The sequence below is a fragment of the Leopardus geoffroyi genome, chromosome A2 (genome assembly GCF_018350155.1).
Source record: "Leopardus geoffroyi isolate Oge1 chromosome A2, O.geoffroyi_Oge1_pat1.0, whole genome shotgun sequence".
Taxonomy (NCBI): Eukaryota; Metazoa; Chordata; class Mammalia; order Carnivora; family Felidae; genus Leopardus; species Leopardus geoffroyi.
The window spans coordinates 70,617,020-70,731,080 of NC_059331.1; the positions used below are offsets into that span (position 1 = coordinate 70,617,020).

At 48.8% G+C, this 114,061-nt stretch overlaps 2 protein-coding genes and 1 long non-coding RNA gene across 3 annotated transcripts; 2 read left to right on the forward strand and 1 right to left on the reverse strand.

The window, feature by feature from the left end:
• The first annotated feature begins 3,017 nt into the window (after nucleotides 1–3,017).
• Nucleotides 3,018–5,466, forward strand: LOC123607237 (ral guanine nucleotide dissociation stimulator-like). The gene is made up of 3 exons (XM_045496387.1): nucleotides 3,018–3,693; nucleotides 4,294–4,353; nucleotides 5,298–5,466. Exons 1-3 carry the CDS (start codon nucleotides 3,308–3,310, stop codon nucleotides 5,464–5,466), a joined length of 615 nt encoding a protein of 204 aa, XP_045352343.1. The 5' UTR covers nucleotides 3,018–3,307.
• A 7-nt stretch (nucleotides 5,467–5,473) lies between these two features.
• Nucleotides 5,474–108,232, forward strand: LOC123606212. The gene is made up of 30 exons (XM_045494311.1): nucleotides 5,474–5,491; nucleotides 5,735–5,910; nucleotides 82,508–82,665; nucleotides 83,266–83,325; nucleotides 84,269–84,435; nucleotides 84,706–84,881; nucleotides 86,335–86,498; nucleotides 87,099–87,158; nucleotides 88,103–88,269; nucleotides 88,540–88,715; nucleotides 90,169–90,332; nucleotides 90,933–90,992; nucleotides 91,937–92,103; nucleotides 92,374–92,549; nucleotides 94,004–94,167; nucleotides 94,768–94,827; nucleotides 95,772–95,938; nucleotides 96,209–96,384; nucleotides 97,838–98,001; nucleotides 98,602–98,661; nucleotides 99,606–99,772; nucleotides 100,043–100,218; nucleotides 101,670–101,833; nucleotides 102,434–102,493; nucleotides 103,438–103,604; nucleotides 103,875–104,050; nucleotides 105,504–105,667; nucleotides 106,268–106,327; nucleotides 107,271–107,437; nucleotides 107,708–108,232. The coding sequence occupies exons 3-30, from the start codon at nucleotides 82,532–82,534 to the stop codon at nucleotides 108,169–108,171; spliced, it is 4,227 nt and encodes a 1,408-aa protein (XP_045350267.1). The 5' UTR covers nucleotides 5,474–5,491; nucleotides 5,735–5,910; nucleotides 82,508–82,531; the 3' UTR covers nucleotides 108,172–108,232.
• LOC123606216 lies at nucleotides 68,945–70,692 on the reverse strand. Its single transcript, XR_006716167.1, has 3 exons — nucleotides 70,520–70,692; nucleotides 69,860–69,919; nucleotides 68,945–69,306 (listed from the first exon to the last, which is right to left on the reverse strand). It is a non-coding gene; the product is annotated as an uncharacterized LOC123606216 (long non-coding RNA).
• Nucleotides 108,233–114,061: the final 5,829 nt, after the last annotated feature.

Here is a 114,061-nt window from a genome sequence, read left to right on the forward strand (position 1 = left end):
GGTTAACTTGGCTTCATGTGGAAGGGACAATGATGAACTTTCAAACCACTCCCCCCCCAAGGCTACCTGAATAGGCAGTCCCACCATATGTCATGGATGGTAGCTGGGGACCTATTTCTTCTATTCTCTTTCCCACATAGGTGAGACAGGATCATTATATTGATGATATAATTTTAACACGTAAAGATTTGCCTCTACTCCAGGACACCTTGCGGGCTTTGCTGGAACATCTGCAAAAGAAAGGATATACAACAAACCCATAGAAAATTCAGGCAACAGGCACTCACATAAGGTTTGAGTTATCATCTAGTCAGATAAGACTCATATTGTTCCAGAAGCTGTGATTTATAAGATGCAAGTCCACCCAAACTCTAAGAATGTGAAAGAGGCACAAGGTTTTGTAGGGGTTTGGGGGTTTTTGAGGACTTTTATTCTCTACCTGGCACAGTGCCTCTATACTTTAACGCACCTGATGAAAAAAGGACATATATGGGATAGGGGATCAGAACAGCAAGACACCTTTGAGAAAGTAAAAATAATAGTAAGGCATGGGGCGCCTGGGTGGCTCAGTCAGTTGAGCTTCTGACTTCAGCTCAGGTCATGATCTCATGGTTCGTGGTATAAGCCCCTCATTGGGCTCTGTGCTGACAGCTCAGAACCTGGAGCCTGTTTGCCGTTCTGTCTCCCTCTCTCTCTGCCCTTCCCCACCTCACGCTCTTCCCCCCCCCCCCACTCTCTCAAAAATAAATACACATTTTTAAAGAAATGAATGTTTAAAATGGTACATTAAAAAATAATAGTAAGGCAGATTTAAGCTCTGGGCATTTGTCCAACAGGGCTCCTTTTTGGATTAGACGTGTCTTTGACTCCAGAGGCATGGGTTGGCACTGTGGCAGGGACAGTAAGAGGAGAGAGTACCTCTAGCATTTTGGTCAAAATCTGATATACCCTCAAGAGAACAATGGTTTTTAGCCAATGTACACAGCTCTCCTCCAGGTGGAGCCTCTCACTGTAGAACACACTGGGATGAGAACTTCCATGAGTGTGCAGGAGAAGATGAAAACTATTTTTCATCGACCCATCTCTGCTATGGCTCAAACCCCTACTTTGACTAAGTGGCATGCCTGTTTTCAGCAGAGGAGTCCCTGTCCACTGCCCAGTGTCTCTAGATGTGCAGGCACTACCAGGCCCTGTATAGAACCTCCAGATGCCCCACACCTATTCCTAATGGTGGCCCCTGCAGCCGAGAAAGAGTGGGTAGGAGTGATTCCCACGGATACCTGGTATAATCTACTCACATGGTCTGTGATCAGTATTCAGCCCAACACCGACACCATCTGGATGAGAACAGGAACAAACCATAGCAGCCAGTGGGTTGAAAGCAGCAGTCAGGTTGTTAACCCTTTGCACTGACAGCTGGGCTTTTCTAAAGGTATTAACCAGAGGGCTCAGACAATGGAAAGCCAAGTGCTTTGATGATTATGAATAAGCCCTTATGGAGTCAAAATATGTGGAAAGACATTTGGGTCTGTCTGCCAGAGCCTAAGGCGGACCTCACTGTTTTCACTGTACCAGCGTATAAGACACGGACACCTCCTGGCAGTCAGAAAGCTCACGCTTTAACTACTTGTACTAAAGTACAAGCTTTAACTACTGAACTCCGTTAGAATGGGTGCGTAGAAAGAGTGGCCACTGCAGTGCCCAGATGGAATGGCATATTGCTAGGAACGCTGAATTACCTTAAAGTACATTGACGTGGGTAACGCAGTAACAGCCTGTCCTGTGAGTTCTAAACAATGTCCAAGGAAACTGCCAAAAGCATCTGGAGCCATTCACTGGAATTCCTAACCAGGAAGACATTGGCAGGTTGATTCGATCAGCCCTCTTCCTCTGAGTGAATGTTCTAAATACACCCTGGTTTCTCTGGTCACTGCATCTGGCCTAACCCAAGCTTTCCCTTGCTGCCATACAAACCAGGCCGCCACCATTAGGGGATTCGAGAAACTGGAAACTACGTATGGATGCCTTCATAAAATATGCACCTTTCAAAAGTGGGAGTCACCTTTCAAAAATATAATAGGCAAAACTGGGCAAAAGAACATGACTCTGAATGGAGGTTTTACCTACCCTATAACTCACAAATGGCAGAGCTGGTAAAAAGAAAAAAAAAGAATATTAAACCAACAAATTAAATTAAATATGAAAGTAACAAGCAAAACCATCTTGGCTAGTGGCCTAAAATACTGCTCCAACCTTAACACATTAGAATGATCAACCAGCAGGGCCTATTACTCCCTATGATAGACTAGAGCCCCCCATTGAGATATCCAGCACCCTAATAAAAGTAAAAGCTGTGGGAAACAGCCTTTACCGTGACCATACATAAGATTAACTTGCTCTCCTGCTGACAACACCAAGTCCTATGACAACAAAAAAAGGAATTATCTCCTGAAATTTAGAATGGGACATTCCCCTGGGATAGGAAAGTTGCTTTGCACCTTGAGTGCCATCTCGGCTTGGATCTCTGCTTGGATTCCATCGCCCTGCTTCAAGCTGGACTTGATGAAATACACTATGCTTGAAATTGAACATACCTCGAGAGAGGGGAAGTGTGGGCATCTTGGACTGTATATCTCATTCACGATTCACCTTCTCATGCTTGCCATTGTGTTCCCCCTGGCCGACGTCTATGGTATCCTACAACCAAGCCAAGGTTTTAAAGCTGCCAACTCCATCTCCTCGAGGCCAGGAAGACACTGTGCTTCATTAGTATGATCATTTGGCCAACACTTTGTTCCCTCCACGAGAACAAAGAGGATGTTTGCGTATTTTCCAAACTCCTCTTCCCAGGTGTCCCTGTTGGCCTGACCATCCTTCCACACCTTCTCCAAGTCTGGCACATGATCACGATGAGCAGGGGGATTTTTAGCCACAGGGATATGGGGCTCATGGCATTATGTCTGCTGTTCTGCACTTTGGTTGCCAAGGAACACGCCCCTGGGGCCCCTCCAGATCAGGAGCAAGGGCCTTACCACCTAGACAACATTCTGGAAATGAGACCACTCACCTCCTCACCCATTCAGCCCTTCACAAATGTGGGACTGTGACAGGATTCCCTTCTCTTGCCATGTCACAGTGCTGCACTGAACATCCTACATGTTCTATTATCCTGATCCAACCTCTGCCAGGTAAAGTCCCTGTCTTCGGATCCCCAAAATGGACTGTGCTGTTAGAAATCACAGGGACACTGCTGTTAATGCAGGGAGGTGCTGTCCATACTCATCTAACAATCTGACCTGAGATCCTAATGTGTTCAGTCATTTCCCACCTCAAATTCTCGTGTGAATGCCAGGATCCTTTTTCCTACTCTGGGCACCCAGGTCTCAGGCTTGCCACAAGTCACTGGGGTCTGGGGGTTTGGTCTGCATTCTGGACTCCAACCCTCCTGTTGGCCATAGTGCTGTGTCTGATTCTATTTCCTTCATGTGTTCTACCTCAGGGTACAAATGTCACACCCGGGGATGATAATGAGAACTGTGTGCGGTGGACCATCGATGCAGGCCTGCTGAAGCAGCGAGTGGAACACCTCGTGCCCGCCTTCCTGGGGAGAGACCCCACGTACGTCTCCACCTTCTTGGGCACATACCCAACTTTTACTACCACCCAGCAGGTCCTGGAAGTGTTGTTTATGAGGTGAGCACCCTGCCCTTCACAGCCCAGTGTGATTCAGCCCCTGAAAGCTCTGAGTCTCAGGAAAGTCACCAAACGTCCTTGAGTCTCCCTTTGTTCCTCTGATCCGGGTGGAAACACTCCAGGTCCTCAGTGGGGGCACTGCAGGGAAAGTCACCCTGGCCTGTGGAAAGCTCTGCTGGCAGGGCTGCGTCTCTGCCGGGTCATCTTTGTCCTCTTGCCCATGATCAACTTTCTGCCTCATCCCTCACTGTCGCCAGGTGTTGAGTTGGGCTGTTTTCCCATTGGAAAAGGAGCTAGGAGGCTCTATCTGTGTGTCTGAGTCCTGGCTCAAACCAGCCAAGGATGCCCAGGATGAGCAGGACGCCCAGACCCACACCAATATGTGTGACGGAGCTGACTGGGGCCCCATCATTCTTCAAACACGCAGGAAGCCCCACTAGGTGCAGGCACTTCTGTAGGAGCTGACTGGGATCCAATGCGCAGAGCGGACAGTACCCTCCCCTCCAGAGCTCCATTCTAGTCAGCAGTCAGTGACTCTGGATAGGACAAGACGTAGCATCCACAGGACAGCTCATATGATGTCCTTCTGGCCTCCTCCAGATACGGATGCTTCCATTCGGACGCTGAGGAGGATGGCGGACCCCGGGAGCAGGAGAAACAGTGAGTAGGCTGAGCTCAGGCTGGAGGGCCTTCCTTCTCCAAGAGGGCAGTGCTGAGACTGCGCGTGGGAGGGGCTGCAGGACCCAGCATCCCACACGTCTGAGAGTCCTGTGAGAGGGCAAAGTTCTGAGGGCTTTCTCTTGGAAGCAAGGAAAGGGGTTCTGTCCTGTCTGGTAGAGGATGGGCTGTGGGCACAGGGAGGCAGCAGAGGGCGCCGGAGGACCGCGTCAGCCCCTTAAGAGAGTCCAACCCCATCCCTTCCCACTCACAGCCTTGCCTAGACCCCCATCAGGGGACCCAGAATAACGGTTTTGGGGAGCATCACGCTCACCACCTTGGGGAACATCCACAGTGCGTGCTTAGCAAGGGTGCAGGAGACACAGTGAGGGCTCAAGGAGCACCTATCACCCACACGATGGGAGAACGGTGTCAGCGGGAGGACACCCACATGTGCACTGAGTGCATGAGGCAGCACAGAGGCACAGGTCGTCACGTTGAAGGCATCAGGAGGGTCCCAGCAAGCCCAGGTAAGAGACAGAGTCCTCTTGTCCCGTATTTGTGCAGATTTTCATGGAGCGCTAGGGTATGCAGTGAAGGCACCGACTCACCCCGACACCACCCCTCCACTCACGCACGGACTTGAATTCCAGTGGGAGGTAGGCAGGGGGACACACGGAGGAGTCTGGCTGGCTTCCCCAAGATGGACAGACTTTGCCACATCATTGGTTAAGGGGTCCCAGTCAAAAAGACTTTGGCCAGTCCCTCTTCAGTGACTAAACTATCTCAAGCAGGACTCCTAAATCACAGGTGGGCAAGGTGTAGGAACAGTCTCTGGACATCCAGGAGCAGGAGGCATAGAGGCCAGGTCCCACAGGCCTGTCCTGAGACATCAGTGTGGGAGGAACACCCCGTCCTGATTGTTCTGGCTACTTTTGTATCCCCAGGGCCATCTCCTCCATCCTGGGCACCTGGCTGGACTACTACCCCGAGGACTTTTTCCAGCCCCCAGATTTCATCAGCCTGAAGGCACTGCAGGAATATGTAGGGGTCCACATGCCGGGCTCTGAGCTGCAGCGCCGCGCCCGCCTTCTCTACTCATGGCGGAGAAAGTGAGAGCCCAATGAGCCAGAGTCTCTGGGTGAGGAGGACTCTGGGTGGGAGATGTGGGCATGTGGAGGGGACGGGGTACGCCACAGAGAACATGTTTCCCGAGACTGCAGGTGGGCCAGGCGTAGGGACTAGTCTCAGGTCACTGTTCCATTAGCCTGCCGTCTGGCAGATTTCCTCCTGGTGGGTTCCTTGACTCAGATGACCATGTGTGCGGGAGAGGTTTCCTGGCATGGAATGGCAATCACGGTGATGACACTTTCTATTCTTGAAGCTTTGGCAGCAGCTCTAGAGCCCCGTCCAGACGTCCCTCGGGAGCGAGCCCCCGCTATCTCTGCGGTGCCCACTGCAGCCTCGCAGCCCAGGCTGCCTGAAGCCACCAGTTCTCCTGGAGCTCAGCGCGTACGAGAATCGGAGACCCTCACGGCAGCGTCCCCACCAGGGCATGAGGTACTCCCAGCTCTGGCTGACAGTCAGGAGCTGGAAGAGCCACCTGCCCCTTTGGTGGCCCCAGAACATGAGCAGCCCCCAGCCCCAGCCGGCGGGGTCACGGAAGGGCTGGAGCAACCACCTGCTGCAGCTGAGCAACCAGCCTCAGCTCCCCAACAGCGGCTCATGTCAGCTGCAGCCCCAAACAGTGAATTCCCTGACCCTTTCATTTCGTTCTTTGTAATTTTTGTGGTTTGTATAAAGATATTTACTGTCCTTATGTATTGTTTTATAAGTAAAACATAAATTAACTTCAAAATAATTTTACTCTGATTCTTTGAATGTACACATTGAAGTGCCATTACGTATATTCACAGAATTATACAACCATGACCACTATGTTCTCCTAGAATATTTCCATACAGACACATGTATACTACCCATCAGCCATGGCTCAACCCTCACCCCGGTCTCTGCAACCACTGACCTTGGTTTCTGCTACTTTAGCTCCTCTGGGGTTTTCAGGTGTGTGCAATCACACACCATGGCTTATTGTGTCTGGCTACATAACATGAGAGTGATTAATAATTGGTTAAATATTCAATCAAACTAATATTTTTAGGACAGAGGAATATTCCCCAAAGAACAAAGATTATGGAAGCCTCCTACTTGAAATATCTTCATTATCTGGGATAGGGATCCCATTTAGAAGTTTGACTTGAGAGCTGAAAGCCACAAGAGAAATGTCTGGAGCAGAGTGATACCTTGAAGACCTTTCATTTTCCTCGTGAGGCCATCTTTAAATTAGTCTAAGGTGCATATTAAACAAACATCAAATTCAAATATGAAATCTTCTCATTTACTACTGATATAGGTTTTATACGGATGTTGTTTCTTAAATGAAATAAAAATCTGAATAATAAGGACAGGCGCCAAAGTGGCACAATTGGTTGAGTGTCTTGACTTGATTTTGTCTCAGGTCATGATCTCATGGTTCATGGGATCAAGCCCCAAGTCAGGCTCTACAATGACAGCACAAAGCCCTCCTCAGGATTTTCTCTCTCTCTCTCTCTGAAAATTAAGAATTAGAAAAAAAAAAAATACAAATACATATGAATAAAATGATATACCCTTGTCAAGAAATATTTGCCATTAGACATGGGGTCCCTCCTTCCAGTTCTTTTACTTTGAGTGCAGCAAATTGTGTGTGTTTGTGTGTGTGTGTGTGTGTGTGTGTGTGTGTGTGTATCAGTTGTGTGACAGGTTGGGCGGGGAGCGTTTCATGAGTATGCTCTTTAGTACCTGATGTCCCCATAATGGACAGGCTCAAGTCCTGTCCCCTTCTGCATCCTCAGTGGTCACACATCATCATTTACTCTGTGTCTCTACAAGTTGAATAATTGGGCCAATTCCAATATTTTGACTCTCATACTTGTACTGAAGGGTACATGTGTACCATTAATCTCTATTTCTTTAGAATGGTACACCTAGCACAATTTTGGGGACATAATTTGTACACATTTTTCAGGTGTAGCCTGCAGTTCCTAATATCTACAGACTCTTTAAGACATTAGGGCCTTCTTTGGGAAGGGAGCGACCCCTGGGACTGAGTGGATACCTGAGGAATTCAGAGGACAAGCCAGCACTGAGGTCATTGGGGTACCTGGGAGTGACCCATGGGGCAGGGAAGAGCCCACACTCCCTCATTTTGACCTCCTGCACAGCACCCCTGCCCCATGTCCTGGAACACACTCATCCAGGCCCCATCCCGTGACACACCCCAGACCCTTGTGCACCTCCTGTTCCATAGCTCAGTTTCTAAGTAGAGCAGCCATTCCCTGTTTTCAGGTCAGGGGAGGATGCAGGCTGGGCCTCTGCTGCTTGCTTGGGTAACTAACTAGGAGTGTAATTGCCAGATCATAGGGTCGTTCTATTTTCAACTTTTTCAGGCACCTCCATATAGTTTTCCAGAGTGGTTGCATCAGTTTGCATTCCCACCATCAATACAAGACGCTTCCCCTTTCCCTGAATCCTTACCAACACCTATTGTGTCTTGGGTTGTTAATGTTAACCATTCTGACAAGGGTGAGGTGGGATCTCATCATGGTTTTGATTGGTATTTCCCTGATGATGAGTGATGTTGAACATCTTTTCATGTGTCTTTGAGCCATCTGGCTGTCTTCTTTGCAAAAATGTCTATTCATATCTTCTTCCTATTTCATTTGTAAAAGATTTATTAATTTATTGTGAGACAGACAGAGAGACAGAGTGTGTGCGTGTGTGTGTGTGTGTGTGTGTGTGAGCGTGTGTGTGTGTGTGAGTGCGTGCGCACATAGAGGAGAGACAGAGAAAGAGGGAAAGAGAGAATCTTAAGCAAGCTCCATGATGTCAGCACAGAACCGGATGAGGGGCTCCATCCCACAAAACCATGAGATCATGCTCTGAGCTGAAATCAAGAGTTGGACACAGAACTGTGCTACCCAGCATGCCTCTTCTACCCATTTGTTAACTGGATTCTTTGTTTTGGGGGCATCGAGTTGTGTAACTTCTTTATGTATTCTGGATAATAACCTTTATTGGATATGCCATTTGCAAATATCCTCTCCTATTCCATAGGCTGTCTTTTACTTTTGTTGATGGTTTCCTTCACTGCACAGAAATTTTTGTTTTGTTTTTGTCTGTTGTTGTTGTTGTTGTTGTTTTGGTGGTGGTGGTGGTGGTGTTTTATGTTTTATCTCGAGGAATTCCCAATAGTTCATTTTTGGCTTTGTTTCCCTTGCTTATGGTGATGTGTGTGGTAAGAAGTTGCTATGGCCAAAGTCAAAGAGTTTGCTGCCTGTGTTCTCCTCTAGGATTTTGATGGTTTCCGTCTCACATTTAGGTCTTGCATCCAGTCTGGATTTCTTTTTGTGTACGCTGTAAGGAAGTAGCCCAGTTTCCTTCTTCTGCATGTTGCTGTCCAGTTTTCCCAACACCATTTGTTGAAGGGACGGTCCTTTTCCTATTGGCCATTCTTCCCTGCTTTGTTGAAGATTAGAAGACCATAGAGTTGTGGATCCATTTCTGGGTTTTGTATTCTGTTCCACTGATCTATGTGCCTGTTTTTATGCCAGGACCATACTGTCTTGATGACCTACAGCTGTGTAATATACCTTGAAGTCAGGTCGGCCAGTCCTGTCCATACATAATTTTTTTCGAAAATTTGCCTTCACATGCTTCTACAACTTTCTCTTTCCTTGAGATTTGGTCCTAAGTTTTTCCCTTTCCAAATAATCTGTCTTGTTTCCTGGCAAAATTACATTCTTTTCTTTCCAGAAAAATGTATTCTCACTTCTCATTCCTTTTATACATGTCTCCTAATTTCTTACATACAAGATTCTTTCCTTCAGGGTGCCCTGGTGCCTCAGTTCAATAAGCATCCAACGCTTGGTTTTGGCTCAGGTCATGACCTCATGATTTGTGAGTTCAGGCCCCAGGTCAGGCTCTGCACTGACAGTATAGAGCCTGCTTGGGATTCTCTCTCTCTCTCTCTCTCTCTCTCTCTCTCTCTCTTCCCCACTCCTGTTGCTCTCTCTCTCTCTCTCAAAAATAAATAAACAAAAAGAAAAAAGAAAAGATTGTTCCTTACAATATTCAGTAGTTTCGATTCCATTTATCTGATGAAAACTAAGTAGTAACCAGTTGTGAATTACCACAGGAGAATTCTTTGGGTTAGCAAATTCATGAATGTTTTGTAATTTTTAGAACATGTTCTTTCATAGTACAACTCTTTCGTAATGAATGAAACATGTTTCCAATGCACTCATATTTACCTTTACATCTCTATAATAAGAAGCCAACAAATGATAAACCTCTGTTTAGCAATGAATGGTTTAGCGTTTTAGCTTCTTTGGAAAAGACTTAGACATCTAGTGACTTTAACTCAATTTACAAAACTTTATGAAACCAGCGAATACTTAATAAAATAGGCAAAATCAGTCAGCACTTTCAGGAATCCTTGCTGACAGAGAGCAATAATTACAACATGAATTTAACTAATAAATTCAGGTAGAATAAAAGTGGATTATCTATATCACGTTTGACACTGATAACTCAGGAAGACATATCTCTCTTCCTTGAAAGAGCAATGTTTAGTATGGAATATGCAGCACCTGCACCCCCTGAAAGTTAATCACTTTGCTCCACACTGGCAATTTTACCTGGGGCTCCCATGGGGAAATCTCAAGTGGGCAATTTAACCCCAAAGCAGGCCTGGAGCCTTTTCATGTTGCTTTGGTAGATGCTCCACTCTGAAGCTCATAAGGCTGCGACCCAACAGCCTGGGGTACTTTTGCTCCTCAACAGTGAGGGGAGGAGAAGCAAGATCTGATAGTGGCAGAAATGCGGAGGATGGAATCCACTGTGACAGTGGAAGCCTTGCCGGTCGTGCAGGAACTAGAAGAGGGGAAGGCGGGGGCAGAGGTGTGCTGGTAGGGATGCCACCAGCAAGGCCAGAAGCAGGTTCAGAGTTTGGACTAACATTCCGCTGTCACCGACTCCTGTCTCTTCCTCTTGCAAAACATGTCGTTTTCTCTACTTGGTTTTGAGCCCTCTGATGGAGGCAGAGGAGCAGGAAATGGGTTGGACAGCTGGTGCTCATGCTTGAGGAGATGGATGGAGTGTTTCCAGTGTCAGCCTGCCTTCCTTCTTCTTTTTCTCATTATTCTGACGATTGGCAAGGGTGTCCGGTGTCGTAGATTTTCACCCATCCTTATCTTTCTGGACCATAAATTGGGATCCTCCCCACCAGGCATCTTTATGATGGAGTCACAACAAAGCCTGAATGTAGGTGATTTCATCCCAGATCGGGTGAACTTGAAAAACACTTTGTTTAGTTTTTATTTTTCTGAATTTTAGAAAGCACAGTCTTCCTCCACAAGTGCTTGATTTTAAGCCAATTAAGTAGAGCTCATCTATAAATTATTTTTTGGAATACTATCCAGAGGTAGAAAAAATATCTGTCACACTTGTAACACATATGGGCACATACACACAATCCAGATGCAAACAAAATCTAGCCTTTGTTTCACTGATATTTGTGAAGTGAACATTAAAGATCCAACTTCCAATGATCTCCCCGTTATTAAAGCAAATCAAATGGCAAGATAGCATGTCAATTTAGGGACGTATGAATTAGTTATTTTCCAGTTTCCGACTAGAATACGACTAGTTTTGTCCAAAGATGCCAAATGCTGCAGCCACCAGCACAGCAAGTGAAGCCCAGTCTGCTTCTGTGAGCATCAGCTCCTCTCAAGAAGTCAGGGGTTTCACTGACAGGACTACATGGCTTCCTAGTCTCTGGTTGCTTAGTGTTAGAGCTGGGTTTCTCTTAACTCTGTGTAGAAGAAAACTCATTTCGACATGTCAACAGGAGCACGTCTGAGTCATCTGTGACCCAAGTTATTCTTGGTTAGTTTTCCCAGTTAAGTTAGTACTTCCAAAGAGAGGTTCCATATACATTGTATCTATATCCTGTGGAATTCCTGTGGGTGGTGGTTGCTTTTCCAGAAGCCGTTTGGCTTTGAAACACAATTCCCCATTCATTTAGTTTCAGTTTTAGAATAAAGCTTGAGCAAAATCAAAAATGGTAAGTATAGTGGGTTGGGAGGGTGCTGCCTGTGAGTGTCTCTTACAAATGGCCACAATAGACTCTCATGGGTGTCAGGTTCTCCCAGAGAGGGCTCAAACCGTCGAGGGGGCTCAGAGCACTGGAAGATCAATCTGGACGTGTGCGTCTCTGGATGAGCCAATCACTAATTACATTATGGAATAGGAAGTTCCTCTAGGACTGATACACATCTCAAGGAATATCCTCAGACATTTGCACTAGCCTTTCAGCCAGCAAAAGGTGACATTCAGCTGGAAGGAACAAGTCCTCCTCTTTTATTGGAGAGGAATGCCTTAGTCTCTCATAATTCTAGCCAGAAAATTGCAATCACTATGAAGTCAAATTCAAACAACCAACCCATCCAGGCCAACACCTCTATGGTATTCCCACCTAGAGAACATTAACAGTAACACTTAACACCTGGAATAAAAGTCAAGCCCACCAGCGGAAACTGGGGAGCTCCAGATGTCAGCAGAACTCATGGATACACTTTCAGATGGTGAGAAGTCGGAGGGGCACAAAGAGCCTGTGCTGGTACCAAGCACTGAGTTCCCAAAGACCTCCAGGTGTTCTCAGGCAAGTTTCTGTGATATCCTGCCCACTATGCCAAGAAATGTCGACACTAAATGAACAAATTGGGGAAAACAATGCAAAGAAAATGGGTTTTATCTGAGCTCCAGTTAGAAGAGCTGCTAGGGATACACAATTTTCTCAAAAAACCTGTGCTCCACTGAAGGATCACCTGGTGTAAGGGTATATTAATATGCATGCATATGTGTAAAGGGTAAGGAATACTCATGAAGAAAGACATTGCAGAAAGTTACAGACTTATCTTAAGATTTTAGTATATGGAAGGCTATATGAATTTAATCATATGGGAACAGGGAATTTTTTTCTTTCTCTTATTTTTATGCTTGGAATGAACGTTTTTTGTCATTTTTAAAACCTATCAGATGTACAGTATGTCCTCACGGGAGTAATAGAGCCCATGCTTTGAGGTTTTGCAGGGTTATTTTGACCTTGATCGCTGTTAAAGTATACCTTCCCTGGGAATCTCACAACGAGGCCCACAAACATGAAAACTGGAGAATTGCTTTTATTATACCCTTTCCCATGTTTGAATGGAGGCTGCCTATGAGCACACACTTTGAATTCCTCTGTCCCCACAAACCTGTCCCACGTTCCCATTCCCTTATTCCCAGCCCCACTTCCTGATCATCTCTTTTGCTCAGTTCTGAACAAAACAACACCTGTGTTCACCTCCCTCGTGGGAAAGAAGTCCTAGGGAGGGGTACCTTGAAGTGGGGCCCAAGCCCACCTCCTCACCCTGAAACCAGCCTCTCTCATCCCTTACCTTCAAAATTGTACCCTTTTCCTTCCTGGATGCAGGGATGCGTGGTAACCTCTAGAGTGCATTTTAAAGTAGTCAAACAAACGAATTGTATTTTCTGTTGATTACTTTTGCTCTTAAAATGACTTAATATTGAAATTGACCTGGAACCTCTAGGGTGTCTGGTTACCTCAAGTGGTGTTTCTTGAAACATATCTCAGAAAAACATGTTCCCACTCCCCCACGTTGTTTGTTTCAGCTTCCTGCTAAATGTGGTGTTGCAGACCCTGGCGCCCAGCGCTGTGCCCACTGCGGGGTGGGGGTGGGGCGATGGAGGGCTTGGATCCTGGGCCCAACCAGGTGTGAGGGAGCGCCTGCCGCCCCAAGCCCCCAAGTGTCTGGGCCAGCCAGAGGCTGATGCCCACATCAGCCCCCGACCGGGGACATGCTGCTGCCTGGCGCCTGCGACCCGGTAGCCATGGCATTGGCGGTAGGGGTAGCGGTAGTGCTCGCGGGAGCGCTGGCGGGAGCGCAGGCGGGGCCCCGCGTGGAGAAGACTGGGAGCCAGGAGCCTCCAGCCTGGGAGGGTGGCGGCCCTGCTGCTCCTGCTGCTCCCGGAGCCAGAGGCCAGGGCGCGGGACGCGCTTCGCGGGCGCCTCGGTCTTTGGCCGCGCCGGTGGAGTGCCAGCACTGGCTGGGGCAGAGCGCGATGCGATGCCCCCCGGAGCCCCCGAAAGACCATCTGGGAGAAGCCTAAAGGTGGAGCCGCTGAGACCCACAGCCTCCCTCCAGGACCTGCCTCAGTCGCGGTGCTGCCAAGGTAGGGATCCTAGCGACAAGGTCGCACGTGGCCTTCCCCCCTGCCCCTCTCTGTCTTCCCCTTCCATGAGCACCCCCCCCCCCTCCCTGGTGCTCCGGGCTTCTTCTTGGGCTCCTTTGCGGCTGTGGTCTGGAGGCCTCAGGAGTGGGCTTTCTGGGTTGGACCCCGGTTCCCTGGAGGAGGAGGGCCCCACATCCAGTAGACGGTTAGGCTCAGGCGGTGGGGAGTGGCTCAGGTAGAGACGGGGTGGGGTTGGCGCCGAGTGCCCATGGATGTCTGATTGGGTTGGTGGTTGGCGGGTGGAGGTGGGATGGAACGAACGAAGGAAGGAAGGAAGGAAGGAAAGCGTGGACCTGCGGTTGTGGGAAAATGTGAAGGCGGGTCCAGGGAAGTTGCAGCCATGAGCAGGAGGAAAACATCCTGAAGGCAGCACCTTGACCTCACCAAAAGCAAAGGCCTAAGAGCAGAAGCTTTCCCAAACTTCCATATCGAGGTGACTGGTGCTTTATGTTTTCAGTAAGATGGTGTGGTGTAGGCCACTTGGAGCAGCTGAGGCTCCTAAGCATCTGTTTTGTCCTTGGGGGGTGAGGTGTCTCTGTCAGCAATTCAGAAGATTATGATTATCTTGAAGATCATTATTTTCTTGATTACCATGATTACTATATTCTGCCCAAGTAATCGCATGCAATTTGATAAGGAGCTCGATACCCCGAACCTTTTCGTCACCAAACGCTCGCCAAAACAAGGAGTAAAACAATCACTGTTGTGCGATGGACAATGCACAGTACCTTTATTGTACTGTTTTAGTGGTGTGTACATACGTTTAGAGTAATGAAAGTGTCCACTTAGATCTAAGGAGTTTTTTGTGACATGATGGTACTTCCATAAAAATAATGGAAAATCTAAGTTACCTAGTAATCTAAGCACTGTGTTCTTCTGGATACGAAATCCTAAGTAAAGAACTCATCATGCAAAAACTGTCAAGTCCTGATCATTCCTTATTATTCTAGTAGGTCTACTGAATGGAATGGACTGAACTAAGGTCTCTGAAATAGAGGAAACTAGAATTTGAGATAATGAGTTACCTTTACTCTCCCTTTCCCTGTTGACATGGTCTTGTTTTATTCGGTGATGTCTTTTGACCTTTACCCTATTTCCCTCCTTCCTGCCCCCCCCACCTTTGCAATCCTCTTTATGTATTGATGGGCTTGTTTCCTTCTGTTTTGAGGATTTTTGTGTTTTGTTTTCTTAGTTTTGGTTTCAGATTCCCCATATATGTGTGAGCATTCTGTATGTGTTTTTCTCTGTGTGAGTTCTTTCACTAGGCATAATGCCCTCCAGGCTATTATCAACACTGTGGCATGATAACAGGTGTGAAGGCATTTTGGGGAGTCAGTGATTTCATGTGTTCTGGGTTGTACCTATGGGGGTAATTGAGGGAAGTTGCTGGATGATATGGAAGTTCCCCTCTGAATTGTGTGAGGAAACTTTATATTGTCTGCGGCTGCCTCTGCACCAAGTTCCAATGCCACCAACAGGGCACAATGATTCGCTTTCTTCCACATTGTACCCGACGCTTGTGCTTTCTTGTCTTTTTGATAAGACCATTCAGACAGGTTTCAGGTGATATCTCTTTGGCTTTGGACTTTCATTTCTCGATGTGGAGTGACACGCCACTTCTCTTCATGTATGTGGTGGCCATCTGTATGTCTTCATTGGAAGAATGCCTCTTCAGGACTCTGCCAGGTCCATCATTGCTCTTGGGTTTGCATTGTGGCCCTGTAGGAGATCTTGATATCTTTTGTGTTTTAACCCTTGACCATGTATGTAGTTTGTAAGTATTTTCTCCCATTCACTATGTTGCCTTTCCATTCTGTGGAAAATATTGTTGCTGTGCAGAACTTTTTTTTTTAGTTTCATGTAGTCCCACTTGTTTAGTTTTCCTTTGTGGCTTTGGCTTCTGGTGTCAAATCCCAAAACTCAAGTCAAGACTGAGATCCAAACATTCTCTTGGGTTTGGCATCTGGCTTTGTCCAGCAAAGCCAAGGACAGCAGAAAGGATTGCTTCAGACTCCATGCAAGTCAAGAGAGGTGAGAGGGAGTTTAAGGGATGTCTCCGCGAGCTGCTCTCAGGCTTCCACATTCATTAAGCCTACAAACGATGTTCAACACGCCAGCGGGCCACATGCTAGAAAGAACCTATAGTAGATATTGTGCAAACCACATCTAGACAGGATGAAATATTCCACGCGACAACACCGTCCAAGGACTTGGTGAGCCCATGCAGAACCCAACCCCTGGATACACACGCACTAGATCAGCCAAGTCTCGCCTGCCCCCCAGATGCACACCAACTAGGTAAGTGAGCTGCTGCTGGCTGTTTGCAGGAAGGCCAGAGAGCAGCGATCTGCTCTGCCAAGCGTTCCCTATAACCTCCCAACTCAGGATATCGTTGTGCGATTTCCCACACTTTCTGCCCAAGGTCTTATCCAGGACTTTCTGGTTTCAGGTCTCAAGTCTGTAATACATTTTAACTTCGTTTTTATGTGTGGTGTTAAATAGGTGTCAAGTTGTTTTTCCGCGCCTGTTGTTTTTCTGTGCCCAGGGATTCTGACACCACCTGTTGAGGAGACTGCCTTTGCCTCAGGTTATACTCTTGGTTCTTTTGTTGTGAATTAATTGGTTACATATGTGTGGGTTTCTTCCTGGGCCTTCAGTTCTGGTCCAGTATCCTGTGTGTCTGCTTTTACCCCAGTAGTGTACTGCTTGGGTTATTGTAGCTTTGAGATCTAGTTTCAAATCAGAAAGCATGGTGCTTCCAGCTGTTTTCTTCCTTCTCAAAATGACTTTGGTATTCAGAGCCTCTTGTGGTTCTGTCCACCTTGAAGGATTATTCTATTTTTGGGAACGTGCTTAAGCTTTGATAGGGATTGCACGTAGGAAATGTGTAGATGCTTACGTAGTGTGGACATTTTGATAATCTTAATTCTTGGGATCCACTAGCATAGAATGTCTTTCTGCTTATTTCTGTCTTTTCAAATTCTTTCTCCACTGATTTCTGGTTTTCGTAATGAGGTTTTTCATCTTCTTGGTTAAATTCATTCTTTTTCAAGTTTTCTATGTTTTTTCTTGACGTAGAGGGAAACATAGAAAACACAAGGAGAGACAGAGAGAGAGAGAGAGAGAGAGAGAGAGAGAGAGAGGGAGAGAGAGAGAGCATAGGAGTGGGGAAGATCTGAGACAACGGGAGACACAGAATCTAAAGTAGGCTCCAGACTCTGAGTTGTCAGCACAGAGCCCCACACACGGCTGAAAACACAAATCATGAGATCACGACCCGAGCCAAAGTCAGATGCTTCACTGACTGTGACACCCAGGTGTTTGTAGGCTAAATTTGGTCTTAAGTTTTTTCTTCTCTTGCAGTGATTTTAAATTATTTTCTTAATTTCCCTCTCCGATACTTTATTATTCATGTATAGAATTGAAGCACGTTATGTACAACGACATACATATCTTAACATGACTGAATTCATTTATTAGGTCTACCAGTAAGGTTGTGGAGTCACTGCGGTCTCTCTAGAGCATATCATGCACTCCCAAGGAGTGGAAAGTACCTGGGAACATAGGATGATGTGATCGAGTTTAGATGAGAGTAAGAAGATATATGGAGTGAGAGTATGCAGGTTTTCTGAAATGTTTTGTGGTTTATATAATCCAACAAGTCCATAAACCATGTTTCTTTAGATATATGTTTCCTTCACACCAACAAGTCCATAAACAAGGTTTGTTTGCACATATGTTTTCTTTAAACCAGAACCAGAGAGCTGTGACAATGACGTATGCTTCCCAACACATTCCCACAATGTGCCCTGTGCATCTTGGCAGGTAGCCCCTTGTCTCCCTTTTCTGTCCTGGAACCCAGTGCCTGACTCCACCACTCAGTGAATTCATCTCAGAATACTGCAGTTGGGAAGAGACCTATGTTTTTCATAGAGTTCCTGAAAGGCACCTCAAAACCATTGGATTTTACAGAGTTGTGTCTGATCTGCCTGGAATCCTCTGAGGATGTGTCGGTTGGAATGGCACTTTCTTTGCTGGGAGATCAGGGAGCCCTGCAGTATTCCTGTGTGCCTTGCGGTCGGTCACCAGAGGGTGCTGTGTGGCTGCTCATGACAGGGACACTGCTCCCCAAAGATGGGGCTGGCAGGTGCCGGGCGTCACTGCTGGAGGAGCCTGAAGGGTGGAGGGGCTTGACTCGCTATCAAAAGCCTTGACTGAGTCTCCATCCTGCAGTCTCCTTGAGCTCCTGATGTGCTGTGTAAAGGACTCTCTGGCTTGCCGAGGTTCAAGTGGTTCTTCCTGTTACCACTCAGTCATCAGGACGAAGACATTCAGGTCCTGGTCTTTAACTCATTGACCTGATCTGCACTTAGAGGTACTTTCCTGAGAGTAAGCGACCCAGCCTGGGAGGAGGGCCAGCAAGCAGACAGCAGTGGTCCAGCCTGCATCCTCCCCTGGCCGGAAAGCAGGGACTGGCTGCTCTACTGAGAAGCAGAGCAGCTATGGCACAGGAGGTGCACAGGCAGCTGGGGTTTGTCATGGGATGGGGCCTGGATGAGTGTGTTCCAGGACACGGGACAGGGATGCTGTGCCGGAGGTCAGAATGAGGGAGTGTGGTTTCTTTCCTGCCCCATGGGTCACTCCTAGGTACCCTGATGGCCTCAGTGCTGGCTTGTCCTCCTATTCCTCAGGTATCCACTCAGTCCCGGGGGTCCCTGCTTTTCACATAAGACCCCAATGGAATAAAGAGTCTGTAGATATTGGACACTGGAGGCAGCCCCCGAAAAATGCGTATAAATTATGTCCCCAATGTTGTGCTAGGTGTACACGCCTACAGAAAGGGAGAGTTTCAGTACACATGTACCCTTCTGTACAATGACGAGAGTCAAAATATTGGAATGGGCCCAGTCATTCAGCTTCTGGAGACGCAGAGTAAAGGATGATGTGTGGCCCCTGAGAATGCAGAAGGGGACAGGACTGTGCCTGTCCACTGTGGGGACATCCCATAGTACAAGACCATAGTCCTGGATGGATGCCCAACCTGTCACACTACTCGTGAACACAAACACAGTCACCTGCTGCACTCAAAGCCAAAGGAGCGTGAAGATGACACCATGTCTTGCGGGCCATTATTTCTTCAAAGAATATACTTTTTATTTTTTTATTATTTTTTTTTTTTGCCGTATGTATTTGTTGTTTCCTATTTATTTTTTTGGAAAGAGCAAGAAGGGGAATCCTGACCAGGGATGGCTTCAAGCTGTCATTGCAGAGCCTGACTTGGGACTTGATCTCAAGAACCATGAGATCGTGACCTGAGCCAAATTCGACTCGGAAACTCGCCCATTGAGCCACCTTGGTGCCTGTCCTCATTATTTAAATCTTCATTTTAGTGAATACATGTCACCTGTAGGAAACCTTCCAGAACTTTATACTTTATTGCCTAATAGATTAGCGTAATTGGCAGATAAAATGTGCATGGCACGGCCACGTGCTCACTGTCACTCTCTGTATTGTCTCTCAGCTCCTCACAGTGGGGACCAACCCCCATGTTGAGTCGTGACACGGACAGGTACACACAGCCTAGCCCTGAGAGATAACAACAGACAGGGAAGAACTAAGGCACTCGATGTGGACTGAATTCTGCCACCACCCTGAAGTGGGCTCAGCCAAATTCGTGACCTGAGCCAAATTCGACTCGGAAACTCGGCCATTGAGCCACCTTGGTGCCTGTCCTCATTATTAAATCTTCATATTACTGAATACATGTCACCTGTAGGAAACCTTTCAGAACTTTATACTTTATTGCCTAATAGATTAGCATAAATGGAATATTAACGGTTTCATTTGGGTGTTTTTATAATATGCAAGTTAGACCAATATCAACAGGCCAGTACAGGAAAATGAAAGATTTTCAAGGTATTCGCTCTGGTGCAGATATTTCTCTTCTGGCTTCTGCTCTTGTGTCAAACCTCAAGAGTCCCCAAGCTATAATGAAGATATTTCAAGTGGGGGCTTCACCTAATCTTTGTTCTTTCAGGACTATTCCTCTGTCATAAAAAATATTAGTGTCATTGAATATTTAAGCAATTATTAATCAGTCTCCTGTCATGTAGCCAGACACAACAGGCCATGTTGTGTGTTTGCACACCCATGGAAATCCCAGAGGAGCTAAAGCAGCAGAAACCGAGATCGCTGGTTGCAGAGACTGGGGTGAGGGAATGAGCCGTGGGTGATTAGTAGTCACGAGCCATTCCCTGCCTTTCCACTGGGTACATACAATGGCGACAGGGTGGCACTTAGTGGGTTGCCCTGGCCTGGGGGTCCTCCTCAGGGAAGAACATGCTGGGATGTCTTCTGTGACGCTCCTCTTCAGCCTCACCCCCACGCCACCTCCATGTCTGCACCCCGTGCCAGTAACACACCCTTTTCTGGAGCCCCCTCCGAAATCCTGGGTCAAGTCCAGGACCCCATTTTGAGGACATGGAGTTGGGATCATGCCTGGTTCTGACTTTCTATCAGTCTGTGATTCTGGGCAAGGCACTGACTCCGGCAGGGTCTTCACTTTCTCCTCCCCTCAGTGGCTCCCTGGGATGCCCACACCTGTCAACACATCCTTGTGGGATTTCCTTCCTGGAGTGTGGTATGGACGTAGTGTTTGATTTCTGTTGCAAAGAAGATGGCACCGTGGCCCCAGACCAACCAGGTTTAGGTGATAAAATGTGCATGGCATGGCCACGTGCTCACTGTCACTCTCTGTGTTGTCTCTCAGCTCCTCACAGTGGGGACCAACCCCCATGTTGAGTCGTGACACGGACAGGTACACACAGCCTAGCCCTGAGAGACAACAACAGACAGGGAAGAACTAAGGCACTCGATGTGGACTGAATCTTGCCACCACCCTGAAGTGGGCTCAGGGGTTGAGTGAAGCAGGTTCTGTCTGAGTGATGACAGCAGCCCCAACCTCCTGAGAGGCTCTGGCAGGAGCCCCCAGCTGAGCCCTGCTGAATTCCTGGTCCCCTGGGCCTGTGAGGTGGGAAGTTTATGGGGAAGCCACGAAGGGTGGGGGAATATCGTCCCACGGCACTAGAGCAGAGTAGTGACAACGCCCTCCTGCCCCAGGCCCTGGCCCTCCTCACCCTCCCTCTCTGCTGTCCTCCGCAGCTCTTTCCGGTCTCCCTGGTCTCCTTTCACACGTCCCCTCTGAAACAACGACCCCTGCCTCCGAGTGTCTGCCGCACTGTGCCTTCTGCCAGGCTACATACCCTCGGACTTGTGCAGGGCTGACTCGTTCTTGCACTGCGGCAGGAAATATTAACGTTTCCTCAGCACAGCCTTGTCAGACCCTCCCCTGGTGGAGCTCAGGACCCAATTGTGGCACCTTGAATTTTTCTATGGGGTCCTTGCTCATGTCATTCCCATTTTTGTTTCATGTTCTTTCCATCTTCCTGGCTAGACCTTGAACTCCTAGAGGGAAGACGTGGCTGCCTTACCAGCACTGGCACTATGTGAATGCTCAGATGCTCATTCCCGGGGGCTGACTGAGGAGGTAAAGGGATCCCACTCACCAATTAGCAGCTCAGTCATTGTAGCCTAATTTACCTGGGTCATTTTTCAATACTTATTGTATCGTATATCTGTTCAGTCCACTCTAGTCGTAATTTGGGGCGTGAAATCACACTCCAAGATCAAGAGTCTCATCCCTACTGACTGAAACAGCCAATTTTCACGGAACTAGACTGATTTCTAAGTTATCTTGCGGGTTAACATTTCGTACGTGTATTCCGTTATGCTGAATTACCAGAGAACGCGCCACATTTCAAAAGGCATGTCCCCATAGATTTCCTCACATGACAGTGCTGGGTGTGTGTTTAGATTGGAGACTAAAGTCCTCATGTGGTCATTGAGGAACCCAGAGTTCCAGCATTTTGTCCCTTCTCCCTCCCGAGGATATCAGGTACTTGCACAACCAGCAATACAAGGGGTGATAAAGGGGAAAGAGAACAAGGAAATGCACCTGGGAGCATGTTATCAGCCTGGTCTAGAGTGCCTAAAATATCCACCTTTTCACTTATTCTTTGTTTTAAAGGCAAGGAAGTTTTAAGTAATGATCTGTGAGAAACTATGTCCCACAAAACACAGAAAATACATCCCTAGATATGCACCACAAAACATACGAAGGTAATTCCTGAGCTGAAGGAAAATTTTCTCCCTCCAGGACACACTGTATGAAGGAAATTAGAAGAGTAAACATCTATGTGTGTGTTTGTGTGTGATGTCTACATATGTATGAGTATGATGTTTTACGAATATCTCTGTATATCTTAAGAAGTGAAGGATCATTGGCTTTTAAACAGAAGACTTAGTAAAACAATAGGTTAAAAATCATTTCTAGTGAGCTTACAGACATATAGTATTAAGATATATGAGAGTATCGGGGCGCCAGGGTGGCTCAGTGAGTTGAGCGTCCGCCTTCGTCTCAGATCATGATCTCACGATTCATGGGTTGAGCCCCGCATCGCGCTCTGTGCTGACAGCCTGTTTCTGATTCTGTGTCTCCCTCTCTCTCTGCCCCTCCCCCACTCATGCTTTGTCTCCCTCTCTCTCAAAAATAAATAGCCATTAAAAAACATTTAAAGAAATTACATTAAGATTTATGCCAGTAGGAAGTATACGACTGGTGTTTGAGAAATCAATGAATTGCCTCTTAAGATTGATTGTATTCAAGTACGAAAACTCTCATAAACCACATGACTGCAGGTATAGTGTAAATATGGAAACTCCAGCGAGTTAAATGGATAGAATTCCATATATTTATGTTCACTTACACTTCAGCACCCCACTCTTTCTTTCTGCTGAGGTCATGATCTCTCGGTAGTGAGAATGCTGAGAGACAGAGGACGTTAGAAGGAGCCCCCTTGTATCTGGGTGCTGGTGACATGGAGGGAGCTATTGTGAGCCTCCATGTTTTTCTAGGTGTCCCCGGTCCAGGAATATTACAGCCCTCCCTAATTCCCCTGCACAAACCGGGCTAGGCGAGGAAGTTCTGGCTGCCGCAACTTCCTGTGAGATGTGCTCCAGATCTCAACAGATTTGACCTGAGATCTCATGAGATTTGCCCCTCGAGCTCATGACATCTGTCAACAGGACAGAGTTGGCTGTTTGCTCTGAGATTAGAAGAAACACAGAGATTCTGGAACCCTGAAGGTTCCACAGCCCAGGAGAATCAACAAGGGCTTATTGTGTGTTCAGGGGAGCCAGGTGCTGTGCACTTTCCTTTCCCCCGCACCTCCTCACCTCCCGTTTCAATCCCCTCTAGCTTCACAGAAAGCAAGGGCCACCAGGCCAAGTCTTCCCTATTTTAGTGGTGGTTGTTACCCCGGCTGCTCTTGGAATGCTGGATGATTTGGAAAGGATGAGCCAGGGACCTCATATCCTTTAGATGGTGGCCTTGGTTGGTTTTTGGGACCCTGGGTGTTGGTAGCAGTCCACAAAGCAGAAGTGTCCCAAGGCTGCCTATTTTCACTGCACAAAGGTGACTACAGTAAGGATGTCGTGCCTGCCCCCTTCTGGCTATATTTGGCCTGATATCTCGTGATATGTGGCCTGGGGATCTCACAAGATTTGTCAACCGAGCAGAGGTGGCTGCATCTTTTCGAGTCACGACAGACACAGGATGCGCTAAGTGTCCATGGCCTAGGACAACACTCAGGGATACTTTTTAAGTGTTCCCAGGAGTCCATTTCTGGTCACTGTTCTTCACCCCACTCCTCCTCCTCTGCTGTCTCTTGCGCCTCTAGTTTACTGGGAATAACGGGCCAATCTGGTCCAGCAGCCCCTGTTTCTGTGGTCAGGTGTTTCACCCACCACATCTAGGATGCTGAGACAGACAGGAAATACGAACACGACCCCTTGTGTCTTGATGCTGGTGACATGGCAGGGTCTACTGTGGGACCACAGGTTTTCCAAGGTGTCCCCAACCCAGGCAGAGCACAAGTCAACTTCTTTATCCTGCACAAAAGAGGTTAGGCTACCTAGTTCCCGCTCCTGCCAAGTTCCCAGGAGGTTGGAAAAGATCTTGCCAAATTTGGCCATGGATCTCACGAGATCTGCCCCGAGATCACGGAAGACTTGTCAACAGGGACAAGGTGGCTGTGTTCTCTGGTGGCAAGAGAGACACAGAATGCCCTCAAGTTCCTGCACCCTGGGAGGTGCAATGGCAGGCTGCCTGTGTGTTCAGAAGAGGCGGCTCCTGTGCACTTTGTTTCTCTCTGCACCTCCTGACCTCCTGTTTGCATCACCTCTCCTTTAGCATGAACAATATGCAGTCCAGCTGTTACAGCACATACTCGGCACCCAGGAAGAGCCAAGCCACACTCATTCAGGCAATGAGAAAATACTGTTTATGGGGCAAAGTTGCCGGCCCAGTGGAGTCCCCTCCAGAGGCTGAGCCTCACACCTCGGTCTTCGCCTCCTTTTCTGGCGGTGATGTCAGAGGCTTGAGAGACAAAAGAAAAATGGAAGGGGGTACTTATAAGTGGTGCTCCACGGGTGTTGGTGGAGGCAGGAGGCAAAGAAGATCACAGAAGCCATTAGAAAGCATGGGGAGTATCCAGCCCCAGGCATCAGGCTGGCCCCTTTTATCTTTTTTTCCCCCTAGGTTTTCTTCTCACAGCCATTCTTTCCTATTTCAGTAGTCCGTGTTACCACCACTGTTCCTAGAATGCTGAGAGGCTTGGGGAGTACTGGTGAGACACCTCGGGACACTTTGGTGGTGGCGCCTGGAGACATTTGTGGAAGTACAGGAGTTCCTAGGTGTCCCCAATCCATGAATGTCCCTGTCCTGCACAAACTAGGTGAGTGAGCTCCTACTCCTGTGAGATTTGTCCCGAGATCTCCTGAGAGGTGCAATTAGATCTCGCATGAATCTGGCCTTATATCTCATGAGAATTGTCCCTAGATCACGGGATACTGGTGACCAGGGGACTGTGGCTTCGTTTTACGGACTCAGGATAGACACAGTCTATGCTCCAATGTCCAATGTCTGGGACAGCTCTCAGGTAGCCTCTTTGTGTGATCACAGAAGCCACTTTCTGTGCACGTTGTTTCTCCCTTCCCCTCCTGCACGCAGGTTTCTCTGTCCTGTAGTTTGTTGTGACAAATGGGCCTCCGGTCCATTTATTCTCACTTCATTGGTCCGTGTTTAGCTCTAGTGTACCTTAAGGCTGGGAGCGGCAGAAAGTACGAGCGAGGCCCTTCGTGTGAATTGCTTCCGGTGTCTGTTGGTTTTTGTACACCCCTGGATGTCGCAGCAGTCCCCATGCAGAAATGTCCCAGCCCTGGCGGTGTGCCTTGCAGGTACCAGGCAAGACCAGGGAGTTCCTCCTGCTGCCAATTTTCTGTGAGATGTGACTCAAGATCTGGTGAGCTTTGGACACACGTGTCCTGATATATGACCTTAGATCTCAGGAGATTTTCCCTTCATCAAGCGCTAGTGGTCACCAGGGAAGAGTGGCTGTGAATTCAGGGTCAGGACGACACAGACTGCACTGAAATGTCCAAAGCCTGGGAAAGTTCTCAGGGAATCGGTTCGTGTGTTCACGGCCAGTTCCTGTGCGCGTTGTCTCTCCGTACTCTCCTACTTTCTGGTTTGTGTCCCCTGTATTTGTGTGTGGAAAATGGGCTGTCTGGCTCATCCCTTCCTGTCTTAGTCTGCTTCTCACCCTCCTGCACCTAGAACACTGAAAAGCTGGAGGTATGAGCCAGGCACCTGATGTGTAAGTGCTGGTGGCATCTTTGAGCTTTGGTGCAACTACAGTTGTTCCCAGCGGTCCTCAATACAGGAATGTCCCAACCCTGCCAGCATACCCTGTGTGAATCAGACGAGGCTAGGAGTTCCTGCTTCTGCGGACTTCCTGGGAGATTTGGCCAAATTTCTTGCAAGAGGTGGCCTTAGTTCCCTCGCGATTTCCCCCTAGATCATGGGAGATTTGTCAACAGAGAATCGTGACTCCTTTTGAGGAGGGCAGGACATATGATCCTCTCAATCGATGCAGAAGAAGGAATTCACAAAGGACAGCATTCTTTCTCGAATGAAAACCCTCAATAAATTAGGAACAGAAGGAACAAACCTCAACATCCTAAAGACCATGTATGAAAGACCCACAGCGAATATCATACTCAATGGGGAAAAACGGATAGCCTTTTCTGGGCTTGAGATGATTTTGTGGCAGAGTCCAGAAGGAATATCTCCAGTGCTTGCTCCCTGTGTCTCGCAACTCATGTTAAAAGCTGGAGTAATTGTCTCCAATTGGGACTGGCTGGCATCTTATCTCTTAGGGAAACTGAGAAACCCGGTATGTGAACCTTCAGTTTCAAAATGTGGGATATTCCTCATACATGCAAAGGGATTTCAGACACTGAATGCACAGGATGTGACAAAAGATCCTCCAATGCCCAACACCATGTAGACAGCCTTGCGGAGAACATTCTAAACCCAGTGCCAATCGCTCCCCGGCCCTCTCCCAAACACACACCCGGGCACAATACAACTCAGACATTGATACTGCCCAGAGCATAGGGTCAGGGCATAGAATCCTTAGTGGGGATGGTTGATTCAACCTTCAGTATTATTTAAATCATTTACAATGAACCTTGAAAACTTTTAAAGTTCACATTTCTCAGAGTAGAGCAATTATTCTAAAGCCATGGTAACAAATAGGCATTAGAGCGTGTTTTCAATCACCTGTATCTGTCAGTGACCACTCTAGGAGCCTCCTACTCCTATTGTAACAGATTCCCACAAATTCACTTGCTTAAAACCACACCAACTAATTGTTACGCTCTGGACATGAAAAGTCCACAATGAGTCTCCCGGCACTAAAGTCAACATGGCAGCAGGACTGAATTTCTTTCTCTGGACTCCATGGAAGAATCTGCTTGTTGTCCCTTCCAGCCTTTAGAGGATGCCCACCTTTTTGTCTTGGAGCCCGTGCCATCTCCAAAGCCGGCCATGTCTGATCAGTTACTCTCACATCACATGATCTTGACACTGACTCTCCCTCTTTCACTGACATGGACCCTTGTGATTACATTGGCCCCTCCAGGCTAATCTCCCCAGCTCAAATTCCTTCATCTTAGCTACAAAGTATCTATTGCCGTGTAAGATAGCATATTCCCAAACTCATGGGGTGAGCATGTGGACATTTGTGGGAAGCTCTAGTCTACCATAGCTACTACCCCCATCAGTGAACACATCTCTAAAGCATGTCAATCAATGCAATCTCCTCATTCCTTAAATCAGCACATTACCACCCGTCAGTCTACTGCTTTTGAGAGCCAACCTGTCAGCAGCTGACACCAACTCATGTATGTCCCCGACATCCACCATTTCCAGAACTCCACACTTCCCAAAAATTCTACATAAGATCAGCAGTGTGGCCAGTTCAGAGAGACCGTGAGTGACTGACAGGACTTGCCCTTCCTGAAGGAAGCAATACATTCAGCTCTGTGCTTGCTTCTGCAGAAATTATGAGCAGAGCTTGTCATTTTTCAAACTATTTCAGTATGACATGTATACATTTCCCAGAACATAACTGAATGAAAGGGAAAAGGGAAAGAAAGACCGTGCACGTGCCAGTGTTGAGGCATTTGAATTGGGGAGAGAGAAGGAGGAACCCTGTGGTGGGAGGAATCTGAGGATCCAGTGCCTTGAAGGTTCTCAGGGATAAGAGCTGTGTGCTGCAAGCAGATTTCATGGGGGGACAGGGCTGGAGGAGTGTGTGTGGATTGACTGTGTCCTGTTAAAAAGTCACACATTGAACTCTAATGCCTAATGTAACTCTAATGTGACTGACTTTGCAGAAAGGCCTTTACAGAAGATATAAGGTTAAATGAAGTTAGGGGCATGGGGCCCTTGATCCAATAGGTTTAATGTCCCCAAAACAGTGAGCTTGAGCTCCCCACCTCCCACCCGTGCACAAGCACCCAGAAAAGGACACGTGAGACCACAGGGCAAAGAGGGCCCTGTGCGAGGATGGGAACAGAGCTCTCACTGGCACCTGAATTGGTGAGAACTTCCCATTTTGATCTTAGATTTCCAGCCTCCAGAATTGTGACAAACAGATGTCTGGTAAACCCAGACATGGTGTTCTGTGGTATTCTGTGAAGGTAGCCTAAGCTGATTAAGGCGGGTGACACTCGGACATCGGCGTCAGCAGCTTATCCTACCTGGGCATTTCCAGAATCTAACTCAGTTTTGTCTATGTTCCGGAACTGGCACTCACAATCCACTTCCCCCTTGTGAAGAATGATCTGTGAATTTACTTTTTTTCAGTTAGCTCTATGGCCAGTGTGGGGCTTGAACTCACTGACCCCAAGATCAAGATTCATATGCTCTACCAATGGAGCCAGCCAGGTGTGACTGACCTGTGACTTGTCACGTGGTTGATGATTTCATAGCACAATTTCTTACATGTAGGAATGACCTAGACCGAAGATCTTCTTGGATTTTCTTGTCATCCAGTTTGACCTCAAATATCAACCTAGAATGACCTGGGAAATCTAGATCCAGATTCTGCAGGGTGACTCCTTGACCCCACATGGCATGCTCTTCCTTTTCTCTTGGGAAATTTCTGTGCTTCTGACTCTCCAGAACCGCAAGACACGTATTTGACTGCTGTGGAGAGAGCTGGGCTTAGTCTTGGGGAGACACAGTTGAAAAGGAAAGAATCCCCAGAATCAGGGTATGTTGTGGTGTATGGAATTATAGAGGATGTTCCTGTGGGAGGAACAGAAGCTGAGGATGAGAGCCCCTCTCCCACTCCGCTTTTTGGCGGGCCCAAACCTTCCTTTTGTGGGAGCAGCAGATGAGACACTTCAGCAATAGTCAAAAACCATCATAATAATTTATAGAAGCAAGGATTCCGTGCAGCCTCTAGATTTGAAGGCCTGGAGGCTCTTACATAGATGGCAAGCCAGCACAGCAGAAGAGGACCTCAAAGTCTGAGAAGTGTGAGTTCCCAAGCGGATAAGGAGCTCTTTGCAGATAGGCGGAGTGTGCTTAGTGGAGGTAATCTGGCAAACGAAAACTCCGGTGGGAAGAACATGCACAGGCCAACGGCACCGCGGCCTGAGGGAGAAGACAGTCTGTTCCAGCACAGGTGTATCTGCACACGGCCACCAGCTCCATTTGGGCAGGCACAGGTACTCTGTTCATCTAGGTTTGCCTGGCTCCACCTTGAAATTGTCTTTCACACAGGCGAACACAGGAAAGGCTGTGTCAGCCTGAGAGGAAGATGAGGGAAAACTTTGCACCAGCAAGAGAAGCACTCATCTTTCTCCCTGTTTGATCAGATCCTGGGGAGCTCAGCATTCATGGCCACCTGCCCTCCGAAACCTTCCCCCGCAGGCCTGGGCACGACAGGCCTTAGGCCAGTGTTGGGGGAAGGGTGACCAAAAGTCAGGAAGCCCTGGGCATTCAGGATGACACCTGCCTGCAAAATCTCCACGCACTGAACATCTGAGTGCCTGCTTCTACACTGTGGGTTCCGAGAGCAGGACCACGGTGCCCCTGGTGGCCTCTTGGGGGAGGCGCACAAGGATCCCAGGATCGAGGCAAGGGCAGGTCCAAAGGATACCATCCCACCCTCCCCTGTAGGCCCAGCTGAGAGTTGACAGCAGGAGGTGAGCGGGGTTCCAGGCACACCTCATTCTTCCCTTGAGTTCCTCCACGACTGCACCTTGGATGAGATTTGTGCAATCCAAATCAGCCCTTGGAGGGAACAAGCCATGTCTTGAAAACAAAGCCAAACAACTATTCCGAAGACACTAGAAGCATCTGGGCAATTTTATGGTCATCAGCAGAGCACTTCTAGGCTTCTGATTTGCCTATGTCTTGATTGCGCCTCTAGGTACTGTCTTTTCCACATCTATACATATATACATACACATATACATATACATATACATGTACATATACACAGGTGTATATATATATATATATATATGTATATATTTACATAATTAATTGCTCTAGTAACGAACCCTCTACCTTCATTGCCCTCTTTTAGCTTCTCTCGGTCTTTTTTCTTGCTACCATTCTCCTTTCAGCATGGATTGGGTCATTATTATGGCTGAACTTCCAGATTCTTTGTCCCTTTCATAGGCTTCATGGGGTAGTGCATCTTCGTGAGATCTGCGAGATCATTTTGCTGTCCATTTGTGTGGTATTTGTGGTGTACTCTCCTATGATCCTGTTGCCAAAGATTGATTCTAGAGCTGCTTTCGTTAAGTGGGCTGGGTTGTTGGTGCACTACTAAGAAAGAATGAGTTCAGCGGTAAGTATATTTTGTCATGAAGCCTTTGGCTTGCCTCCTATGTCTTCCCATTATGTCTTACTTGAACATTCAGGACACTCTGGCTCTATCAGAACCGTCCTGTGGACCTTGTCATATGCAGATAAGATAAGCCAAGAGATTCACATTGAGTTTTCAGTGGCATCAAAATCTTTTGACAGGGGCTCCTGGTAACCCACAAATCCTCACAACAGTTATGGAGATGTGTACTGTAATTTATATTTTTTGGAAACTGTCAATCGGGCACCTGAGTGGTTCAGTCTGTTGAGTGTTTGACCTTGGCTCAGGTGGTGATCTTGCGGTTTGTGTGTTGGAGCAACCGAGTTGGGTTCTGTGCTGGGCCTGGAGTATGCTTCAGATTCTGTGTCTCCCTCTATCTCTGCCCCTCCCCTGTTCGTGCTCTGTCCATATGTCTGTCTCTCTCAAAAATAAAACGTTAAAACAAAAACCTGAAATTGAGATCAATGTATTTATTGTAATTCTATTTCACATTAGCATTCTTTATCTCATCTAGTTAAACTTGTCAACATCTGTTTGGGTGATGTGTCAGTCCATTCGGGCTGCTCTAACAAAATCGACCACGGAAATTTCTTTCTTCTGGCTCTGGAGGCCGGGAAGTCTAAGACCAAGGTCCCAGCATGGCTGAGTCCTATGAGGGCCATCTTCCTGATTCATAGCCAAACACCTTCTGGCTGTGTCCTCCCTTGGTAGAAGGAGCAAGGGGTCTCTGTGGCGTCTCTTTTATAAGAGCACTAATCCCATTCATAAGGGCCTCGTGATCTCATCACCTTCCAGAGGCCCCACCCGCTAATACCATCACATCAGGCATTAGGATTCCAATCTATGGATTTTGAGGGGACATGAACACATGGATGTTAGCAGATGATGACATGACCATGTGTTATAGACTCTCCACTTTGTGTGCCTTGGCTGGGAGACTTTGAGGAAATTACTGAAGCTCTCCTTGACTCAGTTGATTGACTTGTAAAAGGAGAAGTGCCTTAGTGTTGTGGGAGGCCATGGGAAAGTCCCCCACTTGAACCTTAACTCTTTGTGTAGGCTGGATCAACAGATTGTGAACTTGGCTCTAAGCAGGCTCTCTGGCGTGTTGATTTCTTAATAGATGCACAGTGGCTCTGAGGGGATGAAGACTTGGCAGTCTAGTCAGCAACTAACCTGGATGCTGCAGGTCCCTGAAAGTACCACATGATCTCTGCTTGTTTCCCTCCTCTCTTCCCTTGCCATTTGAACTCCCACCATACGTGAAGAGGCTCAGGTAATTGATGTCTGGGAAGAGGATGCTGACTGTTCCCTCAGGTAAGAGTTACGTGCCAGACCTGGGCAAACCACGTTGAGGCCCTCCTAGCTCAGGTATTTTAATGGCCTCTTTGTGGAGTGTGAACCTCTTAGACCTTAACCTAGAGGACCTTGGTGCAGAAAAGCCTAGCAGATGGAGGGGAAAATGGAAACAGGAGTTGGATATAGAGGTTAGCCTCAGGGGAAAGAATGTGGTTTGAGTTAGGAAATGAGGAGGTGGGTAGGAGGGAAGGTGCAGATATATTTCAGGTGGCTCTCTGGCCATCTCACTCCCCCTCTCTCTCCATAGTAAGGAAACATGAAAATGTTAATAGAACGTTCCCCAGGGCAGGTGCTGGCCCTGATCACAGCCATTCATTCGCTGAGTAATGAACTCCACTGTGTTCCTTTCATATTATTATTCGAGGTTCTTTGTTTTTTTCATTCATTCTGAGAGACAGAGAGACAGTGCACGCATGCATGTGTGCCTGTGAGCAGGGATAGAGCAGACAGGGAGGGAGAGAGAGAGGATGGCCAGCGGGCTCCACAACGGTAGCACCCATCTTGAAGTGGGGCTCCTTGTGGGGGCTCAGCCTCAGAAATTGGAAGATCATGACTTGAGCCGAGATCCAGAGCCACATGCTTTTGTTTCTTTTTTAATGTTCACGTCTAAGAGAAAGAGAGAGAGACCGAGAGAGCACAAGCGAGGGAGGGGCAGAGAGAGAGAGGAAACCCAGAATGGAATCAGGTTCCAGGCTCTGAGCTGTCAGCACAGAGCACTAGGCGCGACTCAACTCAGGAACCCTGGGAACCTGACGTGACCTGAAGTCGGACCATTACCCAGCTGAGTCATCCAGGCGGCCCACAGAGTTTTCAGTGTGTATTTTCAAAAGAAAAAACAGCTACGTTTATATATAGATCTATCTATCTGTGTGTCCATACAGATAACTCTATACATACACATACATGTATACATATACGTACATATATTCATGAATATATATGCATATGAATACACACACACACACACACACACACACACACACACACCAAGTAAGCTGAGCAAAACAGTCTTGTCAGTGGAGACGCAGAGCCAGGAGGGAGGCATCAGCACAATGTTCCAAATGAAAGGGAAACGTCATTCTCGTATCTATCCGTACGTGCCATGACAGGGAGACACATGTGAGGGTTCTGGTAGGATAGGAAGCTGCTCCCACGGAGAATGCAGGCAAATGGTCCCTATGGAGCCAATGGAACCCTAGTGCACTTGTGGTAGGAGACTGATAAATGAGGCGGAAAACTGGTGACCTTTCGAATGCTAGCAGAGGTCATTTGCATCTGTATAGCATGAGATCATTGACTTTGTCCCTGGGGGGAGAAAGGTTTTGCATCTCTCTTCTCCTAGGTTTGTGGCTTAGTTTTGTCTTCCCCTTGTGCACTTGAAAGAGTCCTGACAGGTCCTGATGGTACACAGTAAGTCCAAGTCACCAGAGTCCAGAGTCCCTTGGTGGGGCTTGTGGGATGGTGTCCTTCCCATGACCATGAAGTCCACAGACAAGTCTTGTGCTTTTGCTGTAAGTCCTGTTTCTACCAGGTCCAGTCTGGGGGTGCCTCGTTGCAAGTCCTCAGGTGAGGACACGTGATGAAGGCTGCCCGTTGGGACTGGCCTTCGATGATCCATATGTCCGTGACTCCCTGCTCTCCTTCCAGGGCTGCGTAGGTTCGTGCCCTTGATGCTCCTTTCGTAGAAAGCCTTGACTGCTTGGTCTCTCTCGTCCTCCTCACCCTGGACGGTAGTCCTGTGGCTCCCCTTGAATCCTCAGGCATACGTTTCCTTGCCCACCTCTGCACACTGGCCCTCCACAGCAGGGTCTGGTACGCCTTGCACGTTCAGTCGATGCTTGCTGCACAATCGCGTGGGTGATGGCCTCTCTCTCTCTCACCAAAAGAAAGAAACGTTGAAAAGCAATTGAAACCCAAGAAAAGGAAAATGGCACTGAGGATTTGGGATCTGAGGCACACTGTGAAGAAAACATGGGGGTTGGGAGGTAGTGGAGGTGGACAGGTGGTTCCACAGAGTTGAAGGACGTGCCACAGTCAGCGGTGGCACGGTGGACTTGAGGGTGGGACCGCTGGTGGTGCAGTCCAGGTAGGGCCATGGGAAGGGCATGCAGAGCTGAAAAGCACCGGCCTTTCAAGGAGAAGGGAGGTGGAAGGAGTCTCGTGTGCCCAGTGCGTCTCCCTGTCCCGTAGGGCTGCCCTTGCGGTCACGGGTCACGAGCGAGGAGGGTGCACAGCTGCAGATGTCCACGGTTGGTGGGAACGTGAGGCAGAGTGAAGAACAAACACAGAGGCCTAGGATGCAAGAGGGAGCACTGGGTTCCTGTCCAGCCACCTCCCTGGGAAACCAGCTTTGCAAAAGCTTCCTGGGTCTCTTGAGGGGTGACAGGGAGGTGTCCACCTTGGGAGGAGACACCTGCCAGGCCCTGTCCCACTGGCCTGGTCTCTGGAGCCCTCTGCCTGGCTCCTGGCTGTCAGGCTGGCGGGCAGTCAGTCAGAGCATCTGGTGGGCGCAGCGAGGTGGGGTGGTGCAGACCCTAGGGCCCAGGAGCTGAGCTCCCTGCGGGGGGGGGGGGGGGGGGGGGAGTGGGGGAGGGGGGATGGGGCAGCTTGGATCCTGGGCCCAAGCAGGTGTGCGGGAGCGCACACGAGTGCGCGCATGCGCGTGGGCCAGGGGCGGAGCCCGGTAAGGGACACAGCTGGGGCTGCAGTAGTGCTGTGAGTCCTGGCTCCCAACCCGCCTGCCGCCCCAAGCCCCCAAGTGTCTGGGCCAGCCAGGGGCTGACGCCCACCTCAGCCCCCGACCGGGGACATTCTGCTGCTTGGCGCCTGCGACCCAGTAGCCGTGACGGTGGCGGTAGTGCTCGCGGGAGCGCTGGCGGTAGTGCTGGCGGGGCCCGCGTGGAGAAGACTGGGAGCCATGAGTCTCCAACCTCGGAGGGTGGCAGCCCTGCTGCTCCTGCTGCTCCTGGAGCCAGAGGCCAGGGTGCGGGACGCGCTCCCCGGGTGTCTCGGTCTTTGGCCGCGCAGGTGGAGTGCCAGCACTGGCAGGGGCAGAGCGCCATGAGATGCACGCCACCCCCCCCCCCCTCCCCGGCGCCCCCGAAAGACTATCTGGGAGAAGCCTAAAGGTGGAGCCGCTGAGACCCACAGCCTCCCTCCAGGACCTGCCTCAGTCGCGGTGCTGCCAAGGTAGGGATCCTAGCGACAAGGTCGCACGTGGCCTTCCCCCCTGCCCCTCTCTGTCTTCCCCTTCCATGAGCACCCCCCCCTCCCTGGTGCTCCGGGCTTCTTCTTGGGCTCCTTTGCGGCTGTGGTCTGGAGGCCTCAGGAGTGGGCTTTCTGGGTTGGACCCCGGTTCCCTGGAGGAGGAGGGCCCCAGATCGAGTAGGGGGTTAGGCTCAGGCGGTGGGGAGTGGCTCAGGTCGAGAGGGGGGGCGCCCTGAGTGCCCACGGAGGTCTGAATGGGTTGGAGGTTGGCGGGTGGAGGTGGGAACGAACGAAGGAACGAAGGAACGAACGAAGGAAGGAAAGCGTGGACCTGCGGTTGTGGGAAAGTGTCAAGGCAGGGCCAGGGAAGTCGCAGCCATGAGCAGGAGGAGTCATTCCTGCCTGTGAAAATGAAGTAGAAGGGACCTGAGATTCCAGAGAAACATTCCAGGCAGAGTCAGGGTGGTGGGCCTGAGTTGCTGGAGGCCAGCAGGGGACGGTGTTGAAGGGATTGAGAGTGGAAGCAGCAGGTGAACACAGGCCTCCTGCCTCCCCCCTGCACACCTGCTCTCCTGCCCTGCCCAGCCCCGCCCCGCCCCGCCCCGCCCCTGGTGGCAGAGTTGCACCTCCTCTGATGGGGAGGGGGAGATCTCACCCCGCTTGTGGCGAAAGGGGGTCCTCTATCGTGGGAGTCAATGGGACTAGGGGGTAGGAGTCTGGATTAGGGCAAGTGCAACTCCCTGTTGAGCTCTTCATTTGTGAAGGCAATGTGCATTCCATCAATGAACTCGGAGCCAGTGAGCCAGGAATAAGTGGCGCTTCTGTGTTTTAGAGGGTGGTCCAGACTCTTTCCTACTTGGAGATGTGTGCTGAAGAGAACTGGGTGTTGTGGATGGAGTCCAAAGTCATCTCTTTGGGACATGTTGGGTGGGAACGTCTCCTTCGCACTCTGGCGAGGAAGGTGGCTAGAAAAGCTCCTTGTCAAAGGCACACTTGTGGGTTTTGTTCTTCCTAACCGTGGGGCGTGGTGCTTCCCGTTTCCGTGGAGCACCTCCTGTCCTGCATTCGTTCCGTGTTTCAAGAGTTTCAGTCCTTGGCAATCACATCTCCTCCGGGACTCACCAGGCAGCACGAGGGAGAAGTGACTCGGAGCCCACCGGGTCCCTAGAAACCAGTGCATGTGTACTGGAGCAGGCAGTGCTCCTCTCTCAGCCTCCTTTGGAAATGAGGTCTTGAGCAAATGCTCTTTCATTGCATGGGTTCTACCTCTCCCTGGTTGTTGGGGGGAGTGTGTGTGCGTGAGTGTGGTGCTGTGGCCTGTGTGGAGTCCGGACCGCATCAGGGACCCAGTTCTTTCCAAGGAATGCGTTTTGTTGCATAGGAATATCTCATTTCACTAGAGAATTCCAATCCTGTCTCAAAGGCTGAAAACATCCTGAAGGCAGCACCTTGACCTCACTGAAAGCAAAGGCCTAAAAGCAGAAGCTTTCCCAAACTTCCATATCGAGCTGACTGGTGCTTTATGTTTTCAGTAAGATGGTGTGGTGTAGGCCAGTTTCACCAGCTGCTGCTCCTAGGTGTCTGTTTTGTCCCCAGGGGTTGAGTTGTCCCTGTCAGCAATTAAGGAGATTATGATTATCTTGAATATCATTATTTTCTTGATTACCATGATTAGTATATTCTGGGTAACCCATCACATGGAGTTTGATACATGAGCTCGATTTCCGAAACCTTTTTGTCACCAAACGCTCGCTACAACAAGGAGAAAGGAAATCACTTTTGTGTGATGGACAACGTATCTTACCTTTTGTGTACTGTTTTAGTGCTATGTACATATGTTTATTTTTTTTAATTGTGTATTTTTGAGAGAGAGAAAGAGAGCGTGAGCAGGGAGGGGCAGAGAGACAGGGAGACACAGAATCCGAAGCAGGCTCCAGGCTTCGAGCTGTCAGCATAGAGCCTGATGTGGGGCTTGAACTCAGGAACCATGAGATCATGACCTGAGCCAAAGTCAGACGCTTAACAGACTGAGCCACCCAGGCGCCCCTGTACAAATGTTTAGAATAATGAAATTATCCACTTAGATCCAAGGAGACTTTTGTGACGTAATGGTACTTCAATAAACCATAAAAATAATGGAAAATATAACTTACCTAGTAATCTAAGCACTCTGTCCTTTTCGGTATGAAATCCTAAGTAAAGAACTCATCTTTCAAAAACTGCCAATTCATGATAATTCCTTATTATTTAGGTAGGTCTATTGAATGGAATGGAATGAAGTAAGGACTTTGAAATAGAGGAAGCTAGAATTTGAGGTATTGAGTCACATGTAGTCTCTATTTCCCTGTTGACATGGTCTTTTTTTATTCGCATTTATCTTTTTTTTTTAATTTTTTTTTAACATTTATTTATTTTTGAGACAGAGAGAGACAGAGCATGAACAGGGGAGGGGCAGAGAGAGAGGGAGACACAGATCTGAAACAGGCTCCAGGCTCTGAGCAGTCAGCACAGAGCCCGACGTGGGGCTCGAACTCACGGACCGTGAGATCATGACCTGAGCCGAAGTCGGATGCTTAAACAACCGAGCCACCCAGGCTCCTGTCGCATTTATCTTTTGACCTTTAACCTATTTCCCTCCTTCCTGCCCTTCACCTTTCCAATCATCTTTATGTATTGATGGGTTTGTTTCATTATGTTATAAGGATTTTTGTTTTTTGTTTTCCTAGTTTTTCTTTCAGATTCCCCATATATGTGCGAACATTCTGTTTGTGTTTTTCTCTGTGTGAGTTCTTTCACTTAGCATAATGCCCTCCAGCCTATTATAAAGACTGTGGCATAATAACAGGTGTGAAGGTATTTTTGGGAGTTAGTGATTTCATGTGTTCTGTGTAGTACCTAGAGGGGTAATTGAGGGAAGTTGCTGGATGACACGGATGTTCCCGTTTAATTTTTTGGGAAACTTTATATTTTTCCGACTGCCTCTGCACCAAGTTCCAATGCCACCAACAGGGCACAATGATTCACTTTCTTCCACATTTTACCCAACAATTGTGATTTCTTATCTTTTTGATAAGACCATTCAGACAGGTTTCAGGTGATATCTCTTTGGCTTTGGACTTTCATTTCCCTAATGTGGAGTGGCATGGAACTTCTCTTCATGTATGTGGTGGCCCTCTGTGTGTCTTCATTGGGAGAATGCCTCTTCAGGACTCTGCCAGGTCCATCATTGCTCTTTGGTTTTGCTTTGTGGCGCTGTAGGAGTTTTTGGTATCTTTTGTGTTTTAACCCTTGACCACGTACGTAGTTTGCAAGTATTTTCTCCCATTCACTATGTTGCCTTTTCATTCTGTGGAAGATATTGTTGCTGTGCAGAACTTGATCTTTTAGTTTCATGTAGTCCCACTTATTTAGTTTTCCTTTGTAGCTTTGGCTTCTGGTGTCAAATCCCAAAACTCATGTCAAGACTGAGATCAAAAACATTCTCGTAGGTTTGGCATTTGGCTTTGTCCAGCAAAGCCAAGGACAGCAGAAAGGATTGCTTCAGACTCCATGCAAGTCAAGAGAGGTGAGAGGGAGTTTAAGGGACGTCTCCGCGAGCTGCTCTCAGGCTCCCATATTCATTAAGCCTACAAACTATATGCAACACGTCAGTGGGCCACATGCTAGAAAGAACGTAATGAAGACATGGTGCAAACCACATTTAGACAGGATAAAATATTCCACGCGACAACACGATCCAAGGACTTGGTGAGCCCATGCAGAACCCAACCCCTAGATACACATGCACTAGATCAGCCAAGTCTCGCCTGCCCCCCAGATACACACCAACTAGTAAGTGAGCTGCTGCTGGCTGTTTGCAGGAAGGCCAGAGAGCAGTGATCTGCTCTGCAAAGCGTTCCCTATAATCTCCCAACTCAGGACATCATTGTGCGATTTCCCACACCTTCTGCCCAAGTTCTTATCCAGGTATTTGTGGTTTTAGGTCTCAAGTCTGTAATACATTTTAACTTCGTTTCTGTGTGTGATGCTAAATAGGTGTCAGGTTGTTTTTCTGTGCCCAGTGATTCTGGGCACCACCTATTGAGGAGACTGCCTTTGCCTCAGGTTATATTCTTGGTTCTTTTGTTGTGAATTAATTGGTTACATATGTGTGGGTTTCTCCCTGGGCCTTCAGTTCTGTTCCAATGACCTGTGTGTCTGCTTTTACTCCAATACTGTACTGCTTGGGTTATTGTAGCTTTGATATCTAGTTTCAAATCAAAAAGCATGATGCTTCCAGCTGTGGTCCTCCTTCTCAAAATGACTTGGTATTCAGAGCCTTTTGTGCTTCTGTCCACCTTGAAGGATTATTCTATTTTTGGGAACGTGCTTCAACTTTGAAAAGGATTGCACCTAGGGAATGCGTAGATGGCTTTAAGTAGTGTGGACATTTTGACAATCTTAATTCTTGGGATCCACTAGCATAGAATGTCTTTCTGCTTATTTCTGTCTGTTCAAATTCTTTTTTTTTTTTTTTTTTTTTAAATTTTTTTTTTTTCAACGTTTATTTATTTTTGGGACAGAGAGAGACAGAGCATGAACGGGGGAGGGGCAGAGAGAGAGGGAGACACAGAATCGGAAACAGGCTCCAGGCTCTGAGCCATCAGCCCAGAGCCTGACGCGGGGCTCGAACCCACGGACCGCGAGATCGTGACCTGGCTGAAGTCGGACGCTTAACCGACTGCGCCACCCAGGCGCCCCTGTCTGTTCAAATTCTTTCTCCACTGATTTCTGGTTTTCAGTAAAGAGGTCTTTCATCTTCTTGGTTAAATTCATTCTTTTCTTTTTAAAATTTTTTATGTTTATTTATTCTTGACACAGAGAGATACATGGAAACACACACACATACACACACAGAAAGAGAGAGAGAGAGCATGTGTATGAGTGGAGTAGAGCTGAGAGAAAGGGAGACACAGAATCTGAAGCAGGCTCCACACTCTGAGCTGTCAGCACAGAGCCCAACAGAAGTCTCAGAACACAAATCATGAGGTCACGACCTGAGCCAAAGTCAGATGCTTCACTGACTGACACCCAGGTGCCTGTAGGGTGATTTACTGTCAACTATTTTCTTCTTTTGGAGTGATTTGAAATTATTTTCTTAATTTCTCGCTCTGATAGTTTGTGATTCATGTATAGAAATGAAGCACATTATGTACAACGACATACATATTTTAACATGACTGAAATCATTTATAAGGTCTACTAGTAATGTTGTAGAGTCACTGCGGTCTCTCTAGAGCATATCATGCACTCCCAATAAGTGAAAAACTTTCTGGGAATATAGGATGATGTGATCGAATTTAGATGAGAGTAAGCAGATATATGGAGTGAGGGTGTGCAAATTTTCTGAAATGTTTTGTGGTTGATATAATCCAACAAGTCCACAAATAAGGTTTGTTTGGATATATGTTTTCTTTCAACCAGACCCAGAGAGCTGTAACATAAATATATGGTTCCCAACACATTGCCACAACACGCCCTGTGCATCTTGGGAGGTAGCCACCTTGTCTCTCTTTTCTGTCCTGGAACCCAGTGCCTAATTCCACCGCTCAGTGAATTCATCTCAGAATACTGCAGTTGGGACGAGACCTACGTTTTTCATAGACTTCCTGAAAGGCACCTCAAAAACATTGGATTTTACAGAGTTGTGTCTGATCTGCCTGGAATCCTCTGAGGATGTGTCAGTTGGAATGGCACTTTTTTTCTGGGAGATCAGGGAGCCCTGCAGTATTCCTGTGTGTCTTGTGGTCACCCGTGGGTGCTGTGTGGCTGCTCATGACAGGGACACTGCTCCCCAAAGATGAGGTGGCAGGTGCCGGGCGCCACTGCTGGAGGAGCCTGAAGGGTGGAGGGGCTTGACTCGCTATCAAAAGCCTTGACTGAGTCTCCATCCTGCAGTCTCCTTGAGCTCCTGATGTGCTTTGTAAAGGACTCTCTTGCTTGCCGAGGTTCAAGTGGTTCTCGCTGTTGCCACTGAATCCTCAGGATGAACCCATTCAGGTCATGGTCTTTAACTCATTGACCTGATCTGCACTTAAGGTACTTTCCTGAGAGTAAGGGACCCAGCCTGGGAGGAGGGCCAGCAAGCAGACATCAGTGGCCCAGCCTGCATCCTCCACTGGCCTGAAAGCAGGGACTGGCTGCTCTTCTGAGAAGCAAAGCTATGGACCAGGAGGCACACAGGCCGCTGGGATTTGTCATGGGATGGGGCCTGGATGAGTGTGTTCCAGGGCATGGGGCAGGGATGCTGTGCAGGAGGTCAGAATGAGGGAGTGTGGTTTCTTTCCTGCCCCATGGGTCACTCCTAGGTACCCTGATGGCCTCAGTGCTGGCTTGTCCTCCTATTCCTCAGGTATCCACTCAGTCCCAGGGGTCCCTGCTTTTCACATAAGACTGCAACGGAGTAAAGAGTCTGTAGATGTTGGAAACTGGAGACAGCGCCCGAAAAATGCCTATAAATTATGTCCCCAAAGTTGTGCTAGGTGTACACGCCTAAAGAAAGAGAGAGTTCCGGTAGACATGTGCCCTTCTGTACAATGATGAGAGTCAAAATATTGGAATTGGCCCAGTCATTCAGCTTCTGGAGATGCAGAGTACAGGATGATGTGTGGCCCCTGAGAATGCAGAAGGGGACAGGACTGTGCCTGTCCACTGTGGGGACATCCCGTAATACAAGACCATAGTGCTGGATGGATGCCCAACCTGCACACCACTTGTAGACACAAACACAGACACCTGCTGCACTCAAAGCCAAAGGACTGTGAAGATGACACCATGTCTTACGCGCTATTATTTCTTCAAAGAATGTATATTTTTTCTCTGTCTGTATTTGTTGTTTCCTCTTTATTTATTTGGAAAGAGCGAGAAGGAGAATCCTGACCAGGGCTTCAAGCTGTCATTGCAGAGCCTGACTTGGGACTTGATCTCAAGAACCATGAGATCATGACCTGAGCCAAATTCGACTCAGAAACTCGACTGTTTGAGCCACCTTCGTGCCTGTCTTCATTATTTAAATCTTCCTTTTACTAAATAAACATCACCTGTAGAAAACCTTTAACAACGTTACACTTTATTGCCTAATAGATTAGCATAAATGGAATATTGACTGTTACATTTGGGTATTTTTATAATATGCACATTAGACCAATATCACCATGGCCTGTCCAGGAAAATGAAAGATTTTCAAGGTATTCTCTCTGGTCCAGACATTTCTCTTCTGGCTTCTGCTCCTGTGTCAAACCCCAGAGGGTCCCCATGCCAGACAATGAAGATATTTTAAGTAGGGGCCTTCACCTAATCTTTGTTCTTTGTTCTTTGATAAAATGTTCATATCATAGAAATTCCAGAAGAGTCAGAGAAAAAGGGGCTGAGGGTGTACTTGAACAAATAATAGCTGAGAACTTCTCCAATCTGGGGAAAGAAACATGCATTGAAATCCAAGAGGTACAGAGAACTCCCTTCAGACATAACTTGAATCGATCTTCTGCATGACATATCATAGTGAAAGTGGAAAAAGAAGGATAAAGAGAATCCTGCAAGCAGCTAGGGATAAATGGGCCCTAACATACAAAGGTCGACACAGAAGGGTAGTAGCAGACCTATCTATTGAAACTTGGCAGTCCAGAAAGGAATGGCAGAAAGTCTTCAATGTGATGAACAGGAAAAATATGCAGCCAAGAATCCTTTATCCAGCAAGCCTGTCATTCAGAATAGAAGGAGAGATAAAGGTCTTTGCAAACATACAAAAACTGAAAAATTCATCACCACTAAACCTTCCCTACAAGAGATCCTAAGGGGGATTCTGTGAGGGAAATGTTGCAAGGACCACAAAGTACCAGAGACACCACCACAAGCGTGAAAACGACAGATGTCACAATGAATATAAACCCATATCTTTCAGCAATAACACTGAATGTAAATGGACTAAATGCTCCAACCAAAAGACATAGGGTATCAGAATGGATAAAAGAAAACAAGACCCATCTATTTGCTGTCTACAAGAGACTCATTTTAGACCTAAGGATACCTTCAGATTGAACATGAGGGGATGGAGAACTATCTGTCATGCTACTGGAAGTCAAAAGAAAGCTGGAGTAGCCATACTTTTATCAGACAAACTAGTCTTTACATTAAAGGCTATAACAAGAGATGAGGAAGGACATTATATAATAATTACAGGGTCTATCCATCAGGAAGTTCTAACAATTAAAAATGTCTATGCGGTGAATATGGAAGTCCCCAAATATATAAAACAATTAATCACGAACATAAGCAACCTCATTGATAAGAATGTGGTCATTGCAGGGGCTTTAATACTCCACTGACAACATTGGATAGATCATCTAGACACAGATCATTAAAGAAACAAGGGCCCTGAATGATACATTGGATCAGATGGACTTGACAGATCTATTTAGAACTCTGCATCCCAAAGCAACAGAATATACTTTCTTCTCGACTGCACATGGAACATTCTCCAAGATAGATCACATACTGGGTCACAAAACAGCCCTTCATAAGTATGAAAGAACTGAGATCATACCATGCACACTTTCAGACCACAATGCTATGAAACTTGAAATCAACCACAGGAAAAAGTCTGGAAAACCTTCAAAAGCATGGAGGTTAAAGAACACCCTACTAAAGAATGAATGGGTTGACCAGGCAATTAGAAAAGAAATTAAAAAATATATGGAAACAAATGAAGATGAAAATACAACAATCCAAACGCTTTGGGATGCAGCAAAGGCAGTCCTGAGAGGAAAACACATTGCAATCCAGGCCTATCTCAAGAAACAAGGAAAATCCCAAATACAAACTCTAACAGCACACCTAAAGGAAATAGAAGCAGAACAGCAAAGGCACTCCAAACCCAGCAGAAGAAGAGAAATAATAAAAATCAGAGCAGATATAAACAAACAAACAAAAAAAAAAACCACTGTAGAGTAGATCAATGAAACCAAGAGTTGGGGTTTTTTTTTTTGTTTTTGTTTCTTTTTTTTTTGAAAAAAATAAACAAAATTGATAAACTTCCAGCCAGGCTTCTGAAAAAGAAAAGGGAGATGACCCAAATAAATAAAATAATGAATGAAAATGGAATTATTACAACCAATCCCTCATAAATACAAGCAATTTATCAGGGGAAACCTATGAAACATTATATGGCAACAAACTGGACAACCTGGAAGAAACGGACAAATTCCTAAGCACCCACACACTTTCAAAACTCAAACAGGAAGAAACAGAAAACATGAACACACCCATAACCAGCAAAGAAATTTAATCAGTTAAAAAATATCTCCCAACAAATAAGAGTCCAGGACCAGATGGCTTCCCAGGGGAATTCAACAAGGCATTTTTTTTTTCATGTGACATTTATTGTCAAATTGGTTTCCATACAACACCCAGTGCTCATCCCAACAGGTACCGTCCTCAGTACCCATCACCCACCCTCCCCACCCTCCCACCCCCCATCAACCCTCAATTTCTTCCCAGTTTTTAAGAGTCTCTTATGGTTTGGCTCCCTCCCTTTCTGTTTTTTTCTTTCCCCTCCCCCATGGTCTTCTATTCAGTTTCTCAGGCATACACATTTTCAATAAAATAGTTGACTGAATCCAAGACTGCATTACAAAACTAAACTGAGATCAATTAGTATTTATCCCAGAAATGCAAAGATGTTTTATTTTTTTAATTTATTTTTTAATATGAAATTTATTGTCAAATTGGTTTCCATACAACACCCAGTGCGCATCCCAACAGGTGCCCTCCTCAATACCCATCACCAGGCATGTAAAGCAGAGATAATATCTATCCTTCTCAAGCTGTCCCAGAAAATAGAAAGGGAAGGAAAACTTCCAGACTCATTCTATGAAGCCAGCATTACTTTGAATCCCAAATCAGGCAGAGACCTAGCAAAAAAAGAGAACTACAGGCCAATATCCCTGATGAATATGGATGCAGAAATTCTCAACAAGATACTAGCAAATCGAATTCAACAGCATGGAAAAAGAATTATTGACCATGATCAAGTGGGATTCATTCTTGGGCTGCAGGGCTCGTTCGATGTTCCCAAGTCAATCAGTGTGATACATCACATTAATAAAAGAAAAGATAAGAACCATATGATCCTGTCAATCGATGCGGAAAAAGCATTTGACGAAATTCAGCATCCTTTCTTAATCAAAACCGTTAAGAAAGTTGGGATAGAAGGAACATACTTAAACATCACAAAAGCCATTTATGAAAAGCCCACAGCTAATATCATCCTCAATGGGGAAAAACTGAGAGCTTTCCACCTGAGATCAGGAACACGACAGGGATGTCCACTGTCACCAGTGTTGTTTAACATAGTGTTGGAAGTTCTAGCATCAGCAGTCAGACAACAGAAGGAAATCAAAGGCATCCAAATTGGCAAAGATGAAGTGAAGCTTTCACTTTTTGCAGATGCCATGATATTATACATGGAAAACCCAATAGACTCCACCAAAAGTCTGCTAGAACTGATACATGAATTCAGCAAAGTCGCAGGATACAAAATTAATGTACAGAAATAAGTTTCATTCTCATACACTAATAGTGAAGCAACAGAAAAACAAATAAACTGATCTCATTCACAACTGCACCAAGAATCCTAAAATACCTAGGAATAAACCTAACCAAAGATGTAAAAGATCTGTATGCTGAAAACTATAGAAAGCTTATGAAGGAAATTGAAGAAGATACAAAGAAATGGAAGAATACTCTGTGCCCATGGATTGGAAGAATTAATATTGTTAAAATGTCAATACTACCCAAAGCAATCGACACATTCAATGCAATCCCGATCAAAATGGCACCAGCATTCCTCTCGAAGCTAGAACAAGCAATCCTAAAATGTGTATGGAACCACAAAAGACCCCGAATAGCCAAAGTAATGTTGAAAAAGAAAACCAAAGCAGGAGGCATCACAATCCCAGACTTTAGCCTCGACTACAAAGCTGGCATCCTCAAGACAGCATGCTATTGGCCCAAAAACAGACACATAGACCAATGGAATAGAATAGAAACCCCAGGGTGAGACCTACAAAAGTATGGCCAACTAATCTTTGACAAGGCAGGAAAGAATATCCAATGGAAAGAAGACAATGTCTTTAACAAATGGGGCTAGGAGAACTGGACAGCAACATGCAGAAGAATGAAACTCGACCAACTAGACCACTTTCTTACACCATTCCCAAAAATAAACTCAAAATGGATGAAGAACCTGAATGTGAGACAGGAAACCATCAAAACCCTAGAGGAGAAAGCAGGAAAAAACCTGTCTGACCTCAACTGCAGCAGTTTCTTGCTTGACGCATCTCCAAAGGCAAGGGAATTCGAAGCAAAAATGAACTATTGGGACCTCATGAAGATAAGGTCCCTTGCACTGCCAAGGAAACAATCAACAAAACTAAAAGGCAACTGATGGAATGGGAAAAGATATTTGCAAATGACATATCGGATAAAGGGCTAGTATCCAAGATCTATAAAGAACTCACCAAATTCCACACCCCAAAAACAAATAATCCAGTGAAGAAACGGGCAGAAGACATGAATAGACACTTTTCTAAAGAAGACATCCAGATGGCCAACAGGCACATGGAAAGATGCTCAACGTCGCTCCTCATCAGGGAAATACAAATCAAAACCACACTCAGATACCACCTTATGCCGGTCAGAGTGGCTAAAATGAACAAATCGGGAGACTATAGATGCTGGCAAGGATGTGGAGAAAGGGAACTCTCTTGCACTGTTGGTGGGAATGCAAACTGGTGCAGCCGCTCTGGAAAACAGTGTGGAGGTTCCTCAAACAATTAAAAATCGATCTACCCTATGACCCACGATAACACTGCTAGGAATTTACCCAAGGGATACAGGAGTGCTGATGCATAGGGGCACTTGTACCCCCATGTTTATAGCGGCACTTTCAACAATAGCCAAATTATGGAAAGAGCCCAAATGTCCATCAACTGACGAATGGATAGAGAAGTTGTAGCTTATATATACAATGGAATACTACTTGGCAATGAGAAAGAAGGAAATCTGGCCTTTTGTAGCAACGTGGATGGAGCTGCAGAGTGTTATGCTAAGTGAAATAAGTCAGGCAGAGAAAGACAGGTACCATATGTTTTCACTCCTAGATGGATCCTGAGAAATTCCACAGAAGACCTGGGGGGAGGAGAAGGGGGAAAACAAGTTACAGAGAGGGAAGGAGGCAAACCATCATTGAGACTCTAAAAACTGAGAATAAACTGAGGGTTGATGGGGGGTGGGAGGGAGGGGAGGGTGGGTGATGAGCATTGAGGAGGGCACCTGATGGGATGAGCACTGGGTGTTGTGTGGAAACCAATTTGACAATACACTTCATATTAAAAAAAAAAAAAAAAAGAATTAAGAAAAAGAAGCAAAAGCTGGACTTGGCTGCAGCTCATACTCTCCTGGTAGAATTCCTGAGGCTTACAGATTGTCATCCTCCTACAGGTCTCTCAAGGACTTTATTTAACGTTTTACCACTATAGCTTGGCCCCGGTTAGTGTCACTTTCCCTGATAGCCATAAACACTTCCCCAGATAGATGTTAGCAATTACCTCTCAAGCATATGGCCTACTGATACACATCGGAAGGGTTTCAAGACTGATGTTGTAATAGCCAGTAGTAAACAACCTTATCTTAGCAGCAGCTAGCTCCTCATGGTCCTCAAAGTGCTACTTCTAAATTCCTTAGAGACTTGCATTACCCTTAGCCCCCACTAAGTAGAAAGTATGGAATCAGTCACTTCTCACAAACACAAGTGCAGCTCTTCCTACCCATGGGTTCTAGCTCCATCCTGTAATAGAAGCACATTTTTGCACTGAAAATGGCTCAAAATTCTTTCTTGACTGTGTGCTCCCAGCCCACATCACACCAGCAATGCTACATATTAGCTCCTGGTGCATTGATCTCTTCCTTTGTTTGTTTACTTTGAATTTTGTTTATTTCTGCTTTACTCTTCATTATTTCCTTCCTTCTAATGGTTTTGGGTTTTGTTGTTCTTTTTCTAGCTCCTTTAGATGTAAGGTTACATTGTTTATGAGGGAGTTTTTCTTGCTTTGTGAGGAAGCGTATTGCTATAAACTTCTATCTGAGAACACTTTTGTTGCATCCCAAAGATTTAGGACCTGTGTATTTTCATTTTCTCTCTCTCTCTCTCCATATATATATATATATATATATATATATATATATATATATATATGCGTGTGTGTGTGTGTGTGTGTGTATAATCTACATCTATCTATAAAATTTCCTCTCTTATTTCTTGGCTCACCTTTTAGCTCTTTGGTCACATGTTATTTAACCCCCATGTATTTTTGGTCTTTCCAGACTTTTTCTTGTGGCTGATTTCTACTTTATAGCATTGTGATCAGAAAAGGTACATTGTATGACTTCAATCTTCTTGAATTTGTTAAAATTTTTTTGTGGCCTAAGATGTGATCTATTCCAGAGAATGTTCCATGGACGCTTGTGTGCAATGTACAATGTGTATTCCATTGTTTTAACATGGAATGTTCTGCATATACCCATTAGATACATTTGGTCCAATGTGTCATTCAAATGCACCCTTTTCTTGATGATTTTCCTTTTGGATGTTCTGTGCATTGATGTAAGTGTGCTGTTAAAGTCCCCTACTGTTATTGTGTTATTGTCAATGCTTCCATTATGCTTTCAATAGCTGCTTTATGTATTTGGGTGCTCTCATGTTGGGTGCCAAATTATTTGCAATCACATCTTGTTGGACTGTATCCTTTATGATTATATAGTGCCCTTCTTTGTCTCTTGTTACAGTCTTTGTTTTAAAGTCTCTTTTGTTCAATGTAAATATTGTTGCTTCACTTACTTGTGACTTTCATTTACATGTTAGATGTTTTTTCGTCCCTTCACTTTCAATCTGCATGTGTCTCTAGATCTGAAATGAATCTCTTACAGGCAGCAAATGGATAAGTCTTATTTGTTTATCCATTCCATCACTCTATTTCCTTTGCTTGGAATGTTGTCATTTAGTCCACTTACATTCAAAATAATTCTTGATAAGCATGCATGTAATTATTGCCATTTTGTTACTTCTTTTATGGTTCTTTTTGTAGTTCTTTGTTCCTTTATTCTCTTGCCTTTGCCTTTCATGGCTTGCTGGCTTTCTTTAGTGATATATTTGGATTCCTTTCTCTTTATTTTTTGTATATCTATTACTGGTTTTTAATTTAAAGTTACCATTAGGTTTGTGTCTAGCAGTCTGCATATGGCAGTCTATAGTAAGTTATGGTCACTTAAACTTGAGCCCATTCTTTACTTCCCCCAGGCCTCCAGGTGTATGATATCATGCTTTAATCCTTTTATTTTGTGAATCCCTTAATTTCTTTTTGTGTACGTACTTCATTTTACTGCCTTTGTGCTTTCCACGTTCCTTGCTCCTGCTCATGTTCTTTCCTTTCCACTCAGAGAATCCCCTTTAACATTTATTGTAAGGTTGGCTTAATGGTTATGAATTCCTTTAGTTTGTGTTTATCTGGGAAACTCTTTATGTCTCCTTCTATTCTGAATGATAGACTTCCTGGATACAGTATTCTTGGTTGTGGCTTTTTTTTTATCCTTTCAGAGCTTTGATTATATGATGACTCTCCTCTGGCCTGCTATGTTTCTGCTGGAAAATCAGCTGATAGCTCTGTGGGGTTTCCCTCATATGTAACTGTCTTGCTTTCTTTTACTGCTTTTAAAGTCTCTCTTTATCACTACAGTTTGCCCTTTTAATTACCATGTGTCTTGGTGTTGGAGCCTCTTTTTGTCCTAGACCTGGATTTCTGTTTCCTTCCCCAAATTTAGGCAGCTTTCAGCTTTGTTTTCTTCAATAAATTTTCCGACCCCTTTCATCTCTCTTTTCCTCCTGGGACCCCTATCATGCAAATTTCATTACACTCTGTGGTGTCACGGAGTGCCATTATTTATTTTCATTTTTTAGTACTCTTGTTGCTCCTCTCGTTTTGCTTCTTTGTTTTCCATTACTCTGTGCTCCAGATCGCTTACCTGTTCTGAAAACTGAAACTGTGTCCTTATGAAGGAGAAGTCCTGTGGTCCCCTGTAGTGCAATGTCCCCTCATCACCTGACCATGGTGCTTCAGGGTGTCTCATGTGTGTGGTGCATGCATCCTGCTGTTGTGGCTGAGCTGTTTTTGCCTTCAGTCCAGTCATCTGCAATGGCTCTCTTTGCCTGCTGTGGATAGGGTTTGGGCCCTGTGTTGTTGATGGGCCAGTGGGCTTGTGTTGAGTCTGACCTGGCATTTGTCAGAACCACAGTCACTCTGAATTCCAAAGTACTCTCTCCCTGTGTTGTCCTCTGAGAAGCCTTCATTGGTGGACAGGGCCTGAAGTCAGACAAAATGTCTGCCCCCACTCCAGCAGTTGACTCCACTGCTGGGGCCACAGTGGAACATGTGTTGATGGTTATCTTGCCCTCTTCCCCAGGTGGGAGTCACTTTGGAGCTGTGTTGGACTTCGTGCAAGCTGCATGCACACTGCTACGCTTGTGGCACCACTTTGGATGGACTCCTCCTGAGGGTGTGTTGGATGGGGCAGGTCTGCAGGAAAACACAGAGTGTGGCATGCAGGGTTAGCCAGGCTTGCACAAGTACGCTGTGGGAGCAGATCTCCAGCTGCTTTGTAGAACTACCAGGGGTATCTCAGCAAGGGAATGCTGGTGTGGAGTGCTCTTTTAGCAAGCTCGGTGGAGAGTGCTTTGAATGTCACTGGTTTCCACAGGTGTTCGTGTGTTTAGCTGTGGGCGTGGGGTGGGCAGCGAGAAGGAAATGGCATCCACCAGCTCTTCTGTTCCTGGGTAAGTGTTCTATCCTCTGCGCCTCCAGCACATGTCCTGAGATTACTTAATAAATCTCTTTCCCATACACCCCAGGAATTTTTCAAACTTCTTCTCCTCCTCCTCCTCTACCTTCTCCTCCTCCTCCTCTTCCTTCTCCTTCTCCTTCTCCTTCTCCTTCTCCTTCTCCTTTTTAATTTGAGATGGGGGGGGGATACCGGAGGGGGAGAGACAACCTTAAAATTCTCAGATCATGACAGCCTAAATCAAGAATCTGACACTCAACCGACTGAGCCACCCAAGTGCCCTCAAACTGCTACTTCTATGCTTTATCTCAGCAGTCTTGTTTGTTGTACTGTCTCTTCTTTAAGGACAAGGACTCAATTTTCCATCACCCTTCAGCTTTCCCAGAGCCAAGTTCACTGATTTTAAAGTTTCAGGTGTTCAGCCTCACTGATTGTAAAAAACTTGTGAAGTTAAGCCTCTCTGGGTTTCACAGCCAAATGTTACAGGGATTCATCGTCCCAGTATGGATCCCTGTGCCTCAGGTGCCTGGGGTGGGATCTGCTCTTCTCCCTTTTTTCTTCCTGTGGGGTCCCTCCCTCCCATAGACAAATAGCATACGATCTCACTCCTATGTGGAATTTAAGAAACAAAAGAAATGAAGAAAGCAAAAAAATAGAGAGAGAGACAAACCAAGAAACAGATTCTTAACTACAGAGAATAAACTAATGGTTACCAGAGGGCAGGTGAGTGGGGCATGGGTTAAATAGGTAATGGGCAATAAAGAGTACACTTATCATGATGAGCACTGAGTAATGTATAGAATTGTTAAATCGCTATATTGTACACCTGAAACTAATATAGAACTGTATGTTAACTAAAATAAAAAACTTAAAACAATGAAAATATAAAAATAAGGAGAAAAGGCATACTATATGGAATAGTGACCCTTTCACATCTAGTAGGAAATGCATTTTTTTTTTTTTAAAGACCTACTAGGGTTGGGTCGCCTGGGTGGCTCAGTTGGTTAAGCGTCGGAGTTTGGCTCAGGTCATGATCTCACAGCTTGTGAGTTTGAGCCCTGTGCGTGGCTCTGTGCTGACAGCTCAGAGCCTGGAGCCTACTTTGGATTCTGTGTCTCTCTCTGCCCCTCCCCTGCTCTCTCTCTCTCAAATATAAATAAACATTAAAAAAAAAAAAAAAAAAAGACCAAGCAGGGTTATCCTTGCAAAATCAATCTATGGAGTCTCAAAGCTACCACCATTGTTTTGCTTTTTAAAATCTGATTATAAAAATCTATGATTATTGACTAAATCCTTAACTCCGAACTTTCCCATTTCTCTCCCAATCTTGTCAATTTTTCATTCACTAATTCTCTTGCATCAGCCATGTTGGGGGGGGGGGGGAAGGAAGCTTTTTCTCCACTCTCTTAGGCTAATTCATTGAGGAATTGCAAATTAAACTGAAATGGTAGGTTAACAGGAGAAAAAAAGATTTATTTCCTATGTAGAAGAGAACTTATGAAAAAGAGGAGCTAGCTTACTACATGATTACCATTAGAGGCTTACATATCTTAGTAGGAGAAAGGGAGTGGGGGAAAGAATTTCTGTGGGTAGAACCAAATAGGTTTGTTTATAAAAAGACAATGGATGAGGCACTTGGGTGGCTCAGTCAGTTAAGCATCCAACTTCAGCTCAGGTCATGATCTCACAGTTCGTGAGCCTGAGCCTGGAGCCTGCTTTGGATTCTTTGTCTCTGTCTCTCTCTGCTCTCCCCACTTTACGTTCTGTCTCTCTCACTCTCAAAAATAAATAAACATTAAAAAAATAAAAGGGCAGTGGAATTTTAGGAGAACAAATGGGAGATAAGGAAGTTTTTTCTTTTCATCATGATAAGTGTATTCTGTAATCTCCATCACCTTATTCCAACCATATCCCCTCCCACACACACTTCCCCTCTGGTAAACATCAGTTCATTCTCTGTTGTTAAGAGTCTGTTCTTGGTTGGTTTGTTTCTTTCTCTTTTTTCCCTTTGTTTATTTGTTTTTTTCCTTAAATTCCACAGGAGTGAGATGATACGGTATTTGTCTTTCTCTGACTGACTTATTTTGCTCAGCATTGTACTCTCTATCTCTATCCATGTTGTTGCAAATGGCAGTATTTCATTCTTTTTATGGCTAAGTAATATTCCATTTTACATATACCACTTCTTCTTTATCCATTCACCTGTCTGTGGATACTTGGACTGCTTCCGTATCTTAGCTCTTATAAATAATGCTGCAATAAACATAGGGGTGCATGTATCCCTTTGAATTAGTGCTTTTGTATTTTTAGGGTAAATACCCAGTGGTGTGATTCCTGCATTGTAGGGTAATTCTATTCTAATTTCCTGAAGGACCTCCATACTCTATTCCACAGTGACTCCACCCATTTGCATTCCCATCGACAGTGCACGAGGGTTCCTTTTTCTCTGTATCCTCACAAACACTTGTTGTTTCTGGTGTTTTGGTTGAGGTAGGAAGAGTTTTGTTTCTGTGGGTGTGAGTGGTCTTTTCATACTTTTTCATGGCCATGAAACGTTCCCAGAGAGGGGATTTATGATAGATTTATTCTCAATCTTCTTCCCATGAGTGGACGCACTCAGAAAATTTATGGCCTTTCCCAGCAGTTGCTGCTTTGAGTCACATCAGAGAAGCTCTGAGAAGATTCTTCTGTTGAATCTCCTATGTCTTTAGATCACAATAATCTCCACACCCACTCTGGGGTTCTGAGTGGTTTTCTGAGTCAGCCCCTCCCCTTTCCTTTACTCCAACATCCTCACCTCAGTAACAGACTAGCCTCCTTACAAAGTCGACAAGTAAGGACCTTTAGGTGGTCACCCCAGCATAGACCTTAGATTCTCGTGTTGCCGTCTGTTTGCTTAAAAGTGGAAATTAGACAGCTGGAAATATGGAAGGTGTGGTAAGGCCAGGAGTAATTCCACTCTTATTTCTATAAGGAATGACTCCTCCAGTCTGCAAGGGAAATCCACAAAGACTAATAAGCACATGAGAACAGGCAAAGGCTATGGACTCGGTGCTTGGGACAGCAAGGGAGTCTGCCACGATCTCTCGTATTTGGCAGAGACTCCAAGTCAGGCAGAGGAATAGGAAAGCTTCAAGGCAGAAAAAAAGGGAAGGCTTCTAGGATGCCCCGACTTAAGTGGAGGCTGTTGTCATGGAGCAACTGTAGGTGAGGTAACTAGAGGGGGGCCATACTATGGGATGGATTAGGGGAGTATAAGTGGCTTTCTCCAGTTGATTCTAAATTGAAAGTGGGGACACAATGTATACAAGCTTCTGCCAGTCTGACTTCGAGATAGTAGCCTGGCCATTGTAGATAACAGGTTGGTTTCCTGAGCAAATAATTGCCACAGATTGCGGGTCCTATTTTGTCTTTGAATTCAAGTTCTACCACATGTAGAGAGGAGCACAGGGCCTCACTGCACTGATCCTATTTGAAAGTTCCCAGGGCCCTGGCTGCTGGTAACTTAGGGCCTTCACTTAATAGTGCCATTCAGTTGTCCTGCCTCCCTTTAGGTCTCTGCTGCTGACAATTTGCCATAGAGGCCTGGCCTGCCTCTCCTATTCCCAGTGACACCTGCCATACCTCCTAAATGTGTCATGCAATTTATTTTTCTTCCTGGCCAGTTACAACTTGACATACATTTGTTTCTTTATTCTAATTATCCATTACTCCCCCCTCACTGGATTGAAGTCTACACTTCAATCTAGAGGGTAAGCTACTATGTCTGTTTTGTTCACTGCTATTATCCCCAAGGACCACAAGAATACTCAACTGAAAGAAAGTGTAGACATATATTGGTGGAATAAATGAAATCCATGTCCATCATTCAGGCAGACTCCATGTGAGGAGAGATGAGCTTTGCACGGGGGACTCCAGGTCGAGCCCAGTCGCTCATGTATTTGCTTCCTGTGACAACCCAAAAGCCTAGGTTCTGGGATTTTCCCTCATCAGGGGCAGCTGAGTAGGCCTGGGGCATGTCTAGTCCTGTCCCAAACAACAGATCAGAGAATTTCTTGCAACTGCCAGTCACATCCTCCTTGAGAGTTGTTGTACTAGAGTCGTCTTCACCTTGTTACTTTTTCAGAAATTTGTGCGCTCTCATGGACTGTCCTCGGGGAAGGAGCCTGGCCAGCCAGCCTTTACCCTATTACCGATTCCTGGAAGCAACCAGCCATCATCTAGAACCAGGTAGAGGACACACAGGAGAGATACCAGGCTAGGAGGAAAGCATCGCAAAGTTTCACCTTTTTTGTTTTTAATTTTTCTTAATGTTTATTTTTTTTTGAGAGAGACAGAGACAGAGCGTGAGTGGGGGAGGGGCAGAGAGAGAGAGAGAGGGAGACACAGAACCCAAGGCAGGCTCCAGGCTTTAGCTGTGTCCCCCGCCTGTGCTTGGATCCCGGTGCTCGCGGGCGCGTGCCAAAGAGGGCGTGCCAGGCACGTGCGCGCTTCCAGGCGGGGGGCGGGGGAGGGGGGGGGCAGAACGCAGAGAGGGCTGAGGTGTAAGTGCTCTAGGTACTGGCTCTGCGACCTCAAGCCGCCCGGATACCCCAACTCCCACCACCCCGGGCCGGCTGGGAGCTAAGGCCCTCCCTGCGTTCTCGACCATCTCACGGGGGACATGCTGCTGACTGGCGCCTGCGACCTGGTAGAGGGGCACACCCGCAGAGGACTCGGAGCCATGAATACCCTTCACTTGCTCCTTACGGTAGATGTCTTCTCACCATCCTGCATATTCTGCTTTGTGAATAGTTTGTACATTGTGTGTTGCTATTATTTATGATATCTTTGAGAAATCTAGATGGCTATGCTTATTACTTTCATTATACACATGGGAGGAGTATTTATGAGTGCATTGAGGGCCTACCGTTTGCCCAGAACCTGGTAGAGAACCCTGGCTATTGAAGATGCCCAGTCGGTAGCAGAGAGCAGCTGACATGACCTCTCCTAACAAATATATTTTCTTTTTCAGTAGATGGTCAATCCCTAAGAAGCCATGTTAGTACCTTTGTAGAATGAGTAGGCCTACGTTTTGGGTGGACGGTGGTTTTCTCCTCCTAGTTTATATACTTAAATCTTGTTTTAGAGTGGGGCTTGTTTGCTTTAGAGAGATTTTGGAAAACTAAATACTGTGCAAATGTCAGATACTACACACTTAGATTCTTTGTTCTCGAAAGGTTTGAAAGCATTGCTTCTACTTGGATGATAGATGATCATAGTAAAGTGAGTCATGTGTTGCAGAGAAGTAGGAAAGCTTGTTTCAGGGCACACATTTAGAGATGGAATTCCTGGCTGGGTGTGAGATTCAGTGGACTATACGCTGATCTGGTCAGGCGTTTTGATGCATTCAATCTCAATGACTTCATGAAGCCATCTTATAAATTCAGTAGGGAAGACAGACGATCTTGTTTTAGAAATAAGACAGCTGAGGTGCAGACTGACTGGCACCATGGCTGATAAGTGGCAGTCAGCTTGAGAACCCAGCTATGTTCTGATACATCTTTCTTCGGTGGGATGAATACACCCTTACCCCTTGATGCGGGTGTGTTTTCCTAGTGGACCCTAGCACAAAGCCTTCCTTCTGCCTCTCCCCATACCACCCATCCATTTCCTCACGAAGTCACTTCTGAGAGCCTTTGTTGGTCGACTTTCACTTGGCGGAACTGGCTCTCAATCCTGGCTGGTTTCTAGCAGGGATCTTCCTTTCCGCCTCCGGCCCTACGGTACCTGATCTTCAGTCCTACCATGAAGCTCTTGGATTGGTGTGCAAGCTGACTTCGACACCTGGGATTCAGTTAACAAGCATTTAGTGAAGGAAAGACTCGATGATGAAAATTCCCAGAACTTCTTAGTTCTCATTCAGTGTTTTCAGCTGACTCATGAAATATGTCATTCTGTGTTCTTCCAATTATCCAGCTGTAAAAAGGAATAATACCCCATTCTAACTTTAGGGAAGTATTATCTGTGTGTATTATTATATAACATTTCTTATACAAGAAAGCTGTTGTAAAAGTCCAGCTACCAAAAATAATGAAGAAGTTACCTGGATGTTTGCAAATGTCAAAAGCTTAAACTAGCTTCAAGTAGCGATAAATGAAACTATGTTTTAATGGTAGATAGCTCAGCTTCAAAAGTGTTTATCTCTTCTGCTTCAGGAAATGTGGCCACAAAATGTTCTGTTTGGTAAAGATTATTTTTATTTATTTTGGGGGGGGGGGGAGAGAGAGAGAGAGAGAGAGAGAGAGAGAGAGAGAGAGAATGAATGTGCACAAGCAAGGGAGGGCAGAGAGAGAGAGAGAGAGAGAGAGAATCCCAAGCAGGTCCCACACTGTCAGCACGGAGCCCAACACGGGACTCAATTTCAGGAACTGTGAGATGATGACATGTGCTGAAATCAAGAGTCGGTTGCAACCGACTGAGCCACCCAGGTGCCCCCACAATAACATTTTCTGAAGAGAATCTTTTCTAAAGGAACAAATGGAGGCTGATACTTTTCAAACTAGGTTTTATTTGACTAGCTTAATGAAAAATGGTAAAAAGGTGATTAGCAAATAACTGTGAACAAAAGTAATGACCAAGGAGGCCCCAGTGAGGTTACTGAAGATCCCAGCAAAAACACCAGAAATAACATTTTGAGATCAGAGGGAGAATGGGATGGAAATAGTGTCCTAACATCTGAGGGCATTGGGAGGGTGTGAAGAGGAGTGTGTTCTCCTCACAAGTTTCTTGTGAAGATCTTCTAACTTCCCAGCTGTTTGCTGTGTCTGCTTCCTTCCGGCAAAAAGTGATGTGTGCGTGCAGTGCCCTGATAGTCCTTAGTCGATTTTTGTGGTCTGAGAAGAGTAGAGTTTTTACAAATTCTTTTTAACTTAACTTTATTTTTCTCAACATGAAAGAATTTTACATGATTCCAAAGTCAAACTGTGAATAAAAAAGTATACACAGAGAAGTGTTCCATCACTCTCTCTCCCATTTCCTAACGCAGCCCCCATGGGGTAAGCGTTCTCATTAGTTTTTACTATACCTTTCCTGTAATTCGTTTAGTAAGAAATTAACCAAATGTAGAATCTTCCTTTTCCGTAACAAGGACATAGTGGATGCACACTTTTGCCTATTGTCTTTTGAGTAACACTGCATCTTAGAAATCATTTCATACTGTTTCCGAGAGACCTCAGAACAAGAGACCTCTTGTTGGCCACGTTGTGTACATTTCTCGTCGTGTATTTTACCAGCCTGCTGTGAGTATCTGTGTCATTTCCAAGATTTTGCTATTAGAAATAATGCCATGATCAATAAACCTTTGCATATTATGTTTCATATTTGTAGAGAGATAGTCAGTGGTTAAAGAGAAATACATTCATCGTTTTCCAGGCACTGCTAGATTTCCTTCCCAATCGTCTTGTCTGATAGTGCCTGGGAGCTGTTCTGTATGTAACAGTTTGGTGCTTTTCGATACCCTGTCGTAGTTCTGAAGTTTCACACGTACCGCCATAGATCCCATACACACATCTGTGCATGTCACATGCCCCACCACACGGCCAGCTGAGTGTCGAGGGCAGAGAGAGCCTCCTTTCACAGAGTCTGTCAGGCTTAGAGAGAGAGCTGGGAGCAGGATCCTGATGTCTTGGTCTGGATCTCTCTCTGCCACCCTGTAGTCATAGGGCAGTATGGGGAGAGCTGAGTGTCAAGTACTAAGTGTGCCTGTCTCCAATAGTGATGGAGAATAAAGAAGGAATATTTAACATGCCACCTGGAAGAACGCCCTGGTTGCTCAGCTTATAATAGAGGACTCTAGTGAAATAAATTGTAATTTAGGGCAGACACTTGAAATTTCTCTTTCTTGCCAAAATAAATTAATTTCTTCAGCTGTCTGAATTTCCTTTCTTAAACTGGACAGGAACTAACAGAGTCCTCATTTTCCATTCATACAGCTGGGTCACTTTGGGCTGCCCGAGTGTGCTTCTGGGTGTCCTAAAGCACATTTAAACCACCCCCACCCCCAGTGTTTCACGCTGTTTTCATAACCCATCTGATTTAGCCAGTGTAACACATAATATTTGCTTTCGCCTCTCCACTCTAGAGTCAGGGTGTATTTCTGAAACGTCTTGAGAGCTATTCGGGAAGACTGTTGCGGGAAGGCATCACCATACACCTGCTAGCACTGGGCAAGGCAGAGGGCAGATGGCGGGGGGTCAGGCTGGGGAGTTGGGTGAGACAGACCCTGCCTTGCCCAAAGAAAGCTTTGTTTTCGTGACGCCTTTCCCTGTGTTCCCACTGGTAGCTTTGCACTACTATTTGGGAGGTATTGTTTATACATAGGGTCCAATGAACTGGATCATGAATGTAGGAAGTTGTGAATTTGAAAAAAAAATGGTAGAACAAGCCGAAGAATTTTAGAAATATCTCGTTTAGGTCCAGGACACTGTTTCTGCTTGGAGCTCTCACTGAGCACTTGGTGCCGTCGGCTTGCTCTCACTTGTTGGAGGCGTGTGAGGCAGTCTGTCCACCAGGGCAGCATTTGCACCTGCTGTGCCCCCCATAACGTCAAGTGTGACACTTCCTTGGAAAGCACTCGGGAAACTCTTAGTGTCTTTCCTCATCACCCTCCCTGTTTCTCATCCCTGGGAATGAGGGCAGGGGGCAGTACTGATGCTGGCAAGTGAATCCTGCTTTACACAGTCTGCCAGATGTGGATCCCCATGGGAGGAGCCATGATTTGAATATGCCTTTTGGAATATTCTGAAATAGAAAGATCTGGAAAGGTCAAAACTGTGGGAAATACCTTTCAAACACGAAAGTTGGGGAGAAATTGAAATAATTATAATATTTTAGTTCTAGCATATTTTAGATTTTGGAGTATCGTAATATGTGAATTTTAAATTTTGTTAACTTTATTTATTTATTTTGAGAGAGACAGACAGTGAAAGGGCGGGGGGCAGAGAGAGAGAGAGGGAGAGACAGACTCTCAAGTAGTCTTTGTGCTGATGTGGGGCTTGAAACCGCAAAACTGTGAGATCATAACCTGAGCCAAAACCAGAAGTTGGGCACTTAACCAACTGAGCCACCCAGGTGTCCCCATACTGTGTGAATTTTTAAAAACAGATTGTCTTTAGTTTACTTCTGAATGAAATGGTTATGCCTGTGTATGTAGGGAAATAGAAAGCTAGAAAAATTACAGGCAAAGAGATGTTTTCCTATGTTTTCTTCTTACCTTTTAAGAAATATAAAGAAATATGGGGCGCCTGGGTGGCGCAGTCGGTTAAGCGTCCGACTTCAGCCAGGTCACGATCTCGCGGTCTGTGAGTTCGAGCCCCGCGTCAGGCTCTGGGCTGACGGCTCAGAGCCTGGAGCCGGTTTCGATTCTGTGTCTCCCTCTCTCTCTGCCCCTCCCCGGTTCATGCTCTGTCTCTCTCTGTCCCAAAAGTAAATAAACGTTGAAAAAAAAAATTAAAAAAAAAAAGAAATATAAAGAAATAAAAAGTCATCGTAGAGGGTGAATCTCCCTCTGATTCATGATCTCCACCAACCCTCTTTTCCCTGCTTTCCTCTGCTTTCCCTTGGATCCTAGGCCCAAGCAGGTGTGCCCAGCTCAGGTTCGAATACACGCATGTGCGTGGCCAGGGGCGGAGCCCAGTGAGGGACTCAGCTGAGGCTGCAGCTGTGCTGTGAGTCCTGGCTCCCAGCCCGCCTGCGGCCCCAAGCCCCCAAGTGTCTGGGCCAGCCAGGGGCTGACGCCCACCTCAGCCCCCGACCGGCGACATGCTGCTGCCTGGCGCCTGCGACCCGGTAGCCATGGCATTGGCGGTAGGGGTAGCGGTAGTGCTCGCGGGAGCGCTGGCGGGAGCGCAGGCGGGGCCCCGCGTGGAGAAGACTGGGAGCCATGAGCCTCCAGCCTGGGAGGGTGGCGGCCCTGCTGCTCCCGCTGCTCCTGGAGCCAGAGGCCAGGGCGCGGGACGCGCTTCGCGGGCGCCTCGGTCTTTGGCCGCGCCGGTGGAGTACCAGCACTGGCTGGGGCAGAGCGCGATGCGATGCCCCCCGGAGCCCCCGAAAGACCATCTGGGAGAAGCCTAAAGGTGGAGCCGCTGAGACCCACAGCCTCCCTCCAGGACCTGCCTCAGTCGCGGTGCTGCCAAGGTAGGGATCCTAGCGACAAGGTCGCACGTGGCCTTCCCCCCTGCCCCTCTCTGTCTTCCCCTTCCATGACCCCCCCCCCCCCCCCCCGTCCCTGGTACTCCGGGCTTCTTCTTGGGCTCCTTTGCGGCTGCGGTCTGGAGGCCTCAGGAGTGGGCTTTCTGGGTTGGACCCCGGTTCCCTGGAGGAGGAGGGCCCCAGATCGAGTAGGGGTTAGGCTCAGGCGGTGGGGAGTGGCTCAGGTCGAGAGGGGGGGCGCCCTGAGTGCCCACGGAGGTCTGACTGGGTTGGTGGTTGGCGGGTGGAGGTGGGAACGAACGAAGGAACGAACGAAGGAAGGAAAGCGTGGACCTGCGGTTGTGGGAAAGTGTCAAGGCAGGGCCAGGGAAGTCGCAGCCATGAGCAGGAGGAGTCATTCCTGCCTGTGAAAATGAAGTACAAGGGACCTGAGATTCCAGAGAAACACTCCAGGGAGAGTCAGGGTGGTGGGCCTGAGTTGCTGGAGGCCAGCCAGGGAACTTGTTGAAGTAATTGAGAGTGGAAGCAGCAGGTGAACACAGGCCTCCTGCCTCCCGCCCTCCACACCCCCTGCCCTGCCCTGACCCGCCCCGCCCCACCTCTGCTGGCAAAGTTGCACCCTCTTAAGTGGGGGGGGGGGGATCCCACCAGCTTCTGGCTAAAGGGGGTCCTCTATCATGGGAGTCAATGGGACTAGGGGGTGTGGAGTGTGAAGTAGGGGTAGTGAAACTCCCTGTTGACCTCTTCATTTCTGAAGTCAATTTGCATTCAATCAATGAACTCTGAGCAAATGGGCCAGGAATAAGTGGTGCTTCTTTTAGAGGGTGGTCCAGACTCTTTCCTACTTGGACGTGTGTGCTGAAGAGAACTGGGTGTTGTGGATGGAGTCCAAAGTCATCTTTTTGGGACATGTTGGGTGGGAACGTCTCCTTCGCACTCTGGCGAGGAAGGTGGCTGGAAAAGCTCCTTGTCAAAGGCAGACTTGTGGGTTTTGTTCTTCATATCCGAGGGCGTGGTGCTTCCTGTTTCCGTGGAGTGTCTCCTCTCTTGCATTCGTTCTGTGTTTCAAGAGTTTCAGGGGCGCCTGGGTGGCGCAGTCGGTTAAGCGTCCGACTTCAGCCAGGTCACGATCTCGCGGTCCGGGAGTTCGAGCCCCGCGTCGGGCTCTGGGCTGACGGCTCAGAGCCTGGAGCCTGCTTCCGATTTTGTGTCTCCCTCTCTCTCTGCCCCTCCCCCATTCATGCTCTGTCTCTCTCTGTCCCAAAAATAAATAAACGTTGAAAAAAAAAAATTTTAAAAAGTTTCAGACCTTATGAATCACATCTCCTCCGGGACTCATGAGGCAGCATGAGGCAGAAGTGACTCCGAGCCACCGGGTCCCTAGAAACTAGTGCATGTGTACTTGAGCAGCAGTGCTGGTCTCTCAGCCTCCTTTGGAAATGAGGTCTTGAGCAAACGCTCTTTCATTGCATGTGTTCTACCCCGCCCAGGTTGTTGGGGTTTGTATTTGTGCGTCTGTGTAAGTGTCTGCGGTGACGTGTCCTGTATGTAGTCCAAACCGCGTCAGGGTCCCAGTTCTTTCCAAAGACACTGTTTTGTTGCATAGGAAATTCTCATTTCACTAGTGTGTTCCAATCCTGTTACAACGGATGAAAACTTCCTGAAGGCAGCACCGTAACCTCCCCGAAAGCAAAAGTCTGAGAACTGAGGCTTTCCCAAACTTACATATCAAGCTGACTGGTACTTTATGTTTTCAGTAAGATGGTGTGGTGTCGGCCACTTTGAGCAGCTGAGGCTCCTAGGCATCTGGTTTGTCCCCGGGGGGTGAGCTGTCTCTGTCAGCAATTCAGGAGATCATGATTCTCTTGAATATCATTATTTTCTTCCTTACCATGAATACTATATTCTGCATAACCCATCATATGGAATTTGATACATGAGCTTGATACCTGAAACCTTTTCATCACCAAACGCTCGCTACAACAAGGAGAAAAACAATCACTTTTGTGCGATGGACAGTGTACCTTACCTTTATTGTACTGTTTTAGTGGTATGTACGTACGTTTAGAGTATTGAAAGTGTCCACTTAGATCTAAGGAGGTTTTTGTGACATCATGGTACTTCAAGAAACCATAAAAATAATGGAAAATCTAAGTTACGTAGTAATCTAAGCACTCTGTCCTTTTGGATACGAAATCCTAAGTAAAGAACTCATCTTGCAAAAACTGCCAAGTCCTGATAATTCATTACTATTCAGGTAGGTCTAGTGAATGGAATGGACTAAACTGAGGTCTCTGAAATAGAGGAAGCTAGAATTTGAGATACTGAGTCACCTTTACTCTCCCTTTCCTGTTGACATGGTCTTTTTTATTCGGTGATGTCTTTTGACCTTTAACCGATGTCCCTCCTTCCTGCCCCTCACCTTTGCAATGACCTTTCTGTATTGATGGGCTTGTTTCCTTCTGTTTTGAGGATTTTTGTTTTTTGTTTTCTTAGTTTTGGTTTCAGATTCCCCATATATGTGCGAGCATTCTGTATGTGTTTTTCTCCGTGTGAGTTCTTTCACTTGGCATAACGCCCTCCAGGCTATTCTAAAACACTGTGGCATAATAACAGGTGTGAAGGTATTTTTGGGAGTTAGTGATTTCATGTGTTCTGAGTAGTACCTAGGGGGGTAATTGAGGGAAGTTGCTGGATGATATGGATGTTCTCCTCTGAATTGTGTGAGGAAACTTTACATTGTTTGCGACTGCCCCTGCACCAAGTTCCAATGCCACCAACAGGGCACAATGATTCGCTTTCTTCCACATTGTACCCGACGCTTGTGCTTTCTTGTCTTTTTGATAAGACCATTCAGACAGGTTTCAGGTGATATCTCTTTGGCTTTGGACTTTCATTTCCCTAATGTGGAGTGACTTGGAACTTCTCTTCATGTATGTGGTGGCCCTCTGTGTGTCTTCATTGGAAGAATGCCTCTTCAGGACTCTGCCAGGTCCATCATTGCTCTTTGGTTTTGCATTGTTGCGCTGTAGATCATCTTGATATCTTTTATGTATTAACCCTTTACCATGTATATAGTTTGCAAGTATTTTCTCCCATTCACTATGTTGCCTTTCCATTCTGTGGAAGATATTCTTGCTGTGCAGAACTTGTTTTTTTAGTTTCATGTAATCCCACTTGTTTAGTTTTCCTTTGTAGCTTTGGCCTCTGGTGTCAAATCCCAAAACTCAAGTCAAGACTGAGATCCAAACATTCTCTTGGGTTTGGCATTTGGCTTTGTCCAGCAAAGCCAAGGACAGCAGAAAGGATTGCTTCAGACTCCACGCAAGTCAAGAGAGGTGACAGGGAGTTTAAGGGACGTCTCCGCGAGCTGCTCTCAGGCTCCCGTAGTCATTAAGCCTACAAACGATGTGCAACACGCCAGCGGGCCACATGCTAGAAAGAACGTATTGAAGACCTGGTGCAAACCACATTTAGACAGGATAAAATATTCCATGTGACAACACCGTCCAAGGACTTGGTGAGCCCATGCAGAACCCAACCCCTAGATACACATGCACTAGATCAGCCAAGTCTCGCCTGCCCCCCAGATACACACCAACTAGGTAAGCGAGCTGCTGCTGGCTGTTTGCAGGAAGGCCAGAGAGCAGTGATCTGCTCTGCCAAGAGTTCCCTATAATCTCCCAACTCAGGACATCGTTGTGCGATTTCCCACACCTTCTGCCCAAGTTTTATCCAGGACTTTTCTGGTTTTAGGTCTCAAGTCTGTAATACATTTTAACTTCGTTTCTGTATGATGCTAAATAGGTGTCAACGTGTTTTTCTGCGCCTGTTGTTTTTCTGTGCCCAGTGATTCTGGGCACCACCTATTGAGGAGACTGCCTTTGCCTCAGGATATATTCTTGGTTCTCTTGTTGTGAATTGGTTATATATGTGTGGGTTTCTTCCTGGGCCTTCAGTTCTGTTCCAGTGACCTGTGTGTCTGTTATTAGCCGAATAGTGTACTGCTTGTGTTATTGTATCTTTGAGATCTAGTTTCAAATCAGAAAGCATGATGCTTCCAGCTGTGGTCCTCCTTCTCACAATGACTTTGATATTCAGAGCCTTTTGTGGTTCTGTCCACCTTGAAGGATTATTCTATTTTTGGGAACGTGCTTCATCTTTGATAGGGATTGCACCTAGGGAATGTGTAGATGGCTTAAGTAGTGTGGACATTTTGACAGTCTTAATTCTTGGGATCCACTCGTATAGAATGTCTTTCTGCTTATTTCTGTCTTTTCAAATTCTTTCTCCACTGATTTCTTGTTTTCAGTAAAGAGGTCTTTCTCCTTCTTGGTAAAGTCATTCTTTTTTAAGTTTTCTATGTTTATTTATTCTTGTCAGAGAGAGATACATGGAAACACACACACGTACACACACACACACACAGAGAGAGACAGAGAGAGAGAGAGAGAGAGGGAGAGCTGAGACAAAGGGAGACACAGAATCTAAAGAAGGCTCCAGACTCTGAGTTCTCAGCACAGAGCCCAACACAGAGCTCAGAACACAAATCATGAGATCATGACCTGAGCCAAAGTCAGATGCTTCGATGACTATGCCACCCAGGTGCCTGTAGGCTGAATTTACTCTTAATTTCTCTGATAGTTCATGATTCATGTATAGAAATGAAGCACATTATATACCCCAATATACATATCTTAGCATGAGTGAAATCATTTATTAGGTCTACCAGTAATGTTGACGAGTCACTGCGGTCTCTCTAGAGCATATCATGCACTCCCAAAAAGTGAAAAAGTACCTGGGAATATAGGATGATGTGATCGAATTTAGATGAGGGTAAGCAGATATATGGAGTGAGAATGTGCAGATTTTCTGAAATGTTTTGTGGTCGATATAACCCAACAAGACCATAAATAAGGTTTGTTTCGATATATGTTTTCTTTAAACCAAGTCCATAAATAAGGTTTGTTTGGATATATATTTTCTTTAAACCAAGTCCATAAATAAGGTTTGTTTGGGTATATGTTTTCTTTAAACTGGACCCAGAGAGCTGTGACATAAATATATGCTTCCCAACACATTGCCACAACACGCCCTGTGCATCTTGGGAGGTAGCCACCTTGTCTCCCTTTTCTGTCCTGGAACCCAGTGCCTGACTCCACCACTCAGTGAATTCATCTCAGAATACTGCAGTTGGGAAGAGACCTATGTTTTTCATAGACTTCCTGAAAGGCACCTCAAAACCATTGGATTTTACAGAGTTGTGTCTGATCTGCTTGGAATCCTCTGAGTATGTTTCCGTTGGAATGGCACTTTCTTTGCTGGGAGATCAGGGAGCCCTGCAGTATTCCTGTGTGCCTTGTGGTCACCAGGGGGTGCTGTGTGGCTGCTCATTCTGGGACACTTCTCCCCAAAGATGGGGCTGGCAGGTGCCGGGCATCACTGCTGGAGGAGCCTGAAGGGTGGAGGGGCTTGACTCGGTATCAAAGCCTTAACTGAGTCTCCTTGAGCTCCTGATGTGCTGTGTAAAGGACCCTCTGGCTTGCCGAGGTTCAAGTGGTTCTTCCTGTTGCCACTGAATCCTCAGGATGAACACATTCAGGTCCTGGTCTTTACTCATTGACCTGATCTGCACTTAGAGGTACTTTCCTGAGAGTAAGCGACCTAGCCTGGGAAGAGGGCCAGCAAGCAGACAGCAGTGGTCCAGCCTGCATCCTCCCCTGGCCGGAAAGCAGGGACTGGCTGCTCTACTGAGAAGCAGAGCTTGGCACAGGAGGTGCACAGGCAGCTGGGGTTTGTCATGGTATGGGGCCTGGATGAGTGTGTTCCAGGGCATGGGGCAGGGATGCTGTGCAGGAGGTCAGGATGAGGGAGTGTGGTTTCTTTCCTGCCCCAAGGGTCACTCCTAGGTACCCTGATGGCCTCAGTCCTGGCTTGTCCTCCTGATTCTTCAGGTATCCACTCAGTGCCAGGAGTCCCTACTTTTCACATAAGACCCGAACGGAATAAAGAATCTGTAGATATTGGAAACTAGAGGCAGCGCCCGAAAAATGCCTATAAATTATGTCCCCAAAGTTGTGTTAGGTGTACACGCCTACAGAAAGAGAGAGTTTCGGTACACATGTACCCTTGTGAGACAAAATATTGGAATTGGCCCAGTCATTCAGCTTCTGGAGACGCAGAGTAAAGGATGATGTGTGGCCCCTGAGAATGCAGAAGGGGACAGGACTGTCCCTGTCCACCGTGGGGACATCCCGTAGTACAAGACCATAGTCCTGGTTGGATGCCCAACCTGTCACTACTCGTGAACACAAACACAGTCACCTGCTGCACTCAAAGCCAAAGGAGCGTGAAGATGACACCATGTCTTGCGGGCCATTATTTCTTCAAAGAATATACTTTTTTTTTTTTTTTTTGCCGTATGCATTTGTTGTTTCCTATTTATTTTTTTGGAAAGAGCAAGAAGGGGAATCCTGACCAGGGATGGCTTCAAGCTGTCATTGCAGAGCCTGACTTGGGACTTGATCTCAAGAACCATGAGATCGTGACCTGAGCCAAATTCGACTCGGAAACTCGCCCACTGAGCCACCTTGGTGCCTGTCCTCATTATTTAAATCTTCATTTTAGTGAATACATGTCACCTGTAGGAAACCTTCCAGAACTTTATACTTTATTGCCTAATAGATTAGCGTAAATGGCATATTGACGGTTTCATTTGGGTATTTTTATAATATGCACGTTAGACCAATATCACCATGGCCAGTCGAGGAAAATGAAAGATTTTCAAGGTATTCGCTCTGGTCCAGACATTTCTCTTCTGGCTTCTGCTCTTGTGTCAAACCTCAGAGGGTCCCCATGCCAGATAATGAAGATATTTCAAGTGGGGGCTTCACCTAATCTTTGTTCTTTGAGGACTATTCCTCTGTCATAAAAAACATTAGTGCCACTGAGTATTTAAGCAATTATTAATCAGTCTCCTGTCATGTAGCCAGACACAACAGGCCATGTTGTGTGTTTGCACACCCATGGAAATCCCAGAGGAGCTAAAGCAGCAGAAACCGAGATCGCTGGTTGCAGAGACTGGGGTGAGGGAATGAGCCGTGGGTGATTAGTAGTCCACGTGTCTCTGTGATGGAAATGTTCTAGGAGTACATAGTGGTCACGGGTGTAAAATCCTGCGAATGTACGTACTGACACTTGAAGTTGTAATTTCAAAGGATCAGAGTATATTTTTTGAAACTTAATTTATGTCTTAAGTATAAACCAATAGTACATAAGGACACTAAATACCTCTATACCCAGTACTATAATGACAAAGAACGCAGTGACAAGGTCAGGGAATTCATCGTTTGGGGCTACAGCCGACATGAGCCGCTGTTGGGGAGCTGAGGCTGGTTGCTCAGCTGCAGCAGGTGGTTGCTCCAGCCCTTCCGTGACCCCGCCGGCTGGGGCTGAGGGCTGCTCATGTTCTGGGGCCACCAAAGGGGCAGGTGGCTCTTCCAGCTCCTGACTGTCAGCCAGAGCTGGGAGTACCTCATGCCCTGGTGGGGACGTTGCTGTGAGGGTCTCCGATTCTCGTACGCGCTGAGCTCCAGGAGAACTGGTGGCTTCAGGCAGCCTGGGCTGCGAGGCTGCAGTGGGCACCGCAGAGATAGCGGGGGCTCGCTCCCAGGGACGTCTGGACGGGGCTCTAGAGCTGCTGCCAAAGCTTCAAGATTAGAAAGTGTCATCACCGTGATTGCCATTCCATGCCAGGAAACCTCTCCCGCACACATTGTCATCTGAGTCAAAGAACCCACCAGGAGGAAATCTGCCAGACAGCAGGCTAATGGAACAGTGACCTGAGACTAGTCCCTACGCCTGGCCCACCTGCAGTCTCGGGAAACATGTTCTCTGTGGCCTACCCCGTCCCCTCCACATGCCCACATCTCCCACCCAGAGTCCTCCTTGCCCAGAGACTCTGGCTCATTGGGCTCACGGTGTTTCCGCCATGAGTAGAGAAGGCGGGCGCGGCGCTGCAGCTCGGAGCCCGGCATGTGGACCCCTACATACGCCCGCAGCAGCCTCAAGCTGGTGAAGTCTGGAGGCTGGAAAAATTCCTCGGGGTAGTGATCCAGCCAGGTGCCCAGGATGGAGGAGATGGCCCTGGGGATACAAAAGTAGCCAGAACAATCACCATGGGGTGTTCTTCCCACTGATGTCTCAGGACAGGCCTGTGGGACCTGGCCTCTATGCCTCCTGCTCCTGGACGTCCAGAGGGTGGTTCTATACGTTGTCCACCTGTGATTTGGCAGTCCCGCCTACGAGAGACCTGGTCACTGAAGAGGGACCGTCAAGATTCTGTTTGACGGGAACCCCTTAACCGATGATGTGGTCATCTCTGTCCTTCTTGGGGAAGCCAGCCAGACTCCTCGCTGTGTCCCGCTGCCTACCTCCCACTGGAATTCAAGTCCGTGCGTGAGTGGAGGGGTGGTGTCGGGGTGAGTCAGTGCCTTCACTGCATACCCTAGCGCTCCATGAAAATCTGCGCAAATATGGGACAAGAGGACTCTGTCTCTTACCTGGGCTTGCTGGACCCTCCTGATGCCTTCAACGTGACGACCTGTGCCTCTGTGCTGCCTCATGCACTCAGTGCACATGTGGGTGTCCTCCCGCTGACACCGTTCTCCCATCATGTGGGTGATAGGTGCTCCTTGAGTCCTTTGTCTCCTGTACCCTTGCTAAGCACGCACTGTGGATGTTCCCCAAGGTGGTGAGCGTGATGCTCCCCAAAACCGTTATTCTGGGTGCCCTGATGGGGGTCTAGGAAAGGCTCTGAGTGGGATGGGGTTGGACTCTCTAAGGGGTTGACGCGGTCCTCCGGCGCCCTCTGCTGCCTCCCTGTGCCCACAGCCCATCCTCTACCAGACAGGACAGAACCCCTTTCCTTGCTTCCAAGGGAAAGCCCTCAGAACTTTGCCCTCTCACAGGACTCTCAGACGTGTGGGATGCTGGGTCCTGCAGCCCCTCCCACGCGCAGTCTCAGCACTGCCCTCTTGGAGAAGGAAGGCCCTCCAGCCTGAGCTCAGCCTACTCACTGTTTCTCCTGCTCCCGGGGTCCGCCATCCTCCTCAGCGTCCGAATGGAAGCATCCGTATCTGGAGGAGGCCAGAAGGACATCATATGAGCTGTCCTGTGGATGCTACGTCTTGTCCTATCCAGAGTCACTGACTGCTGACTAGAATGGAGCTCTGGAGGGGAGGGTACTGTCCGCTCTGCGCATTGGATCCCAGTCAGCTCCTACAGAAGTGCCTGCACCTAGTGGGGCTTCCTGCGTGTTTGAAGAATGATGGGGCCCCAGTCAGCTCCGTCGCACATATTGGTGTGGGTCTGGGCGTCCTGCTCATCCTGGGCATCCTTGGCTGGTTTGAGCCAGGACTCAGACACACAGATAGAGCCTCCTAGCTCCTTTTCCAATGGGAAAACAGCCCAACTCAACACCTGGCGACAGTGAGGGATGAGGCAGAAAGTTGATCATGGGCAAGAGGACAAAGATGACCCGGCAGAGACGCAGCCCTGCCAGCAGAGCTTTCCACAGGCCAGGGTGACTTTCCCTGCAGTGCCCCCACTGAGGAATTGGAGTTACTCTACCCAGATCAGAAGAACAAATGGAGACTTAAGGACATTTGGTGACTGTCCTGAGACTCAGAGCTTTCAGGGGCTGAATCACACTGGGCTGTGAAGGACAGGGTGATCACCTCATAAACAGTATGTCCAGGACCTGCTGGGTGGTAGCAAAAGCTCTGTACGTGCTCAAGAATGTGAAGAGGTAGGAGGGGTCTCTACCCAGGAAAGCAGGTACCAGGTGCTCCCCTCGCTGCTCCAGTAGCATCCAGCCTCCTTCGATGGTCCTCTCCAGACAGATCTCATTCTCATTCATGGGTGAGATATTCATATCCTGAGGTAGAACACAAAGGGACACAGAGTCAGACACAGCACCATGGACATCAGGAGGCTTGGGGTCCAGAATGCAGACCAAACCCCCAAGCCGTCAGTGACTTGTGGCAAGAGTGAGACCTGGGTGCCCAGAGTCTGAAGAAGGATCTTGGCATTCACACAAGAATTTGAGGTGGGAAATGGCTGAACACGTTAGGATCTCCGATCAGACATCCCCACAGGCGAGGGAATTAAAAGCAAAAATGAACTATTGGGACCTCATGAAGATAAAAAGCTTCTGCACAGCAAAAGAAACAACCAACAAAACTCAAAGGCAACAAATGGATTGGGAAAAGATATTTGCAAGTGACATATCGGACAAAGGGCTAGTATCCAAAATCTATAAAGACCTCACCAAAATCCACACCTGAAAAACAACCCACTGAAGAAGTGGGCAGAAAACATCAATAGACACTTCTCTCAAGAAGACATCCGGATGGCCTACAGGCAGATGAAAAGATGCTCAACGTCGCTCCCCATCAGGGAAATACAAATCAAAACCACACTCAGCTATCACGTCACGCCAGTCAGAGTGGCCAAAATGAACAAATCAGGAGACAGGAACAGGATGACGTTGTCACTGCTCTAGTGCTGTCGGACTGGGGTCCCTCGGGGGTCTTGGGGATCTTGGATGAGCCCCCAAATGTTATGGCCAGAATTGTGATCCCCAAACACCGCCAGGGAGCCGAGTCCGATGTAAAAGCAAAGGAGCCTTTATTCGAGCTAGCTCGAGCTGAATTCCCTACCTGCACAGAGGCAGAGGTGAGACCAGGGAGAGCAAGTTTCCAAAGCAGAAAGGTTTTATTGGGGCCTAGGGGCAGTTGGTGAGGTAATGGCTATGGCCTCAGCCGATTGGCTGGGGAAGGGTCTGAGTTCTGTTAGGCAGGTGGGGAGGGGGTGGCTCAAGGGGAGCACCAACTCCCCTAGCGGCAGTTGGTGAGGTAATGGCTATGGCCTCAGCTGATTGGTTGGGGAAGGGTCCCATTTCTGTTAGACAGGTTGGGGAGGGGGTGGCTGAAGGGGAGGAGGTGTGGTCAAGGTGAGGGACACAGAACAAGATGAGGTCTGCCAGCTTAGGCCCGCCCTTTCAGAATTACCTTCCTATGTTTTGTGGTGCATATCTATGGATGCATTTTCTATGTTTTGTGGGACATAGGTTTCACAGATCACTACTTAAAAATCCTTGCCTTTAAAACAAGGAATGAGTGAAAAGGTGGATATTTTAGGCACTCTAGACCAGGCTGATAACATGCTCCCAGGTGCATTTCCTTGTTCTCTTTCCCCTTCATCGCCCCTTGTGCTGCTGGTTGTGCAAGTACCTGATATCCTCGGGAGGGAGAAGGGTAAAATGGAGGAACTCTGGGTTCCTCAGTGATCACATGAAGGATTTTAGTCTCCAATCTAAACACACGCCCAGCACTGTCATGTGAGGAAATCTATGGGGACATGCTTTTTGAAATGTGGCGCGTTCTCTGGTAATTCAGCATAACGGAATACACGTACGAAATGTTAACCCGCAAGATAACTTAGAAATCAGTCTAGTTCCGTGAAAATTGGCTGTTTCAGTCAGTAGGGCATGAGACTCTTGATCTTGGAGTGTGATTTCACGCCCCAAATTACGACTAGAGTGGACTGAACAGATATACGATACAATAAGTATTGAAAAATGACCCAGGTAAATTAGGCTACAATGACTGAGCTGCTAATTGGTGGGTGGGATCCCTTTACCTCCTCAGTCAGCCCCCGGGAATGAGCATCTGAGCATTCACATAGTGCCAGTGCTGGTAAGGGAGCCACGTCTTCCCTCTAGGAGTTCAAGGACTAGCCAGGAAGATGGAAAGAACATGAAACAAAAATGGGAATGACATGAGCAAGGACCCCATAGAAAAATTCAAGGTGCCACAATTGGGTCCTGAGCTCCACCAGGGGAGGGTCTGACAAGGCTGTGCTGAGGAAACGTTAATATTTCCTGCCGCAGTGCAAGAACGAGTCAGCCCTGCACAAGTCCGAGGGTATGTAGCCTGGCAGAAGGCACAGTGCGGCGGACACTCGGAGGCAGGGGTCGTTGTTTCAGAGGGGACGTGTGAAAGGAGACCAGGGAGACCGGAAAGAGCTGCGGAGGACAGCAGAGAGGGAGGGTGAGGAGGGCCAGGGCCTGGGGCAGGAGGACGTTGTCACTACTCTGCTCTAGGGCTGTGGGACGATATTCCCCCACCCTTCGTGGCTTCCCCATAAACTTCCCACCTCACAGGCCCAGGGACCAGGAATTCAGCAGGGCTCAGCTGGGGGCTCCTGCCAGAGCCTCTCAGGAGGTTGGGGCTTCTGTCATCACTCAGACAGAACCTGCTTCACTCAACCCCTGAGCCCACTTCAGGGTGGTGGCAGAATTCAGTCCACATCGAGTGCCTTAGTTCTTCCCTGTCTGTTGTTATCTCTCAGGGCTAGGCTGTGTGTACCTGTCCGTGTCACGACTCAACATGGGGGTTGGTCCCCACTGTGAGGAGCTGAGAGACAACACAGAGAGTGACAGTGAGCACGTGGCCGTGCCATGCACATTTTATCACCTAAACCTGGTTGGTCTGGGGCCACGGTGCCATCTTCTTTGCAACAGAAATCAAACACTACGTCCATACCACACTCCAGGAAGGAAATCCCACAAGGATGTGTTGACAGGTGTGGGCATCCCAGGGAGCCACTGAGGGGAGGAGAAAGTGAAGACCCTGCCGGAGTCAGTGCCTTGCCCAGAATCACAGACTGGTAGATAGTCAGAACCAGACATGACCCCAACTCTATGTCCTCAAAATGGGGTCCTGGACTTGACCCAGGATTTCGGAGGGGGCTCCAGAAAAGGGTGTGTTACTGGCACAGGGTGCAGACATGGAGGTGGCGTGGGGGTGAGGCTGAAGAGGAGCGTCACAGAAGACATCCCAGCACGTTCTTCCCTGAGGAGGACCCCCAGGCCAGGGCAACCCACTGAGTGCCACCCTGTCGCCATTGTATGTACCCAGTGGAAAGGCAGGGAATGGCTCGTGACTACTAATCACCCACGGCTCATTCCCTCACCCCAGTCTCTGCAACCAGCGATCTCGGTTTCTGCTGCTTTAGCTCCTCTGGGATTTCCATGGGTGTGCAAACACACAACATGGCCTGTTTTGTCTGGCTACTAGACAGGAGACTGATTAATAATTGCTTAAATGTTCAATGACACTAATATTTTTTATGACAGAGGAATAGTCCTCAAAGAACAAAGATTAGGTGAAGCCCCCACCTGAAATATACATTATAGCTTGGGGACCCTTGAGGTTTGACACAAGAGCAGAAGCCAGAAGAGAAATATCTGCACCAGAGCGAATACATTGAAAATCTTTCATTTTCCTGTACTGGCCTGTTGATATTGGTCTAACGTGCATATTATAAAAACACCCAAATGAAACCGTCAATATTCCATTTACGCTAATCTATTAGGCAATAAAGTATAAAGTTCTGAAAGGTTTCCTGCAGGTGACATGTATTCAGTAAAATGAAGATTTAATAATGAGGACAGGCACCTGGGTGACTCTTTGGGCAAGTTTCCGAGTCGATTTTGGCTCGGGTCATGATCTCACGGTACTTGAGATCAAGTCCCAAGTCAGGCTCTGCAATGACAGCTTCAAGCCCTGGTCAGGATTCTTCTTCTCGCTCTCTCCAAATAAATAAATACGTAGGAAACAACAAATACATACGCAGAAAAAAATGTATATTCTTTGAAGAAATATTGGCCCAGGGGACACGGTGTCATCTTCACAGTCCTTTGGCTTTGAGTGCAGCAGGTGTCTGTGTTGGTGTTCATGAGTGGTGTGACAGGTTGGGCATCCCTCCAGGACTATGGTCTTGTACGCTGGGATGTCCCCACAGTGGACAGGCACAGTCCTGTCCCCTTCTGCATTCTCAGGGGCCACACATCATCCTCTAATCTGTGTCTCCAGAAGCTGAATGACTGGGCCCATTCCAACATTTTGACTCTCGTCATTGTACAGAAGGGTACATGTGTACTGAAACTCTCCCTTTCTGTAGGCGTGTACACCTAGCACAACGTTGGGGACATAATTTATACGCATTTTTCGGGCGCTGCCTCCAGTGTCCAATATCTACAGACTCTTTATTCCGTTGGGGTCTTATGTGAAAAGCAGGGACCCCCGGGACTGAGTGGATCCCTGAAGAATCAGGAGGACAAGACAGCACTGAGGCCATCAGGGTACCTAGGAGTGACCCATGGGGCAGGAAAGAGACCACACTCCCTCATTCTGACCTCGTGCACAGCATCCCTGCCCCATGCCCTGGAACACACTCATCCAGGCCCCATCCCATGACAAACCCCAGCTGCCTGTGCACCTCCTGTGCCATAGCTCTGCTTCTCAGTAGAGCAGCCAGTCCCTGCTTTCCGGCCAGGGGAGGATGCAGGCTGGACCACTGCTGTCTGCTTGCTGGCCCTCCTCCCAGGCTGGGTCGCTTACTCTCAGGAAAGTACCTCTAAGTGCAGATCAGGTCAATGAGTTAAAGACCAGGACCTGAATGTCTTCGTCCTGATGACTGAGTGGCAACAGGAAGAACCACTTGAACCTCGGCAAGCCAGAGAGTCCTTTACACAGCACATCAGGAGCTCAAGGAGACTGCAGGATGGAGACTCAGTCAAGGCTTTTGATAGCGAGTCAAGCCCCTCCACCCTTCAGGCTCCTCCAGCAGTGACGCCCGGCACCTGCCAGCCCCATCTTTGGGGAGCAGTGTCCCTGTCATGAGCAGCCACACAGCACCCTCTGGTGACCGACCGCAAGGCACACAGGAATACTGCAGGGCTCCCTGATCTCCCAGCAAAGAAAGTGCCATTCCAACCGACACATCCTCAGAGGATTCCAAGCAGATCAGACACAAGTCTGTAAAATCCAGTGGTTTTGAGGTGCCTTTCAGGAAGTCTATGAAAAACATAGGTCTCTTCCCAACTGCAGTATTCTGAGATGAATTCACTGAGTGGTGGAGTCAGGCACTGGGTTCCAGGACAGAAAAGGGAGACAAGGGGCTACCTGCCAAGATGCACAGGGCGCATTGTGGGAATGTGTTGGGAAGCATATGTCATTGTCACAGCTCTCTGGTTCTGGTTTAAAGAAAACATATATACAAACAAACCTTGTTTATGGACTTGTTGGTGTAAAGGAAACATATATCTAAACAAACCTGGTTTATGGACTTGTTGGATTATATAAACCACAAAACATTTCAGAAAACTTGCATACTCTCACTCCATATATCTTCTTACTCTCATCTAAACTCGATCACATCATCCTATGTTCCCAGGTACTTTCCACTCCTTGGGAGTGCATGATATGCTCTAGAGAGACCGCAGTGACTCCACAACCTTACTGGTAGACCTAATAAATGAATTCAGTCATGTTAAGATATGTATGTCGTTGTACATAACATCCTTCAATTCTATACATGAATAATAAAGTATCGGAGAGGGAAATTAAGAAAATAATTTAAAATCACTGCAAGAGAAGAAAAAACTTAAGACTAAATTTAGCCTACAAACACCTGGGTGTCACAGTCAGTGAAGCATCTGACTTTGGCTCGGGTCGTGATCTCATGATTTGTGTTTTCAGCCGTGCGTGGGGCTCTGTGCTGACAACTCAGAGTCTGGAGCCTACTTTAGATTCTGTGTCTCCCGTTGTCTCAGATCTTCCCCACTCATATGCTCTCTCTCTCTCTCCCTCTCTCTCTCTCTCTCTCTCTGTCTCTCCTTGTGTTTTCTATGTTTCTCTCTATGTGAAGAAAAAACGTAGAAAACTTGAAAAAGAATGAATTTAACCAAGAAGATGAAAAACCTCACTACGAAAACCAGAAATCAGTGGAGAAAGAATTTGAAAAGACAGAAATAAGCAGAAAGACATTCTATGCTAGTGGATCCCAAGAATTAAGATTCTCAAAATGTCCACACTACGTAAGCATCTACACATTTCCTACGTGCAATCCCTATCAAAACTTAAGCACGTTCCCAAAAATAGAATAATCCTTCAAGGTGGACAGAACCACAAGAGGCTCTGAATACCAAAGTCATTTTGAGAAGGAAGAAAACAGCTGGAAGCACCATGCTTTCTGATTTGAAACTAGATCTCAAAGCTACAATAACCCAAGCAGTACACTACTGGGGTAAAAGCAGACACACAGGATACTGGACCAGAACTGAAGGCCCAGGAAGAAACCCACACATATGTAACCAATTAATTCACAACAAAAGAACCAAGAGTATAACCTGAGGCAAAGGCAGTCTCCTCAACAGGTGGTGTCAGAATCCCTGGGCACAGAAAAACAACAGGCGCGGAAAAACAACTTGACACCTATTTAACACCACACATAAAAACGAAGTTAAAATGTATTACAGACTTGAGACCTGAAACCAGAAAGTCCTGGATAAGACCTTGGGCAGAAAGTGTGGGAAATCGCACAACGATATCCTGAGTTGGGAGGTTATAGGGAACGCTTGGCAGAGCAGATCGCAGTTTCCTCTATTTCAGAGACCTTAGTTCAGTCCATTCCATTCAGTAGACCTACTGGAATAATAAGGAATGATCAGGACTTGACAGTTTTTGCATGATGAGTTCTTTACTTAGGATTTCGTATCCAGAAGAACACAGTGCTTAGATTACTAGGTAACTTAGATTTTCCATTATTTTTATGGAAGTACCATCATGTCACAAAAAACTCCTTAGATCTAAGTGGACACTTTCATTACTCTAAACGTATGTACACACCACTAAAACAGTACAATAAAGGTACTGTGCATTGTCCATCGCACAACAGTGATTGTTTTACTCCTTGTTGTAGCGAGCGTTTGGTGACGAAAAGGTTCGGGGTATCGAGCTCCTTATCAAATTGCATGCGATTACTTGGGCAGAATATAGTAATCATGGTAATCAAGAAAATAATGATCTTCAAGATAATCATAATCTTCTGAATTGCTGACAGAGACACCTCACCCCCCAAGGACAAAACAGATGCTTAGGAGCCTCAGCTGCTCCAAGTGGCCTACACCACACCATCTTACTGAAAACATAAAGCACCAGTCACCTCGATATGGAAGTTTGGGAAAGCTTCTGCTCTTAGGCCTTTGCTTTTGGTGAGGTCAAGGTGCTGCCTTCAGGATGTTTTCCTCCTGCTCATGGCTGCAACTTCCCTGGACCCGCCTTCACATTTTCCCACAACCGCAGGTCCACGCTTTCCTTCCTTCCTTCGTTCGTTCGTTCGTTCCATCCCACCTCCACCCACCAACCACCAACCCAATCAGACATCCATGGGCACTCGGCGCCAACCCCACCCCGTCTCTACCTGAGCCACTCCCCACCGCCTGAGCCTAACCGTCTACTGGATGTGGGGCCCTCCTCCTCCAGGGAACCGGGGTCCAACCCAGAAAGCCCACTCCTGAGGCCTCCAGACCGCAGCCACAAAGGAGCCCAAGAAGAAGCCCGGAGCACCAGGGAGGGGGGGGTGCTCAATGAAGGGGAAGACAGAGAGGGGCAGGGGGGAAGGCCACGTGCGACCTTGTCGCTAGGATCCCTACCTTGGCAGCACGGCAACTGAGGCAGGTCCTGGAGGGAGGCTGTGGGTCTCAGCGGCTCCACCTTTAGGCTTCTCCCAGATGGTCTTTCGGGGGCTCCGGGGGCATCGCATCGCGCTCTGCCCCAGCCAGTGCTGGCACTCCACCAGCGCGGCCAAAGACCAAGGCGCCCGCGAAGCGCGTCCCGCGCCCTGGCCTCTGGCTCCAGGAGCAGCAGGAGCAGCAGGGCCGCCACCCTCCCAGGCTGGAGGCTCCTGGCTCCCAGTCTTCTCCACGCGGGGCCCCGCCTGCGCTCCCGCCAGCGCTCCCGCGAGCACTACCGCTACCCCTACCGCCAATGCCATGGCTACCGGGTCGCAGGCGCCAGGCAGCAGCATGTCCCCGGTCGGGGGCTGAGGTGGGCGTCAGTCCCTGGCTGGCCCAGACACTTGGGGGCTGGATTTGACGCAGGATTTCGGAAGGGGTCTGGAAAAGTGTGTGTTACTGTGACTGGGTGCAGACATGGAGGTGGCGTGGGGGTGGGGCTGAAGAGAAGCGTCACAGAAGACATCCCAGCACGTTCTTCCCTGAGGAGGAGCAACCCACTGAGTGCCACCCTGTCCCCACTGTATGTACCCAGTGGAAAGGCAGGGAATGACTCGTGGCACACTACTGACAAGTCTACGTAAAAGAGAGTTCTGTCCTACTAGGCCCCAACTCCAATCCCTTCTCTAGGGATTGCTTTAGAAAGTAGAGAACCTAAGCTCCTAGGAAATGGTTGGCCATCCTTCCCTAGGTGGGGATGTGACCTTCTGCGACCCCAGAAAACAAGCACTGGTAAACACACGTACACACACACACACACACTCACGCACGTACGCACACCTGGAAGGACTGTGGGCCTGGATCAGAGGAGCAGCAGAATCAGAGGAGGTGAGAAGTTGAAGTCAATGTGGTTGGATAAACTTCCAACAGGTGACACCGCTGCTCCAATTTCACAGGTATCATCCCACATATGCCTGAGGACATCCTGAGGACATCCCGAGGACATGCTAGAATGATCTCCACTGGGCGGAAAAGACACGGACCATCCCTGAGAAGCACGGTCGCGAATCTGGGACCAGAAAGAGGTAAGAAAGAAGAGTTCTGTCTCAACCCAGATAGGTCTCACAGCTGGGACCCTGGCTGCCCCAGACCTTCCCAGGGGACTGTGGAGAGGGGTGCATTGGTGGAACTGTGTACCGATGTGACATTTCATGGAGAATGGGGGTGAGCACTCAGCAAAGAGAGGACTATTTGCAAAGGTGTTATGCCAGGAGGGGACTCAGGAGGTGGATCCTAGGCAGTGACATCACTTTGCTCACAATAGGCCCCAGGAAAGCTTGGAACTCCTGTAACCTGGCACCCATGTTCTAGGAAGGTCCCATACCAGGCTCACTTGCCTACAGACACAGAGACTTTAGGATGTTCTCTTGTTGTTTTCCCAGGCACCGGGGCTCTGGATACCAGAAACCCCAGTGCGCAGGATTACTCAGATGTTGGAGAGGTTTCCTTAACCCATGCTGGCGATGCCTCAGGATGTTTTCCAGGAGGTCACATAAGGTAACACAGAGCAGCCTAGAGCAGGCCAGGTCAGGTCAGGTCACAGCTCGGAGCCTTCCCTGGGCACCCCCATCCCCTCATGTTCAGTTTCGGGGAAAGGGGGACATGGGGGCCGGTCCTCCCCGGGACCGGAGCAGGTTCGATGGCAGTGGACCACCTGGGGGACCCATCATGGCCATGCACATGTCATGCTGGGAAGGAGGGAAAAGAGATCTCTGAGGTGCCTCTAACCTGTAACAGGTTGAATCCAAGGCCCTCAAGCCACCTTGCTTCTCCTCCGTGGGGGAGGTGAGTGCACACTGTGGTGTCATATCTGGAATGAATTCATATGTGTCTGAGGACAAGCGAAAGCAAGCAGACACGGCTTTGAGGACTCCTGCCTGCCTGCCTGCCTGATGGGCACTGTCTTTACAGAGCCACATGCCACAGATGGAGGAGAAGCTGAATGAGAGCCCCTGCTCTTATTCCCTGGAGGAAAGGAGGAAGCCCCATGCCATCAGCAGGAAGCCACGCTGGCTCAGGGTGAGTGCGGGTACCAGGGAAACCCAACACCCAGGGCCCAGAAAACACACTGCTGCTCCCCTGGTAGCTCTCAGAGACTCCTGGTCCCAGATGAACCTGGAACCCCATCTGCTCCCCAAACATGCCCTCAGGGCCCAGCCCCTGCAACGGCCAGATACGACGTCACTCTCCACTTCTTTGTAGCAATATCAGAAAGAGGCGTGAGACCATTTCACGTCCCATTCTGTCTAGAATATACTGGCATTGTTGTACACGTTTCCCCGACGAACGTTCCCAGGTGTCCCGGTTCGCCCGACCATCCTTCCACACCTTCTCCACGTCTGACACACGTTCGTGAGGAGCAGGGAGATTTTTACCCAAAGGACATGGGGCTCATTGCATTATGTCTACTGCTCTGCACTTTGGTGGCCAAGCAACACGCCCCTGGGGCCCCTCCAGATCAGGAGCAAGGGCCTTACCACCTAGACAACATTCTGGAAATGTGACCACTCACCTCACCCATTCAACCCTTCACAAATGTGGGACTGTGACAGGATTCCCTTCTCTTGCCATGTCACAGTGCTGCACTGAACACCCTACATGTCCTATTATCGTGATCCAACCTCTGCCAGGTACTGTCCTTCTCTTCGGATCCCCAGAATGGACTGTGCTGTTAGAAATCACAGGGACACTGCTGTTCATGCGGGGAGGTGCCGTGCATACTCATCTAACCATCTGACCTGAGATTCTTTTTCCTTGATGGTTTTTTAAAAAAAAAATATGCAATGTATTGCCAAATTGGTTTCCATACGCCACCCAGTGCAAATCCCAACACGTGCCCTCCTCAGTACCCATCACCCACGCTCCCCTCCCTCCCACCCCCCATCAGCTCTCAGTTTGTTCTCAGTTTTTAGGAGTCTCTTATGCTTTGGCTCTCTCCCACTCTAAGCTCTTTTTTTTTCTTCCCCTCCTCCATGTGTTCCTGTTAAGTTTCTCAGGATCCACAAAAGAGTGGACACATATGGTATCTGTCTTTCCTTGTATGGCTTATTTCACTTAGCATCACACTCTCCAGTTCCATCCACGTTGCTACAAAGGGCCATATTTCATTCTTTCTCATTGCCACGTAGTACTCCATTGTGCATATAAGCCACAATTTCTTTGTCCACTTATCAGTTGATGGACATTTAGGCTCTTTCCATAATTTGGCTATTGTTGAGAGTGCTGCTATAAACATTGGGGTACAAGTGCCCCTCTGCATCAGCACTCCTGTATCCCTTGGGTAAATTCCTAGCAGTGCTACTGCTGGGTCATAGGGTAGGTCTATTTTTAATTGTTTGGAACCTCCACACTGTTTTCCAGAGCGGCTGCAGCAGTTTGCATTCCCACCAACAGTGCAGGAGGGTTCCCGTTTCTCCACATCCTCTCCAGCATCTATAGTCTCCTGATTTGTTCATTTTGGCCACTCTGACTGGCGTGACGTGATAGCTGAGTGTGGTTTTGATTTGTATTTCCCTGATGGGGAGCGACGTTGAGCATCTTTTCATGTGCCAGTTGGCCATCCGGATGTCTTCTTTAGAGAAGTGTCTATTCCTGTTTTCTGCCCACTTCTTCAGTGGATTGTTTGTTTTTCGGGTGTGGAGTTTGGTGAGCTCTTTCTACATTTTGGATACTAGCCCTTTGTCCGATATGTCACTTGCAAATATCTTTTCCCAATCCATTTGTTGCCTTTGAGTTTTGTTGGTTGTTTCTTTTGCTGTGCAGAAGCTTTTTATCTTCATGAGGTCCCAATAGTTCATTCTTGCTTTTAATTCCCTCGCCTGTGGGGATGTCTGATCGGAGATCCTAACGTGTTCAGCCATTTCCCACCTCAAATTCTCGTGTGAATGCCAACATCCTTCTTCAGACTCTGGGCACCCAGGTCTCACTCTTGCCACAAGTCACTGACGGCTTGGGGGTTTGGTCTGCATTCTGGACCCCAAGCCTCCTGATGTCCATGGTGCTGTGTCCGACTCTGTGTCCCTCCTGTGTTCTACCTCAGGGTATGAACATCTCACCCATGCCCATCAATAAGAACCGTGAGGAAGGGACCATCGAAGGAGGCTGGATGCTACTGGAACAGCGAGTGGAGCACCTGGTACCTGCTTTCCTGGATGGACACCCCTCCTACCTCTTCACATTCTTGAGCACGTACAGAGCTTTTGCTACCACCCAGCAGGCCCTGGACATACTGTTTATGAGGTGAGCACCCTGCCCTTCACAGCCCAGTGTGATTCAGCCCCTGAAAGCTCTGAGTCTCAGGACAGTCACCAAACGTCCTGGCGTCTCACTTTGTTCCTCTGATCCGGGTGGAAACACTCCAGGTCCTCAGTGGGGGCACTGCAGGGAAAGTCACCCTGGCCTGTGGAAAGCTCTGCTGGCAGGGCTGCGTCTCTGCTGGGTCATCTTTGTCCTCTTGCCCATGATCAACTTTCTGCCTCATCCCTCACTGTCGCCAGGTGTTGAGTTGGGCTGTTTTCCCATTGGAAAAGGAGCTAGGAGGCTCTATCTGTGTGTCTGAGTCCTGGCTCAAACCAGCCAAGGATGCCCAGGATGAGCAGGACGCCCAGACCCACACCAATATGTGCGACGGAGCTGACTGGGGCCCCATCATTCTTCAAACACGCAGGAAGCCCCACTAGGTGCAGGCACTTCTGTAGGAGCTGACTGGGATCCAATGCGCAGAGCGGACAGTACCCTCCCCTCCAGAGCTCCATTCTAGTCAGCAGTCAGTGACTCTGGATAGGACAAGACGTAGCATCCACAGGACAGCTCATATGATGTCCTTCTGGCCTCCTCCAGATACGGATGCTTCCATTCGGACGCTGAGGAGGATGGCGGACCCCGGGAGCAGGAGAAACAGTGAGTAGGCTGAGCTCAGGCTGGAGGGCCTTCCTTCTCCAAGAGGGCAGTGCTGAGACTGCGCGTGGGAGGGGCTGCAGGACCCAGCATCCCACACGTCTGAGAGTCCTGTGAGAGGGCAAAGTTCTGAGGGCTTTCTCTTGGAAGCAAGGAAAGGGGTTCTGTCCTGTCTGGTAGAGGATGGGCTGTGGGCACAGGGAGGCAGCAGAGGGCGCCAGAGGACCGCGTCAGCCCCTTAAGAGAGTCCAACCCCATCCCTTCCCACTCAGAGCCTTGCCTAGACCCCCATCAGGGGACCCAGAATAACGGTTTTGGGGAGCATCGCGCTCACCACCTTGGGGAACATCCACAGTGCGTGCTTAGCAAGGGTGCAGGAGACACAGTGAGGGCTCAAGGAGCACCTATCACCCACACGATGGGAGAACGGTGTCAGCGGGAGGACACCCACATGTGCACTGAGTGCATGAGGCAGCACAGAGGCACAGGTCGTCACGTTGAAGGCATCAGGAGGGTCCCAGCAAGCCCAGGTAAGAGACAGAGTCCTCTTGTCCCGTATTTGTGCAGATTTTCATGGGGCGCTAGGGTATGCAGTGAAGGCACCGACTCACCCCGACACCACCCCTCCACTCACGCACGGACTTGAATTCCAGTGGGAGGTAGGCAGCGGGACACAGCGAGGAGTCTGGCTGGCTTCCCCAAGAAGGACAGAGACGACCACATCATCGGTTAAGGGGTTCCCGTCAAACAGAATCTTGACGGTCCCTCTTCAGTGACCAGGTCTCTCGTAGGCGGGACTGCCAAATCACAGGTGGGCAACGTATAGAACCACCCTCTGGACGTCCAGGAGCAGGAGGCATAGAGGCCAGGTCCCACAGGCCTGTCCTGAGACATCAGTGGGAAGAACACCCCATGGTGATTGTTCTGGCTACTTTTGTATCCCCAGGGCCATCTCCTCCATCCTGGGCACCTGGCTGGATCACTACCCCGAGGACTTTTTCCAGCCTCCAGACTTCACCAGCTTGAGGCTGCTGCGGGCGTATGTAAGGGTCCACATGCCGGGCTCCGAGCTGCAGCGCCGCGCCCGCCTTCTCTACTCATGGCGGAAACACCGTGAGCCCAATGAGCCAGAGTCTCTGGGCGAGGAGGACTCTGGGTGGGAGATGTGGGCATGTGGAGGGGACGGGGTAGGCCACAGAGAACATGTTTCCCGAGACTGCAGGTGGGCCAGGCGTAGGGACTAGTCTCAGGTCACTGTTCCATTAGCCTGCCGTCTGGCAGATTTCCTCCTGGTGGGTTCTTTGACTCAGATGACCATGTGTGCGGGAGAGGTTTCCTGGCATGGAGTGGCAATCACGGTGATGACACTTTCTATTCTTGAAGCTTTGGCAGCAGCTCTAGAGCCCCGTCCAGACGTCCCTCGGGAGCGAGCCCCCGCTATCTCTGCGGTGCCCACTGCAGCCTCGCAGCCCAGGCTGCCTGAAGCCACGAGTTCTCCTGAAGCTCAGCGTGTACGAGAATCGGAGACCCTCACGGCAGCGTCCCCACCAGGGCATGAGGTACTCCCAGCTCTGGCTGACAGTCAGGAGCTGGAAGAGCCACCTGCCCCTTTGGTGGCCCCAGAACATGAGCAGCCCTCAGCCCCAGCCGGCGGGGTCACGGAAGGGCTGGAGCAACCACCTGCTGCAGCTGAGCAACCAGCCTCAGCTCCCCAACAGCGGCTCATGTCGGCTGCAGCCCCAAACGATGAATTCCCTGACCTTTTCGTTGCGTTCTTTCTCATTTTAGTAGTGGGTATAGAGGTATTTAGTGTCCTTATGTACTATTGGTTTATACTTAAAACATAAATTAAGTTTCAAAAAATGTACTCTGATCCTTTGAAATTACAACTTCAAGTGTCAGTACGTACATTCGCAGGGTTTGACACCCGTGACCACTCTGTACTCCTAGAACATTTCCATCACAGAGACACGTGGACTACTAATCACCCACGGCTCATTCCCTCACCCCAGTCTCTGCAACCAGCGATCTCGGTTTCTGCTGCTTTAGCTCCTCTGGGATTTCCATGGGTGTGCAAACACACAACATGGCCTGTTGTGTCTGGCTACATGACAGGAGACTGATTAATAATTGCTTAAATACTCAGTGGCACTAATGTTTTTTATGACAGAGGAATAGTCCTCAAAGAACAAAGATTAGGTGAAGCCCCCACTTGAAATATCTTCATTATCTGGCATGGGGACCCTCTGAGGTTTGACACAAGAGCAGAAGCCAGAAGAGAAATGTCTGGACCAGAGCGAATACCTTGAAAATCTTTCATTTTCCTCGACTGGCCATGGTGATATTGGTCTAACGTGCATATTATAAAAATACCCAAATGAAACCGTCAATATGCCATTTACGCTAATCTATTAGGCGATAAAGTATAAAGTTCTGGAAGGTTTCCTACAGGTGACATGTATTCACTAAAATGAAGATTTAAATAATGAGGACAGGCACCAAGGTGGCTCAGTGGGCGAGTTTCCGAGTCGAATTTGGCTCAGGTCACGATCTCATGGTTCTTGAGATCAAGTCCCAAGTCAGGCTCTGCAATGACAGCTTGAAGCCATCCTTGGTCAGGATTCCCCTTCTTGCTCTTTCCAAAAAAATAAATAGGAAACAACAAATACACACGGCAAAAAAAAAAAAAAAATGTATATTCTTTGAAGAAATAATGGCCCGCAAGACATGGTGTCATCTTCACGCTCCTTTGGCTTTGAGTGCAGCAGGTGACTGTGTTTGTGTTCACGAGTAGTGTGACAAGTTGGGCATCCATCCAGGACTATGGTGTTGTACTATGGGATGTCCCCACAGTGGACAGGCACAGTCCTGTCCCCTTCTGCATTCTCAGGGGCCACACATCATCCTTTACTCTGCGTCTCCAGAAGCTGAATGACTGGGCCAATTCCAATATTTTGTCTCTCATCACTGTACGCAACGGTACATGTGTACCGAAACTCTCCCTTTCTGTAGGAATGGACCATCGAAGGAGGCTGGATGCTACTGGAACAGCGAGTGGAGCACCTGGTACCTGCTTTCCTGGGTGGAGACCCCTCCTACCTCTACCTCTACACATTCTTGAGCACGTACAGAGCTTTTGCTACCACCCAGCAGGTCCTGGACATACTGTTTATGAGGTGAGCACCCTGCCCTTCACTGCCCAGTGTGATTCAGCCCCTGAAAGCTCTGAGTCTCAGGGAAGTCACCAAACGTCCTGGCGTCTCACTTTGTTCCTCTGATCCGGGTGGAAACACTCCAGGTCCTCAGTGGGGGCACTGCAGGGAAAGTCACCCTGGCCTGTGGAAAGCTCTGCTGGCAGGGCTGCGTCTCTGCCGGGTCATCTTTGTCCTCTTGCCCATGATCAACTTTCTGCCTCATCCCTCACTGTCGCCAGGTGTTGAGTTGGGCTGTTTTCCCATTGGAAAAGGAGCTAGGAGGCTCTATCTGTGTGTCTGAGTCCTGGCTCAAACCAGCCAAGGATGCCCAGGATGAGCAGGACGCCCAGACCCACACCAATATGTGCGACGGAGCTGACTGGGGCCCCATCATTCTTCAAACACGCAGGAAGCCCCACTAGGTGCAGGCACTTCTGTAGGAGCTGACTGGGATCCAATGCGCAGAGCGGACAGTACCCTCCCCTCCAGAGCTCCATTCTAGTCAGCAGTCAGTGACTCTGGATAGGACAAGACGTAGCATCCACAGGACAGCTCATATGATGTCCTTCTGGCCTCCTCCAGATACGGATGCTTCCATTCGGACGCTGAGGAGGATGGCGGACCCCGGGAGCAGGAGAAACAGTGAGTAGGCTGAGCTCAGGCTGGAGGGCCTTCCTTCTCCAAGAGGGCAGTGCTGAGACTGCGCGTGGGAGGGGCTGCAGGACCCAGCATCCCACACGTCTGAGAGTCCTGTGAGAGGGCAAAGTTCTGAGGGCTTTCTCTTGGAAGCAAGGAAAGGGGTTCTGTCCTGTCTGGTAGAGGATGGGCTGTGGGCACAGGGAGGCAGCAGAGGGCGCCGGAGGACCGCGTCAGACCCTTAAAGAGAGTCCAACCCCATCCCTTCCCACTCAGAGCCTTGCCTAGACCCCCATCAGGGGACCCAGAATAACGGTTTTGGGGAGCATCGCGCTCACCACCTTGGGGAACATCCACAGTGCGTGCTTAGCAAGGGTGCAGGAGACACAGTGAGGGCTCAAGGAGCACCTATCACCCACACGATGGGAGAACGGTGTCAGCGGGAGGACACCCACATGTGCACTGAGTGCATGAGGCAGCACAGAGGCACAGGTCGTCACGTTGAAGGCATCAGGAGGGTCCCAGCAAGCCCAGGTAAGAGACAGAGTCCTCTTGTCCCGTATTTGTGCAGATTTTCATGGGGCGCTAGGGTATGCAGTGAAGGCATCGACTCACCCCGACACCACCCCTCCACTCACGCACGGACTTGAATTCCAGTGGGAGGTAGGCAGCGGGACACAGCGAGGAGTCTGGCTGGCTTCCCCAAGAAGGACAGAGACGACCACATCATCGGTTAAGGGGTTCCCGTCAAACAGAATCTTGACGGTCCCTCTTCAGTGACCAGGTCTCTCGTAGGCGGGACTGCCAAATCACAGGTGGGCAACGTATAGAACCACCCTCTGGACGTCCAGGAGCAGGAGGCATAGAGGCCAGGTCCCACAGGCCTGTCCTGAGACATCAGTGGGAAGAACACCCCATGGTGATTGTTCTGGCTACTTTTGTATCCCCAGGGCCATCTCCTCCATCCTGGGCACCTGGCTGGATCACTACCCCGAGGACTTTTTCCAGCCTCCAGACTTCACCAGCTTGAGGCTGCTGCGGGCGTATGTAAGGGTCCACATGCCGGGCTCCGAGCTGCAGCGCCGCGCCCGCCTTCTCTACTCATGGCGGAAACACCGTGAGCCCAATGAGCCAGAGTCTCTGGGCGAGGAGGACTCTGGGTGGGAGATGTGGGCATGTGGAGGGGACGGGGTAGGCCACAGAGAACATGTTTCCCGAGACTGCAGGTGGGCCAGGCGTAGGGACTAGTCTCAGGTCACTGTTCCATTAGCCTGCCGTCTGGCAGATTTCCTCCTGGTGGGTTCTTTGACTCAGATGACCATGTGTGCGGGAGAGGTTTCCTGGCATGGAGTGGCAATCACGGTGATGACACTTTCTATTCTTGAAGCTTTGGCAGCAGCTCTAGAGCCCCGTCCAGACGTCCCTCGGGAGCGAGCCCCCGCTATCTCTGCGGTGCCCACTGCAGCCTCGCAGCCCAGGCTGCCTGAAGCCACGAGTTCTCCTGAAGCTCAGCGTGTACGAGAATCGGAGACCCTCACGGCAGCGTCCCCACCAGGGCATGAGGTACTCCCAGCTCTGGCTGACAGTCAGGAGCTGGAAGAGCCACCTGCCCCTTTGGTGGCCCCAGAACATGAGCAGCCCTCAGCCCCAGCCGGCGGGGTCACGGAAGGGCTGGAGCAACCACCTGCTGCAGCTGAGCAACCAGCCTCAGCTCCCCAACAGCGGCTCATGTCGGCTGCAGCCCCAAACGATGAATTCCCTGACCTTTTCGTTGCGTTCTTTCTCATTTTAGTAGTGGGTATAGAGGTATTTAGTGTCCTTATGTACTATTGGTTTATACTTAAAACATAAATTAAGTTTCAAAAAATGTACTCTGATCCTTTGAAATTACAACTTCAAGTGTCAGTACGTACATTCGCAGGGTTTGACACCCGTGACCACTCTGTACTCCTAGAACATTTCCATCACAGAGACACGTGGACTACTAATCACCCACGGCTCATTCCCTCACCCCAGTCTCTGCAACCAGCGATCTCGGTTTCTGCTGCTTTAGCTCCTCTGGGATTTCCATGGGTGTGCAAACACACAACATGGCCTGTTGTGTCTGGCTACATGACAGGAGACTGATTAATAATTGCTTAAATACTCAGTGGCACTAATGTTTTTTATGACAGAGGAATAGTCCTCAAAGAACAAAGATTAGGTGAAGCCCCCACTTGAAATATCTTCATTATCTGGCATGGGGACCCTCTGAGGTTTGACACAAGAGCAGAAGCCAGAAGAGAAATGTCTGGACCAGAGCGAATACCTTGAAAATCTTTCATTTTCCTCGACTGGCCATGGTGATATTGGTCTAACGTGCATATTATAAAAATACCCAAATGAAACCGTCAATATGCCATTTACGCTAATCTATTAGGCGATAAAGTATAAAGTTCTGGAAGGTTTCCTACAGGTGACATGTATTCACTAAAATGAAGATTTAAATAATGAGGACAGGCACCAAGGTGGCTCAGTGGGCGAGTTTCCGAGTCGAATTTGGCTCAGGTCACGATCTCATGGTTCTTGAGATCAAGTCCCAAGTCAGGCTCTGCAATGACAGCTTGAAGCCATCCTTGGTCAGGATTCCCCTTCTTGCTCTTTCCAAAAAAATAAATAGGAAACAACAAATACACACGGCAAAAAAAAAAAAAAAATGTATATTCTTTGAAGAAATAATGGCCCGCAAGACATGGTGTCATCTTCACGCTCCTTTGGCTTTGAGTGCAGCAGGTGACTGTGTTTGTGTTCACGAGTAGTGTGACAAGTTGGGCATCCATCCAGGACTATGGTGTTGTACTATGGGATGTCCCCACAGCGGACAGGCACAGTCCTGTCCCCTTCTGCATTCTCAGGGGCCACATATCATCCTTTACTCTGCGTCTCCAGAAGCTGAATGACTGGGCCAATTCCAATATTTTGTCTCTCATCACTGTACGCAACGGTACATGTGTACCGAAACTCTCCCTTTCTGTAGGAATGGACCATCGAAGGAGGCTGGATGCTACTGGAACAGCGAGTGGAGCACCTGGTACCTGCTTTCCTGGGTGGAGACCCCTCCTACCTCTACCTCTACACATTCTTGAGCACGTACAGAGCTTTTGCTACCACCCAGCAGGTCCTGGACATACTGTTTATGAGGTGAGCACCCTGCCCTTCACTGCCCAGTGTGATTCAGCCCCTGAAAGCTCTGAGTCTCAGGGAAGTCACCAAACGTCCTGGCGTCTCACTTTGTTCCTCTGATCCGGGTGGAAACACTCCAGGTCCTCAGTGGGGGCACTGCAGGGAAAGTCACCCTGGCCTGTGGAAAGCTCTGCTGGCAGGGCTGCGTCTCTGCCGGGTCATCTTTGTCCTCTTGCCCATGATCAACTTTCTGCCTCATCCCTCACTGTCGCCAGGTGTTGAGTTGGGCTGTTTTCCCATTGGAAAAGGAGCTAGGAGGCTCTATCTGTGTGTCTGAGTCCTGGCTCAAACCAGCCAAGGATGCCCAGGATGAGCAGGACGCCCAGACCCACACCAATATGTGCGACGGAGCTGACTGGGGCCCCATCATTCTTCAAACACGCAGGAAGCCCCACTAGGTGCAGGCACTTCTGTAGGAGCTGACTGGGATCCAATGCGCAGAGCGGACAGTACCCTCCCCTCCAGAGCTCCATTCTAGTCAGCAGTCAGTGACTCTGGATAGGACAAGACGTAGCATCCACAGGACAGCTCATATGATGTCCTTCTGGCCTCCTCCAGATACGGATGCTTCCATTCGGACGCTGAGGAGGATGGCGGACCCCGGGAGCAGGAGAAACAGTGAGTAGGCTGAGCTCAGGCTGGAGGGCCTTCCTTCTCCAAGAGGGCAGTGCTGAGACTGCGCGTGGGAGGGGCTGCAGGACCCAGCATCCCACACGTCTGAGAGTCCTGTGAGAGGGCAAAGTTCTGAGGGCTTTCTCTTGGAAGCAAGGAAAGGGGTTCTGTCCTGTCTGGTAGAGGATGGGCTGTGGGCACAGGGAGGCAGCAGAGGGCGCCGGAGGACCGCGTCAGACCCTTAAAGAGAGTCCAACCCCATCCCTTCCCACTCAGAGCCTTGCCTAGACCCCCATCAGGGGACCCAGAATAACGGTTTTGGGGAGCATCGCGCTCACCACCTTGGGGAACATCCACAGTGCGTGCTTAGCAAGGGTGCAGGAGACACAGTGAGGGCTCAAGGAGCACCTATCACCCACACGATGGGAGAACGGTGTCAGCGGGAGGACACCCACATGTGCACTGAGTGCATGAGGCAGCACAGAGGCACAGGTCGTCACGTTGAAGGCATCAGGAGGGTCCCAGCAAGCCCAGGTAAGAGACAGAGTCCTCTTGTCCCGTATTTGTGCAGATTTTCATGGGGCGCTAGGGTATGCAGTGAAGGCACCGACTCACCCCGACACCACCCCTCCACTCACGCACGGACTTGAATTCCAGTGGGAGGTAGGCAGCGGGACACAGCGAGGAGTCTGGCTGGCTTCCCCAAGAAGGACAGAGACGACCACATCATCGGTTAAGGGGTTCCCGTCAAACAGAATCTTGACGGTCCCTCTTCAGTGACCAGGTCTCTCGTAGGCGGGACTGCCAAATCACAGGTGGGCAACGTATAGAACCACCCTCTGGACGTCCAGGAGCAGGAGGCATAGAGGCCAGGTCCCACAGGCCTGTCCTGAGACATCAGTGGGAAGAACACCCCATGGTGATTGTTCTGGCTACTTTTGTATCCCCAGGGCCATCTCCTCCATCCTGGGCACCTGGCTGGATCACTACCCCGAGGACTTTTTCCAGCCTCCAGACTTCACCAGCTTGAGGCTGCTGCGGGCGTATGTAAGGGTCCACATGCCGGGCTCCGAGCTGCAGCGCCGCGCCCGCCTTCTCTACTCATGGCGGAAACACCGTGAGCCCAATGAGCCAGAGTCTCTGGGCGAGGAGGACTCTGGGTGGGAGATGTGGGCATGTGGAGGGGACGGGGTAGGCCACAGAGAACATGTTTCCCGAGACTGCAGGTGGGCCAGGCGTAGGGACTAGTCTCAGGTCACTGTTCCATTAGCCTGCCGTCTGGCAGATTTCCTCCTGGTGGGTTCTTTGACTCAGATGACCATGTGTGCGGGAGAGGTTTCCTGGCATGGAGTGGCAATCACGGTGATGACACTTTCTATTCTTGAAGCTTTGGCAGCAGCTCTAGAGCCCCGTCCAGACGTCCCTCGGGAGCGAGCCCCCGCTATCTCTGCGGTGCCCACTGCAGCCTCGCAGCCCAGGCTGCCTGAAGCCACGAGTTCTCCTGAAGCTCAGCGTGTACGAGAATCGGAGACCCTCACGGCAGCGTCCCCACCAGGGCATGAGGTACTCCCAGCTCTGGCTGACAGTCAGGAGCTGGAAGAGCCACCTGCCCCTTTGGTGGCCCCAGAACATGAGCAGCCCTCAGCCCCAGCCGGCGGGGTCACGGAAGGGCTGGAGCAACCACCTGCTGCAGCTGAGCAACCAGCCTCAGCTCCCCAACAGCGGCTCATGTCGGCTGCAGCCCCAAACGATGAATTCCCTGACCTTTTCGTTGCGTTCTTTCTCATTTTAGTAGTGGGTATAGAGGTATTTAGTGTCCTTATGTACTATTGGTTTATACTTAAAACATAAATTAAGTTTCAAAAAATGTACTCTGATCCTTTGAAATTACAACTTCAAGTGTCAGTACGTACATTCGCAGGGTTTGACACCCGTGACCACTCTGTACTCCTAGAACATTTCCATCACAGAGACACGTGGACTACTAATCACCCACGGCTCATTCCCTCACCCCAGTCTCTGCAACCAGCGATCTCGGTTTCTGCTGCTTTAGCTCCTCTGGGATTTCCATGGGTGTGCAAACACACAACATGGCCTGTTGTGTCTGGCTACATGACAGGAGACTGATTAATAATTGCTTAAATACTCAGTGGCACTAATGTTTTTTATGACAGAGGAATAGTCCTCAAAGAACAAAGATTAGGTGAAGCCCCCACTTGAAATATCTTCATTATCTGGCATGGGGACCCTCTGAGGTTTGACACAAGAGCAGAAGCCAGAAGAGAAATGTCTGGACCAGAGCGAATACCTTGAAAATCTTTCATTTTCCTCGACTGGCCATGGTGATATTGGTCTAACGTGCATATTATAAAAATACCCAAATGAAACCGTCAATATGCCATTTACGCTAATCTATTAGGCGATAAAGTATAAAGTTCTGGAAGGTTTCCTACAGGTGACATGTATTCACTAAAATGAAGATTTAAATAATGAGGACAGGCACCAAGGTGGCTCAGTGGGCGAGTTTCCGAGTCGAATTTGGCTCAGGTCACGATCTCATGGTTCTTGAGATCAAGTCCCAAGTCAGGCTCTGCAATGACAGCTTGAAGCCATCCTTGGTCAGGATTCCCCTTCTTGCTCTTTCCAAAAAAATAAATAGGAAACAACAAATACACACGGCAAAAAAAAAAAAAAAAATGTATATTCTTTGAAGAAATAATGGCCCGCAAGACATGGTGTCATCTTCACGCTCCTTTGGCTTTGAGTGCAGCAGGTGACTGTGTTTGTGTTCACGAGTAGTGTGACAAGTTGGGCATCCATCCAGGACTATGGTGTTGTACTATGGGATGTCCCCACAGCGGACAGGCACAGTCCTGTCCCCTTCTGCATTCTCAGGGGCCACATATCATCCTTTACTCTGCGTCTCCAGAAGCTGAATGACTGGGCCAATTCCAATATTTTGTCTCTCATCACTGTACGCAACGGTACATGTGTACCGAAACTCTCCCTTTCTGTAGGAATGGACCATCGAAGGAGGCTGGATGCTACTGGAACAGCGAGTGGAGCACCTGGTACCTGCTTTCCTGGGTGGAGACCCCTCCTACCTCTACCTCTACACATTCTTGAGCACGTACAGAGCTTTTGCTACCACCCAGCAGGTCCTGGACATACTGTTTATGAGGTGAGCACCCTGCCCTTCACTGCCCAGTGTGATTCAGCCCCTGAAAGCTCTGAGTCTCAGGGAAGTCACCAAACGTCCTGGCGTCTCACTTTGTTCCTCTGATCCGGGTGGAAACACTCCAGGTCCTCAGTGGGGGCACTGCAGGGAAAGTCACCCTGGCCTGTGGAAAGCTCTGCTGGCAGGGCTGCGTCTCTGCCGGGTCATCTTTGTCCTCTTGCCCATGATCAACTTTCTGCCTCATCCCTCACTGTCGCCAGGTGTTGAGTTGGGCTGTTTTCCCATTGGAAAAGGAGCTAGGAGGCTCTATCTGTGTGTCTGAGTCCTGGCTCAAACCAGCCAAGGATGCCCAGGATGAGCAGGACGCCCAGACCCACACCAATATGTGCGACGGAGCTGACTGGGGCCCCATCATTCTTCAAACACGCAGGAAGCCCCACTAGGTGCAGGCACTTCTGTAGGAGCTGACTGGGATCCAATGCGCAGAGCGGACAGTACCCTCCCCTCCAGAGCTCCATTCTAGTCAGCAGTCAGTGACTCTGGATAGGACAAGACGTAGCATCCACAGGACAGCTCATATGATGTCCTTCTGGCCTCCTCCAGATACGGATGCTTCCATTCGGACGCTGAGGAGGATGGCGGACCCCGGGAGCAGGAGAAACAGTGAGTAGGCTGAGCTCAGGCTGGAGGGCCTTCCTTCTCCAAGAGGGCAGTGCTGAGACTGCGCGTGGGAGGGGCTGCAGGACCCAGCATCCCACACGTCTGAGAGTCCTGTGAGAGGGCAAAGTTCTGAGGGCTTTCTCTTGGAAGCAAGGAAAGGGGTTCTGTCCTGTCTGGTAGAGGATGGGCTGTGGGCACAGGGAGGCAGCAGAGGGCGCCGGAGGACCGCGTCAGACCCTTAAAGAGAGTCCAACCCCATCCCTTCCCACTCAGAGCCTTGCCTAGACCCCCATCAGGGGACCCAGAATAACGGTTTTGGGGAGCATCGCGCTCACCACCTTGGGGAACATCCACAGTGCGTGCTTAGCAAGGGTGCAGGAGACACAGTGAGGGCTCAAGGAGCACCTATCACCCACACGATGGGAGAACGGTGTCAGCGGGAGGACACCCACATGTGCACTGAGTGCATGAGGCAGCACAGAGGCACAGGTCGTCACGTTGAAGGCATCAGGAGGGTCCCAGCAAGCCCAGGTAAGAGACAGAGTCCTCTTGTCCCGTATTTGTGCAGATTTTCATGGGGCGCTAGGGTATGCAGTGAAGGCACCGACTCACCCCGACACCACCCCTCCACTCACGCACGGACTTGAATTCCAGTGGGAGGTAGGCAGCGGGACACAGCGAGGAGTCTGGCTGGCTTCCCCAAGAAGGACAGAGACGACCACATCATCGGTTAAGGGGTTCCCGTCAAACAGAATCTTGACGGTCCCTCTTCAGTGACCAGGTCTCTCGTAGGCGGGACTGCCAAATCACAGGTGGGCAACGTATAGAACCACCCTCTGGACGTCCAGGAGCAGGAGGCATAGAGGCCAGGTCCCACAGGCCTGTCCTGAGACATCAGTGGGAAGAACACCCCATGGTGATTGTTCTGGCTACTTTTGTATCCCCAGGGCCATCTCCTCCATCCTGGGCACCTGGCTGGATCACTACCCCGAGGACTTTTTCCAGCCTCCAGACTTCACCAGCTTGAGGCTGCTGCGGGCGTATGTAAGGGTCCACATGCCGGGCTCCGAGCTGCAGCGCCGCGCCCGCCTTCTCTACTCATGGCGGAAACACCGTGAGCCCAATGAGCCAGAGTCTCTGGGCGAGGAGGACTCTGGGTGGGAGATGTGGGCATGTGGAGGGGACGGGGTAGGCCACAGAGAACATGTTTCCCGAGACTGCAGGTGGGCCAGGCGTAGGGACTAGTCTCAGGTCACTGTTCCATTAGCCTGCCGTCTGGCAGATTTCCTCCTGGTGGGTTCTTTGACTCAGATGACCATGTGTGCGGGAGAGGTTTCCTGGCATGGAGTGGCAATCACGGTGATGACACTTTCTATTCTTGAAGCTTTGGCAGCAGCTCTAGAGCCCCGTCCAGACGTCCCTCGGGAGCGAGCCCCCGCTATCTCTGCGGTGCCCACTGCAGCCTCGCAGCCCAGGCTGCCTGAAGCCACGAGTTCTCCTGAAGCTCAGCGTGTACGAGAATCGGAGACCCTCACGGCAGCGTCCCCACCAGGGCATGAGGTACTCCCAGCTCTGGCTGACAGTCAGGAGCTGGAAGAGCCACCTGCCCCTTTGGTGGCCCCAGAACATGAGCAGCCCTCAGCCCCAGCCGGCGGGGTCACGGAAGGGCTGGAGCAACCACCTGCTGCAGCTGAGCAACCAGCCTCAGCTCCCCAACAGCGGCTCATGTCGGCTGCAGCCCCAAACGATGAATTCCCTGACCTTTTCGTTGCGTTCTTTCTCATTTTAGTAGTGGGTATAGAGGTATTTAGTGTCCTTATGTACTATTGGTTTATACTTAAAACATAAATTAAGTTTCAAAAAATGTACTCTGATCCTTTGAAATTACAACTTCAAGTGTCAGTACGTACATTCGCAGGGTTTGACACCCGTGACCACTCTGTACTCCTAGAACATTTCCATCACAGAGACACGTGGACTACTAATCACCCACGGCTCATTCCCTCACCCCAGTCTCTGCAACCAGCGATCTCGGTTTCTGCTGCTTTAGCTCCTCTGGGATTTCCATGGGTGTGCAAACACACAACATGGCCTGTTGTGTCTGGCTACATGACAGGAGACTGATTAATAATTGCTTAAATACTCAGTGGCACTAATGTTTTTTATGACAGAGGAATAGTCCTCAAAGAACAAAGATTAGGTGAAGCCCCCACTTGAAATATCTTCATTATCTGGCATGGGGACCCTCTGAGGTTTGACACAAGAGCAGAAGCCAGAAGAGAAATGTCTGGACCAGAGCGAATACCTTGAAAATCTTTCATTTTCCTCGACTGGCCATGGTGATATTGGTCTAACGTGCATATTATAAAAATACCCAAATGAAACCGTCAATATGCCATTTACGCTAATCTATTAGGCGATAAAGTATAAAGTTCTGGAAGGTTTCCTACAGGTGACATGTATTCACTAAAATGAAGATTTAAATAATGAGGACAGGCACCAAGGTGGCTCAGTGGGCGAGTTTCCGAGTCGAATTTGGCTCAGGTCACGATCTCATGGTTCTTGAGATCAAGTCCCAAGTCAGGCTCTGCAATGACAGCTTGAAGCCATCCTTGGTCAGGATTCCCCTTCTTGCTCTTTCCAAAAAAATAAATAGGAAACAACAAATACACACGGCAAAAAAAAAAAAAAAATGTATATTCTTTGAAGAAATAATGGCCCGCAAGACATGGTGTCATCTTCACGCTCCTTTGGCTTTGAGTGCAGCAGGTGACTGTGTTTGTGTTCACGAGTAGTGTGACAAGTTGGGCATCCATCCAGGACTATGGTGTTGTACTATGGGATGTCCCCACAGCGGACAGGCACAGTCCTGTCCCCTTCTGCATTCTCAGGGGCCACATATCATCCTTTACTCTGCGTCTCCAGAAGCTGAATGACTGGGCCAATTCCAATATTTTGTCTCTCATCACTGTACGCAACGGTACATGTGTACCGAAACTCTCCCTTTCTGTAGGAATGGACCATCGAAGGAGGCTGGATGCTACTGGAACAGCGAGTGGAGCACCTGGTACCTGCTTTCCTGGGTGGAGACCCCTCCTACCTCTACCTCTACACATTCTTGAGCACGTACAGAGCTTTTGCTACCACCCAGCAGGTCCTGGACATACTGTTTATGAGGTGAGCACCCTGCCCTTCACTGCCCAGTGTGATTCAGCCCCTGAAAGCTCTGAGTCTCAGGGAAGTCACCAAACGTCCTGGCGTCTCACTTTGTTCCTCTGATCCGGGTGGAAACACTCCAGGTCCTCAGTGGGGGCACTGCAGGGAAAGTCACCCTGGCCTGTGGAAAGCTCTGCTGGCAGGGCTGCGTCTCTGCCGGGTCATCTTTGTCCTCTTGCCCATGATCAACTTTCTGCCTCATCCCTCACTGTCGCCAGGTGTTGAGTTGGGCTGTTTTCCCATTGGAAAAGGAGCTAGGAGGCTCTATCTGTGTGTCTGAGTCCTGGCTCAAACCAGCCAAGGATGCCCAGGATGAGCAGGACGCCCAGACCCACACCAATATGTGCGACGGAGCTGACTGGGGCCCCATCATTCTTCAAACACGCAGGAAGCCCCACTAGGTGCAGGCACTTCTGTAGGAGCTGACTGGGATCCAATGCGCAGAGCGGACAGTACCCTCCCCTCCAGAGCTCCATTCTAGTCAGCAGTCAGTGACTCTGGATAGGACAAGACGTAGCATCCACAGGACAGCTCATATGATGTCCTTCTGGCCTCCTCCAGATACGGATGCTTCCATTCGGACGCTGAGGAGGATGGCGGACCCCGGGAGCAGGAGAAACAGTGAGTAGGCTGAGCTCAGGCTGGAGGGCCTTCCTTCTCCAAGAGGGCAGTGCTGAGACTGCGCGTGGGAGGGGCTGCAGGACCCAGCATCCCACACGTCTGAGAGTCCTGTGAGAGGGCAAAGTTCTGAGGGCTTTCTCTTGGAAGCAAGGAAAGGGGTTCTGTCCTGTCTGGTAGAGGATGGGCTGTGGGCACAGGGAGGCAGCAGAGGGCGCCGGAGGACCGCGTCAGACCCTTAAAGAGAGTCCAACCCCATCCCTTCCCACTCAGAGCCTTGCCTAGACCCCCATCAGGGGACCCAGAATAACGGTTTTGGGGAGCATCGCGCTCACCACCTTGGGGAACATCCACAGTGCGTGCTTAGCAAGGGTGCAGGAGACACAGTGAGGGCTCAAGGAGCACCTATCACCCACACGATGGGAGAACGGTGTCAGCGGGAGGACACCCACATGTGCACTGAGTGCATGAGGCAGCACAGAGGCACAGGTCGTCACGTTGAAGGCATCAGGAGGGTCCCAGCAAGCCCAGGTAAGAGACAGAGTCCTCTTGTCCCGTATTTGTGCAGATTTTCATGGGGCGCTAGGGTATGCAGTGAAGGCACCGACTCACCCCGACACCACCCCTCCACTCACGCACGGACTTGAATTCCAGTGGGAGGTAGGCAGCGGGACACAGCGAGGAGTCTGGCTGGCTTCCCCAAGAAGGACAGAGACGACCACATCATCGGTTAAGGGGTTCCCGTCAAACAGAATCTTGACGGTCCCTCTTCAGTGACCAGGTCTCTCGTAGGCGGGACTGCCAAATCACAGGTGGGCAACGTATAGAACCACCCTCTGGACGTCCAGGAGCAGGAGGCATAGAGGCCAGGTCCCACAGGCCTGTCCTGAGACATCAGTGGGAAGAACACCCCATGGTGATTGTTCTGGCTACTTTTGTATCCCCAGGGCCATCTCCTCCATCCTGGGCACCTGGCTGGATCACTACCCCGAGGACTTTTTCCAGCCTCCAGACTTCACCAGCTTGAGGCTGCTGCGGGCGTATGTAAGGGTCCACATGCCGGGCTCCGAGCTGCAGCGCCGCGCCCGCCTTCTCTACTCATGGCGGAAACACCGTGAGCCCAATGAGCCAGAGTCTCTGGGCGAGGAGGACTCTGGGTGGGAGATGTGGGCATGTGGAGGGGACGGGGTAGGCCACAGAGAACATGTTTCCCGAGACTGCAGGTGGGCCAGGCGTAGGGACTAGTCTCAGGTCACTGTTCCATTAGCCTGCCGTCTGGCAGATTTCCTCCTGGTGGGTTCTTTGACTCAGATGACCATGTGTGCGGGAGAGGTTTCCTGGCATGGAGTGGCAATCACGGTGATGACACTTTCTATTCTTGAAGCTTTGGCAGCAGCTCTAGAGCCCCGTCCAGACGTCCCTCGGGAGCGAGCCCCCGCTATCTCTGCGGTGCCCACTGCAGCCTCGCAGCCCAGGCTGCCTGAAGCCACGAGTTCTCCTGAAGCTCAGCGTGTACGAGAATCGGAGACCCTCACGGCAGCGTCCCCACCAGGGCATGAGGTACTCCCAGCTCTGGCTGACAGTCAGGAGCTGGAAGAGCCACCTGCCCCTTTGGTGGCCCCAGAACATGAGCAGCCCTCAGCCCCAGCCGGCGGGGTCACGGAAGGGCTGGAGCAACCACCTGCTGCAGCTGAGCAACCAGCCTCAGCTCCCCAACAGCGGCTCATGTCGGCTGCAGCCCCAAACGATGAATTCCCTGACCTTTTCGTTGCGTTCTTTCTCATTTTAGTAGTGGGTATAGAGGTATTTAGTGTCCTTATGTACTATTGGTTTATACTTAAAACATAAATTAAGTTTAAAAATGTACTCTGATCCTTTGAAATTACAACTTCAAGTGTCAGTACGTACATTCGCAGGGTTTGACACCCGTGACCACTCTGTACTCCTAGAACATTTCCATCACAGAGACACGTGGACTACTAATCACCCACGGCTCATTCCCTCACCCCAGTCTCTGCAACCAGCGATCTCGGTTTCTGCTGCTTTAGCTCCTCTGGGATTTCCATGGGTGTGCAAACACACAACATGGCCTGTTGTGTCTGGCTACATGACAGGAGACTGATTAATAATTGCTTAAATACTCAGTGGCACTAATGTTTTTTATGACAGAGGAATAGTCCTCAAAGAACAAAGATTAGGTGAAGCCCCCACTTGAAATATCTTCATTATCTGGCATGGGGACCCTCTGAGGTTTGACACAAGAGCAGAAGCCAGAAGAGAAATGTCTGGACCAGAGCGAATACCTTGAAAATCTTTCATTTTCCTCGACTGGCCATGGTGATATTGGTCTAACGTGCATATTATAAAAATACCCAAATGAAACCGTCAATATGCCATTTACGCTAATCTATTAGGCGATAAAGTATAAAGTTCTGGAAGGTTTCCTACAGGTGACATGTATTCACTAAAATGAAGATTTAAATAATGAGGACAGGCACCAAGGTGGCTCAGTGGGCGAGTTTCCGAGTCGAATTTGGCTCAGGTCACGATCTCATGGTTCTTGAGATCAAGTCCCAAGTCAGGCTCTGCAATGACAGCTTGAAGCCATCCTTGGTCAGGATTCCCCTTCTTGCTCTTTCCAAAAAAATAAATAGGAAACAACAAATACACACGGCAAAAAAAAAAAAAAAATGTATATTCTTTGAAGAAATAATGGCCCGCAAGACATGGTGTCATCTTCACGCTCCTTTGGCTTTGAGTGCAGCAGGTGACTGTGTTTGTGTTCACGAGTAGTGTGACAAGTTGGGCATCCATCCAGGACTATGGTGTTGTACTATGGGATGTCCCCACAGCGGACAGGCACAGTCCTGTCCCCTTCTGCATTCTCAGGGGCCACACATCATCCTTTACTCTGCGTCTCCAGAAGCTGAATGACTGGGCCAATTCCAATATTTTGTCTCTCATCACTGTACGCAACGGTACATGTGTACCGAAACTCTCCCTTTCTGTAGGAATGGACCATCGAAGGAGGCTGGATGCTACTGGAACAGCGAGTGGAGCACCTGGTACCTGCTTTCCTGGGTGGAGACCCCTCCTACCTCTACCTCTACACATTCTTGAGCACGTACAGAGCTTTTGCTACCACCCAGCAGGTCCTGGACATACTGTTTATGAGGTGAGCACCCTGCCCTTCACTGCCCAGTGTGATTCAGCCCCTGAAAGCTCTGAGTCTCAGGGAAGTCACCAAACGTCCTGGCGTCTCACTTTGTTCCTCTGATCCGGGTGGAAACACTCCAGGTCCTCAGTGGGGGCACTGCAGGGAAAGTCACCCTGGCCTGTGGAAAGCTCTGCTGGCAGGGCTGCGTCTCTGCCGGGTCATCTTTGTCCTCTTGCCCATGATCAACTTTCTGCCTCATCCCTCACTGTCGCCAGGTGTTGAGTTGGGCTGTTTTCCCATTGGAAAAGGAGCTAGGAGGCTCTATCTGTGTGTCTGAGTCCTGGCTCAAACCAGCCAAGGATGCCCAGGATGAGCAGGACGCCCAGACCCACACCAATATGTGCGACGGAGCTGACTGGGGCCCCATCATTCTTCAAACACGCAGGAAGCCCCACTAGGTGCAGGCACTTCTGTAGGAGCTGACTGGGATCCAATGCGCAGAGCGGACAGTACCCTCCCCTCCAGAGCTCCATTCTAGTCAGCAGTCAGTGACTCTGGATAGGACAAGACGTAGCATCCACAGGACAGCTCATATGATGTCCTTCTGGCCTCCTCCAGATACGGATGCTTCCATTCGGACGCTGAGGAGGATGGCGGACCCCGGGAGCAGGAGAAACAGTGAGTAGGCTGAGCTCAGGCTGGAGGGCCTTCCTTCTCCAAGAGGGCAGTGCTGAGACTGCGCGTGGGAGGGGCTGCAGGACCCAGCATCCCACACGTCTGAGAGTCCTGTGAGAGGGCAAAGTTCTGAGGGCTTTCTCTTGGAAGCAAGGAAAGGGGTTCTGTCCTGTCTGGTAGAGGATGGGCTGTGGGCACAGGGAGGCAGCAGAGGGCGCCGGAGGACCGCGTCAGACCCTTAAAGAGAGTCCAACCCCATCCCTTCCCACTCAGAGCCTTGCCTAGACCCCCATCAGGGGACCCAGAATAACGGTTTTGGGGAGCATCGCGCTCACCACCTTGGGGAACATCCACAGTGCGTGCTTAGCAAGGGTGCAGGAGACACAGTGAGGGCTCAAGGAGCACCTATCACCCACACGATGGGAGAACGGTGTCAGCGGGAGGACACCCACATGTGCACTGAGTGCATGAGGCAGCACAGAGGCACAGGTCGTCACGTTGAAGGCATCAGGAGGGTCCCAGCAAGCCCAGGTAAGAGACAGAGTCCTCTTGTCCCGTATTTGTGCAGATTTTCATGGGGCGCTAGGGTATGCAGTGAAGGCACCGACTCACCCCGACACCACCCCTCCACTCACGCACGGACTTGAATTCCAGTGGGAGGTAGGCAGCGGGACACAGCGAGGAGTCTGGCTGGCTTCCCCAAGAAGGACAGAGACGACCACATCATCGGTTAAGGGGTTCCCGTCAAACAGAATCTTGACGGTCCCTCTTCAGTGACCAGGTCTCTCGTAGGCGGGACTGCCAAATCACAGGTGGGCAACGTATAGAACCACCCTCTGGACGTCCAGGAGCAGGAGGCATAGAGGCCAGGTCCCACAGGCCTGTCCTGAGACATCAGTGGGAAGAACACCCCATGGTGATTGTTCTGGCTACTTTTGTATCCCCAGGGCCATCTCCTCCATCCTGGGCACCTGGCTGGATCACTACCCCGAGGACTTTTTCCAGCCTCCAGACTTCACCAGCTTGAGGCTGCTGCGGGCGTATGTAAGGGTCCACATGCCGGGCTCCGAGCTGCAGCGCCGCGCCCGCCTTCTCTACTCATGGCGGAAACACCGTGAGCCCAATGAGCCAGAGTCTCTGGGCGAGGAGGACTCTGGGTGGGAGATGTGGGCATGTGGAGGGGACGGGGTAGGCCACAGAGAACATGTTTCCCGAGACTGCAGGTGGGCCAGGCGTAGGGACTAGTCTCAGGTCACTGTTCCATTAGCCTGCCGTCTGGCAGATTTCCTCCTGGTGGGTTCTTTGACTCAGATGACCATGTGTGCGGGAGAGGTTTCCTGGCATGGAGTGGCAATCACGGTGATGACACTTTCTATTCTTGAAGCTTTGGCAGCAGCTCTAGAGCCCCGTCCAGACGTCCCTCGGGAGCGAGCCCCCGCTATCTCTGCGGTGCCCACTGCAGCCTTGCAGCCCAGGCTGCCTGAAGCCACGAGTTCTCCTGAAGCTCAGCGTGTACGAGAATCGGAGACCCTCACGGCAGCGTCCCCACCAGGGCATGAGGTACTCCCAGCTCTGGCTGACAGTCAGGAGCTGGAAGAGCCACCTGCCCCTTTGGTGGCCCCAGAACATGAGCAGCCCTCAGCCCCAGCCGGCGGGGTCACGGAAGGGCTGGAGCAACCACCTGCTGCAGCTGAGCAACCAGCCTCAGCTCCCCAACAGCGGCTCATGTCGGCTGCAGCCCCAAACGATGAATTCCCTGACCTTTTCGTTGCGTTCTTTCTCATTTTAGTAGTGGGTATAGAGGTATTTAGTGTCCTTATGTACTATTGGTTTATACTTAAAACATAAATTAAGTTTCAAAAAATGTACTCTGATCCTTTGAAATTACAACTTCAAGTGTCAGTACGTACATTCGCAGGGTTTGACACCCGTGACCACTCTGTACTCCTAGAACATTTCCATCACAGAGACACGTGGACTACTAATCACCCACGGCTCATTCCCTCACCCCAGTCTCTGCAACCAGCGATCTCGGTTTCTGCTGCTTTAGCTCCTCTGGGATTTCCATGGGTGTGCAAACACACAACATGGCCTGTTGTGTCTGGCTACATGACAGGAGACTGATTAATAATTGCTTAAATACTCAGTGGCACTAATGTTTTTTATGACAGAGGAATAGTCCTCAAAGAACAAAGATTAGGTGAAGCCCCCACTTGAAATATCTTCATTATCTGGCATGGGGACCCTCTGAGGTTTGACACAAGAGCAGAAGCCAGAAGAGAAATGTCTGGACCAGAGCGAATACCTTGAAAATCTTTCATTTTCCTCGACTGGCCATGGTGATATTGGTCTAACGTGCATATTATAAAAATACCCAAATGAAACCGTCAATATGCCATTTACGCTAATCTATTAGGCAATAAAGTATAAAGTTCTGGAAGGTTTCCTACAGGTGACATGTATTCACTAAAATGAAGATTTAAATAATGAGGACAGGCACCAAGGTGGCTCAGTGGGCGAGTTTCCGAGTCGAATTTGGCTCAGGTCACGATCTCATGGTTCTTGAGATCAAGTCCCAAGTCAGGCTCTGCAATGACAGCTTGAAGCCATCCTTGGTCAGGATTCCCCTTCTTGCTCTTTCCAAAAAAATAAATAGGAAACAACAAATACACACGGCAAAAAAAAAAAAAAAATGTATATTCTTTGAAGAAATAATGGCCCGCAAGACATGGTGTCATCTTCACGCTCCTTTGGCTTTGAGTGCAGCAGGTGACTGTGTTTGTGTTCACGAGTAGTGTGACAAGTTGGGCATCCATCCAGGACTATGGTGTTGTACTATGGGATGTCCCCACAGCGGACAGGCACAGTCCTGTCCCCTTCTGCATTCTCAGGGGCCACACATCATCCTTTACTCTGCGTCTCCAGAAGCTGAATGACTGGGCCAATTCCAATATTTTGTCTCTCATCACTGTACGCAACGGTACATGTGTACCGAAACTCTCCCTTTCTGTAGGAATGGACCATCGAAGGAGGCTGGATGCTACTGGAACAGCGAGTGGAGCACCTGGTACCTGCTTTCCTGGGTGGAGACCCCTCCTACCTCTACCTCTACACATTCTTGAGCACGTACAGAGCTTTTGCTACCACCCAGCAGGTCCTGGACATACTGTTTATGAGGTGAGCACCCTGCCCTTCACTGCCCAGTGTGATTCAGCCCCTGAAAGCTCTGAGTCTCAGGGAAGTCACCAAACGTCCTGGCGTCTCACTTTGTTCCTCTGATCCGGGTGGAAACACTCCAGGTCCTCAGTGGGGGCACTGCAGGGAAAGTCACCCTGGCCTGTGGAAAGCTCTGCTGGCAGGGCTGCGTCTCTGCCGGGTCATCTTTGTCCTCTTGCCCATGATCAACTTTCTGCCTCATCCCTCACTGTCGCCAGGTGTTGAGTTGGGCTGTTTTCCCATTGGAAAAGGAGCTAGGAGGCTCTATCTGTGTGTCTGAGTCCTGGCTCAAACCAGCCAAGGATGCCCAGGATGAGCAGGACGCCCAGACCCACACCAATATGTGCGACGGAGCTGACTGGGGCCCCATCATTCTTCAAACACGCAGGAAGCCCCACTAGGTGCAGGCACTTCTGTAGGAGCTGACTGGGATCCAATGCGCAGAGCGGACAGTACCCTCCCCTCCAGAGCTCCATTCTAGTCAGCAGTCAGTGACTCTGGATAGGACAAGACGTAGCATCCACAGGACAGCTCATATGATGTCCTTCTGGCCTCCTCCAGATACGGATGCTTCCATTCGGACGCTGAGGAGGATGGCGGACCCCGGGAGCAGGAGAAACAGTGAGTAGGCTGAGCTCAGGCTGGAGGGCCTTCCTTCTCCAAGAGGGCAGTGCTGAGACTGCGTGTGGGAGGGGCTGCAGGACCCAGCATCCCACACGTCTGAGAGTCCTGTGAGAGGGCAAAGTTCTGAGGGCTTTCTCTTGGAAGCAAGGAAAGGGGTTCTGTCCTGTCTGGTAGAGGATGGGCTGTGGGCACAGGGAGGCAGCAGAGGGCGCCGGAGGACCGCGTCAGACCCTTAAGAGAGTCCAACCCCATCCCTTCCCACTCAGAGCCTTGCCTAGACCCCCATCAGGGGACCCAGAATAACGGTTTTGGGGAGCATCGCGCTCACCACCTTGGGGAACATCCACAGTGCGTGCTTAGCAAGGGTGCAGGAGACACAGTGAGGGCTCAAGGAGCACCTATCACCCACACGATGGGAGAACGGTGTCAGCGGGAGGACACCCACATGTGCACTGAGTGCATGAGGCAGCACAGAGGCACAGGTCGTCACGTTGAAGGCATCAGGAGGGTCCCAGCAAGCCCAGGTAAGAGACAGAGTCCTCTTGTCCCGTATTTGTGCAGATTTTCATGGGGCGCTAGGGTATGCAGTGAAGGCACTGACTCACCCCGACACCACCCCTCCACTCACGCACGGACTTGAATTCCAGTGGGAGGTAGGCAGCGGAACACAGCGAGGAGTCTGGCTGGCTTCCCCAAGAAGGACAGAGACGACCACATCATCGGTTAAGGGGTTCCCGTCAAACAGAATCTTGACGGTCCCTCTTCAGTGACCAGGTCTCTCGTAGGCGGGACTGCCAAATCACAGGTGGGCAACGTATAGAACCACCCTCTGGACGTCCAGGAGCAGGAGGCATAGAGGCCAGGTCCCACAGGCCTGTCCTGAGACATCAGTGGGAAGAACACCCCATGGTGATTGTTCTGGCTACTTTTGTATCCCCAGGGCCATCTCCTCCATCCTGGGCACCTGGCTGGATCACTACCCCGAGGACTTTTTCCAGCCTCCAGACTTCACCAGCTTGAGGCTGCTGCGGGCGTATGTAAGGGTCCACATGCCGGGCTCCGAGCTGCAGCGCCGCGCCCGCCTTCTCTACTCATGGCGGAAACACCGTGAGCCCAATGAGCCAGAGTCTCTGGGCGAGGAGGACTCTGGGTGGGAGATGTGGGCATGTGGAGGGGACGGGGTAGGCCACAGAGAACATGTTTCCCGAGACTGCAGGTGGGCCAGGCGTAGGGACTAGTCTCAGGTCACTGTTCCATTAGCCTGCCGTCTGGCAGATTTCCTCCTGGTGGGTTCTTTGACTCAGATGACCATGTGTGCGGGAGAGGTTTCCTGGCATGGAGTGGCAATCACGGTGATGACACTTTCTATTCTTGAAGCTTTGGCAGCAGCTCTAGAGCCCCGTCCAGACGTCCCTCGGGAGCGAGCCCCCGCTATCTCTGCGGTGCCCACTGCAGCCTCGCAGCCCAGGCTGCCTGAAGCCACGAGTTCTCCTGAAGCTCAGCGTGTACGAGAATCGGAGACCCTCACGGCAGCGTCCCCACCAGGGCATGAGGTACTCCCAGCTCTGGCTGACAGTCAGGAGCTGGAAGAGCCACCTGCCCCTTTGGTGGCCCCAGAACATGAGCAGCCCTCAGCCCCAGCCGGCGGGGTCACGGAAGGGCTGGAGCAACCACCTGCTGCAGCTGAGCAACCAGCCTCAGCTCCCCAACAGCGGCTCATGTCGGCTGCAGCCCCAAACGATGAATTCCCTGACCTTTTCGTTGCGTTCTTTCTCATTTTAGTAGTGGGTATAGAGGTATTTAGTGTCCTTATGTACTATTGGTTTATACTTAAAACATAAATTAAGTTTCAAAAAATGTACTCTGATCCTTTGAAATTACAACTTCAAGTGTCAGTACGTACATTCGCAGGGTTTGACACCCGTGACCACTCTGTACTCCTAGAACATTTCCATCACAGAGACACGTGGACTACTAATCACCCACGGCTCATTCCCTCACCCCAGTCTCTGCAACCAGCGATCTCGGTTTCTGCTGCTTTAGCTCCTCTGGGATTTCCATGGGTGTGCAAACACACAACATGGCCTGTTGTGTCTGGCTACATGACAGGAGACTGATTAATAATTGCTTAAATACTCAGTGGCACTAATGTTTTTTATGACAGAGGAATAGTCCTCAAAGAACAAAGATTAGGTGAAGCCCCCACTTGAAATATCTTCATTATCTGGCATGGGGACCCTCTGAGGTTTGACACAAGAGCAGAAGCCAGAAGAGAAATGTCTGGACCAGAGCGAATACCTTGAAAATCTTTCATTTTCCTCGACTGGCCATGGTGATATTGGTCTAACGTGCATATTATAAAAATACCCAAATGAAACCGTCAATATGCCATTTACGCTAATCTATTAGGCAATAAAGTATAAAGTTCTGGAAGGTTTCCTACAGGTGACATGTATTCACTGAAATGAAGATTTAAATAATGAGGACAGGCACCAAGGTGGCTCAGTGGGCGAGTTTCCGAGTCGAATTTGGCTCAGGTCACGATCTCATGGTTCTTGAGATCAAGTCCCAAGTCAGGCTCTGCAATGACAGCTTGAAGCCATCCCTGGTCAGGATTCCCCTTCTTGCTCTTTCCAAAAAAATAAATAGGAAACAACAAATCCACACGGCAAAAAAAAAAAAAAAAATGTATATTCTTTGAAGAAATAATGGCCCGCAAGACATGGTGTCATCTTCACGCTCCTTTGGCTTTGAGTGCAGCAGGTGACTGTGTTTGTGTTCACGAGTAGTGTGACAGGTTGGGCATCCATCCAGGACTATGGTCTTGTACAATGGGATGTCCCCACAGTGGACAGGTACAGTCCTGTCCCCTTCTACATTCTCAGGGGCCACACATCATCCTTTACTCTGCGTCTCCAGAAGCTGAATGACTCGGCCCATCCAATATTTTGACTCTCATCATTGTACAGAAGGGTACATGTGTACTGAAACTCTCCCTTTCTGTAGGCGAGTACACCTAGCACAACATTGGGGACATAATTTATACGCATTTTTCGGGCGCTGCCTCCAGTGTCCAATATCTACAGACTCTTTATTCCGTTGGGGTCTTATGTGAAAAGCAGGGACCCCTCGGACTGAGTGGATCCCTGAAGAATCAGGAGGACAAGCCAGCACTAAGGCCATCAGGGTACCTAGGAGTGACCCATGGGGCAGGAAAGAAACCACACTCCCTCATTCTGACCTCCTGCACAGCATCCCTGTCCCGTGTCCTGGAACACACTCATCCAGGCCCCATCCCATGACAAACCCCAGCTGCCTGTGCACCTCCTGTGCCATAGCTCTGCTTCTCAGTAGAGCAGCCAGTCCCTGCTTTCCGGCCAGGGGAGGATGCAGGCTGGACCACTGCTGTCTGCTTGCTGGCCCTCCTCCCAGGCTGGGTCGCTTACTCTCAGGAAAGTACCTCTAAGTGCAGATCAGGTCAATGAGTTAAAGAGCAGGACCTGAATGTCTTCGTCCTGACGACTGAGTGGCAACAGGAAGAACCACTTGAACCTCGGCTAGCCAGAGAGTCCTTTACACAGCACATCAGGAGCTCAAGGAGACTGCAGGATGGAGACTCAGTCAAGGCTTTTGATAGCGAGTCAAGCCCCTCCACCCTTCAGGCTCCTCCAGCAGTGACGCCCGGCACCTGCCAGCCCCATCTTTGGGGAGCAGTGTCCCTGTCATGAGCAGCCACACAGCACCCTCTGGTGACCGACCGCAAGGCACACAGGAATACTGCAGGGCTCCCTGATCTCCCAGCAAAGAAAGTGCCATTCCAACCGACACATCCTCAGAGGATTCCAGGCAGATCAGACACAACTCTGTAAAATCCAATGGTTTTGAGGTGCCTTTCAGGAAGTCTATGAAAAACATAGGTCTCTTCCCAACTGCAGTATTCTGAGATGAATTCACTGAGTGGTGGAGTCAGGCACTGGGTTCCAGGACAGAAAAGGGAGACAAGGGGCTACCTGCCAAGATGCACAGGGCACATTGTGGGAATGTGTTGGGAAGCATACGTCATTGTCACAGCTCTCTGGTTCTGGTTTAAAGAAAACATATATACAAACAAACCTTGTTTATGGACTTGTTGGTGTAAAGGAAACATATATCTAAACAAACATGGCTTATGGACTTGTTGGATTATATAAACCACAAAACATTTCAGGAAACTTGCATACTCTCACTCCATATATCTTCTTACTCTCATCTAAACTCGATCACATCATCCTATGTTCCCAGGTACTTTCCACTCCTTGGGAGTGCATGATATGCTCTAGAGAGACCGCAGTGACTCCACAACCTTACTGGTAGACCTAATAAATGAATTCAGTCATGTTAAGATATGTATGTCGTTGTACATAACGTGCTTCAATTCTATACATGAATAATAAAGTATCGGAGAGGGAAATTAAGAAAATAATTTAAAATCACTGCAAGAGAAGAAAAAACTTAAGACTAAATTTAGCCTACAAACACCTGGGTGTCACAGTCAGTGAAGCATCTGACTTTGGCTCGGGTCGTGATCTCATGATTTGTGTTTTCAGCCGTGTGTGGGGCTCTGTGCTGACAACTCAGAGTCTGGAGCCTACTTTAGATTCTGTGTCTCCCGTTGTCTCAGATCTTCCCCACTCCTATGCTCTCTCTCTCTCCCTCTCTCTCTCTCTCTCTCTCTCTCTCTCTGTCTCTCCTTGTGTTTTCTATGTTTCTCTCTACGTCAAGAAAAAACATAGAAAACTTGAAAAAGAATGAATTTAACCAAGAAGATGAAAAACCTCATTACGAAAACCAGAAATCAGTGGAGAAAGAATTTGAAAAGACAGAAATAAGCAGAAAGACATTCTATGCTAGTGGATCCCAAGAATTAAGATTCTCAAAATGTCCACACTACGTAAGCATCTACACATTTCCTACGTGCAATCCCTATCAAAGCTTAAGCACGTTCCCAAAAATAGAATAATCCTTCAAGGTGGACAGAACCACAAGAGGCTCTGAATACCAAAGTCATTTTGAGAAGGAAGAAAACAGCTAGAAGCACCATGCTTTCTGATTTGAAACTAGATCTCAAAGCTACAATAACCCAAGCAGTACACTATTGGGGTAAAAGCAGACACACAGGATACTGGACCAGAACTGAAGGCCCAGGAAGAAACCCACACATATGCAACCAATTAATTCACAACAAAAGAACCAAGAGTATAACCTGAGGCAAAGGCAGTCTCCTCAACAGGTGGTGTCAGAATCCCTGGGCACAGAAAAACAACAGGCTCGGAAAAACAACTTGACACCTATTTAACACCACACATAAAAACGAAGTTAAAATGTATTACAGACTTGAGACCTGAAACCAGAAAGTCCTGGATAAGACCTTGGGCAGAAAGTGTGGGAAATCGCACAACGATATCCTGAGTTGGGAGGTTATAGGGAACGCTTGGCAGAGCAGATCGCTGCTCTCTGGCCTTCCTGCAAACAGCCAGCAGCAGCTCACTTACCTAGTTGGTGTGCATCTGGGGGGCAGGCGAGACTTGGCTGATCTAGTGCGTGTGTATCCAGGGGTTGGGTTCTGCATGGGCTCACCAAGTCCTTGGACGGTGTTGTCGCGTGGAATATTTCATCCTGTCTAGATGTGGTTTGCACAATATCTACTATAGGTTCTTTCTAGCATGTGGCCCGCTGGCGTGTTGAACATCGTTTGTAGGCTTAATGAATGTGGAAGCCTGAGAGCAGCTCGCGGAGACATCCCTTAAACTCCCTCTCACCTCTCTTGACTTGCATGGAGTCTGAAGCAATCCTTTCTGCTGTCCTTGGCTTTGCTGGACAAAGCCAGATGCCAAACCCAAGAGAATGTTTGGATCTCAGTCTTGACTTGAGTTTTGGATTTGACACCAGAAGCCAAAGCTACAAAGGAAAACTAAACAAGTGGGACTACATGAAACTAAAAAAAAAAGTTCTGCACAGCAACAATATTTTCCACTGAATGGAAAGGCAACATAGTGAATGGGAGAAAATACTTACAAACTACATACATGGTCAAGGGTTAAAACACAAAAGATATCAAGATCTCCTACAGGGCCACAATGCAAAAGCCAAGAGCAATGATGGACCTGGCAGAGTCCTGAAGAGGCATTCTTCCAATGAAGACATACAGATGGCCACCACATACATGAAGAGAAGTGGCGTGTCACTCCACATCGAGAAATGAAAGTCCAAAGCCAAAGAGATATCACCTGAAACCTGTCTGAATGGTCTTATCAAAAAGACAAGAAACCACAAGCGTCGGGTACAATGTGGAAGAAAGCGAATCATTGTGCCCTGTTGGTGGCATTGGAACTTGGTGCAGAGGCAGTCGCAGACAATATAAAGTTTCCTCACACAATTCAGAGGGGAACTTCCATATCATCCAGCAACTTCCCTCAATTACCCCCATAGGTACAACCCAGAACACATGAAATCACTGACTCCCCAAAATGCCTTCACACCTGTTATCATGCCACAGTGTTGATAATAGCCTGGAGGGCATTATGCCTAGTGAAGAACTCACACAGAGAAAAACACATACAGAATGCTCACACATATATGGGGAATCTGAAACCAAAACTAAGAAAACAAAACACAAAAATCCTCAAAACAGAAGGAAACAAGCCCATCAATACATAAAGAGGATTGCAAAGGTGGGGGGGCAGGAAGGAGGGAAATAGGGTAAAGGTCAAAAGATATCACCGAATAAAACAAGACCATGTCAACAGGGAAAGGGAGAGTAAAGGTAACTCATTATCTCAAATTCTAGTTTCCTCTATTTCAGAGACCTTAGTTCAGTCCATTCCATTCAGTAGACCTACTGGAATAATAAGGAATGATCAGGACTTGACAGTTTTTGCATGATGAGTTCTTTACTTAGGATTTCGTATCCAGAAGAACACAGTGCTTAGATTACTAGGTAACTTAGATTTTCCATTATTTTTATGGAAGTACCATCATGTCACAAAAAACTCCTTAGATCTAAGTGGACACTTTCATTACTCTAAACGTATGTACATACCACTAAAACAGTACAATAAAGGTACTGTGCATTGTCCATCGCACAACAGTGATTGTTTTACTCCTTATTGTAGCGAGCGTTTGGTGACGAAAAGGTTCGGGGTATCGAGCTCCTTATCAAATTCCATGCGATTACTTGGGCAGAATATAATAATCATGGTAATCAAGAAAATAATGATCTTCAAGATAATCATAATCTTCTGAATTACTGACAGAGACACCTCACCCCCCAAGGACAAAACAGATGCTTAGGAGCCTCAGCTGCTCCAAGTGGCCTACACCACACCATCTTACTGAAAACATAAAGCACCAGTCACCTGGATATGGAAGTTTGGGAAAGCTTCTGCTCTTAGGCCTTTGCTTTTGGTGAGGTCAAGGTGCTGCCTTCAGGATGTTTTCCTCCTGCTCATGGCTGCAACTTCCCTGGACCCGCCTTCAAATTTTACCACAACCGCAGGTCCACGCTTTCCTTCCTTCGTTCGTTCGTTCGTTCGTTCGTTCCATCCCAACTCCACCCGCCAACCACCAACCCAATCGGACATCCATGGGCACTCAGGGCGCCCCCCCTCTCGACCTGAGCCACTCCCCACCAATTGAGCCTAACCCCTACTCGATCTGGGGCCCTCCTCCTCCAGGGAACCGGGGTCCAACCCA

What these genes read in the sequence shown, in the direction of transcription:
- LOC123606212 (XM_045494311.1), top strand. Translation starts at nt 82,532, where the DNA reads ATGCTACTGGAACAGCGAGTGGAGCACCTGGTACCTGCTTTCCTGGAT. An exon ending in CCCCGGGAGCAGGAGAAACA is followed by an intron (nt 87,159 to 88,102) that starts GTGAGTAGGCTG and finishes TTGTATCCCCAG; the next exon opens with GGCCATCTCCTCCATCCTGG. An exon ending in CTACTCATGGCGGAAACACC is followed by an intron (nt 103,605 to 103,874) that starts GTGAGCCCAATG and finishes CTATTCTTGAAG; the next exon opens with CTTTGGCAGCAGCTCTAGAG.
- LOC123607237 (XM_045496387.1), top strand. Translation starts at nt 3,308, where the DNA reads ATGTGTTCAGTCATTTCCCACCTCAAATTCTCGTGTGAATGCCAGGAT. An exon ending in CTGGAAGTGTTGTTTATGAG is followed by an intron (nt 3,694 to 4,293) that starts GTGAGCACCCTG and finishes GGCCTCCTCCAG; the next exon opens with ATACGGATGCTTCCATTCGG. An exon ending in CCCCGGGAGCAGGAGAAACA is followed by an intron (nt 4,354 to 5,297) that starts GTGAGTAGGCTG and finishes TTGTATCCCCAG; the next exon opens with GGCCATCTCCTCCATCCTGG.